Source organism: Pholcus phalangioides, unplaced genomic scaffold, assembly GCF_987345545.1.
Source record: "Pholcus phalangioides strain wild (caught in Gottingen) unplaced genomic scaffold, Ppha-v1.0 ptg000015l_1, whole genome shotgun sequence".
NCBI lineage: Eukaryota > Metazoa > Arthropoda > Arachnida > Araneae > Pholcidae > Pholcus > Pholcus phalangioides.
This window is the reverse complement of record NW_028301608.1, coordinates 11,870,375-11,992,270: the sequence shown is the minus strand read 5'-3', so window position 1 is coordinate 11,992,270 and position 121,896 is coordinate 11,870,375. Positions and strand designations below refer to the sequence as shown.

The following is a 121,896-nucleotide window of genomic DNA, read 5'->3' as shown; positions in this document are numbered from 1 at the left end:
CATTAAATGTATTCCATAGACACTAGAATTAAATTTTTTTGATAAAAACAAATTATCGGAGAAGATATACGTTTTTTGCCTCTCCTGAAAACTTGAGAAAATGAGAAATGACCCCTTTTACATTTAGCGATTAAGTTATATTAATGAGTGAATAATTTAATTACTAGATTCATGAGGAAATTTAAATCCAATCGAAGTGAAACTTTTTAGGTTCTGTCGAATCCAGTAAAACATGCTTAACTTTCAGAAAGCAGTGTACTTCAAGAATATGATTATGGCCGTCTTAATGAATTGTATCTACTGAAGGGCCCCAAGTACAAAGAGGGCTTGGAAATAATAGAATTCGATGTAATGATTTTCAAGAGAAGTGTGTGGAATGCAAACAATTTTTGTTTGGTGCCCCCTCCCCCAAGAAAAACACTTTTCTCAGGGCCCTTAGTGTTCTTAAGATAGTCCTGTGTGTGTGGGATTATATACGACAAATGATGAGACAATTTTGTTTCCAAGAAGCCCTGCTTTTGTATTTATTAGAAATTATCCTTCTAACGTTACATTAGAAAAGAAAAACGCAATATGGCATGTCTCACATATTTGTACTATGACTGTCCGAACAAAAAAAAAAGATTCATACACAAACTGTAAATATGTACACACACACTTGTAGCCTGGCAAGCATGTAGAATGTTCTCAAAACTCTTAGTCTCTTCTGATCAGTAAATCTCATTTTTTAAGGTCGACGCTGTTGCTCAGAATATTTTTTAGGATGTCCAGCGGAATGTAGACTACTTTGTAAGTCGCGTCTTCGTCGTCATCTTCGTGTCCATCTTGGTTGTCGTCGTTCTGAGTGTTTTCGTCGTCTTGCTGGTTCTTTTGCGAAGACGTCAGTGTTTGCGATTGTGGAGACTGGTGTTTGCTGTTCGAGCTGCTCGGGTTTTGATAGTTTGTTTGCGTCGACAAAGAATACGTCGAACCCGGAGTGATAACTGTCGAAGACGACGATCCGTAGCTGTTGCTGCCTGCAGCGCTGCTACTACTAATGCTACTATGTCCAGCATGGTTGCTCAAATCTGATGACGACTGGGCTTTCGAAGACGTCGGTGAAGATACCGTGTAGTACTTCGAGGGCGAGGCTTCTTGGGACGAACTGGATGGATACGAGTACGTTTTCTGCTGGTGTGGTACAGACGAAGAATACGTCAGCACTTCCCCTTGAGGAGATGATACTTTCTGCTTGGTGTAGTAGTAGCTCGTGGTTTGAGCTGTGGGTGACGAGGACTTGGACGCTTCGGCAGCCTTTGTCGATTCGTAGTACTTGTTCAGCTGTTCGGAAGTCACAGGAGTTCTGCCTGAAGTGAAATAGGAGTATGATGACTCCTTCTGAGCGGATGGATAGGTCTGTGAAGCTTGGGGGCTCGGCACGTAGGTCCCTTGTCCTCCAGCATTAGCGTAGTTCGTCTCGGAAGTTTGTTGTTCGCGGATATAAACTTGCTGGTGGTTGTTCGGCTGGCTCTCGGAGGAGTAACTTGGCTGATTCTGTTGAACCGATTGTGTTGTTTGTGGTGCGTTATGCGACTGCGTGGAAGCCCCGGTTTGTTTGGACTCCGTCGAAATGACGTAAGCTGGACCGGGTTGCACCGTTTCGTATCCGGAATGGGCCGCCTGGAATTGAGGCGGGTATGACTGCACAGTGTTTTGCAACGCTGGTGCGTAAGTGTCGCTGACAGTTTGGGGAGTGTATGTGTTCTTTCCGGTTACCGGTGCGTATTCACTTTGCTGCTGAGGAGCTGTGACGTATGTACCATCAGCTTGCTGGACTATTGAAACGTACGATTGATGACCTACTTGGGGTTCAGAAGTTCCCGCGGACTGAGCACTTACGTAAGTGACCTGTCCGTCTTGTTGAGCTGGTATGGATTGAGGGACTACGACGTGTCCACTTGGTTGTTGCCTATATTGGGTTGAAGAGGGAAAAGTCACGTGCCCCTCAGAGAAAGTTGTTTTCTCTTGTCCTTGTGTATTGAGCTTATGGAATAAGATGTTTGGATTCTGAAGATTTTGAACACTGAAGTGTCCGGCAGAGTCTGTGTTGTCGCTGGTTGCTGTGGGTGCGTTTGTATGTTGAGCACTAGAAATCTGTTGTTCTTGATGGCTATTGCTCTGTACGTTACTAGGATAAGATACGGCTAATTGACCAGCTGAAACAAGTGTAGAAGGTATGACGAAAGATTGTGGATTATTGGCATGGACGGAGGAGTGCTGATGACGTGGTGAGTTTCTGACCCGCTGTTGGGGTGATTTTTGTTGCTGATGTTGTTGTTGTGACTGGCTCCTGGTGACTAAAGTTGCTTGTTGGCCTGTGCGAAAGCGTTGATTATTTTGCCCGTGACTAGCAGAACCCTGTGTTGAATCGCGCACAACGTGGCGAAGAGTTTGGTGATTTTGTCTCTGAGCCTGTTGAGCTTGTTTGTGCACTTGCACGTTGTCTCTGGTTCCAACACTTTCTCCAACCTGTCCTAATGCGATGTATGCGATGGGTTGCTGTTGCTCATTCCGGATTTCTTGTGGAGAAGAGACTACGCTTATAGTGACGGCGGGTTTACCAACTTCGTCAGAATGCGGTGCAGAATAAGGGGCTGGAGCCGGTTGCGACTGCACTCGTCGTTCCTTTTGTTGTTGTTGTTGTTGTTGTTGTTGTTGTTGTTGCTGCTGCTGAAGCTTCGGCTGCCTGGCGGAAATATGTTTTGCTCCGATTTGCTTCCTGAATTCGTTGAGGAACTCTGTCTGGTGGTTATCTGGTATTATTACAGTCGCTATATCATCGTTACTCTGCTGCTGCTGTTGCTGCCGAAAAGGTGCCGGGTTCCTAGAGCCTACTGCTTTGACCGGAGGAATGTGAGAAGACATCGGTGGGGGTGCCACGAATGTCTCGTGATTGAACGAGGTCTTTCCGAGGATATTTGAATTCTGTTGGTTGACTTTTTGAGGTAGCGGTAGCACGCGGTTCCTTTGGATGTTGTGTTGTTGAAGTGGCCTGTTGTTCCTCTCCAGTTGTTGGCCGAGGCCGTTCAAAAACAGGACTATGGAGTCGTGCTTTGCATCGGATCCCATCAGAGGAACCTCAATATTCGTGAAACCTCTATTGAACAACTGCCCTTGGGCTGTCGCCAACGACATAAAACAGAGTGGAATGATGTATAGCTGCAGAATGAGAATAAAATTGAGAAAGGTTTATAAGCGATACAGGTGTATGACATAAATAAGATAAAATTATACAACTAATCAATTTTGTCTCAACTCACACAATTCTTAAAAAATGAGATGATGGAATGGCATAATATGTAGAAGAAACTGCGAAAAAGTTCAAAAATATTGAGACAACTAAAAAACAGTTAATTTTTTGATAAAATAGGTGTGATTACCACATATTTTATGCTATTTGATTCGTAATTTCCATTTTCCATTTGTGTATATATGTCTGCGCTACATTACATTAATTTATATTTTTTGCCGTTCTCCTTTATTTTCTGAATGCCTCATGGTGTAATCAGGGAAAGAGTGAATTTGCGAGACAATGGTTCTCAAACTGGGACATGCTCCCGCCCCCGCGTGGCTCTTGTATCTTCTAACGGAGCCATGGATGAAAAAATAAAGCAAAAAGGAAGCCATAACAGGTTCTTATAGAGAGGGTAATGGAGAGATGATTCAATTCTGCATTTCTTTAACATCTCTGTTAAAGAAATGCAGAATTGAAGAAAGAAAAAAAATACAGATGTGAAAGAAAAAATACGGATATATATGAAGGAAAACTATTACAGATATGAAGAAAAAATAAATATGTGGAGAAATAATACAGATGTGAAAGAAAAACAAAATGCAGATGTCCAAGGAAAAAAGGCCTTCCGATTTTTCAACTTTTAACTTTTCTTATTAACACTAGAACTGGAAGGGCCGGACTATACGTTATACCTAAAAGGGCCGATGGCAGTAATTTTGTGACTGCTGCTTCTTTTTATTGCAATATATTTAATCCCTCTAATGTTTTACGATAAAGAACAACAAGCATTATCCCATATGGCTAATTTGTTAATTTTGAAGAAATTTGCGTTTTCTTAAGCATACAGGGTGTCCATAAAATTACTTTCCAACTGTAAATATCAAAATTTAGAGGGCAACTGTGGACAAGATTTACCATGAAAAAAAGATAGATAAGCATCGCGTTAACATCACATCGTACATTGCTCCATTTTGATGATGTACACATTTTTGTATGTGCATCACGGTCTTTTTTATTCACTTTATTTAGTTGTTCGCGCACGCTATGGATAACATATACAATTATGCACTGTAAATTTGCACCATTAAGGAAAAACTAGGGCTTTATCAAAATTTCATACTACAAATCAACTTAACAAGAATATAAAAATTAAAGAAAAAATTCATTTTTGTGTGTGTCTTTCTTTTTCTTCAGTATTATATGATTCAGGCCAGTGACTTCCGGAATCACTATATTTTCTCTTTTGGGTAAATACAACAGAAAATCATAATTTTCGGTGTCAGAGTTTAAGTCGTAAGTCTCCTCAGCCTCAGATTTATTGTCCGAAATATCATTCACCACTGATTAAATTAGACTTTTGTTCTAATACATAATTTTTCTACGAGTAATTTCTACACACTGTGAATGAACTTATGTTTCTTAGGAAGCTTTCAAAGCGGATGGTGGCATGAAGAGTTATGAAATGCCAAACTAAAACAAAAACTGAGCTTGCCAGGTGGACGATCAGAAAAAAAAAATTCCTCAACTTATACCAGAGGCTATAGCTAAATAATATACAAGGTGTTCTGTTAATGGACCGACAAATTCAGAGGGTATAGGCATAGTAGGCATCATAGTAGGAACATGGTGGCGCAAACCACGTTGAGTGGGTGAAAATCGTGAAAAACGCATGCAGGCTCTGAGTCCAGAGACGAAAGGTGGATGTCAGTTGATCGCTGAATGCGTTCGTGGGTTCGCTCACCATATCTGACGTAAGTAACGTCGCGAAACGATGCGCTGGGGGAAGGATCACGCGTTGTGGATGACGTAAATTATGCGGGTGACATCAACAGCATACCTGGTATCTTCGAGGAATCCATTAATCTTTTTACGTCGTTGTAGACTTCGCAATGACGTCAGCAGCTGCCACTTCCAACAACTCTTGTAATAATTAATCAAATTTTTTTGTAGTTATTGTTCAGTAACACGATGCAAAACAAGTAGCATTACTTCATTTATTTTTTCTTATTGATATGTTACTCCTGAATATATGTAGTGTTGTGTGTGCCATCAAGGAATGATAGGGAATAAACCTAAAAGCAAAAATTTACAATAACGCCCACCATAAGGAGAAAACATGCAATTTACAAGAGCAATCATTTGGATCGTACCATCCCGGCCTTTCTAGGTATATAAACGTCGATATCTCCTTCAATGTTTTAAAATTTTTGTACACAGAGACAAGTACAGAAGTGATAAAAAGTCACTAAAAATGGAGTGTGTACGTTAAATACTGTTGAAATTATAACGTTTTTAAAATCAAAAACCGTCGAAATGACTGCTCCGGCCGTTCTAGTGTTAAAATCTTCCGGTCGGAAATCAGATTTTTACGATTTATCGAATTTTTATGGAAAAATTCCTAAAAATCTTTAAATTGTACTTCGTTTGAATGAAAAATTCGTAAAGAAAATATTCATTCTGTGTCCAGACTAAGGAAGAGCATAAGGCGAAAATCTGGCTCAAAGGGGGCCACGGGTGTGAAAAGGTAAACGTAAGCTGACATAGACCGAACCGAGAGTCTATAACAAAGAGTACAGTCAACGTTTAAATTGGCACGGACTTCTCATTGTAGAAGTTTAAATGTGACAGATTCGTCATTCTGGTTTTAATTTCTGATAACGTCACCCATGGTGAGTCGAAACGCGTAAGGAATTGATGGTTTCTCCTTTTCATTTGTTTTTTTCTTTGGTTCCTTCTGTGATTACACAGGAAATTATTATTACTTCTCCATATTTGTCTTTAAACGCTTTTTTTCTCATCATTTTATTGAATTTTTTTATGTCTCTGATTTCCACAGGCAGACCTTCAACACGATACTTACATAAAACACGGAAGATTCATCCACCTAACACTTTCACTTCAGATATGGCAGACAGATGGCAGCACTTCACGAGCAAGAAACACGTGGTATATTTCTGTACTTGATAGTGACGTCACAAAAAAGATCAAAGAGTAATTTGCATACAACTTCATGGAAAGAAGCATGAAAAATTACGATGATCTTATAATTTTTTTTAGCAGGTGCATTTTCCACTTTTCATTGCGATTCTGTCACAAATTAATGTCGCATATCTTTTAATTCAAGTTTTGTAATCAAGATTTTGTAATGTTCATCGTTTTTTTAATGCAATTCAGCTGATATTAAAATTAAAATATATATGTAAATTAAAAATATTTATGTAATTTTTGTATTTGCATATAACATTTATGGGGAATATAACTGCTTATTTCACAAAAATGCATTAAAGTATTGCGCAAAACACCTAAAATATTCTGTGAAAGTTACAAGCTTTTTATGATGAAGGATTGATCAAAATCATTTTTTCCTTTCTTAATTTTTTGTCGGTCTCCTAAAAACATTCGTGACCGAATCTGCACAGTAAGGGTGTGTGTATCAGTGTATTTCATTCGGAGAAAATCGGCAGATGTTTTATAATTGTGGCTTGCACAGAATGATATGTTTGTTGGAGAGATACCATACGCATACATTTTTTGTGCCGAGAACAAATAAACGAAATAAGAGAAACCAACCGCTACGCTGAGTGGTGATTATGACCACCTGAGAGTTTTAAGCAAATGAGCATGGCGTCACACTGCTCTGAAATTTCTGGCATGTAAACATTATACTTGAACTCACACTTTCCAGTGCATATTCAGCCACGAATGCTTTTGGGGGGAACGAAAAACAAAAAAAAGTTTCTGACAACCCTGTGTGTATCATAAAAAGCTGCAAATGATTTGCAGCTTTGAATATTTTAACTTTTAATATTTCAACTTTTTTGAATATTTTAAGTTTTACGCAATGTACTTCTATGTGTTTTCGTGAGAATAGCAAGCATATTCACGAAGATATAAATGTTTCTTGTATAAATTTCAATTTTCATCTCGTTTTTTTTGCCTATTACATACAGAGTTCAACCATACTTTAAAATTTAGAGAACGGAATATAGTATTCGATTAGCATTCTAATTAAACGATTTTTAATCTTGCATGTGCAAGAAATATTAATTTAATTTTTTTCATAATTTGGTTGCCAGATTTATTGTGCGACTTGTATTAAAAATCCAGTTGAACGTCACGGAAATTCAGAAAGATGTTGGTGATACACTTGCTGAAAGTAGCTGGATGATGAGGGATTTTCCACAAATTTGTATTTCGATTATTTTCTGCAATTTAATTATTCTGAGAATAAGCCCACTGCATTATTCGAATTTGCGAAGACGTATATCTGATGCTATGTAAGAAAAATGCTTGAGCATAACGAACGTGTATGATTTCAAAGTTAAAAAAAAACTGAAGGAAATAATCAAACGACAAAAAATGATAGAAATAACGATTTGTAGAAAATCTCGTATCATCCAGCTGCTTTCAGCAAGTGACTGAAATTAATGCTCATTGAATCGCCGACACCTTTCTGAATTTCCGTGACATTCAACTGGGATTTTTATGTAAGTTGCGCTGTAAATCTGGCAACCAAATTAGGAAAAAATAAAACTGATATTTCCTGCACATGCGTAATTAAAAATAATTTGTTTAAGATGCATGTCTCATAGTATAACATTTATACCTTCGGGAATATAACTGCTTATTTCACAAAAATGCATTAAAGTATTGCGCAAAACACCTAAAATATTCTGCGAGCGTTACAAGCTTTTTATGATGAAGGATTGATCAAAATAATTTTTTCCTTTTTTAATTTTTTGTCGGTCTCCTAAAAACATTGGTGACCGAATCTGCACAGTAAGGGTGTGTTTGTGTAATATGTTTACATGCTCGGAAATCACAGAACAGTGCGAAATAGCTCATTTTGTTTATAAATAGCTCACAGTTTTACTGTGAGGTGATAATACAATGGCCACTTCATGTGCCATTCTGTGAGAATGAATCGCAAATTTTTAGTAGTTTGTTGATTACAATTTGTGTGACTATAAACAAATAGTGAAATCTATCACACACATACATCTTTTACTTTTTACCACGTCGTTTTTTTCTTCCTTCTCTGTTCTAAGATGAATCATATTATCTTGATAATGGTCATTATTAGTGACCGGCCCAATTATGTTTAATCCAAAGGAGAGATCATTCCACATTATTATTATTGTTATTATTTATGTTACCTATTTCCCTCTTCACTTATTTCTCCTACGCGGCAATTCATAGGCCAGTGTTCCAATTTACAGACATTAGCGAAGTTGCAATTAGAATACGTATCACCTCTTCACCATCGTCTATTGTATGTCTGTAGTAAAAATCGGCGTCTATGTTTCATTACGTACAACGTCTCCGATAGTTACGTCGATTTGTTTTAATACGGTGCTAATGTATGACCATCTGTTCAGGGGATTTTAAATACTCGAATGATACCGTATTCTTTAATGGATTATACGGCTCACCTCAGGCGTATTTTGACCTTAAGGAAAAAATCTCCTATATCATTATAATAATATTTCTTTGACCAATTTCGAAAGAAAAAAAAAGTATTCTGTCCTAATTTTTTTTCAAGATGGAAAATTTGCAAATGCTCATAATTCAGCAATAATCTCGCCAATCTCAGCACTAAATTGCTATAAAGCTTTTGAGAGAGCATTAGAAATATTCTGTCTGGAACAAAACTCAATTACGGGTTTTTTTTCTTTTGTGAATTTATTAAAGACAGACATATTTATGGATAAATCATTGAGAAAAATAGATGAAGCTTGATACATGTATTTTACTATTATTATTAATTATTATTGATCAAAATACTATATTAATACAGTCGAATCCCGTTATAACGAACTCCAAGAGACCCAGAGAAATGACTTCGTTATTACGAAATTTCGTTATAAAGGAATTCCAGCTGGTTTTTGCACATAAGTAAACTTGTCCGGGGAATAGAAAAGTTTTCGTTAAAACGGGATTCGACTGTATATAATTATGACTAAATAACTCCAAAAACAAAATCTACGTAAAAAATATAATTTCTATATGCCACATAGATTCTTTTTCGGATATAAATATTATCAAGCATTTCTGGATAGCATAAACCAACGGTTCGCAACCTTTTTTGATTCATAGATCCCTTTTTAGTCTATAATTGCTATGTGGCGGAGCCCCGTAGACAGTTTTTTTTACTTCACAAATACAAACATGTAATACACAAATTTAGACGTGGGTTACACTAACACAAACATATAATACACGAAAAATACATGCGCACATATTGCAAACAAAAACTTTGTAGCCTCAAGGGACTGAAAAGTCCTTCCGGCAGGCCTAAAGGAATAAGCTATAGAATATTATTATTTTTCTCTTGCAACAGCATTATTATATTTATTAGATGTGTGAGTTTTTATTTACCGAATTCACTTATTTGTTTTATTTTCTTGAAGCGGTCGTGGAGCTCCTAGGAATGAACAAGGAGCCCTAAGGGCTCCACTTAAGGCACACAGGTCGAGAACCCTTGCAATAAACTGTAACTATCAATTCCATCTATTATTTCTTTTCACGGGAGGAATACGATGCACGTAGACGTAGATACAGTTTGATTATTAATTAATTCTATCAGGCTAGAAATGTACGGAAATATCTGAGTTTGATGATATAATGCTCCATGTTAGGACTCTCAACCGGTTGTACGCGTACCCCTCGGGGTACTTGAGGGTGGTTCAGAGGAACAGGGACTGTATTAAAATCAACAGTGTAAGAAGAGACAAGTGCAAAAAAATCATAAAATCATTAATTGATAATTAACACAATATACGACAGAGTACGCAAGCCTCGTATGTTTGAGTAAAGGTAGGGTCATTGGAACCTCCTCTTCGAGCGATAGTGTGACGTCAGCATTATCGCTATAGCCCAATTGTTGTTCCCTATCCTACTTCTTTTTAACGAGTAGACTTAGAGGGGAAAAACCAGTTTAATATTTTAAGAAGGACGACGTAATAAAGTCCGTCAACGGTTTTATGCTCCTTAACTAATGATAAACCGGTCTACACACCTACAGATTTACATGGGTAAGCATAACGCCTACGCATTTCTTGGGATGCACGAGCTTCCCCATCATTTCAAGTGGTATGCACGTCCCGCGTGTACTCGTATAAAAACATGTATTTGCTGCCAGTGACAGCCGGCGAGGTAATTTTAATATTCAATCAATCTCCGGAGGCGCCTGAGTTCCCATACAACGTGCTAAAATCATTTTGTGTGGTAGAGCCTGGACAGCCTGGGCGTCTCTCTCGGTCCATTGCTCCGGCGCATTTAACAAGGGGTTATACACACCTTCAACACATTTCTGGGGAAAGCAGACAAGTGAGCGTTTTCCTCAAATCCATGGGTAAGGGGCCATTCAAGTATTACGTCAGCATCAATGGAGGGAAGGGGTATCCGATTTGCTGACTTTTGATGACAAGGGCGGGGGGTTTGGATAATGCTTACGTCATCAACCACCCTTTATGAAAATATGAAATATTTTTAATGGCATCTTACTCGCTGCGCTGCGCTAAGAACGAGAAAAAGCTTTCGATAGTTTAAGGGCACTTGAAGTAACATTCCCCCCCCCCATTGATAAGTGCCCTACAGAACCACTTTAGTGGTCTTTTATTTCTATTTTTCCACTTTTAATCTCTTAATGTTTCGCGGATCCAAGTGATCTGGAAATGTGTCCGTGCCGCTAAAGTGCTCTGTGCTCTGGAACTGTGCCACGCATCATTCAAGTGATCCGTAATTATATGCCGCGGATCACATCCAAGTAATCTGGGAATGTTCCGCGGGTAACTTGAGTGATGTAGAACCCCACTGGGGGCCACTTAAGTGCTCTAAAACTACGTCACATGTCACTCAAGGGATTTCTAAATGTGTCACGTATTGCTTAAGTGTTCTGGAACTGTGTCCCAGGTCATTTAAGTGATCTGAAAATGCGCCACGGGCCGTTTAAATGCTCTGAAAATGTGCCATGGGCCGTTTAAATGCTCTGGAACTGTACCACGGGACACTTCAGCGATCTGTAAATGCTTAGTTCATTTTTACAAAATTAGGTTTGAGGAAGGCAGGCCGCATCAGATAACCCTCAGGGCCTGCTTTGGTTCGCGGGCCAAGGGCCTTTATGTGATTTATCATTATATGAGTGTTATCAGAGTTTTGCTGACATTGAGACTTTAATAAATTCATTGAGACTCGCACTGTAAGTCTCAATGTCAGCAAAACTCTGATAACATTCATATAATGGTAAATCGCATGAAGGCCCTTGGCCCGCGGACCAAATATGGCCTTGGGGGTTACCTGATGCGGCCTGCCCTCCTCAAACCTAATTTTGTAAAAATGAACTAAGCGGCACATTTACAGATCTCTTAAGTGTCCCGTGGTACATTTCCAGAGCATTTAAACGGCCCGTGGCACATTTTCAGATCACTTAAATGACTTGGGACACAGTTCCAGAACACTTAAGGTAGAGATAAGTAATAAAGATAAATTTTGATATAATAAATTTTGAGATAATAAATGAAGATAAATTTTGAGTTCATAGCCTTCAAATAGCATTGAAATTAACAGAAATTGATTATCTACTCTATAATATGAAATCACAAACTCGGAAAGGGCCTGTTTCTAAGCAACCGAAATTAGTGACGATTTTATGTTACGGAAATGGGTGACGTTTTTTGTGTTACGGAAGTCGGTTACGATTTTGGGTCAAGTATTCATTTAACTCTAGCATATATCAGGACCCATTTGACCCATCGGGACCATGTTATGTGCATGTACCGAGTGGCTCCCATATCCTACAGCAAGGCCCCTAGGATGGAATTTAGATGGCGAGCCCCCAAACAAGCTTTTCAGGGGCCCCTCTGTGGTTAATTTATACTGTAAAAAATCAAGAAGTGATAAGAATCGTTCCGGCCCCTGTCAGCCCTGCCCTTGTGGGGTGTCATGCCTAGAGGTGTGTATATGTATAATATATATATAACACCAGTGCTCCAAAACTCCGGGGTACCCGGGGGGATTGCACGTATACCTTCATGGGAAAGTTAAAAGTTTTAATTTCCAGGGGCCCTTGATCGATCTCATTGTTTTCTTGTTGCTTTAACGTTGAAAAATTTGCTATAGCGGAAACCCAAGATATATCCAGTCTTGGGCCCCCATAAAATTTGCGTATTCGGGCACGGGTAGTTGCGTGGGTTGGCCTGGATTTTATTCGTTGGTAAAAAACGAATACAAATGAAATTTTTCATGGCACTCGCAGCGGCGGATGACCGACAAGCTTCCAAGTCGGGGGCTTCATGTTTACAGATTTTATTCTAGAGGCCCTGGATGAATCTCATCGTTTTCTGTTGTAGAATTTGCAACTGCGGAAGCCCGAGATAAAGCAAGTCTGGGGCCTCACTAAAAGTATGCGAATTTATTCTCGGGTAATTGGTTGGGGGCCATGAAAAATTCTCGTGGCCCCTCACAGGGGGGTGTTCAACAAGCTTCCAGGTCAGGGCCCCATGAAAATGTTACAGGTTCTAATTTGGGGCCCCTGGATGTATCTCATTGATTTTTGTTGTTTAACTTTGTAAAATTCGCAACACATCGGTAGCCCGAGATATATGCAGTCTGATGCCCCACTAATATTCAGCGAATTGGATCTGGAGACCCCCATGGGGAAGTTTTCTGGGGGTACTTGATGAATCTCATTTGTTTTTTGTTGCTTATTATTGTAAAATTCGCTTCTTCAGGACGCTGGTGCTTTCACACGTAACTTTCCGTAGCACGCTGATGAAGTGTGACGAAATAAACAAGATATGTTGTGAAGGGAAGTGGGGGGGGGGGGGTTGGCCGCCAAAGGAGGCAGGGGGGCAGAGCCCCCTAGTAATACATATAAAGGTATTTTCTTCCGAAATTTCCATTAAAAAAATATTTTTTTGCATTAAAAAATGAAGTTTTGAATCGGGGGGGGGGGGCACGAGCCCCCTATGCCCCTCTCACCTGTGTAAGTCTGTGATCCCACCAATATGCGTTAGGATTCAGAGGGGCAGAGCTGATGACGAAATTTTGCTGACGGGAGGGGGGGGGGAGTGGTCAAAAATGGCTAAAAATTTGCTTACATAATACTTGAACGGCCCCTCAGCAAGTCTCTTGCAAATTTCTTTGGATACGCAAGAGCCTCCTACACACTCACTCCCTTTTCACATTTTCAAGTGTAAGACCTCCTACATACTACTACGTTCAAAAAGTCCCGAGACTTACTTTATTATGGAAGAATGAATAATGACAGAACCTGTTTATTTGATATGTTTCTTTCGAAGTAACTACCATGCATAATTATGCATTTTTTGTCATTTTTTATACAAAGATGTAAATACGGATTGCAATACTTTCTTGTCACACCCTCCAGTGCTTTCGTCACTGCTCGCTGCACTTCTTACGAACGTTAAAATCGTTGCCTCTTAAGCAAATTGTTTAACCGAGGAAAATGGAAAAACGTCACACACGACGAGAGATCAGCGGGAATGAGCTGGTTGAGTAAGCATTGGAATGTGATATTTTGACAATTAATCTGACCATGGCCATGACAAGGATGGAACTGACAGAGCTCCAGCCCTGTGCGCAGGATAATTATCATTTTTTTGTTTTTTCATGTTATAAATTCATTATAGAAGGACCCGTGGGACGCCTGGCATGCCCACCAGAAATACTAGCTTAGGGTCCTTCGCCAGGATGTGGGGCCATGAATCTGACACCAGGAGGGACTTCTAAGGCTGCGGTTATAGTCAAACGATGAGGTAAGCAGTACGAGAAAAAATATATGGGGGGGGGGGGGAGTAGAGGACGAGAGACCACTCATAGTAAAAGAGGAGAAGGAAGATAAAGAAAATAGCTGGAGAGGTTCTGAAATGGGGGTAAGGGAGTGATGATAATGATCCTTCCATAGAAGAGGGAAAAGAAAAAAAAGGAAAAACGGACCAATCAGCAGATAACGAAAATCAGTAGATCGAGATGAAAACAAATCGGATTGTTCAAATCGCGCACCTCGTTGAGTGGCCTCTTTCTCTTCTATGTCTCGCTATTTGAGTATGTGAGGTGTAGAACAAGACAATACAGTTGTTATCGTCGCTAGCCGCTATTCTGCAATCCTGTAATTCGTGCTCGTCTCACTATGTGTTCAGCCGTCATGGTGAAGCACCCACGACATGGCGTTCCAAAGATCTGGTCACTTGCGTCTCACCGAATCATGCAGACGTTTAAGTACTCACATGTCGCCTCCTGGTGTCCGATTACCTGTAAAAACATCACATTCCCATACTTTCTCTCAGAACCTTTTCTCCTGATCTTGCTCATGTGACTTTTTCCTTTTAACTCGGGTAAAGAATTTGCTTAAGGGGCAACGATTCTCAGGTTCCGAAGAAGTGCAGGAAGCAGCGACGAAGGCACGGGAGGGTCTGACAAAAAAAAAAAAAACTCTTACAATCCACATTTATTTATTTATTCAATATTGGTTGGCCGAGGCCTATACAAGAGAATGCGGTGATGAAGTTAGACCGAGATGATTGATGTCACAAAGAAAATCGGAAATTGTTTCACAATCAATAATGTTTCGGAAGAGGTCGTTCCATTCGGTTATTGTTCGAGGAAAGAAACTAAATTTACATCTTTGTATGAACAATGGCAAAAATGCATGATTGCTCAGGGTAGTTACTTCAAAGGAAACACCTAATAAACAGGTTCGATCTGTATTTATTCTTCCGTAATAAAATAAGTCTCGGAACTTTTTGAACGTGCATTTTCAGAGGAGTGAGGATGCCTTCTATGTATTCCTAGGGATATAGAAGCTTCTCGAGCATTTCAAGGGTCACGCGCGCCTTGAAATGCGTGTTTTGGCGTAGTTGTTTTGTGTTGAAATGCGTATTTCCAGAGAGTACTTTTGAAGCATTAAAGGTTGTGAATTACTGTTCTATGTGATATCTATAGACTGGAGCGCATAAATGTTATGATCAAGTAATGAATAAAGTGACTCTCAGTATGAAATATGAAAACTGTGAACAATATATATATTTTTGTTGTTGTTTTGAATCGCATTGAACTCTCCAGTCTTTAGAAGTCGTTTTTCTTAAAATGTTTTCGATAAGGTGCTTCACTTAATTTGAAATTGGAAGCAAAAAATTGCGTGTTAAATCCGCGAATTTTTTTTCTTTTAAAACTAGAAAAAACAAATGAATAACAGTGTAAAAATATCCAAGGAAAAAAAAAACTTTAAATGCATTTTTCTTCATTTCATGTACAGGGTGTTTCAAAAAAGAATCATCCGATTAAAAAAAAAATCATAACTATTAAGCTGGGGCAGCTTTTAATCCGTTTATCGAATAATGTATAGGTAGAAAGAGGGAAATTTCGAGTTTCACGCAGTTGCCGACAGGTAACGCTCTTCCTTCGGCCGTCACTTCAGAACTTTGTCAAGATTGGCTTTCCTCACAGTTAGAAACCGATTCGGATGACTTCATTTCCCAGCAGGACGGGGCACCACCACACTGGAGCTTGGACGTTCGTGAATTTTTGAGCAATCGCATTCCTAAACGATGGATCGGCCGTACGGGACCTGACGATTCCGTTGAACCATCACTCGTCTCCAAGATCACCGGACCTTACAGCGTGTGATTTCTTCTTGTGGAGGTTTATAAAGGACTACGATTATGTGCTTCCCCTTCCAGCTATCCACATTATCCGAACTGAAGATACGCATAACAGCAGCCGTGGATGCAAACATGCTAGCAGAAGTTTGGGACGAATTTGACTACCGTATAGACATATGCCGTGCATCCCAAGGTGGACATATTGAGTACCTTTAATTTGGTTTGTAAAAAAACTTTGATTAGCCATGTAATATAAAATTAAATTTCAAGTGACTATGTTCAATATTTTTCTTAATACAAGCATTTCAAATCGGGTGATTCTTTTTGAAACACCCCGTATTTAATGTTTTTAAATGTTTTTTTCATGAAATGTGTTAACAAAATGCACTACTCTCTCGCGCGATTTAGCAACTGGCCAATAAAAAGCATTTAAAAAATATTGAATTCAAATTTTAGCTTTTTTTTTAAATTTATAAACTTTTATAAGTAGTTAGACTCCCAATAACGATTTTTCAAAACATTTATACGAAATTTCAACAATTTCAGTGTTTTAAAATTGCTGAAATTTCGTATGAATGTTTGCAATTTTCAGCAATTTAAGTGAAACAAAAAAAAAAGTTGACATTACAATATCACTTGAATGCTTTTTAAAAAACAAATATCATTATTCCGGATAAAAATAAAAAATTATCGCTGTCTGAGATTCGGAAAATATTATCATTATTCGAGATTAATAAAAGTTATTATTCGAAATTATCGCGGTTATTCGGCACTCGACAATTTTATCAGTTATACACACATACAAAATTGGAAATGAATAATTGATTGCAGCATTTAAAAATCAAACTCAAAAATAATGATCTGAATACTAATCATTCATCCTCAAACCCAGGGCTGTGTGACATTTATTTTGAAACCTTGTCATCGGGGGGGGGGGGAAACAAATAATTGAGGAAACTCGATATAGGCATGCAATGTCACTAGATTAATAATCAAACGGCACGTAATAATCGTGAGACGTGAAAAACCTATTTTATCTATTTGTATTTGCTGACAGTTTTGATTCATCCGTCCAGTACACATAATATCATTTCGGATTCTAATAAGGTTACGCGAGAATATTTCATTACTCAAAACGTCTTAAGTTTTACAAGGGTTTGTATACAGAAGACAAAATTAACTTTTTATGAAGACTCTGCGTGTGCGAAACAGACCCACCCTTAGAGGTGTGTGACTGGTGCGGTCTCCCCGGGTTCCACGTTTTGCAACCCCCATCCATGCACTTACGGTAATAATATCTTTCATAAACCATAAATTTTCTGAATTTTCATCAATTCTGGATTTATTTCTTTCATAAATTCCGAATTTTCATCAATTCTGGATTTATTTCTTTCATAAATTCTGAATTTTCATCAATTCTGGATTTATTTATTTCATAAATTCTGAATTTTCATCAATTCTGGATTTATTTATTTCATAAATTCTGAATTTTCATCAATTCTGGATTTATTTATTTCATAAATTCTGAATTTTCATCAATTCTGGAATCATTTTTTTCATCAATTCTGGAATCATTTTTTTCATCAATTCTGGAATCATTTTTTTCATCAATTCTGGAATCATTTTTTTCATCAATTCTGGAATCATTTTTTTCATCAATTCTGGAATCATTTTTTTCATCAATTCTGAATTTTCATCAATTCCAGAAATCTGCAATTCATCTAAGAAAAAATAATTCTGCAATTCTGCATCTTCATGTAGAAAAAACAATTCTGGAATTATTTCCTTCATATATTCCATATATTCTGAAATTGTTTTTTTTAAATAAACTCTTTATTTTTTCAATTTTGAAATTATTTAATTCATTCTTAATTTTCACGGATGCTTCAATTATCACTGAAATTATTTTTCCTTATTTTCAAGTCATCGTTTCTGAATTTTCATTTGGTGGAGGAAAAAAAACCTTGATGGATGACTTATTTATCGTATCACCGTATACTTAAAACAATAATTGCCCATTTCAGTAAAGTTATGTGCTTCGTATTTAAACATCTTCGCATAATTCGTCGCGAGAAATTTCTCAATGAGTTTCAAATTTATATCTACTACATGGTCCCTAAAAGTGGTCATTTTCATATAATCGCTCATATCTCGCGAAATAGAAGTCAGATTGGAATGAAAATTAATTGTGTTGAGTTTTCGACTATGCCGATTCGAATGAAGTAAAAATTAATGTATGCTTCTATATTCACAAATTTTTAAAATATGTTTTAATAATTCATAACTCATATTTTAAAAAAAGCCAAATTGAAAATGAGTAACAAAATTATGTTTGGCCAGTTAGAATCTATCATGTAAAATAAAAATTAATGAGATACCTATATTATTTCAGCAATTATATGCTCAAAAACAAGACGTTTCTGTTTAACATTACGTCACTCGTTTTTCAATAATTTATATTTCGCTAACTGCTCGTTCGAAATTGATGACATAAAAAAAGCTATTCGTCAATAAATATGGACAATAGTGTCCGTTGCCCAATGAAAAAGTTGCTTGCGTGGGGCCCCCAGGCTTAAGATTTGAAGGCTGTGGAGGCTAGATTATCTATCCCGGACATCAATTGAATCGTCTTCCAGCCGGGTAAGCACGCAGCGTGGCTTCATGAAATTTTGAATAAGTGGTTAAAAAAGAATATAGCGCTTCCCTGGTCCAACGCCTGGGACACCAGATCCACTGGCACCACCCTTCTTGTATTGATGGGAATGGGGGTCTGTCAAAACCCTAGCCCAAATAGTTCAAAGTCTGAATGTTAGAGGTTCTTTATTTTATTCAGAATTTTAAGCTATTGCTTTGTTAAAAAGTGGAAGTCAAAATTGCGGCCCCAAAAAATTAGCGGCTTGGTGCGGCCGCATCCTTCGCACCTGCGTAAGTTTGGCCCTGATACTACGTTATAAAAAATTTATCATTATTCAAAAAGGATCGCTGTTATTCGATTCGACAATTTTATTGGTTACACCAAGGGGTCTTCAACCCATGGCCCGTGGGCTAAATGTGGCCCCATGAGCTTTTTCCTATGGCCCGCCGATCATTTTTAGAAAATAGCTAATTTATATAGAAAAACAATCGAGAGAGAGGGAATTCCAAAAATAAAATTCATTAAAGAGGTCTGTGGCCATTGGAATCTGTACTGATGTATTCAAGAACTGCCTGTGCATTTCATATATTAAAAGGGCCGTCATATCCCGGCTCAAGGGACCCGGAGCCAAAGCAGTTTCTGGGATGGGGGCTATGATTTCACATAGACTACATATGTCGAGAGACCAACGTCGGCATCCAAAAGGTATAGATTATTTCAGAATTTACAGATATGCTAAAAAAACACCTTAACGAAAGAAACGCTTTTACAATTATTGCAAAAAAAAAAATCATAATTGACGAAAATCTTTAATTAATGAAAAATATAATTACAGAATGACTGTAAGATATAACTGCAGAACTAGCGATAGAAATAATTTCTGAATTGTCAAGAGCAATTTTCAGAATATTGTTAAGAATAAATTCAGATAAGTTAAAAGTAACAATTTACGAAAAATATTAAGAATTTTTGAAAGAAATTTCATAATCAATGGAAATTTAAAATTGGTAAAACAATAATTTCAGAATTATCGGGCAAATTTCAGATTTAATAAACGAAATAATTAAAAAATTTAATTAATTAATGTAAGGAAGTTATTTGAAAAGGAATAAAAATCCTAATTTAATAAAATAAATAAATCCAGAGTAAATGAAAGTATCCGACAATTTGGACAGAAAGAGTCCTGTTCAATAACTGAGAATACCGCGGTATGACTTAGCGGCCCGCGGGCTTCTGGGAAAGTTTTATTTGTCCCGCAATGACTGAAAGGTTGAAGACCCCCTTCTTTTGTTACCCACATACAAAAACAGAAATGAGTAATCGATTGTAGCATTTAAAAGTCAAACTGAAAAAAATATGATCTGAATACTAATGTTCATCCTTAAACCCACGGCTGTGTGTGACATTTATTTTGATATCTTGTCATCGAGGGGAAAGAACACAAAAAAAAATGGAGGAAACTCGATACAAACATGCAAAGTCAGAGATTAATAATCAAAAGGCACATAATAATCGTGACGTCAGACCTATTTTATCGGTTTGCTGGCCGTTGATTCATTCTCTACATACCTATAATATAATTTCAGATTCTGATAAGGTTATATGCGAGGATATTTCATTTATTTAGGGAAGAGGGATGTAGTGTAAGGTGTGTATCAGTATTTATCAGGAATAATGATAATAATAATGTCAGTCGACGCGTTTGGTAGAATTTATTTTTCTCACAGTCAGGTAGGTCACAGAGGAGCCGTCACGACTACGATATTAGTATTGACTGACCCATGGGGGGGATGTCAGAGATTGCCCAGGGCCCTTCCTTCTCACCAAATATCGTATCATGCGGACCATCATCTCGTCGATATTCTGTTTTTGTTATGGAAGGAAGCCGGTATCGCCATTGGCTATGTTATGATCTCGTACGAGAATTTTTTTGTTTTTATATTTTTCCTGATCTTGATTATAAGCAATGATTCAGCTTTTCCCCTATAGTTGTCGCTGAATATTAATTATATATATATATATATCCTGTTGGTCATAAATATTCATAGCTGATCAGATCGTATGGTCATTGGGAATTTGAAATCGAATCTCGTATTCGAATCTGTGTTTTCCTACTTCTCTGAGACAGGTCGGGAAATAAATATAATCAAAAAATGGCGATGAATTTTTGATTATTTTTAATGCGTGTGTGTGTATTTCCTTCAATTGGTCATACGGGACATGCATCATTGTAAATGTCCCATAAACGATATTTAAGAAGTCATAATTATTCTCATTTAAATATTAGAATTCAAATGAATGTTCTATTAGAATATTCATTATTTCCTCGGGCTGAAGAAATGTCATTTAGTAATAGATACAGATAATGGATGACATATTTTAATTATTGAGATATTATTCGTGGCTCTCGTTGGGTTCTATTTGAAAATCAAAAATAATAATACTTTTTTTTACAGTGGATAATAATTGCCTAAAGTTAAACTTCAATAGGAAAACATATACACAGTATTAATTCAGAATCAGAAATAAATAGTTTCAGAATTATTGAAAGAACTAATTTCGGAATTAGAAAAAACGCAGAATTTAAGAAAGAAATATTTCAGACATATTGAATGCAATTATTTTCGAAATAATGAAAATTTAGTGTGATTAAAAATTTTAAATTATCGAAAAAAAACATTTTTAGAACGGAATGATTATCTGAAAGAAATAATTTCAAAATAAATAAATATTCTTAATTTATGAAAGTAATAATTTCAGCTCTATTGAAAGTAGGTCATTTTCAGCTAGAAAGAAGTAGTTTGAGAATTATTGATAAACATAATTTCAGAATTGCTGAGAAAAATAATTTTAGAACTGATGAGAAAATCCAGAATTATCGAAAGAAATAATTTCAGAATTAATAAAAATTCAGATTTTATGAAAGAAATAATTTCAGAATTAATAAAAATTCAGATTTTATGAAAGAAATAATTTCAGAATTAATAAAAATTCAGATTTTATGAAAGAAATAATTTCAGAATTAATAAAAATTCAGATTTTATGAAAGAAATAATTTCAGAATTAATAAAAATTCAGATTTTATGAAAGAAATAATTTCAGAATTAATAAAAATTCAGATTTTATGAAAGAAATAATTTCAGAATTAATAAAAATTCAGATTTTATGAAAGAAATAATTTCAGAATTAATAAAAATTCAGATTTTATGAAAGAAATATTTCCAAAATTGGTGAAAGAAAGATTTTCAGAATTAATAAAAATTCAGAATTTATGCAAAAAAAACTATTTCAGATATATTGAAAGAAATTATTTCAGATATATTGAAAGAAATTATTTCAGAATTACTAAATATTTAGCATTGCTAAAAGAAATGTTTTCAATATTAATGAACACAGAATTATTGAAATAATAAATTTTGAAAGAAATATTTTCAAAAGTATTGGAAGAAATAATTTCAGAAGAAAATAAATTCTTTCAGAACAATAAGAAATAAATTCAGAATAGAAAAATAAATTATTTTAGAAATCAGGAGTGTTCAGAAACGATTGGATAAAAATTCAGAAATAATTTGATTTAAAAAAATGTAAAATTTATTAATCAAATAATCTCAGTGAAATTCAGAATTATTTAACAACCAGAGTTGGTGAAAGTTCAGAATTTATGAAATTCTTCAATAACTGCAGGGCAACGGTTCAAGTTGTAGGGCCTATCAGCCTACCCGTTGATACGCCAACGACAGACTGCACCATCGCGACTCGAAAAAGGTTGAAGACCCCTAACACTGCCAGGTTTCTTAATTTCAATGTGGGTGTAGGCCTTCGTTGGTGCACCCAAGTTGAATATGCTCGTTCCTTTTCACCATTTCCCTTGTGGCTGTAAGGACTTCTAGTGCTAACAGCTTTGAATAAAATAAACAAACACAGGGGTATGGGTAATTGCTGGTACTACATGGATTCAATTAATTCATAATCGTGTGCAGTAAATGAGATTTTATTGCTTTTTTTTCTCCCCTCACGAGGAAATCGACGATTACGTTGGTAGAAGGAAGTGAGGTTAGTGAACGATTTTTCGCGTTATGTTTTTTTGAAGGAATCGGAGATTTGGCAATGGTAAAATTATCGCTGTGAGGAGGTCATAATCACCTTGTTCTTGACCTTCGGGCCATAAAACAAAGAAAGGGGAGGCAAAATGAAACATTTATCGGGAGTATTTCGGTCGTTGGCTCGATTTCGACCGTTCATTATGGTCCTTTGTAGGTCGCATCAACAAACAGCACTTTTCTTTTCTTTAGAATACTTATCGTACGCTATACTCATATGGAAATTGCATATTGATATAAGATTATTTCAAAGTTGCTATGAAAAAATTCTCGCAATGATTTATACCAGAATATTTAATGGGCATTTTGCGATTAAGAACCGAATGCCTTGCGTGTTTCGGTTACGGTTCAGTTTTATGAGAGAATATAAATACAAATATAAATTAGAAACCTCAACAGGCAAATTGGCCAACAAGATGGCTGGAAAAAGGAGAAAAAAATAAAAATACATAAAAATGAATAGTATTAGAAAAAGGCTCATATAATCATGGTTGTCGTAGTCTAAATACAGTTATCCAAAAAATAATATGCCAGAAAAAGTAACTAAACAAATGAAATATTTGCCCATAGAAATATGGTTGTCATTTATTTAAATTAGCTTCTCGATTACTCCCTGCCACACACACACACATATCCATCTTATCGCTTATCCTAATTTCTTTTAAAGGTGTCTATCGTGGGGAAATTCACGACATCCGAAGGTAAGCTCCTCAATACATTTACAACCCTTTTGGAGAAAAACTCCCTGCTGCAGAATGACATAGAATCATCTCTAACTAATCGAAACTGGTGTCCCCGAGTCAGAGCATTTGAAAGACAGCGTAACAATATTTCATGATCTATCATATCACAACCTCCTTGAAAACCTTAACTACTTCAATCATATGTCTACGACACCTACGTTGTTCCAAAGGAAACATCATTAACGACTCAAGTCTCTCTTCATACCTCATGCCTTGCATACCCACCAGTGCTCTAGTGGCTCATCTTTGTAGCCCTCCAACTAAGTCTATAGTCCTTGTGAAGATAGATTCTCAAAACCCGTATAGCGTACTCTACGCCAGGACGAACTAAGCCTCGGAAAAGCAAAAGGATGACTATAGGAGGAAGCGAAGAAGAAAGAAGAACTTTTTAAGAATCAAACCGAGCTCTATTTGCTCTTTTGACCACCGCAGGACAATGTTCAAAAAATCTAAGCCTCTCGTCAATGAGAATTCCCAAATCGATGAGCCTAGTTGCATCCGGAATAGTTTTCCCATTTAGAACGTAAGTGAATCGGGGTTGTTCGAACGAAAATGAGTGACTATGTACTTGTCAACGCTGAAGGCATGCTCCATTCACTTGCCCATGCTGCAATCCTGTAATTGTACCCAATAATTGGGTGTCGTTTAATGTTGCTGTTTAATTTTAATATTGTTCGTGAATTATTCAAGACCACTATTAAGTATTTAAGTTCCTCCTATTTTTTTTAGGGGGTGCACTGCAAAAATTCGTTAGATTGCTTTTTCAGGTTGAATTTGAATTACGCATCTTCTAATATGTTTTAAAAAAGGAAGTATACGCGCCTGCTTTCGAATGGTGCAAGGATCCTAGAGCTCTTTGAGATCGTTGGATCCTAGAAACACTTGCATTGTTTTGCTCGTTTGGCTCAAGAGGTAAGCAGATTCGAATGTGCTTTTTTCTATGACACTCACACTTACCACTAAATCCTGTAAAATATGGTGTGATGTAACTTTCCCGAAACTATGTCTGATAGAATAGAATATGGTCTCAAAAAAAAAAAATAATAATAATAATAACAATAAAAATAAAATAAATAATAATAATAATAACAATAAAAATAAAATAAATAATAATAATAATAACAATAAAAATAAAATAAATAATAATAATAATAACAATAAAATTAAAATAAATAATAATAATAATAATAAATAAGCAAATAAAATGATGTTCATACACAAAAGGAAATCGCCAAGGATAAATTCGGCCGTGATTCAAAAACAGTGATTTTGCCAATTTGAGGTTTAGCAATTTTAGTGTAGGAGGTATTTTACCTTCTCGTAGACTCAGTTTTTTAATTCTTGTTTGATTTTTGGATTGTACAAGTCCTGATTTTATGACCCGGGGTGACGTTCGAAACAGATTTTCGATTATCTCCGTGGAATTTCTCTAGCAAAAACTGGCACTAGCCTTAGTACGCTCACGCGCGTCTCTGTTCTACAGTCAAGCCAATCCCCTATTTGAAGAGTCTCTCCGCAGAGAGCAGGCAGACCCTCAACACGATACTTACATAACGTCCAATTAAAGAGGCAGATGGCAGCACCAGCATAATTGAAGCAAGCACAACTCTGACAATAAGAATACGTTAGAGCCACACATACACTAAGAGCATACATTCCGGTACGTGTCAATTCGTTATAAATTCCTGTGAGGAATGTTTACGAGTTGCATGCACGGTTAAGTAAGAGTAGACAGAAGACGTGGCATTTAACGACTTATAGGTTTCTTTAGTCTGATGTAAAACGGCTTCCATTGCTGATGATTAACCTAGAGTCAGATGAATCACCTGGCAGGAAAAACTTTGATTTCGACTGATAAATATTGCTACAGCTCTCTCTTTCTCTCTTTATCTCCTCTCTCTTAACGGGTTTTCTTCCGTACATAAGGATAAAGACAACCATCATTACCCCGAGCTCGACATATTCCAAGTAATAAGCTGGTTCTTATGCAAGCATACTTGTACCGTGTGGTAGCGAAAGCGACGTCGTACATACAAAGAACGATAGACATTGTGCATGCTTGCACAAAAAGATTGAACATGAATGCTTGTCAAACTTGCAGTTTCCTGCGGCTATAGTGTAATTGAAACCGAACTGAAACTGTAACTCCCTTCTTAAGCTCGCACAAGCTATTGGCGCGGATCCAGGGCGATGTAACGGGAGAGGGGCGAATTGTACAAGTTCGTTTTATCGTCCCGTATTTTACGGGACAGACAAATTTTTCTATATATCGTTCGGTTCTTAGAGGGGGGGATCGCCCCACCGCCTTCCTCTGGATCCGCAAGTGTTACAACCTACCTGCATGGTACACACCTTCAGTTTCTCTTGCACATGCACGGCTTCTGCAAACATGTATAATCAGAATTCAATCTTCAAGCCGCTTGTACAATCAACATGCTTGCGTACAATTCTCTTCGCTCGAGCATTCTCGTACAAAAAAGATTATCGAGCTTGCAATTACGTGTGTAGCCGCTTTCCATACAAAATTTCCCAGATCTTCGCAAAATATGTCTGTGCGTGTGGATAATGAAGTCAATTTTTTATTTTTTGCTGACATCTAGTGGAGGGCTGCTAAAAACTCCCAAAGTAGCCATCATTAGTTGATGCTGAGGCGATAGAGGATCAACAACTTCTAAATCCATTTGGAAAAGTCATCAATCCTCGAATGAACTAATTAAACTAGAAATCACCACGTTGTCTCTCTTACAGCTGCGAGAAGTAAGAAAGGGGGCGATAACACCGAGCTGTGATCTTGAAACGTAACACGAATCAATCAGTCATCGATGATATGCCAAGAAATATGGGAAGAGAAGCGCGTATTATATTCTCAGACGACCCGTATCTATGGGTCGAAGCTCCAGAGCACGAACTAACCATTAATCCGCAGATTATGCAGAATCGCGTGATCGTAGCCGAGGGCTTATCGCCCGAAGATGTAATTCCAGACGCCTAATATGCCCGGATGAGTTTTCCCAACGCGAGTAACTATTATAATATGCACTAAAAAAGATTTTTTTTTTTTTTTGTTCTTATCTGTCTCAGAACAAATAACGATTAGTGAGGAATTGACTATCTCAAAGAAACGGGTCGTACATTATTCTCATACCCACCTGGCAACCTAAATAGTATTTATCTGATCTGCTAATTAAAAGCGATATTAATGAATTTTATTACGTGAAGTTAATCGATGTTTTTATTGAATTCATTGAATGTAAGGAATTAATTATTATTTTTTGTATGTATTTCACAACTGAATGATTGGACATCATTATCTACAAATACAGTTGGCTACGCTTAATCGGATAACGGATAAACTTCTGTGACACCAAAATTTCTCCCATACAGACAATGTTAAAGTTCCACGCTTAATACGATAATTTCAACGATTTTTCTCCGCTTAAAAATTCGAATTTTACGCTTCACACATCAACTGTTAATACCCATCAACCACTACACACATAAACTTTTATTGAATAAAACATATAGAATTAATGTAAAATATGTTATAATTAGGTTGAAATAAATACATTTGAGAGTGGTTACTGGCCTTCAAGTATTAAAGTTGTCTTCAATACGTACATTTAATTATTTTGTTTTTGTTCTCTGTTGAGCCAATAGAGGGCGCTAACTTCCCTAATGGAAAGTAAAAAAATCTTAGGTATTGTAATCATTGTAATTAAATATAATTTTCATTTCATTTTTGATGTCTGATTTATTCGAGAAACTTTATTAATATTCATCCTTTATCATTTTCCAATACGCAAACTATACAAACGTTGTAAAATGGCAATTGAACTGTTCCACGCATAATCGGATAACCCGCTTAATTGGATATCGTGTGCTGGAATCGTTGGTATCCGGTTAAGGGGTTCCGACTGTATATATATGACTGATATTTTACAAATTTTTCATGTATGGTATAGTTATATATTGGAAATGTATTGCACTGGGTTAATCGAAATTCAACTAGCCCACCTTAGAGGGTTGTGGAGGGCGTTCTTATGCACCAAATTCACAAAACAGACCCATTATATGATAAGCTCACCTTTCGTCGAATAGAAAAATTAGAATGAAAATTCGTCTATAGATTGCGGCCCGCACGACGAGTCGGATGTTGAATATGCCCCTCCTATATTCAATATTTAAGATATTGACGCTAAATCTGATAATGCCGGTTATTATACTAGTAACCGGTTATCATATATAGTCACCGAGCATTTTGTTAAATTTGATGAATTTCCCTAAACTAACCACGTTTACCCCGGCGATTTACGCTTAGTATAAAAGCTTCGCGTAGTTGGTCAACATGATAAATCGTCCTATATGATATACTATACATGGTAATTCATACATGCATCATAAAATCGGGGTACGATAGTAAAATTTGTTATCATTATATCGGGATCCGAGTGCACATTCATCAAACCTGCTAGACTTAAATGAAAGTGCTTTAGAGTTCCGTAAATAATGGAAAGCACGAACTCTTAAAAGTGTTGAGCATTTTGCTAAGTGCATGAATGTCGTCGACAAAAAAAAAACCGTAAAAAATAATAGTTTTTGAATAAATTTTATTTTAATCGCTTCAAGCATAAAAATGTTACTTAAATGTTACTTAATGTTATGGTATAGGGAAAACTGTATAGGGAAAAGTAAGCACGAAATTATTTTGCTGTTGTCTGCAGAGCCCTGCTAGACAGGAATTTTTTTTTTTCATATTTATCAAATTCACTAATTACACAAGAGTAGTGCTGGACGGATCTGCAAACATTTACATGCCCGGTCGGTCTTGTAACCTGAAATAATAGATATCCGAATCAATACTTTATATGCCAAAAAGAATATTTTGAAAGAAATACGAAAATGCAAATGGAGAAGGCTGTCATCAATTAAATGTCTAAAATTAGTCAAACGGCTAATTACAATATTCCGCGCTGTTGGCGTCTGAACAGAAGTCACCAAAGTCAGTTCACCCCGCTTATAGAATCATAGATGATTCAAGGTACGGAACCGAACTTGGGCAGGCACGCGCCTAAGATAGAATGGCTATATCACGCGGCTGAGAAACCGAGACATAACACAAATTCACTGATAAAAACCGGGACATCTTCAAAAAATAAAATTCAGAAGGCATTATAGTATCGAAGTGCAAGACAATGGATAAAACTTTTCATTGGCACTACTAAACCATACATGCACCTCGTCCACATTCCTTTGCGGAATTTCTAACGAATTGGTACAGGTTGGAATGTGTCTGCAAGTGTTGTGAACCCAACGTGAAGCTTGTTAATGTGTAAAGCTTGTTATGTGCAGTGTGCTGCCATCTGCCATGAATTTTTCTAACTATGAGTGAAATGATTGAATGATTGTATCGTTGTAGGCCTGTTGGCGAGACATTTCAACTGGGAGATCGGCTCGCATTCGCGCCTTGAAGTTGGGAACTCATTGGCACTAAGAGTCTGAGCCTTGTAGGATCAATTTTATGTTCTTCAACCTTTTCTGATTGCAGACCGTTAAAATTAGGTGAAAATTTACGCTAACCGGCATAAATTGTCAGAAATAGTTTGCGAACGGGTGCAAAAAAATTTTGAGGAAAATTTCCTACCCTTCGGAACCCTTCTGATTTATTATATTTCATATTTTCATACTTTTTTTACATACATTTTCATGCTTATATATACAGTTGAACCCCGTTTTAACGAATAACATTATAGCGAAAAAATCTCGTTTTAACGAACACTTTTCTAATCCCCCAGATAATTTTTTTCATAGGAAGACTGCAAAAACCTGGAATTCTTTTATAACGAAATTTTATTACAACGAAGCGATTTCCCCGGTCTGTTGGAGTTCGATATAACGGGATTCGACTGTATTCCGAGAAACAGCTTTAAGCTAGGATCCCTGCTGTCACCTACTGAATGAAATTAAAATTATATCTGCTACAATTCTCAGTATAAAATCTTCGTAGGTTTGAAACTGATGTGCGAAATGAAAATAAAAGCAACGTGTGTGGTGGGAAACTGCATACTGATGTAAATTTTATGCGCCCAAATACCTGTTACTCAGTTTTGAAGTGTTTGCACAAAAAGTAATCTATATACTAACCAGTCTTCTCTTTCGCAAGACTTCGTTGCAACTATAAGATCATTCCTTGTATATCATGAGCGGAGATACGGATGGGGGGGGGGGGGGAGAGGGGCGTGGGGAGCATTGTCGTCCCCCCCCCCCCCCCCCCCAGCGTCAATAGTGGAGTTGACTCATGTTGTCAGCAAAGCAAGTAAAAGCGACTATGGCCAAGTTGACACATCTGTTTTGAAAAGTTTCTCGAAAAATCCCTATTATTTAAAACAGTGTTTCTTTCCCAAAGTGGGCAATATCAGCCCCTGGGAGGGTGATGGAAAGGTCCAGGGGCGACGGCGGCAAAAGATATGGTTTAGTATCGGATCCTATGAGTTGTCTCGCGTTAGGGGGCTATGAGAACAAAAAAATTCTGAAGAAGGGGGCGATTGAACAGAAAGATTGGGAAACTATGATTAACCTTTTTTCGTCCATGCCCTTCTTTGGACCACATTTTCTTCTTTTTGCCCCCGCCGTCTTATTTGCCACCTTCCCCCCCCCCCCCATCCGGGAGAGAGATAATTTCTTCTTATTGAATAAACCGTAGTGAACATTTTTGTAAAAAATATAAATATGGTCAATCTCCGGGCTAGAGTTTTTTTGTAGGTGCTCTATGTGCTGGGCTGCTTCAACATCATAGGCCTCGAGTAAAATGATATTCTGGGATATATATATTCTGACAAATTTTTTCTAAGATCCTTCTGTTGGAAGTAACATCTAACATACTGTTGCATAAGTACATACTTGAGCTCGAAAATCATAGCACCAGATCTCATTATGTAGCTCTTCTATGGACAAGAGGCCACCAGCAGAGCCAAGTGTATCAGAGGCACCTGATATTTCTGGATGCCTATTAGCTGGAAGCTTCCTGGCTTTTGTATGGGAAATTCCAGTCTACTAATTTACATACTTTAAAATATCGTAGCATCACATTTCATTATCATGGCGGACAACTATCATCATCTCTCGGGACGTGTCATTTTCGGAAGGGCACGACCCGGACAATAAGAAAAGGTAGCCTGCGTACGCACATCGTTCTATGAGTGATTCTGTTAGATTCCGAAAGCAGTCACACCGTCCCTAATCAATATTTCCCGTCTTCATTTCAGATCATTCAGGTGTCGGAAGTGCTTCAAACCTGTAGGTGCTTGTCTTGACCTTTATATAGGGGAAAGTGACGTATAATGAGATACTTGCGTAATATGACATACCCCTTTATCTCTTTTGTATGGTGATGATGTCTGTTGTTAGTGGCATGCACGATTAGATCGACAGTAGATAGAGCTGCCAATAACATATCCTTACTCATTTGCATGCAGCTCCAACTTCAGGAGCCTGTTTAACGGTGCAGCCTGCACAAAAGTTTTAGAAGTTATTTTTCGACGGGTTTTACAACGTACAATGTAAATCATTTTTAAACATTTCGTTTTTAGTACATACTCACAATTACATGTAGTTTCATATTCATGTATGATTTCTCAATTCTTTTGCTTATTTCTTGATTTATTCGGTGATATTTCTTAAACACTGGTTGTGCCCAATATGAGATACAATGAAGTTCCTAATATGGGATATCTCATATTGAGACGTCATTTTGTAGACAACGCCTGAAAGTACCACTTCTTCTCATTTATTGCCAGTGATCTTACAGCAAATTAAATTTTTATGATGGCTCCTGTAAAGCGAAAGAAATGGTCCCGAGAAGCGATGGTGGAAGCAATTAATGCTGTTAAGGAGAACAGAGGAGAGGTTACCTCAAGGCTGCAAAAGAATTTGGTGTGCCAAAAGGCATAATTAAAAGGTATGTCCAAGATGCAAGAGTCAGCTTGGGGAGAAAGACGGCAGAGTTGGAGGAACAATTATAGCAATATTGCGTTATTATGTCTGAATGCTTTTTTGGTTTACGTTGTGCAGACATCAAACATATGGCCTTCCAACTAGCTGTGAGGAACGAAATTAGTCACCCATTTAACGTAGCGAAAAAAATAACTGGGCAAAAATGGCTTCGCGGCTTTTTAAAACCGCATCCCAATTTGTCACTGAGAAAACCAGAAGGGTTGTCACATGCTAGGGCGAAGGGGTTTAATACGGAGAGTATTAACGCCTTCTTCGACATACTTGAACCAGAAATGGAGAACATAAGCCACTGCAGGAGCAGATTCTCTCTCTACAACTTCTAATTTGGCAGCCCTCCCTGGAACTTCTGGTGTGGCGGTGAAGCCGTCAGACATTAGCCCTGTCCCTCAAAGCCTAGTACATCGTCTTCTTTACGGTCGGGTTCAGCAATATTGCTGACCAACTCACCATACAAGAAACAGCTTGAAGAAAAATTGCGAGTCAAGCAACAAAAGGAACAAAAATGGTACAAAGAAAACTGGGGCTGACAAGAGGAAAAAAGCAAAAGAAAGCCAAGAAAGAGTTGGCTAAAACTAAGAAGAAAAGACAAGATTCGAGTGAAGACAAAACGTGCGATGACGAAGAACCACCTCTAAAGGACCAGATGATTCAGATTTTAATTACGATGAGTCGGATCCAGAATGCATGTTCTGTTCAACCCGATTTTCAGAGGACACCCATGGAGAGAAGTGGACAAGATTGATGCTATGCTCTCGATGGTCTCCGAGGATTGTGGAGAAATTAAGGAGACTGTATTTTTGTTCAATGTTTGTTATTCGTAAAAAAAAATTTAATTTGTTTATACTACCTTTTCAATTTTGGCGATTAGTTAAATTCAATAAATAACTTTTTTCATGCAAATGTTTCTTTCTAGGTGTGACTACACAATATGAGATAGTGTCTCGTATTAGGAACCCTTGGTGTCTCATATTGGGCAACCTGTTCCAAAGAAACACCTGATTCGAACATTTTAATAAAATCATTTTTTGAGTATTTGTATTTGTGTGTGCTTGCAATATTTTTTTCTGAAAATTCAATCAATATTTTGAATCAGATATATTTATAGTGTACAAAATCAATTTTAGGATTACTAAATTGTTCATCAGGGAATCAGAAAAGCTATTTTAGAAAAAGTATCTCATTATAGGTCACTTTCCCCCTATACAGGTAATTTTGTGTTTTTCTTTCTGTATGTAGTCTGGGTGTGCTGAGATCCGTGTCAAAAGTAAATTCCCGAAGATGTTCGAGCACACACAGCACTCCTATCTTTGACGCCACCGCCAAATTTAATAAACCATGTTTTGTGAATTTTTTGAGCATCTCTTCAAGTTTCTTCAAAATCCACTAGGTGCATAATCTTTTGCCCACCTTTTCCTTACATGAACATAAACACTAAAAATATAGTCTCAAGAATTCTCTAGAGACATATAGCGCAGACGAAACGTTTAGAACGATTTTTTTCTCTTCTGGACTACATTTTAGACAGAACTTCTAGACAGAGACAAGGATTCTACTGATATGGCCGACCATGAAAAAAATTTAAGTCCATGAAGTCCGTGACGATCTTTAGCCCCTTGACAGTGACACTCATCCCTTCACAGTGACGCTAACAGTCCAGTTCGGGGCAACAGAAGGGGTTTTTGATGGGCTGGTTGATGCGAAGATATATTTTGGAAAGAGAGAAAATTCAACTGCCCCTGCGGGGAATCGAACCCACGTCCTTTCACTTTCCAGGTGAATGCCCTAGACTACAGAGGCAACGAATATCTCAATCTTTCCTTGGAGCTCGTGTGCACTAAATGGGACCGTACATGGACGGACCTAACTCAGGCCAAAGCTCAGAAGTATTTTAAAGGGTGTCATGACTCCTGAAGTCGAATTTTCAAAAAAATGACTACAAAAAATATTTCATTCAGTTGCAAATAAAATGCTAAAAATTTCGCATCAATCGGTTGATTGTTCTTTCATAATAAAAGAAAGAAATAATGAATTATCTTGCAAACGTATACAAGAAAAAATACTTTGAACGCAATTTTCTCAGTTTGCAGTTGTTCAGCTCATCCGTAAGATTAAAAAAAAAAAAACGAATGCCCCAAAACTTCTGAAATTTTTAATAAGTATGTATTCGATATGTGTGAGTAAAATGGTCCTCGAACTTGGATATCTGATCATTTGTTAGAATTTTATGATTTTTTAAAGTTTGAAAAAAATATATAAATTTCAAAAATTTACAAATTCAACATTTTTTAAAAAATACTTCCCATCAGTGAATTGCTAAATCCGAGGTTCCATTTCTTAACGCATGTCGAGTAAACATTTCTGCAAAATTTAAGAATTTTTGGGGCAGTAGTTTTCTTTAAATCTTACGGATGAGCTCAAAAACTGCTATCTGAGAAAATCGCGTTCAGTGTTTTTTCTTGTATACGTTTTCACTATAATTCATTTTCTTTCTTTTATTATGAAAAAACAAATCAACCGATTGATGCGAAATTTTTAGTATTTTATTTATATAAATACAAATACAAATACAACGCCACAACAAGCAAAATGCCCAACGAGGTGGCTGAGAAAAAGATGCCCATAAAAAAAATATGTATGTCATATATTTCAAAAATATAGCAACCCAATTAAAAATGCAATTAACAACTTGCAATAACAATGCTTGACAAAATTGCAACTTAAACTAAACAATTTAAACTTGCTTAACAATTGCAACTGAATGAAATATTTTTTGAACTCATGTTTGAAAATTCGACTTCAAGGGTCGTGATACCTCTTAAACACTCTTTTACAAAAAAAAGATAGTGTTTTCTGTTCCATGAAGCCCGAATTGAGTTCATTTATTTCCTTTATTGATAAAATACACAGCAGAGAAAAAATATTTCTATTCTTGTTGCCTTTTTTTTCTGAAATAAATTGCAGTGTCAATGGGTTAAGACTCACCGATGCAGTCAATACTTTATTCCCCTCGGTACGGTTAACTTCAACCAATATAGCAAAAAATCAGTAAACTATCTGGTAAAGAGGCTTTTCACATCGACGCCATAATCATCATCAGCATCACTGACAGACAAGCACAGGATGATAACTAGCCTTATAGAAATCAGTGTAAAATATTGTAGGTTTCAATGTAGAAATGCGGAAATTTAGTGGGATTTTCGGCCACGTCAATAATGTTGAAAACTAAATTGAATTCTTGATTTTTGAAACATTGAGTTAGTTTGAAGATACGAAGACCAGAAAATTAAATATAAAATAATTAGAGGGACCTAAAAAAACTTTTTAGTTTGATATCTATGCAATAACATTGGTTTCAACTGTTTATTTATATCTTATCTAGTATGAAAATAACGTATTTTCAACTAGATCAATTCATGTAGTAATATTTTAAAAATTAATAATGGCCCATAGATTTACATTAAAGAAATTCCGCAGCTTCAGCTGGACAGTTCTTTTGAACAAACACCAAAGCATCGATAGCTTAAACTTAAAAAAAAATATTTAGCGTCCATCACAAACAAAAAAAAAAGATTAATTTCTACATTTCTTTTCTCAATCTATATTTGCTTCTTTCACGAGTCACCGTGGAAGTCGCCATGTTGGTTACCTTGGAAACGGTTAGTATGCCCCTTAAAATCTTCACTGAAAGAGGGAATATATACACGTGATCCAAAAAAGCTTCATGGGTGAATGGGAAGGTCATCATGACATGTCATTAAGAAATGACAAAAATCAGTCATGTTTTATGAATTCTTTTGATTTGAAAGATCTATATCAGTGTTTACAAAAATGGGCAATATTGCCCCCCTTGGGAGTGTCCAGGGGGCTGTAGAATTTTTGGATATAGTATAGGATCCTATGGGTAGGCTTGAGTTGGGGGCGATGAGAAGGAAAATTTTTTGAAGACGGGGGCGATGGAACAAAAAAGTTCAAGAAACCATGATCTATAATTCTATACACTTTCGAAATTCATCTCTAGTCTGCTGACAACCGAACCAATTCATACAAAGATGAATATCGTATAAACATTTATTACAATAAAACAGAACGAATAAATCCGTCATATGTGGTAATCAGTATTAAATATCGAAAGAGTTGAGAGAAATGTCGATTGAGGACTCACTTTCATTTTCCAAGAAGAAATCCTTGGCATTAGACAGACAAGGCGAGTGTTGAGGAGAAACTTTCTATTTCGCCGCCGCTTCAGAAAGAATCACAACCAGAACTGGACAGCGGGTGATGCTAGTATCGATGGATATATCCTTACCTACGAAGTCCCTGACCTTCAAATCACTGTTGTCGGTCAAGGACTTTTGCCTTAAATAAGTCGGCCATCTTGAAGGGGAGGGCAATAAGCCTACCGTTGTTGTCGATATCCAAACCAATGGGAAACCCATTTGTTTCCTTCTGACCTGCATTTATCTCTACTAGTTTCCGTGGTCAATTTTCTTCCAGTTTTAGTCTCTCTCTCTCCTACATTTCTTCCCTGTTCTTCTTTGTTACGATCACCATCATCATGTATATAATATTATGAGAAAGAAAAGGGTAAATGGTGACCAATGATACATGAACCCTTCTCTATGAATATTAAAATAATAGAGAGTGATTTCTCTCATGGACAATTTTCGATGAGATATTCGTGACTTTAACAAAAATATATATTTAAAGACTTTTTTTTGTATTTATATTCTTTGATAGAGAAAACGGCATAATTTTTAAGAAATTTTCTCAAAGTGAATTGTAATAAATGTAAATGGATTATATACAGTGGCGGATTAAAGTCGACTGAGACCCCGGGAGCAAAAGAAAATATTGGTCCCCTGAATTTGAAAAAAGTGTAACGTTTGGGTTTTTCGGGGCCCTTTAGAAGTCAGAGCTCCAGGAACGAGCCCGGTGCACCCGCCGTTAAATCCCCGCCTTTGATTATATATATGTATTTCATAAAGAGATTGCGCAAAGGAAATGTAAACTTGGGGCATTAATAGCTTAAATAAATGAGCGAAAATGATCAGAAATATTTCTGTGGGAAAATCATCCCAATTTAAAATCTAAACTTATTATATTAAAAACACACTAGAAAATATATTAGTAGACAATTTCGGCAGCTCTCAAATTTTCCAAGATTTGGATTTTACAGACAAATGGACAACTGCTCATGGCCAAACCCACTGGTGTTTGTGTTCTTGTTCTCCGTAAAAAACAAAATTTATCATTTCCGATGTAGCTGTTGCGTGAGCTATGAATAAAAGCTGCATTTAGCATGTATTTGAGGATAATGCTTAATACTTTCGTGGTCCTAATCAAAATCCATATGCCTGCACCAGAGGCCTACGCAGGGAGGGGCACGGGGCCCATGCCTCCCCCCCCCATTTGAAGGTGATTTTTGAAATTAAAATATCGAAATAAAATACTTTTATATGATATCTTATTAAATTTCATTAATTAAAAATGCTTTCTGAGGTTTAGTAACTCAAGAGAGCCCTCACTCATCGGAGAGTATTGGGGGGGGGGGGGGAGTATGCATAAACTTCAACCTATGATAATGAATTCGATCGGTATTGATAAATGTGAAGGAAAGCTAACATTAAAAGCTATAAAAAGTTTTATGTTCTTATATCTTCCTCCCATATATTTTAATTTTACTCAATTTTTATGGTGAAATACGTCTGGTGCACGTATCATGTACCGACGAACTTAATAAGTTGAAGTGGATTAAAGTGATAGTTTTCCACGTATTTCTCCAATATTTATCAAATTTACCAACTTTATTTGGCAATTATGAATAATTGCCATAGAAGTGATGAATCTAATGAAATTCATCAAACTTACCGAGATGAGCGGTGATTACGCATAATTATCGATTTATCACATTTACCGTAGCATGCACATGAGAAAGGTTTTGTTTCGTAATTTATTTTTAGTTTCAGTTTCGATTAATGAGCGTGCCAAAAAAAAATGTTGTATTAGTGTCATCTGTTGTTGACTTACAACACTAAATTCTGAATTGATGCATACTTCTAAGCCCACTTACAAAAAAAAAAAAGGAATAAAAATAATATCTTTTTATATATATACAGGGCGTTTTATAATCAAAAACCCCTATTTCAAAGTAGCCTACAGGTGAAACCAGTCATCAGAAAATTGTGAAATTTTGTGGAGAACTTCTTGAAGTGATGGGAATTTATTTCGGGGGGGGGGGGGGATTAGTTGCACATGTCGCCACCAGAGAGCGTTTTATTAAGAAATGACACATTTAGGCAAACGTTTACAATTTAACCAATTGTACACTTTTACAATTGTTACTGCAACAAAACATGTTCCACATGATGGCCATCATTTTCATATACCATGTGAAATCGCAAGGTGCATATTCCACAATTGACTGGAGTGTGTGTCTGCAAGGCAGTGACGTGCTTGCAGAGCCGGAGCAGTTCCGTTCTGTAACAGCAATGCATATCGCTTCCCCGTGATCGAACATGTCACTGGATCTGTAGAACTCGTAGAAGTAGGGACCGAGAATAAATGATGCAGTAAATCCACATCATACCGTCACATTTGGTGAATGCAAGGGAACCTCTAAGATAGTGTGCGGATTTTTCTGGTTCCCAAAGTCAGCAGTTGTGAGTATTGACTGCAACATCCAAGTGAAAATGCGCTTCGTCTGTCCAGAGGACATTCCAAAGCCATTCTGAATCGACCTCAACGCGAGCTTGAAACTGCAGTGAGAATCGGAGTCGAGCGTCATAATCATGTGGAAGAAACCACTGCTCAAGTGAAAGTCTGTACCATTTTTAGTTTCACGAAGACTCGAAAAAGTTTCTGTACAATTCGGGGAAAATAATGATTAATATAATTAATTTTATATTAATAATTCTTATTAAGTTGTAAATAAAAATTAGTAATAAAACTTAATTTGTTCTTAATTAATTATTTTTGAAACAATGTATGTACCCGGATCGACGACATCGCGTGCTTGATCTAGAGTTTTACGACGTTATACAAAGTCAGATATAATTTGCATGTGTTTGTGTTTCACATCTATGTAGAACAAGGGATGCGTCTGTTGTTTTGATGCCTCTGGCGCAAACAAATTATGCGGCATCTTCGTTGTTGTTTCTTATCCATTGTTTTCGTGAAACAGCAATCAACAGATGGAGCTTGTTATCATCTTGACATGAGGAGGAAAGATGATGATCGAGTCACGAACACGCTTGTAATTTTTAAATATCGCATCCATTGCCACGGAAAGGAGATCGGTATTTAATGTAGGGAAAAGGGAGATATGAAGATTGTTTCCGTGACATTGGTTTCGATAAGTTCTCTTTGTTCTGATTGTAGATTTTACGCAGCTTTCAGTATAATAACCCCCCCTTTCTTTGAAACAAAAAATACATAAATCTATCCATACCCAAATTTGTATCTGATGATAGATTTAGGAAAACGACCCCATTCTGAAATAATTTGTATTCATCTAAATTTAGATTTTTAATCAAGCTATGCTATCTGTCAACGTTTCGTAGGTTTTTCCATGAGTGTCATTTTATTTTGTTTTAGTCAGTTTATCTTTGAGTGTCATTCTGTTTTTCAATGACCACGTCCCAGTGTTATGTTGAGGGTACTTCTTAACCACGGTTTTTCAGTCCTCTGATAGTATGTTTACCTTTCCCTGAAAGCTTCTCCGACCACCGTCCTTCTGTTTCAACCTCTGACTTTTGGGGCAGGGTTAAAATCAGAGTGGGGCGTGGTAGCTGGAGAAACTGCTAGACACCCAGGCTCTGTCGCAAGAAGCAACGTAAGCTCCTCTCCCTAGAATGGTTTCTAGGGAAGGGGAGCTTCACACCGGCTCAGATACTGCTACTTTAAACAAGGCAAAAACTCAACGTTACCATGACAAAAACTCAACACTACCGAAATCCCAAAAAGTGAAAATACTGACAATATCAACATTCCGAGAGGCAAATATTCCAACAACTATCATAATCAAAAGAAGTGAAAATCTCGTCAATAGGCAAAATCTCGAAAATATTGTACCTACGCGTCCCGATATTCAAAAATAAAGTTCATCATAATTCTCTTACTTTCTCCACAATTTAAGCGTACATCAAAATAAAAATGTTCATTTTCGTTCTTTTAAAAAAATTGTATTTATTTTGATAAATACACCAGGAAAATTACTATAATAATAATAATAACAACAACAATAGATGATTTTTTGGAATAATTAGGCATAAGATATCCTATAAAAACAAATGAATTTAGAGTTCATAAACCTTTGAAAAGAAAAATAAGATCACAATTATAATATTAAACACAATCTCGCAAAATCTCGAGGGAAATGTAAAACAAAAAACGTGATTATCCGAAGAAGTAGAACCTGTAATTCCCGCATGTTAATGTCGATCATTTGCAAACATCATTTTAGATAAAGACGGTTAAAGTATTCTGAAAAAACGAATACAAATATTAACATTTATACTATATAGTAGTAGTAGTATAGTTTTTTTTAGGCTAATGATATCGAGCTCCTTTAACTAAAATGTAAGAAAACATTTTTTTTTGAACTTTTGAGAGCTTCATTAACCTTAACACAGTGATATTGTAAAAGAAAAGCCCAGTTTTCTAAAAGCATTTCCTTCAAGTTGATCTCTAGGGTCATCTCTTTTTAAGAGAAACGTTCTCTTTTAAGGTCTTCCTAACCTTACAGCTAAAAGGGTTTTAACATGTCATTAGCGGAGGTCAATTTCCGAATTCAAACGGCGAATTATTTGACTTTTATTTCATTTTTCTTTTTCAGTTGGTGATAGGATTTACCTCCAATTGATGATTTTCGTTGATTTGTGGTTTTCGTTATTGCTTTATTATCTGGTGATAAAAGATGGTTTGGGTCCAGTTTATGAGAATATCTCTCGTCGTTACGTAATAGGAAACAGGTGGCTGATGATTTGTATTTTTTTTACTGTTTTTATTGCTATGGATATGCATGGTTTGTATTTATCTTTTCGGTAGAAAGGAACACTTGGGTTTCATTTTTATAGCGCAAGTTAATTTTCAGGTTAGAGGTCATACAACTTCTATATACCGGTAATGAGGAGGCATTCGGAGAATTTCAAATATGATGCGTCCAAAGTATGTGTCGTAAAAAGTGATGCTTGTTCTAAAGACGTACTTCGTGGTTTTTGAGTTTTGTGTGTATTTTTATTTGCGTATCTCTGTTAGTCTGGAGAGCGAGAATTTGCTTTACAGACAATACTGGAGAAAACATTTTTCCTTCAGTTAGGTCTGATACTTATTTTTTACCAACTTTTGGGTTATGAATCAAAAAATATGTCGTACTTTTTTTCTAGCACACCAGCTTTTTACGATATGAAGATACCCTCAATATTCCTCGAAAATCATACAAATTTTATACATAGAGTGGGAAATAAAGAAAAAAAACCTTTGCCTGTGTGAATGTACGTTATTTATAGCTATGTTGTTCATATAAAGAATATATTGCTATTTTCCGTCAATTTGTGTGTAAGTCGTAGCAGTTACGGTAAAAATATTTCTGTATTTGTGCTTATACAGGGTGATCCAAAAGTCAAAAGACTTTTGAAAACTTAATAACTTTTCAACTATGTACAATAAGATGCGGTTTTCACAGATATGCTTAGAAACATGTAAGACTTTGTTGCAGATGGCACTGCAATTTAACTAATAAGGCTTTTCTAGCAAAGATAACATGCCTACAGATGAAGATGTATCAAATTGTTGAACAGAAGCGTTTCTCACAGCATGAATAAAAAAAAAAAAAAAAAAATCTGAGCAACATCTTTATGCGGATGTTAAGCACTGAACTCATCTTAGGAAATGCACGTTAAATACTTTTTGATATTATGCAGTAGCGCCATCTGTTGAAAAAAACGTAACTATTCCGATTTTTTTCATTATGAAAAATAAAATCCTAGGTGTTTTCTAATCATATCTGTGAAAACAGTATAAAAAAGATACGGTTTTCTACGGATACGTTTCATACGGATACGGATTTCTAAAGATAAGGATTCTACATATTTAAAAAGTTATTGAGTTTTCAAAAGTCTTACGACCTTTGGATCACCCTGTACTTCTCCTGGAGTGTTCAATCGGTGGAAAATCTCGCTGAATGCTCCAGAAATAGTCTGCGAGCATAAGTTCATCTCATCTAGTCTGATATCGTCCTTCCATGACCTTCAAATGTTGGTAGCACCCTTAGCAATGGTTCCAACGCCACTGTACTTCTTCGCAAACTTCTTCAAACAGAACATTGGTGATGCGGTTTGAAAAATTACCAGACTGATGCAACGAGGTGTCGAAATTTAGAGATGAATGTTTTTCAGAAATAATCATGTTCCTGTGTTCTTTGGTCAATGGCGCAATGTCAACGCATTATCATATATGACATATATTTTTGTCCTAAATATGCGTAGCTTAGTCGGTTAAGTTTCGAGGTGCGAGTTGACATCCAGTCCGAAAAAGTTTGGTTCCTGTAAAGCAGAACTTCAAATATGCATTCAGATACAACAGGCACTTGCTCAACGAGAGAGAAAGAAAAATGATAAAATGCCTGAAAAACCTTCCTGAGCTATTTGTGTTTAAGGCAGTATGGTGTGAGGAACATAGAAAATTATTTTTGTCAGAAATAATGAACGTTTGTTTATCAAGTTTTAAATAATGATCACAAAAATTTAATTTCATACACAATATTATTTCGTTGTCGGGGGGGGGGGGTCATAACGCAAGGTTAGCCCTGGTTTACAGGTTGATTCAGAAAAGACGGGAAAAAACTTCAAGAGGTGATAGTACACACCAATACAAATAATTGTCATCAAAGAATGAATGGTCTAATATGAAACGCAAACACGCTAGAGCGTTTCGAAACGGCCGCTCCGCAAACGTTAAAACGGCATTCCTGTTGAAATTTATCGGGAGAAAAAGAACACCGTGCATGCAAATGCAACCTGGATAAGAGGACGAAACCGTATGCAAATCTGCGTCACAGTGAATAAAAGGCGTGGACGCCAGCCCTGTGAAGTTCTAACAGTTGTAACGTACCGGATAATGGCGCACTTTAGTAATTCTGAAAAAGCAGACTCATTTACGGAGCTGCAAACGGAAGTACCACAGAAGCAGCACGAACGCATGGTGAGCGTTTTCCCCACAGGCCTGTTGCCCAATCCGTATTATTAAAGTACGCCATTATCTCTTACGTTACAACTGTTAGAACGGTTGCACGCTGGAATAAATTCACAGGGCTGGCAACAACGCCTTTTATTCATTGAGATGCAGATTTGAATACGGTTTCTTCTTCTTCCCTAGGTTACATTTTCATGCATGTGTGGTGTTCTTTTTTTTCCCGATAAATTTCAACCGGAATGCCGTTTGAACGTTTGCGGAGCGGCCGTTTCGAAACACGTTGGCGCGTTTGCGTTTCATTTTAGACTATGCATTCTCTGATGATAATTGTTTGTATTGGTGTGTACTATTACCTCTTGAAGTTTTCCCCCCATCTTTTCTGAATCACCCTGTATTTACAAGAGTCAAAAATGCAATCTTCATATTCTGCCAAAAATCAGCCAAGGTGGGCCCATAGAGGACAGGAGGCACATTATCTCTCTAGACCAGGGGTTCTAAAACTTTTCCGAGCTGCGTCGCCCTTTTTCCCTATTTAATACTTATCCGTTAGCTCCGCCGGCTCCCCTAAAACGATTTAACAAAGGATATTTTCAGAAAACCTTTGTCATTACGTATCACCGCTCCTGGCAAACGTTGGAGGCGCACCAAGGCGTCACGTTGCACAGTTTGATTGCAGTTGCACCCCTGCTCTAGACCTTTCTTCTATATTACTAAATTTTCGATCTTGAAAAGATATTCTAGCTCAATTCACGTGAAAATAATAATATTCCCAGGGCCGTCTTAAAAGTGACATGGGCCCCCCTCCCCGGGAGTGTGGCCCTTCCTGGTAAATTCTAGAAAATTTTAACAAGATCTCATTTTTGTTCCGCCCCCTCTTCTCTCAAGGCTCCCAGGCCATGACCGGTGAGCCCATGAGTTAAGACGGCATTGAGTATTCCATATTACCCGACACACCATTCTGTGAAAAAATAGCGTTCCTATCTAACCGGAGAAAATCGTAGCTAAAAATGAACAGATCAAAACAAAATACAACACTTGTAATGTACATGTGATTAGTTTCGAATTATTGGACACATTTCAATAATTGAAAATAATTTTGAAAACCTTCCTAGGTAAATTCCTTCCACTGTAAATTCATGGAAGTGGGAAAATAAATATTCCTCTATAGAGAGCAGCCGTGATGATGGTGACTACTGAGCGACGCTGACTCTATAGCAGTGATTCTCAACGTGGGCGTCAACGCCCCCTTGGGGGCGATGGAAAGTTCCAGAGGGCGGTAGAAACTACAGTATAAAATTGGATTCTATGGATTAGATTGCGTTGGGGGGGGGGGCGATGGGAGAAAAAATTTCTGAAGAAGGGGGCGATGAAACAAGAAACGTTGGGAAACTATGCTCTATATAGCATCACGGGACTATTTTGAAGTTGTTTATCAATGTTATCTGAACGAAGAGAAAACCTGGTAATCCATATTACTATTCCACAATATCCGCACTTCCTACACACACACACACATGTATATACATGCTTAAACAGATACATATATATTACAGTAAAAATATTTGATTCTTTTTTGTTTATTTTAAATTAAATTAAATTTTCCTGATAATATTTCCATAATTCATTTGTTTCCACTAAATGTCCCTGGACATTTCGTACAGGTCTGTACGAACCTGTCGAAGATGGACACTGTATGAGTCGGAAACCTGTCTTAAACGGAATCAAAATATAGTCCGCTCAATGATTAGTGCTTTGATTTGCACCTTTATAAAACGGAATATTATTTCAGTCCATTGACGTTCCGTCTCGTACAGGATTTCACTGTATAATAATTTTTTTCTATATGAAGATGCATAATTATTTTTTTCTAAACAATTGATAATTATTTTTCACTGATGCCATTATGTATAATACATTTTATAAAATTTGTCTCTTAAAATATATTTTCATAATTTTTAATGCTTTTTGCGTAAATGAAATCATCCTATTTGTTGCTACTATTAATCGATGTCGACTGAAATTGATCCATTATTTTTGGAAAAGTAAACAAGAAAATTTTGTGGAAAAGGTGTTTATTTGTTTTTGGGACTTGATGTTTGATTCTTGCTGAAGTTCTATTTGCATTCCTTTGTAACCAATAATTGTTCGCAGGATATCGTTATCATAGACTTGCGTCGTAGATGGAGTGACGAAGCGTTTCAATATCCGTGACGAAGCGGGATTTTCCATGGGACAGATTCCCTTTACCGTGGCTAAAGATGTTTCCCCTTCTACTTCTTCATGTTGCCACAAATTTTAACATGATGGATTCATGATGGATCATTCTAGCTTTCACTTATTGTTTTTTCGCCTGCTCCTTATATCTATCTCGTATATTCGTTTTAGAACCGAACAAAGGTGGATGGAATAAATACTAAAGGTGTTGGGCTCAGTAAATGTGATAAATTCGATTATCATGCATAATCACGGAGCATTTTTGTGAGTTTGATAAATTTCTCCAAATTTATCAATTTAACCGGCGATTATATATAGTACCCAAGCGTTGTTGGTAAATTTTATAAATTTCCCCTAAATTTACCTTTTTACCAGTGACTGTGGATAGAACAAAAGCGTCGTTGGTTAATTTGATAAATTTCCCTGAATTTATCAGTTTTACCACCGAGTATGCATAATAACCAATTGATAAATAGTTGAAATTTATCACTTTTATCTGTAATTATGCATAATACCCTAGCAAGATTAGGGAATTCGATAAAAATGGGAAAAAAATTTCCAAATGAGTCTAGCATGTGTGATAAATATACTCTGACCCCGATATAATGATAACAAATTTTACTATCGTACCCAGATATAATGATGCAATGTATGTATGAATTATCATGTATTGTATATCATATAGGAAATAAATTCCCATAGGATTATGGGAATTTATTTTTGCCTCAGCTGTTGATTGCCCGTGAGGAATAATTAAGACGAAATGGTATCGGCCATATAATCGTAATAATATAGCTTTCTCGGATCAGTAAATTTTGAATGATTTATCATGTTTTCATTAACCAATGACGCGACCGTTAGGTATTATGCATAATCACCAGTAAAAGTGACAATTGTTTTTAGTACTTATTAAATTTACTAACGACGCTTGGATACTACACATAATCACCGGTAAAAGTGATTAATTTAGGGAAGCTTATAAAATTTACCAAAATGCTTGGTGTTTATGCATAATAACCGGATTTATCACATTCACTGCGCGTAACACCCGAAATACGTATTCCGTTCACCTTTGTTCGGTTCTAAAACGAATATACAAAATAGATATACCAAGCAGGCGAAGAAAACAACAACAAAAAGTGAAAGCTATAACGAGATCATTCAAAGTTTACTGATCCGCGATATTATTATTACCGATATTATTACGATTATACGGCCGATACGATTTCGTCTTAATTATTCCTCACGGGCAATCAACAGCTGAGGCGAAAATAAATTCCCATAATCTTCCTCCCCTAATAGCTCGTGTAACTCGAGTCAAAACATCTGGGGCTGTGGCTTTTTCTTTCTGAGGCCCTTTTTGTTTTTTTTTCCCCTTCGTATAACAAAACTTTCGCCTTCAGAAAATAAAATTAATCGAATTTTTATGCAATTAGTTTATCTTCTGGAGAGAGGAGTGCATTTACACCCGTCAGAGATGGATCGAATCTTATAAAAATGCTTATGGATCAATGTCCTGTCCGTTTCCTCCTAAATACAACAAAACTAGCCGCGGGTCACTATTTTTTTTCCGTTCGCATGTAATCGAAGCCGCACATGATTAGTATTCACGTCAAGGTCAAACGGCCTTTAATTGATCTGGTTGGAACGGTCTACATTTTCCTAGACTTATATTATCTTAGGCATCCTTTTTTATTATTATTATTAATGGCAGCGCTCCATTGGAATACAACGTGAAACCCCGATGATGTTAATATTGAACTTGACTATAGTATATTCATATATTCTATCCGCCTATCCAGCCCCATAAGGCATTATTTCTCCTTTTGTTAGGCGTCACGTAGGCCCATGTTTTTTGCCTGTTTGCATTTCTGTATTCGGCTGATTTGTTTGACAGGTTTTTCTGTTAATTGGGGCTAGATAGATTGAAATATGTTCATTATTTATAAGTATTATTATTATCAATAATACTGGTATTTATTTATTCGTGGTAGTATTATTATTTACGGATTGGTCCGTGTTCCATAAGTTTTTGTTTTTCCACGTGGGTATATTATTATGGGTGCTTAGAGATTGTTCATTAGGGATACATTCAGCGGTTATTAGCATTTGTCTTCTTGTTGATTATTGTAATTATATTATTTTTTCGTTTAATAGAATGTTTTAAGGTATGGGAATGTGTATGTCTCATGTCTGTCAATGCGTGTAATTGAAATGTTCTGTCACCTACTTTTGGGTGCGTCGTGTTAGGGTGTGGGTTAGGGTGTGGGAATCTAATTCTGTGATTATATATATTTTTTCCCGCGGTACACTTGAGCTTCCACGGCACACTTATAAACTGAGATTTTTTTCTGAAAAATCTTTAATGATTTATTATTAGCTAGCTATTAGCGTTGATTATTATCATTAATTAGGGGAATAATTATTATAAAAATAATTAAAATTACTGAAACATAACTTGATATCTGAGCTTGAGAAAATAGTCCTAAAGACTTCTAACTATGGTCAGTTTTTATTTTTAATGTTGTTCATCAGAGAAAAATGTTGTTCGTATTAGAAAAAGTGGTTTCACACACAAATTATCTTTTTATCTCTCTCTTCAAAGCTCTCTGTGCCTCCCCCCCTCCTTTACACTTGTTGTGGCCCCTTAGAATATCCCAGGACCTCAAGGGGGCCATATGGTTCCACTGCACTGTTCCATGGAAAAAAGTTTAAAACATTACGAGGAAAACTTTCTCTATCGTGCTTCACGCACGCGCGCGCGCAAATTTCTGTACAATTATTTTAGAATCTACGGCGAGCCGGATAGAGCCTTTTCTGAGCGGGCTACATCTAACTCGCGGGCCATAATTTGCCTATCACCAGACTCGTAAATGGTATATATAAACTGTTATCGTTATCATAGGACGAATTTGAGCATTGATTTGATATCTCGATACGTATTCTTGTTCTGGTTCTTTGATTCTAAATGATTATTTTTGATGAATTTTGCATTGTTTCCCCTGCATGAAAACTTTGTGATTTTCCATTACTCCACATACACCGCTCCATAAATTGGTATATTCATCATTACTCGATAGAGTCGATACGAACGTATAAAAACGAGTTAAACCTTTTACGAGCTTCACATTATAATACCCATTGTGAGTTTTATTTTGCGATTAGAACCTTTTGATACAGCTGTGTACCTTTTTTAAAATTCCATTAACAAAAAAGCCATTAAAAATGGAGGCATATTTCATTTCTAAGTGGCAAATGTTGCCATTTATAGTCTTAGCAGATAATCTCTCTTATATGTGAAGTAATTTTTTCCTTCTTCGGGGTATATACGGTGGCGATTCGATAATTTGTTGCTTCAAGGAAGCTCTACTTTCGTCGTCTACTTAAGACCATTTTTTTCATATCAGGTTTCTCTTATGGGTGTGGCAGAAAGGAGGGGGGGGGGGTTAACGAAGAATTATTTGATACCAATTATATACCTACACGTTAATGAAAAAAATAGAGAAGGTTGTGAACGCTATTGTTCACACAAAAAGGAAGGCCAGTGCCTGTTTTTCCTTAATCGGCTGGCCCATCATCCCAAGTACATCAATAGGTCTTTGACCATGGAACATTACCTACCCGTAGGTGCTTGCTTTACTTGCTTCAATTTATTTTTAGTTCCCCCATCCATGTGTCCATTTATTACGAAACGATTTCTTTCTTGCTTTATTAACGATTAGTATAAGCTTTACATATTATTATGAACGGGTATTTCTTCTTTTAAAGGGATCCGAAATCACTTACCAATTACAATCGGTGTTGTGTAAGCAGACGTTTAGTACGTGGATAAAGCTGATTAGCCCCGAGACTGATTTATTTGCCTTTGTGTCTTTAACATTCGTGAGATCTAGAGCTTTTTTTTCAAATTAAGTTTTGCATTGATGATCTGTGAATGTATAAAAGTTTTACGAGTGTGTACTATATTTCGGCATCTGTTTAAGGGATTTAAATGCAATGAATTTTACTACTATAGTTTTTATTCTTTATTTTTGTCATTAGAATTATATTTTTGCAGTTACGTACATCTATTATTGCATATAAGATACAATGACCTGTTAAAAAGTTGTTCACTCATCATTTAAAAATACCCAGATTATATATAAATTTCAAATTTCACATTAAAAATATTAATCTACTATATTGTCTCCGTGAAAAAAATAAACGCACCAAGAGGAAAAAGTTGAATCACTACGAAAATTGATCGGCAGTTATTCAAATGATTAGTGTTGCGAAAGAAATATGTGAATATTCGGGCTACCAGAGGGCGTGAGCTGGCTATAAGGAGGATACAAGAAAAGCTAATGTCTGGTATTGATGCATATAGGTATTTTATATTGGTCTGAGGCAGATTTATCTCCATTTTTTTTGCAACTTGGCCTCTAGTTCCTGCGAGCTCGCTGGTTGGTAAAGACACTGTTTCAGCTGTTCCCATAAGTGCTACAATGGCGATGAGTCATGTGGGTAAGCCAGTCAAAGTAAGGTTTCAACTTGACGCATGAATGAATGAATGAACGCCAGAACTTTGCCACTGGACTTATCCCGTTGCCGAGATCTCTTCCAGCCCAGCTTCGTGGCAGAGTCTAGAACACTTTATTTTGTGTCAAAAAAAAAACAAGCAAAAAAACATACAAACTTTCACAACACATTTTCCCCAGACAATTGGGTAGTGTCGCGATTAACAAATTTTGTGGTGATTACAGACGAGATGAGATTAGGAGTTGGAGAAGTTTCGGGGTTTAGTTAAGACGAATGTACACATATTAGGATAGAGGTATGTTTTAAAAGCGCCCCCCCCCCCCAGCCATCTCATCTGTTATCTTACACTTGCCATATTATATACACAAGATACAAAAAGAAAAAGAAATGAGAATCTCTACAAACGCCAAGTCAAATCCGAAGTTTTCTTCCAGCATCAAAGTTGGAGTCGACGACGACTGATCTAATGCATATATGAACTGGCATCATCATCATCGTGCCCCCCCCCCTCCCCCAGACTTCCAAGTCTATCTCTACTTATGACCCAAAGCACTTCTTTTCCCCTACAAATACGGCCCAAAACAGTTTTTCTGCTTCCAAGAAAGGCAAAGAAAAATATCTCGAAACGTAAAGGCCGCTCCACACCACTCTGACGTGACGTGATACACGTCACGTCAGAATGGTGTGACTATTCAATGACATGGTGATTTCTGATTCGTGAAAATTCTGTGACGTGGGACTTATGCCACAGAATTGCCTGACATGAATGCTACGCACGTCACAGAATTCGCCATGCGTCCACCCGTCAAAGTAGTGTGTAGCGGTCTTTAGAAAGCTGATTGATGAATGATATTTTTATTTCAAGTCATTCTTCCATAGACTTAGAAATTCATTGATAATGATGATAATTAGAATATCTTTATACAAATGCCACCTCATGCAAAATCCTTTCATCCTCCCAATCAGAAACTTTCGGCATTTTCTTCTTTTGTTCATCGAGCACTAAAACTTTGCAGTGATTCAGCCTCCCTCCAGAATGAACTCAATATCCTTCGTGACATCGCTTCTAATCGGGTTTTCCACCTTTTATCATCGACAAGATCCTCAGAAAAATGACCCAGACATGCACCACGAACCTGCTCCCAGCTGACTCAAAACAGTTTTCTAATACCGTTGTTCTTCCATTCGATTCTTCAAGTTTCATGATCTCTTCTATCTTCAAGAAATTTGACTTCCATACAATATTCCAGCCAACAAATATACTCACCTTTTCCCATCTGAAAGATCCTATCTCACCCTCCAAAGAATCTGGTATCTACTTCATCCCATGCAAGAATTGCGAAAATGGATATATTGGCCAAACTAGAAGAAATCTAAATATTCGAGTTCTCGAACACCGAAAGCATGTTGAGACGGGACGGACGGATAATTCGGCTATTGCCCAACACTGTTGGCAACATTCACATTATTTTGATTTTGATAAAGCGTTTGTTTTTAAAAAAGCAACACACAATTCTGAAATTCTGAATTGAATTTTCTCGAGGGATACTTCATCAGAACATGCCAAAATTTCCTCGTTAATGATGGAAGAAACACGCCACCCATTTCGTCAGCTTGGACAGGCTTTATTAACCTCAGCCGTGAAAACATTTTCAACACTTTGCAACAGATGGCTCCCCAATTCGCATCCAAAGACCACTCGGACGCAGCAAATACAAAGGCGAACTCTTCGGACGACCAGACGTAAACATCACCCCTCCACGACTCATTCGTGTGAATTCTGACCACGAGGTCCTGATGACGGCTCTCCATTGAAGAGCCGAAACGCGTCGACCATTCGACCAATTGAATTTATTTGTCTTGAAAACGTGGCAAATTTGTATAAATTAAAACCAGGCAAAGTTTCTCATTTTTGTGATAATTAGAATATCGATAAATGTTAATCACTAGATTGGACGCCTTCGAAATGAAATTTGGTGTGTGCCAATTGGATATGATTCTGATATTGAAATTATTCACAGCCCTTCTTACCATATACGTAACTTGAACATTCCAGTGATCAGTCGTACGTGTGTATCGTGGAAGCTATTATTACAGTCTCCAGAAAGTACGGAGGGGATGGCCCCCTATACTATTTCTGTCAATTTTTGTAGACGGGGGGAAGAAGCCAATAGCTAGGCCCACCTCGGAGAAGTAACCCGACTGACTAGCTCGAGTGTGACGAGATTGTGATAGAAGCTGTGGTGGGGTGGGGTTTTCCATTTTGGCCCTAAAATTGATTTTCCGAATCATTTGCTTTCGGAAAAATTTCGTCGCCATTGACATAATTTTGATAAGATGCTTAGAAATTTCATATCCATTGTTGTAAGAACTCAAAAGTTTGTCTCTGTTGTTTGAAACTGTTTGGAAAAAAATTTCCCCACCGCATTCTTTCCTTCGTTAACTGTTGTTGCAACAATGACAGATCAAATCTTTCCAACCCTATATAAAGAGCATCGATTGCTGTAATGTTAGCTGCTTGGATGATTCGATGTGACACATCCTCCGAAAGCAAAGGACTTTGCTTCATTGAAAGGTCCATCCGACCGAAAAGGTACGTGTAAGCATCAATCGATCAACGGTGATCACAGAAAGTCTGGATGTGGTCACCGACCTTTACGAAATTGCCCCCTCTCAACTTACTGGCGGTTTCGTAAAGGTAAGGTGCCTGCATGCATCGATCGATCAACGGTGATCACAGAAGGTCTGGATGTGGTCACCGTCCTTTACGAAATTGCCCCCTCTCAACTTACTGGCGGTTTCGTAAAGGTAAGGTGCCTGCATGCATCGATCGATCAACGGTGATCACAGAAGGTCTGGATGTGGTCACCGTCCTTTACGAAATTGCCCCCTCTCAACTTACTGGCGGTTTCGTAAAGGTAAGGGGCCTGCATGCATCGATCGATCAACGGTGATCACAGAAGGTCTGGATGTGGTCACCGTCCTTTACGAAATTGCCCCCTCTCAACTTACTGGCGGTTTCGTAAAGGTAAGGTGCCTGCATGCATCGATCGATCAACGGTGATCACAGAAGGTCTGGATGTGGTCACCGTCCTTTACGAAATTGCCAACTCCCAACTTACTGGCGATTTCGTAAAGGTAAGATGCCTGCCTGCATCGATCGATCAACGGTCACCGCAGACGGTCTGGATGTGGTCACCGTCCTTTACGAAATTGCCCCCTCTAAACTTACTGGCGGTTTCGCAAAGGTAAGGTGCCTGCATGCATCGATCGATCAACGGTCACCGCAGCAGGTCTGGATGTGGTCACCATCCTTTACGAAATTGCCAACTCTCAACTTACTGGCGGTTTCGTAAAGGTAAGGTGCCTGCATGCATCGATCGATCAAAGGTCACCGCAGAAGGTCTGGATGTGGTCACCGTCCTTTACGAAATTGCCCCCTCTAAACTTACTGGTGGTTTCGCAAAGTAAGATGCCTGCATGCATCGATCGATCAACGGTCACCGCAGAAGGTCTGGATGTGGTCACCGTCCTTTACGAAATTGCCAACTCCCAACTTACTGGCGATTTCGTAAAGGTAAGATGCCTGCCTGGATCGATCGATCAACGGTCACCGCAGAAGGTCTGGATGTGGTCACCGTCCTTTACGAAATTGCCAACTCTCAACTTACTGGCGGTTTCGTAAAGGTAAGATGCCTGCATGCATCGATCGATCAACGGTCACCGCAGAAGGTCTGGATGTGGTCACCGTCCTTTACGAAATTGCCCCATCTAAACTTACTGGCGGTTTCGTAAAGGTAAGGTGCCTGCATGCAACGATCGATCAACGGTGACTGCAGAAGGTCTGAATGTGGTCACCGTCCTTTACGAAATTGCCCCTTCCCAACTTACTGGCGATTTCGTAAAGGTAAGATGCCTGCATGCATCGACCGATCAACGGTCACCGCAGAAGGTCTGGATGTGGTCACCGTCCTTTACGAAATTGCCCCCTCTAAACTTACTGGCGGTTTCGTAAAGGTAAGGTGCCTGCATGCAACGATCGATCAACGGTGACTGCAGAAGGTCTGAATGTGGTCACCGTCCTTTACGAAATTGCCCCCTCCCAACTTACTGGCGATTTCGTAAAGGTAAGATGCCTGCATGCATCGATCGATAAACGGTCACCGCAGAATGTCTGGATGTGGTCACCGTACTTTACGAAATTGCCAACTCTCAACTTACTGGCGGTTTCGTAAAGGTAAGGTGCCTGCATGCATCGATCGATCAACGGTCACCGCAGAAGGTCTGGATGTGGTCACCGTCCTTTACGAAATTGCCCCCTCTAAACTTACTGGCGGTTTCGCAAAGGTAAGATGCCTGCATGCATCGATCGATCAACGGTCACCGCAGAAGATCTGGATGTGGTCACCGTCCTTTACGAAATTGCCAACTCTCAACTTACTGGCGGTTTCGTAAAGGTAAGGTGCCTGCATCCAACGATCGATCAACGGTGACTGCAGAAGGTCTGAATGTGGTCACCGTCCTTTACGAAATTGCCCCCTCCCAACTTACTGGCGATTTCATAAAGGTAAGATGCCTGCATGCATCGATCGATCAACGGTCACCGCAGAAGGTCTGGATGTGGTCACCGTCCTTTACGAAATTGCCCCCTCTAAACTTACTGGCGGTTTCGTAAAGGTAAGGTGCCTGCATGCAACGATCGATCAACGGTGACTGCAGAAGGTCTGAATGTGGTCACCGTCCTTTACGAAATTGCCCCCTCCCAACTTACTGGCGATTTCGTAAAGGTAAGATGCCTGCATGCATCGATCGATCAACGGTCACCGCAGAAGGTCTGGATGTGGTCACCGTACTTTACGAAATTGCCAACTCTCAACTTACTGGCGGTTTCGTAAAGGGTAAGGTGCCTGCATGCATCGATCGATCAACGGTGACCGCAAAAGGTCTGGATGTGGTCGCCGTCCTTTACGAAATTGCCAACTCTCAACTTACTGGCGGTTTCGTAAAGGTAAGGTGCCTGCATGCATCGATCGATCAACGGTGATCACAGAAGGTCTGAATGTGGTCACCGTCCTTTACGAAATTGCCCCCTCTCAACTTACTGGCGATTTCGTAAAGGTAAGATGCCTGCATGCATCGATCGATCAACGGTCACCGCAGAAGGTCTGGATGTGGTCACCGTCCTTTACGAAATTGCCAACTCCCAACTTACTGGCGATTTCGTAAAGGTAAGATGCCTGCCTGGATCGATCGATCAACGGTCACCGCAGAAGGTCTGGATGTGGCCACCGTCCTTTACGAAATTGCCAACTCTCAACTTACTGGCGGTTTCGTAAAGGTAAGGTGCCTGCATGCAACGATCGATCAACGGTGACTGCAGAAGGTCTGAATGTGGTCACCGTCCTTTACGAAATTGCCCCCTCCCAACTTACTGGCGATTTCGTAAAGGTAAGATGCCTGCATGCATCGATCGATCAACGGTCACCGCAGAAGGTCTGGATGTGGTCACCGTACTTTACGAAATTGCCCCCTCTAAACTTACTGGCGGTTTCGCAAAGGTAAGGTGCCTGCATGCATCGATCGATCAACGGTGACCGCAGAAGGTCTGGATGTGGTCACCGTCCTTTACGAAATTGCCCCCTCTAAACTTACTGGCGGTTTCGTAAAGGTAAGATGCCTGCATGCATCGATCGATCAACGGTCACCGCAGAAGGTCTGGATGTGGTCACCGTCCTTTACGAAATTGCCCCCTCTAAACTTACTGGCGGTTTCGTAAAGGTAAGGTGCCTGCATGCAACGATCGATCAACGGTGACTGCAGAAGGTCTGAATGTGGTCACCGTCCTTTACGAAATTGCCCCCTCCCAACTTACTGGCGATTTCGTAAAGGTAAGATGCCTGCATGCATCGATCGATCAACGGTCACCGCAGAAGGTCTGGATGTGGTCACCGTACTTTACGAAATTGCCCCCTCTAAACTTACTGGCGGTTTCGCAAAGGTAAGGTGCCTGCATGCATCGATCGATCAACGGTGACCGCAGAAGGTCTGGATGTGGTCACCATCCTTTACGAAATTGCCCCCTCTCAACTTACTGGCAGTTTCGTAAAGGTAAGATGCCTGCATGCATCGATCGATCAACGGTGATCACAGAAGGTCTGAATGTGGTCACCGTCCTTTACGAAATTGCCCCCTCTCAACTTACTGGCGATTTCGTAAAGGTAAGATGCCTGCATGCATCGATCGATCAACGGTCACCGCAGAAGGTCTGGATGTGGTCACCGTCCTTCACGAAATTGCCCCCTCTCAACTTACTGGCGGTTTCGTAAATGTAAGATGCCTGCATGCATCGATCGATCAACGGTGATCACAGAAGGTCTGAATGTGGTCACCGTCCTTTACGAAATTGTCCCCTCTCAACTTACGGGCGGTTTCGCAAAGGTAAGGTGCCTGCATGCATCGATCGATAAACGGTGATCGTTATTTCGTGACGAAGAATTAGTAACAAAGTGATTCAGAGAGCAGTGGCTCCCAAATTTTTTGAAGCGTGAGTTCCTTTTGACAAGAATTTCAATCGGTGACCTCCCTACTGAAAGTGACCATATGTCCTGTTTTCCCAGACATTCTTGATTAATGAATGTGATTTTATTTCCGTAATGAATGAAATGAAATTATTTTTCGATAGTTGGTTGGCAGAACTGTTTTATTATGAGCTTCCAAACCACTTACATGCTTTTTAAGTTTTGAATCCTGCTGACTTGGTCATCAATAGAGCCGCAAGTTAGGACGGTATGCGTACCTTTTACATCGTAAAGGAGCAGAATGGATACTTGGCTATCAAATTCAAAGGCTCCATACCAAACGCAGGGTTCAAATGTTTTTGGCTGCTTTTTTTTGTAGGAAGAATAATATTAGTCGATTCGTTATGTTATCTTGAATATTCATGACATTTTCATTGTTGTGGCACAGCCCCAACATTGCTTTACTATACGCTGTTATTTTTTCAACTACAGAAGTATTTTCTATTCTACCCATCCCCACCCTATATTTTTAGCCCTCGCTTTTCTTCTTCCGTAAGCCCTTATAATACGTTAAATGACTTCACTCCCTTCATCAAAAGACTTTCATAAACGACACACTAGCGTTAAAACAACAGATACGGAAAACTAGATGAATGAAGAGATACCGATGTTTCAGGGAAGGAAAATACGTCCTCACGGGGACTTGAACCCTGGTCTCTCGGTTGCCAGAGGGGGAATTTCTATCTGTCTTCATAGCTTAGTTACTAGAGCACTCGTCCGGCAAGCGAGAGACCGGGATTCAAGTTTCCGTGAGAATCAGAGATGAATTTTCCTTCCCTGAAACATCGATATCTCCTCATTCATCCAGTTTTTCGTATCTGTTGCATTAACAAGGGAGAGTGACGTAGAATGACTACATACACATACAAAAGCGTTATTAATTGTTCATAATCTAAATGATATTCACATTTTCCCTTATTTTCACATACGCAGTTTTACAGTTGCATTGTTCTGTTCTAATTGATGATAGAGTGGAACCCCTCTCTCGTAGAAGTTTTCAAAATATATAAGAACGGGGCGTTGGAAGTGTTTCGAACCTGTCGTTGCGCCCGTTTTGAGTATTAGGTAGGAAATTTTGATTTCTGAATCAATTCTGTGGGTGCTCAGACCCTTGTCAAAAATTACTGTGGCTCCCACAGGACCTCCGACCCGCAGTGTAAAAATATTTAAAGATTGGTTGATTATTTTTCTGAATGTTTTTCAAGTATTTTTTTTTAACTTGTGTGTGATGTAATGGTTATTCTACATGTAGAATTTGATAAAATTACATTATATGGCACATGTATGGTAGCTGTTCAGCTGAGTCGAGGCATTGTTTAATTTTAACATATTTTTATTTACGTTGCGAAAATAAAAAAAAATTTCTTATTTGGACGTTCTCATGTTAAAGAATCTCTCTAGGTGTGCCCACAATTTTGAAACCACTGATCTAGAGGTTGCATTAACAGCTAGATGCACTGAAAACGAAGTCCCGAAACACATTTTTACACATTTTGCATTCTAAAAGTCTATATTTTGCATTCTAAGTGAGTCACGTGAATGTTTCTTTCGCACTTCACTCGTTTTTCTGGCATTGGTGATAGTTTTTCACGTACTCCTGGATTTATCGTACGAACCTCCTTTGTCCCTGGGGATGCACCACGCACCACAAGTTTGAAATAAAATTTTACTTAATTCCGGAACTTTCATTTGTATTCCCCCTCCCGATTTCCTTAAACCACTCCACTCAAGACTGATACTACCTCATGTATCAATCTTGAGTCGATTGTACTACCTCAGAACATTGAACGGGAAACTTTCCAGAATTATGCAGAAAGGCATCACGCGCGGACTCTTACATGTCTTTGAACCATAGCTTAAAAAACCTCTGAATTAGAAAAATATTTGGAATGAGAATGCCTCTCTCTTGCTGTGATCCATTTTTCAAAAAAAAACAACAAAAAACCCCACCTGTATACAGTCGGCAGCTCTTAATCGGATATCAACGATTCTAGCGCACAATATCTGATTAAGAGGAGTATCAAATTATGCGGAGGAGCAACTGCAATTGCCATCTTACAACGTCAGTATAGTTTGTACATTGAAAACTAATGAAGGATCACTATCAATAGAGCTTCTCGAATAAATCAGACGTAGAAATGAAAATTATATTAAATTACAATGGCCACAATACCGAAGATTTTTTTACTTTTCATTTGGATAGCTAGCGCCCTTTATTAGCTCAACAGAGAACGAAAATAAAATTATTAAGCATACGTATTGAATACTTGGAGGCTAGTACCTACTCTGAAATGCATTTATCTTAACCTAGTAACATATATTTCCATAAATTCCAAACATTTTATTCATTAAAAGCATTATGTGTTTAGTGATTGATGTGTATTAACAGCTGACGTGTAAAGCGTCTAATATTCGATTAAACAGGGAAAAGTCGTTGGAGTGGGAAACATTGTAGGACTTTATCCGTTTAACCAAGGGGGTATCAGTTATTCACTTAAGCGGGGGCCGAATGTACATTGCTCACGTAAGAATTCTCTCTCTCTCTCATTCAAGTATTTTCTCAAAACTGAAACTTCTCGATGCTCTCAATTTTCAAGAGATTGAAAACTTTCCATAAAACGTCAATATTTTTCCTTAAAAGATGGGCGGCACTGGAGGAAGAGTAATCTTGATTTATTCCCGTGGTGACTCGTTTTCTTTTGAGTATAATGTAATGGTATGTACGCAAGGTGAAGGTCATCCGGAATGCGAAATAGATGGAGCTGTTTATCAGCGAGTTATGGGCTGGAAGGAGAAGGGTGATTTTAAGCCGTCCTAGATACCACATGGGCTTCCGTGTCACTTGGACGTTGGTAAGGCTTGTGTATAAAAGAATCTGGAGGCGGTATTAAACAAGAAAAAGTGGGATGATATGGTTCCAGTCACCTTCGACCTCGAGGTATCTTTTTCTCTTAAAAAGCTCATTGCTCTAAATCTTCTTTAGGTTTATTTTCTTGAGCTTAATGTCACGAATTACTTCATTATCCGTTTCGAGGAAGTTCATAATAATAATAGTGAAAAAAAAAGAAATAGGTATCCAATTACTTTCACGAAAGAATTTTGAACTCACTTTACAGGAAAAAATGGTTGCGGAGAAAAATATATAAATAATTCATCATATATATATCTCTCTCTGTACCGTATTATACTACTGCTATTTCCTATGAAGTTTTTCTAATGATTTTTTTTACTCACATACCATATTCAGAAATCGCGTATAGCCATGAATATTAATTTTTTTCCCTTTTATCCAACAGAAGTCATTGCTTTCGTTCATTTTATTTCAAATTGATTTGCCGGAAAAATTTAAGGCAAAATATGCCGCAGATATGTAAAAGTCGAAAACAATGTTACCTGTTCGACGTGGTAATGTCCCTTTTTACGACGTTTTATAAAATATATATCTGTTATCGGATTGTAACATGTGTTTTCTGGTTAGAAGATAGGCAATCTTTTCCTCACGTCATAAAATGTTCAAAAGGTACCATCAAATCAGACTCCATCCGGTATGCTCGACGAACTTCAATGGAGATTGGAACATCGTGTGCACGTCAAGCTCTGATCAAACTACGTTACGCTACAATTTCATCACCAGTAGTGATTCGCAATTTTGGTTCCCCGCAAATGTAAGAATCAGGGTACGCCGATTTAAATAACTTGATTTTTAAAAAAAATCACGGATTTGAATCACGAAATTCAAATTCTATTTTTGCCCTCTTTAATTTCAATTATATTCAAGTAAATATAACCTAGTATGCTACGTAGGTTATATAATGCATGTAATGTGGTAAAGTCATAAATTTTTTGACCAAAAGAAATAATGCAAAATCTGGTAAATATAGATTTTAACCTTATCGGCTAGATACAGAGCAGAAGACTATCTGTTATTTCACTAGATGTTTCTAGATTCACTCATGTATGAAAAAAAAGCAGAAAAACAAAGGAAGCCAAACTTAATTGTAACTGCACTAAGCAGTTTAAATGAATGACGCATAATACGATGAGGAACTAAATTTCCCCTGATAAAAATGACAGGGGAAATTAGTTTTTGTGTAAAGCCTTGAATTCTATGTCCTAATTGTTGATTAAAAATAATAATAGAGATGTTGTACCAACATAAATGCAGTTTGACTCTGTGAATATGACAAGTGAAAAGAGGTCTGGAGTTCACTTGTTTTTCACCAAAACTCATTAAATCTGGAAAAACATAAAAATGGGCAAATTATTCAAGTCGGAAACAATGCAGCCCTTTGATTGTACATCGAGTGAATCGAGAAACAGTATATATATATAATGTCATACTGAGTCATATCACCAGGCACTGAATTTACAGAAGAGGGTAGCCCACGTGTATATCGGCATTGTAAAAGTAAATGGCAAAAAACACGTTAACGTAGTCACGTAATCCCCCTGTGATGTCGAGTGTATAAAATTGATTTCATTCTTTTTGAACCATCCTGTATACGTTAAGAATTATCATAGATAAATGAGGCATTAAAAAATGAAAATAGACATTGTGAAAAACAAATTGAAATGCTCAATAAAGTTTATGGAAAAAACATTTTTATGTGTACTTCGTAAACATAATCAAAAATGATTTATATATTATGTGAATAAACATTATCTTACAAAATTTGCATAAATACTTTTATGAATAATAAATACGGTAAGATCATCATCACAAAAATCCTTTTTCCCCTCTCAACGAATATCCTTTAAGTTTCAACTATAAGTGAGAATGGATTTTATAATTATTATTCTTTTCATAAACACTAAAACTCGCATAATTATAAGAAAATAACAGTAAAATAAGTGTAAAGCATTAATTAAGAAAAACCCCCAGATAATAAACTAAATGAAAATGAAATGGAAAAAGGGTCAAAACACTGATTAATGGTCCGATTCTACAAATGAGTTACGTCTAAAATTGAGAAATTATCCATTATCTTTTGGAAATTCATCTCTCCAAACTTCCTCGACATGTTATCAACATGGGAAAAGAAACAACATGTACTTTTTAATTTTTTTCAATAGAGTAAACATGTTGAAGAGATATAAAAGTCATTGGCTTCACATCCAACGCTCATCGCCTGTATGTATGATATGCAAATGTACCAGATGGGATGAAATTTGCAAATGAAGGAAACAAATCTAATATTTTTCCTCATGTTAAAAATAGCGTAACATGATCTTCAGTCTGGATATATAGTACCGTTTTATTTTTTTACCCCGAGATATTGTTTTTCCTCGCTTTAATAAATCTACGCAGATGTTGAACATTCCTCCCATGATCGATCTTATTACCAATGTATGATTTTTCTTGTATTGATTGTGGTATCGGCAGAAAGAAAAGAAGGTTAATGGAGCTAAATAGATAATGACCATCTCGATTCCAATTTCGTACTCGTATATTATTAATAGAAATCAGAGCAAAGCATTCACTTCACGTGTTTACGCTTTCACGGACTTTTACATGGTTTTTCCTCCCGAGAGAGTGAGGTGATTACCACGACGGTCGAGTGTGATGACATATGCAATTGGCAATCTTACTTTCTACTGCCACAGAGAAAGAGAGAATTATCGTTTATATTCTAATATATCATCATATATTCTGGGTGTATAATACGCCATTTATATTCCATTCGTGTGCCATCAATCGAATGTCGCACTCTAATATAATTAATTAGTGAAGCTTTGTGAGACAGGGTATTTTTATTTTCAAATATTGTAATTGATTAAATAAGTACGTGATGGGACACCGAAAGGAAGGAAATGCTATTTCGATTCTCTAGTCCAAACCAGCGTTTCTCAACCAGACACTGTATTGCTTACCTGTAGCTTTGGGATATTTTAAGAAGGATGGGTATGGATGCAGATTAAGTGAAAGGGGATCCGTGCAAGTAGTTACGGAGGCTGAATGAACGCCAGGGTCTCTGCCACCGGACTTATCCCGTTGCCGAGATCTCTTTCAGCCCAGCTTCGTGGCAGAGTCAGTTACGGAGGCTGCAGAGAGAGCTATGAACAAAACATTTAAGGCATCCAACTACCTTTTTAGTCACTTTTGCATGAAATGGTACTGAATTGAAATTTAAAAACATTTTTGATAGAAAGCGTCTCGAAATGGTGAAAACGACAAAAAAATTTATACTACATATGTTATTTTGTTTGAAAAGAAGTAATTTTTATGTCAATTTTAACAAAAACGCGTGTAATATTCGAGTCACGATTGCAAAAAATTCTATGAATGAAATGTTTTGTTATTTTCACAGTAACATTCAGTTGGTGGTGATGCAGGTTACGAACCAAAATTTAAAAGATTGCAAGGTATGCAAGAAAAAGTTACACTGAAATCTGTTTATGACGTGTGAATTTTTTGAAATTTAATTCTATATAACATGAATAAAATGACTACGTAATAAGACAAACATATGTGATAGACCCCTTAGATTTTGTTTTCAAGACTTTAGAATGTAATGATACATTTGCAATGATACATTTGCAATGATACATTTGCAATGATACATTTGCAATGATACATTTGCAATGATACATTTGCAATGATACATTTGCAATGATACAATATATAGATTTTAAAAATCATGTTTCAAACACAAGTGAAATGTCAAACATAACATGTAAACATGCTTAGTAAAACATGCTTTAAGTTTATATTCATAGATTACTCGATGTAAAGACGCAACACTAAAGTTGACGTAACTTCGGCTCTAAGCACGATATAAACACAACAAGGTCGGTTTTTGAAATCACAAGGAACATAGTGCGTTCATTTAAAAAAAACAAAAAAATAAACACAATATTTTCTTCCAAAATGACGTTTACAATGTAGTCGGATACCTTAAGTGAAATATTTTGAGAAAAATATGGCAATTTACTACCCATAGATCCTCCGCCCTCCCCCACGAACCATCATAAGTGGGAAGCTGATGTGCATCTAGTCCAGAACAAGAGAGCAATTTTATCAATAAAATTTTTGGACGCAATAACCACAAATCCATTCAAAAATTAGAAACGATGAAGCTTATGATTTTAGGCGGGGACAGGGAGCCCCCAAGGATAAGGCCCATACGGGCAGTAGGGATGTGGGTCATGGGCCAATAAAGGTTAAAAAAGACCGGTCTAGATCATGTCTCCAGCTGGTGGTCCGTAGAACGCTCGTTGTAATTTTTATAATGGGGGAAATCCTTAATGCTTAGGTCCTGTAGAACACAGTCCCGTTATCATTAAGGGTTCAGCACAAACGAAACTGTGGTAATCTCTGGTCCAGACAACATGATTTTCGAATCACTGAAAACTGATAATTATACAATAATAATAATTAGTATTACGTGGCACCCTTACGGATCACTCAAGCGGACAGTGACACATTTACAGATCAAATAAGTAACATGCAGTGCTGTTCCAGATCACTTAATTAAGTGGCTCGTAATTTTCTAAAGGTTGAGCACCTTTCCTAAATTCAGGCGGTGCTTTTATAATTACTGATACGCTTATATTCTCATAATCCATTGATGCATTTCTTGAAAAGAAACATTTCATACGCATGTAATACTCAAGATAAAGGAATAACAAGACGTGAGAAAAATTATAAATTTGAAAATAATTCTCTCTTTGAAAAGCGCGAAAATAACTCGTTAACGAGTGCTTCACTTGAAAGCCGTTTTTAATTTCAAACAAAAAAAAAATTATACGTAATGTATAATAACTCCCTCTTTTTGCTATTTTATTGCGTATAAAAGGCTAATTCCGATGGCAGAGCTGATCTTGCTTTGTTAGGGCATCTTCAAATCATCCAAAGACGAATTACATAGAGCCTTAAAAGGGATGGTGCAGGTTGCGTATCCCATATGATAACAAAAAAAAGGGCAATGCAAAATGACCACATCCTTGAGGTTGGTACGAATAAGAGCTCGAGAAGAGATAACTAATTACTCATCACCCTCACATATTTTTTTCCATCTATTTATTCGCGACGACGTGCTGATGCGTTGGACAAGCTAATTAAATAAGAATAATAGTTCTCCGCGCGATCAATGGTCGATGACAATGCGGGTACAGACGGAATCCAAATAGACGGACGGTCCCATCAGCCACTGATCATCGAATACGAATTAATTCCGGAGTCGTGTTTGCGCTTCTTTTTTTTCCATTCCGCTGACAGCAGCGAACGAAATTTTAGTTGAAATTTAAAAAAATATATATATACAGAGCCATGTTTACCGAAAAATTAGCTGTTATGTGCCTGGTCTACGTTCTAGTGAAAGGTGAGCAACGCTTTTTTTTTTGTTTTATTTGTAGACTAAACAAATCGACGCAGCAGTTTGATCATAATGTTATCGTTGGATATACGTAGCTTGAACTTTGGTTTCTTCTCGAAGTATAAGCGAGAAGTAGTTGTGTGTGTGTATGTGTGTGTTCGATGGATGATGGTGTGCTATAATCGGTGATAGCTAACAGCACGCACCACAAATCACTGGTGATCCTAGACGCATAATTCCCATTAGAAAAAGTATCCAAATAACGTGTTTACCAATCACAGATGCGTCATTCATATTAAAATATGAAAATTGACATTTTATGTGGACACCATGAGCTCAAAAACCAAATCAGAAAATTCTTTCCCTGTTTTTCCTCCGAGGTCAATAAAAAAAAAAATTTCACGTTTCCAAGTACAATATTTGCTGAGATATTTCAATTGGGAGATTGGAGAAAAATTTTAGGAAGAGAACGGCATAAATGAGGGAAAGAAGCATTGTCCGTTACTTATGACGTATCTGAATGTTCTATCCGTTATTTGGATAATGAAAAATAAACTCTCACTTCCAGCAGCGAAATAAATATTTTTTAATGAATTAATCAAACTTACATGAATAAATATCGTTAATTTAGGCCATATATGATGGAATTTAATTAATGCTCTTCACTTTTGCCTTTATTGAATTTATTATAGTGAGTGGATGTTGTTTGTTCCCTGAAAAGTCTGTTTTGATGGGCTAATAACATTTTTCAAATGAAAACAGTCACGATCAGCTGGCAAGCAGCATATTCTCACCCAAATAGACGTATATAAAAGTGTTTCTTGTTTAAAATCTTACCTGGATTTGTATAAAATACTAGTTGTTACAAGCGGCTTCGCTGTCACGGATTTGGTAATCTGAAAATTATTCGGCGATGATTACCCTACATGACATTTGAAACTCCTCGTGATCACCTTGGAGATTGAATTTTCAGAAATCCCATCTTAGAGTAGGTAAAGTTGGCATTAGCCGACGAAATTTCATACTTATAGCATGAACTGGAACTACTGACAAAACTTCATATTTGTAGCTTCAGTGTTTCCGACTTTGCATGATTTTCTGTATAACCTATAGACCCCACCTTATGACCCTCTTGAAGGGTAGTTTTTCAAAAAAACACTTTTAATGAGTCTGCATCATAAAACAATACTACTGACCAAATTTCATCTATAGCTAAGTACAGCGGTTTCAGCTCCGCGATGATGAACCAGTGAATCAGTCAGAGGTTTCGGCAAGCGAATTTTTGGGGCGTCGAGTGGTGTGGTGGTAAGATGCTCGTTTACCGCCGTGAAGGTTGCCGTCATGGTCTGAGGTTCAAACCCACAGAAGAATATTGATAAGATATTTTCCTGACGAGCTTGAGGTGACCACCGGTGGATGGTTCCTTCATTTCCAACTCATTCATGGCAGTAAATTGTAATATAGCGATATGGCCGTGTTTGGTGAATCAGGCAGGACGTCATTTTATATGCAGGGTGCATAGATAACAGGCCGCATGGCATTGTACTGGTGAGCCGTTCATCCTATATAGGCATACCTCCAATTAGAAAAAATATCCAAATAACGTGTAGTACTCAGTATGCCATTCATGTTGCAAAAGGATGTATAGTTATTAAAATAAAAAAAGGTTTACTTTTTATACTGTCCCCGTGCGCCGGAAAACCCAATTAGAATGTAGTTGCCCTGATCTCTCCTGATGCCAAAAAAAGTCCCCGTTTTTAAGTACAATATTCCTTGGTATATTCGAATTCAAATATTGCTCTTGGAAACGTGGAGTTATTTTAGTTGGCATCAGGAGGGACAGGGCAACTACATTCTAATTGGATTTTAGGGCACATGAGGACGGTATAAAAAGTAAACTTTTTATTTTATTTTAATAATTATACATCCCTTCGCAACATGAATGACATATCTGAGTACTACACGTTATTTGAAAACCTTTTTCCAATTGGAAGTATACCTCTAAGATCAACGATTCGCCAGTAAAATGCCGTACGCCCTGTTACCTATGCACCCTGTATACAGATTACAAATTTCCAAAGGCTTGTCGACTACTTTTGAATAGAAATGAATTACCTTTTCTGTGAGACAATATACTAGGGGAAAAACAACGTGTGTAGATCCAAAGTTTGAAAAAGGAACCACTGCTAGACGCGTTTCGGAACTGTATGAAGCTCCTTCATCAGTAGCAAAGAAAAGAATTGGAAGATACTCCTTATATCGGGAGTTACTCGTTCCAGACAGAGTCGAAATAGAAAATTTCGGTTTTTTAATTTCGAGTCTTTGTCTGGAATGAGTAACTCCCGTTTTAAGGAGTATCTTCCAATTCTTTTCTTTGCTACTGATGAGGGAACTTCATACAGTTCCGAAACGCGTCTAGCATTGGTTTCTTTTTTCAAACTTCGGATCTACACACGTTGTTTTTCCCCTAGTATATTACTTTTGAATATTTATGACTTACCTCAATAGAAGTAAGATATATTTTCTTTTTCTAAACTTCTTGAATAGGTCAAATAGGCAACGAATACTATGGTATACGTCCCAGCGAAGACGTCGAATTCCAGTACAATCGGGACGCAGATATGCCTCCAGTGGCTGGTGGCTACCCGCAATACGGTGATCCAAAATTACAGAGATTCATGAACGAGCTGATCAAAGAAGCCGGCTTGCATTTCCTCTATCCACCGAAAGACGTGCAGGGTATCAGGCTGACGGATGACGAACCGGAAAATGTACCAGAATACCCGATGTACGATAGGTCTAAAGGTCAACCAGAGTACATCGATCTAATCAGGAAAAGAGAAGTCGAGCAGGATGTCGATTGCCCGACGCAGTGTTTCAACTTCTCTCCAGTATGTGGCAACGATGGCAAAGTTTATGACAGCGTGTGCCATTTGCTGAAAGCAAACTGTGGGTAAGTGTGCCTGTTACGGTAAATGTGACAAATCCAGTTATTATGTTCGGTTATTATGCATAATCGAATATATATACTATAGTACGCACTATATGATATACTATAGATGATAATTCATACTTTTATTGCATCATTATATTGGGGTACGATCGTAAAATTTGTTATTATATCGGGGTTCGAGTATATTCATCACACATACTACACTGATTCTAATTTTTTTGAAATTCACAAATTACACTATTACCTTATTGTGCATAATCGCACAAAAAGGTGATAAATTCAATTATTCATCAAATTGATCTACGGCACTTGATTATTGAGCATAATCGCCGGTAAAAGTGATGTTTTCAGTGTTCATAAAATTTACCAACGACGCGTGGCTATTGTGCATGATCTCCGGTAAAAGTAATAAATTTATCCAATTTACTAAGACGATTGTTAAGTATGCATAATTACCGCTTCACATCACATTTACCGTAACATATCAAGTCTGTTAATCAAGTTTTGTTTAATTTAGTTATAAATTCTGGATTGGTTACATGAGCATATTTCAACCGTTCTGAACCCAAAAACCAGTAAAATGTCTCAAATAATCTAACGAGCCAACTTACAGCATGAGTGTTGCGACCACACGCGCCGTATTTTACGGGGTGATTGTACTTTTTGGCTGTTGTGACCATTTCATACAATTGTTCCGTTTTTTTAAAAGGGATTCAAATTTGTAATTTAATTTAATTAAACGTTATTCAAATTTTTAATTTTTACTAATATCATGAATGAAAATATTTTTCATAAATATTATGATAATTATGACTGCAAATATTAATTTCACATTCATGTTGTTGAAGTTAAAATTCAAGGAAAAATAACAAAAATTAAATTAAATTCTGTGAATGCTCTTGTTCAATTATATAAAAATATCCGTGGTATTTGAGAAAAAAAAATTGAGTGCCTATAGAGTGAATAGGAAATTTTTAAATGTTCCTTAAAGGAAGGTATTTTTCCCCCATAGGAAAGCATGAGAAGCCAAGATCAAGCATCAACCCTCTTAATAATTTTTCATTCAATTAGAATCGAATTATCAACTCTGCTTTAGGCCCGACAATAAAGTCGAAAACGCGGACCATAGGTTGAGATGCTCAGGCTTGGATCAATATTCTTTATACAAATGCAAATACAAGGCCACAACAGGCAAAATGCCCAACGAGGTGGCTGAGAAAAAAACACCCGTATTGATGCCATGTATTTCTAAAATACAGCAACCCAATTATAAATGTATATACACATATATATATATAAACTAAAAGCTATATATACATGATAAAATATTATACAATGCCCACAAAAAATATTTATGGCTGTCTTTTTGTCTGGTTTGTACAATATTCTTTGATAACACTCATCTTTCCCTTCTCATTTTGTCGTTTACGAAGGTTACAAAACGTTACTGTAGTTGACTGGGAATCATGCCGAGGTCGACACTTTTTGTGCCCAGTGACTTGTCTTGATATTAATGATCCGGTATGTGGAGAAGACCGAAGGATTTACCACAACATATGCGTATTGAGGAAACGGAACTGTGGGTGAGTAAATGGTGTCTGCAGTCACTCTATGATTCAGAACTTGGAGACTCGACCGCATTCTGATATTAATGTTTATTGTCAATACACCCCTAGTCAGATGACTACCTAACTGAATTTTCTGTGATGACTTTTTCTCAAAAATTTGAACATGAGCTTGGATGCCAAACATCGCGCTCAATATTGAATTTTCGTGCTCAAGCCGCTGAATATGCGGCTTGAGCACGATTGTATTACGCAGTTTATATTATATTATATTTAATATAATATAAACTATATATAGAATATATATAGAATAGAACTATATATAGAATTATATTATATTTAATAAAGGGGGAAATCATTGGTGGAATATGTTCATAAGCAAATGCAGTTACCGTCAACCAGAACAACTTCGTCATATTTTTTTTTTCCTTTCCACTGCTTTCTCAACTAATGATATACGAAAATGCTTCAAAACTATCATAAACCCATTAGTTTTAATCTCTAGTTTCACAATCTGGGGGAAACGTGACAAATTGAGCAAACATTTATACGTTAAAAAAAATAAAAAACAGCGTTGGGGCAAAGTCACCCTGGAAACGGGGCAACTTTGCCATCTGTGTTAAAACCAGTGGAAATCGCCAAAAAATACCAGAATTTTTTTTTAAACTATGAAAACACCTCACATACATTAGTATCAAATTTTTCTTCTAAAGAAAGGTACAAAATTTTAAAAATTAAGAATGTTCCAAATTCACAAACTTCAAAAGTTCAAAGGAAATTTTTAAATTTTCGTCAGGAATGGTAAATTTGCCACCGTTTTCATAGTAAGGAAGGTCAAATATATATATTAAATTATATGCACACTATGTCTTGTAACACAAGAGTAGCATCATCAGGAACGTTTGGGGGAGTAAACATTTCCATATACCAGTCGTACAAAAATATAACAACTCGAACTCCCCGTCTCCACAGAATTGAGTGGGCTTACTAACAAAATGCTTCACACAATTTTTTGCCAAAAACAACAAACATTCTACGCTATAGCTTGTTTGGTAAATTTTCACAGGTTCTATTGCATATAAGGCATGTAAAATTGCCTCAAAAAATGTCTTATATTATTTGTAGTTATGTTAAAGATATGTGTGTATATATATATATATATATTTATTTATTTATTTTGGTTCTAGAAAACCTTTGGTGACAAAACCGATAAGATTCTGTTATTCTAGGGGAAGAGGTAAGTCTGTACATATAAAAATTTATGTTTGCATTTTTTTTTTGTCTGAAATGACTATATTTCATTGAGAAAAATACAGGATTTTGGGATAATGATGCCATACCCTTTGTTCGTAAAAAGTGAGTTCGTCCATCGCACGGATAACGTGCGTAATCTTTATTTGGAAAAAGTAGGGCATCCTGAGAATACAAAAGTGGAAGAAGTAACCTGTAATAATTTACTGAAAAAAAAAGAGCGTTAAAGAAAGCGATAAAAGGGATAGTTGAATCTAGATCACCAGATAACACTGGTATCAATCAAAATAATTTTTCATGTAAATGTATGTAAGCGGACAACTGGCCCCTTACATGCGTTGTCCTTCGAGAGGTAAAGGGTGAGAGCAATGTAAGCATGTGTTGTGTGCTTTGAATGACTTTTTCACTTCAGTCTTTAGTAGTGAATGATATTCAAAGTACGGGTGTGCACGGGATGACAAAAAAGTTGTGTCCAGTGGAAGGAAATCCTAAAATGTCTAAAAAAATGTCGACTGGTTCGACAAAGGAACGCCGGTATCGATTGGTAAGGGGGACAACTCCAGGTTGTGGTGTCGCAGGGAATTTTTTCTAATAGGATTGTCAATAAATGGAATAGCTTACCTCTGGGGATCGTCCAATAAAATAGATGAAAAAGATCTCGCGCACCCACCGGGGTCCGTTGAAAAACACTGTTGCACGGTGCACAGGATTTTATGCTTCCTGCAATTAAGTTAGACATTACAAAATTTATCTTGAAATGTGTGCAATATTTTTATTCTTAGACTTTCTGTTTCTGTAATAAGTTTTTTAAACAGAACAGTTCTGAAGTACATAGAAAACAATCATTAAGTACTTGCCTGTACTTGGATGTCAGAAAATATGAATAAGAACCGGTTTTTTGGCATAAAAAGGACTTTTTGGTGTTAGGGGTGGAGGTAGGTAGTAAGTATTTCTAGAATTTCGGCCTATCCGGCCTGCCTTTCCGCCATATTAGGCCGGATAACTGACTGAGGTAGATTCATTTTCTCAGGGCGTACGGAGTCTATAGACTCCCATAACTTTTATAACACACATTAGGCCGGAATGTCCAGAGTCTACTGTATTTGTAGTTATACAGTTATATAAATTACTCCTGGTTACAGTTAAGATGATTAGCTTAAGTTAACTTCGGCCAAAATACTGTAAAAAACGGAACAACATCAAGTTGGGACGGATAAACAATGCGAGAACATGGTACAGTCCAGGCCCGTCATTTGGGGGGGGGGGCATAGGGGGAGATAGACTTGGAAGTCTGAGGGCCACGATGATGATGATGTCAATTCATATACACACATATACTGCCCACTCCACTTTTGATGCTGGGGGGAGACAACTCCAGGTTGTGGTGTCGCAGGGAATTTTTTCTAATTTGATTGTCAATAAATGGAATAGCTTACCTCTGGGGACCCATCTCGGGGGGGGGGGGGGTCAGAGGGGCCGTTGCCACCCCCCCCCCCTTGGCTTTTCAAAATACACTAAAAATGGTATTTATGTACAAATATATATATATATATATATATAAAATTATAAATACATTGAGTACATGTTCTTTGCCCTCCCCCCACCTGGAAAAAGTTGAAATGACGGCCCCGAGGTGCAGTCCCGTAAAAAATACTGGTCATTATATTGATTAAAATTTTATGAAACTCCCGTCGAGAGATTATTTCAGTGCTGCCATCTAATGAGGGGAAACCAAACAATGTTCTTTATTCGATATATATTTTTCATTAGTGATAGAATCATGGACGGAGATACGGGGGGCGTCAAAGGTGGAGTCGACTGATCTAATGTATATATGTATATATGAGCTGACATCATCATCATCATCGTGCCCCCCCAGCAATAATGACCTTGCCCCCCCCCCAGACTTCCAAGTTAATCTCCGCCTATGGATAGAATGATATTTTATGTCATTCTTTCACTTACTGAATAAATTTAATGCAATTGAGAACAACGGACATTTTTTTTTTTTGGTTTCTTACAGAGGCAAAAATGTTTGATTCTTGTCCTGAGGATTGTCAAGAAGTGTATAGCCCGGTTTGTGGCTCGGATGGAGTTGTGTATTACAATGCTTGCTTCATGAAAATGAGGACTTGCGGGTAAGTTTTCTCACACACACACACACGTGAAATACTCATGTACATAATCTTATCGGTGCAGCTCAGAGCTGCCCTTAAGGGTACGCGACAGGTATGGCTGCACCGGGTCCCGCACTCGCAGCAATAGAAACTTAAAAAACGAAACTAATCTGGAATAAGCATTCCAGAAAATCAGTGAAAGAAAACATTTCAGAACCAATGAAAATTCAACATTTATGAAAGAAATAATTTTAAAATTAATGTACATTTTAGAAAAGAGTCATCATCATCATCATCATTCATTTTCAATCCACTGCTGGATGAAGGTCTCCTCTAAATTTTTCCATTCTGCTGTGTCTGATGCTTTAGCAATCCAGTTGACTCCAGCCACTTTCCTGATCTCATCGATCCATCTTGCTTGGGGACGCGTAACACCACGGGTGTACCAATCTAGAATACTTGTGGTCCATCTGTTGTCCTGTCTTCTTGCAATATGTCCAGTCCATTTCCATTTCATGGGATGAAAAGAGTAATTCAATATTAATGAGTAAAATATATCCAAAATTACTGAAAATTTGAAAGATATATATATAGGTCAAAGAAAGCATTCCAGAACCATTGAAAGAAAGCATTAAAGAATTAATGAAATAAAGAATTAAAGAATTAATGAAATAAAGAATTAATGAAATAAAGAATTAATGAAATAAAGAATTAATGAAATAAAGAATTAATGAAATAAAGAATTAATGAAATAAAGAATTAAAGAATTAATGAAATAAAGAATTAAGGAATTAATGAAATAAAGAATTAAAGAAAGAACGCATTCCAGAATTAATGAAAGAAATCATTAAAAATTAATGAAAGAAATCATTAAAAATTAATTAAAAAAGCATTTCAGAATTTATAAAAGAAAGCATTAAAGAATTCAGAGCTGCCCTTAAGGGTGGGGGAAAAATGAAGGAAAGCATTAAAGAATTAATGAAAGAAAGCGTTCCAGAATCAACGAAATTTCAAAATTCCAGAATCAATGAAAATTTAGAGTTTATGAAAGAAATAATTCCAGAAAATATGCAATTTTAAAGAAAGCCTTCAATAATTCCAAGGGACCCCTGTTCAGTTCAGGACTCAGCAACCGGGCCCCATTGACTCACCGTTAACACTGCTTATGAAGGCACCAGGTCCCCGCGTCTAATATGGATGACCCCGATGCAGCTGAACATATTTATTTTTCGAATCGTAATCAGTAATCTCATATATAATTATAAGATCTCTCTTTGAGTATACAGTGTAAAATAATACACAAGTCCGTAAAATTACTTATATTTCGGGCCATGCTCGCTTGAAAATATTGTGACGTGGTCTGATGAATTGATATTTTTTACTGTGAGTAAAATGTTACTGTATATGATTTTTCTTGCAGTCAAAACATCGATATCGAAGATCTAAGTAAATGCACGCATAAGCGATCGTGCCCAGAAAGGTGTATCCCGATATACGATCCCGTGTGTGGGTCCGATGGAAAAATCTATCCGAATACGTGCAAAATGCTGTTAGAAAACTGCGGGTAATTATTCAGATCCACAGTATCTTAATTAATTCATTAATTACAGTAATATTCTTGCTTACGCTACCCCGAGTTGTTCGATTTCGGAGTTACACGATTTTCTGTATGAAAATGTACATTCAATCACAATCACGCGATTATTTATGAAATAGATAATTCAAAATGCCATTGCTGGATAGTAGGCATGTGACAGGTGTGGCTGCATCGGGCCCTGCATCGCAGCAATAGAAACAAATAAAACTACTTGGATAAAGCATTCCAGAATCAATGAAAATTTAGAATTTATGAAATAAGTACACAGAGTTGTTATTTCAAAATTTATGAAAATTCAAAATTAGTGTTAATTAAGTAAAGGATTGTTTCATTTGATCAGAACGTGGTGTGTGATGAAACTACACTGATGTAGGAGAGGCTACAGTATATAAAGATGAAAAGGATTTAGAAAATTCGGCTCTGTATGTGCCGGATTTTAGGAATGGAATCCTTAGGCCGGTATCCAAATAACGTGTGGACCTCAGATTCGTCATTCATATTGCAAGGGGTTGTATAGTTATTAGAATAAAATTAAAAAAAAAAAAAACTTTTTATACGGAGACACCCTGCTCCAAAACCCAGTTGAAAAGTTGTTCTCCCATCTCTGCCGAGGCCAACGAAAGGAATTCTGGGTTCCTAAGTGCATTATTCGCTGAGATATTTGAATTGAAAAAGAGAAAAATTGTGAAAAAACAGCATAAACTAACAGAAAATGCTTTCCCCTTTCATTTATGTTGCGCCCCCCCCCCTCAATTTTTCTCAATTTTTTGAATTCAATTCTCTCAGCCAATATTGCATTTAGAAACCTGGAATTTCTTTCGTTGTCCTCAGGGCAACAACTTTCCAACTGGTTTTTGAGCACAATGTTAATTATAAAAAGTCAATGTTTTTATTTTAATAACTGTACAACCCCTTGCAATTTGAATGGCGTATCTGAGGTCTACGCGTTATGTGGATACTATTTCTAATTGGAAGTATGCTTCTAGGATCAACGGCTCACCAGTGCATCATGATACCAGCTGTTAACTACTCACCCTGTATGTAGATAAGATGAGTACCATAGCATTGTATTCATTGTGAGAAATAAAAACGGTGCCTTCCAAAAAAATTTGCCGATATTAACTAATATTTATATGCAATTCTATAGGGAAACTGTACCCCGACTAATGCGGTTGCCGTCAGTCCAACCTATCGCGTAAATTAGGAGTTGTTATACTGTATAACTTATAATTCTACTCATTTAGCTATAAATTCAGGCTGGAGGAACGAACTGAAATTTTTATTTTGATGTACGTAGGTCGGACGTGAAGCGAATGCCGGAAAGTTTCTGTGGAGGCATAAAAAGAGGATGAAATGCGATGTTATCGACGGGCATTATTTGAAAAGGCAGACCTTATAATGTAGGATTAGAACTTTTGAGATTAAAAGGAGAGTTTACTAAGTCAAAATTTCGATAACTTTATTGTCCTTGTACGTATTTGAGTGTATTTTGTATGTATGTCTGGCATATTGAACTTATATTCTGCATTCGTTCCGTCTTTATGTAGTTTGTTTCTTTTAGTATGTCGTTATATTAAAGTCATTTTTCTAAGAAAAATTCTATGAAAACTTATTTTAATTAGAAAAAGCTTTTCATTTATACACATTAAATAATTTTATACCACATTTGCTTTAAGAAAAATATCCGAGTGAAATACTTTTTCCACAAATTTGAATCCACTGTTCTAGAAGTTGAAGCACTTACGTCACTATTTCACCGTGATACATTAATAGACATACTTCTATTAGACCCTATGGCAGCCATGGTATGATTTTTTTTAGAAAAAAATCTAGAAAAACTAAACATTTCAGAGCCAGGGGCGTAGCCAGAAATTTCGTTCGGGACCACTTTCATTTCCGGGGGGGGGGGGGGAGGAGACCAAAGTGATAGAACAGTAGATTTGGCCATCTTTTTCCCTTTTTCGGTCATTTCCTCACATTTCGGGGGGACGGGGGACCAGACCCCAAGTCCCCCCCCCCCGCTACGCCCTTGATAAGAGCATCTCAAAGAGGGGAGGCAAAATTAGTAGTTACTATGACGTTGAGAGCCAGAAGTCAGTCTCTGCTGGGAGGGCCGTGGCAACCCCTCATAAATACACCCTTGAATGAAACCTCATTTGGAAAAATGACCAAGTTCTACTCAAAACATGTAGGCTGCAATGAATTTCAAAGTCTAAAGATAAGAATATATATAATATTTAATATTTCAGCGAGATAAAAATAAATTCCAGCAGCAAGGAAATGAAAAATCTTCATTGCAACGTGTAAAATTTGGTATGAAAATGTGACTGGAAGAATACTCCAGTGGTGGTCGGCTGAAGTTGGTTTTCTGTGGTTCCCAACTTCAAGGCGCAAATGCGAGCCGATCTCCCCATTAAAAAGGCTCGCCACAGAGAGCAACAGTCCTACAACGATAAATCATTCAATCATAACACTTCACTCATACTTAGAAAAACTGGTGGCAGATGGCAGCACTACACATAACAAGCATTACAGCGAAACAAAAAACTTCACGTCAGGTTTCACTACACGTACACGCACATTCCCGCATGTACCGATTCGTTGGGGGTTCCGCTGGGGGTGTGGGGGGGATGCATGTGTGGTGTAGCAGTAGTAGGTAGGACCTCCAAAAAATGGCTCGGGGATCCATGATGTTCTTAAGTCAGCCACCTCGTTGGGCAATTTGCCTGTTGTTGCGTTGTATTTGTATTTGTAAAAAATTACCATATTTTGGCAAAAAAAGTGTTGATTTTGGGAAAAAAATTTTCAAATAGATCACATTTGGCTAACACTTTAAAATTCTTGTGATAATTTTGATAATATTGCGGAAAATGGTAACACGTAATAACAAGGTTGTGTGATATCACTCTACACGAAGAGAAAGATCGCCAATCATAGAAGAAGACGATCGAACTTGGTTTCTAACGACATTGAATACTTCAGTCCTTTTCCCAAAAAGCTGCAACCCATTGTTGGCGGAGAAATTTACTTTCGTTGGGTGTTTGGGGCGTAACTGACTGTAATGAAAATCTGACATGCCACAAAAATTCAAAACATTATAACTCCCTAATTATTGGTCAAATCAAGAAACGGAAAACACTTTCCTGTATAAATTTTTCACTAGGGATCACGTGTGTAATTATCAGGCGGTAGGTGATATCCACCTTGTATACAGCGAAAGTAATCAAAATTTATACAAATACAAATGCCACAACATACCCAACGAGATGGATGAAAAAATATATGCCCATAAAAGAAATATGGATCCTGAAGATATACCGAGTCAAAAACAATAGTTATGAAAAATATAAATATATTTCTGTCCATAAAAAAATTATGGTTGTCTCACAAAAGATTTTTTTTATTTGAACAAAATGATTTGTTCACAACAAATACAAATACAACGCCACAACAGGCAAAATGCCCAACGAGGTGGCTGAGAATAAGATGCTCATAAAAATATGGATGCCATATATTTCAAAAATGTAGCAACCCAATTAAAAATGCAATTAACAAAAATGATAATCAATATATACACAATTTATACAAGATGTGCAAATCATTTTGCATGTGCTCTCGCATGCAAAATATATATGTTACAGTAAAAGCCTGAAGAGCGGTGAAACCTGCGTTCAAAACTCACAAGATCGAGAGAAGAACTAGAATTGGGAGGGAAAAAATTAAAGAAAACAAAACTAGATCCATCCCATGAGCCAACTGCTGCTCCACACGACTGAGAAATGTTAACAAACTTTCAGGCAGGTGAGAAAAGCATAATAATTAATAACAATAATAATAATAATTTTATTTACATGCATTCGTTACAAACCATTGGCAAAAAGCAAAATATGACAACACGGGAAAACTAAATAGATAGTAATTGATGAATTTGAAGATCCGAATACAGAATACAGCAGTTCAAAAAATTACATATTTATGAGAAAAAAGGTAAAGATTCAAAATAAAAGAAAAATGATGCGTAAATATGAGCGTGCACATATACATAAGTTTCACAATTTACTGATTTCAACAAACAACAATTAATTATGATAATCAAACAATATAAAACAACGATGAAACAAATAAAAAGACCTGAAAAAACAAGAAGGTGGGGAAAAAAACCATTCGATCGTGAATTGTCAGTTATTCAAAGAAATCTCTAAATTTTACAATATCATTCAAAAACCAATAGATTTTAGAAATGTTAGTTTTTCGTAATGCTTCAGAAATTCGGGAATTGATTGATGTGTCAAGTTTTTGTCTAGGTATTTCGACCGATAGTATGTGTAAGCAATACAGTGAAAAAGAACATGCCATGCGACCAGGTCTCCGGGAGAATTTTTATTACAAAATGTACAGTTTTTTTTCGACTGGGTTAATGAGAAGCACCTTTCTATTCACGTAAATACGTTCTTTTCCGAGTCGAATTTGGACAAAAACTCTCTTGTATTTTAAATCGTTGTTATTCAGAAGAAATTGTTCCATTCCAAAGTTAGATTTTACGAGCCTATACTGGGGAAATGATGTAGATTTATATGCATTTGATAAGTCGACCTGTAAACTTTGATCACATAGAATCTGAAGAATTTTCGGGATGTGTTTTTTTACTAAGTTTGGGCCCTTCAGAAAACTCAGCCACATTCGTCGAATATTCTCCACACGAAGAAAAGCCAGTTATGTCTGTCAGGGAGTTAGTGTTTTGCCCTTTCCAACAATTGGTCAAGACATAGTCTCGGAAGTCTGTAGTTTGGGATTTTTAGAATTCAAGTATTCCGATGGAGAACAATCGTTCCCTAATACCGACAAAGGCAGTGGAGTTACAAAATATGTGAAAAAATCGGGAACGCGCAATGCGTTCATTCTAAAAAAAAAAGCAATTCAGTTGAAAATGATTAACACCGCGAATAAAGTATAAGCGTACTTGAAGAAAGCAGGAAATGTGGCTAAAATTATTCAGAATATTAAGTTTCTTCAATAAAGCAATTTCCGTAATATTTAAAGTTAGGCTGCGGGAATTGTCGGAGAAACGATTCACTCACTGTGGCAGAATAAAGATTTTTTCCCCTTTTCTTCAGTTTTCTTTTGAGATAGATAAATGGTACTCAAATACACTTTGTAAATTGAATACAATAAAAAAAGTGTGGTAAAAACACAGAATCTGGGTCTGAACCCCCAATCACTGTTGAAATCGTGATTAGGAAGGCAAACACTCTACGGTTACTCAAAAATTTAAGAAATAAACACTTTTATGAAAAAAAAAGAGCAAAAAAAACTAGACTATATGCGTATACCTCTATCCGCCATTTAAATAATTTAATCTTCAGAAAACATTAAATCATCACAGCAGGCTACTACGCTCATCATCTGTAGATGATGGGAGCACTCTGACGGTTAAAGTACGAATCAAGTGATCGCACCAGCCCCCAACGTTCATGATCCAATAGTACCATTGAAAAGAAACTCTTAATGGCAGATTGGGTGACCTGTCAAGTCTAATTAACCAAGTTGATGGACTTTAGAAAACTAAACGACAGCGGAATTCCATCAAACTCCAGGTAAAGAAAGTGTGACCCAATAAATCTTGGTAAACCATAACATCTTTTTACAAAATAAAGCTGTAAGAAATCGAAGGCGTTAAGTGCCAGTAACCCAAATTTCTCTTCATAAAAGGATGACAGACAGATTCTATGCCTCACCGCTGTAGATTTCGGCACCGCTCGTTGGGCATTTTGCCTATTGTGGCGCTGCATTTGCAATTTATAAGGGTGTCAAAAAGTTTAATTTTATCCTTTAAATTTGTTCAGGTAGTGGATAATAGATGCAGAAAGCAATAGATTCGAAGTAAATAGATGTATTTTATTTTTCAATTGCTCAATATCAGTGTTATTTTAGGCTCTACTGGAAGGCAATAAATTTAGGATTTATCAACGCGCGCACCAACCAGTAGGCTTAAAGAGCTTATTGGCAATGAAATTACCGCCAATATGCCACTGACGTCATAAGCATTATTTTTCTGGGAAACACTTGCATCCACATCTGATCAAATAGAATATCGTATTCGTCACATAAAAGTTATATCATAATATCTCCCTAAACATGGAGCACCGTTTTTCGACTAGGAGGCATTTTTTACGAGTATTCATGCCTTAACATTTTTCCGAAGTCTACGAGAGCCAATGATGTTCGTTACTCGAGAAAATTCCTAGCGTCATTTTTTCTTCTTCTGCACAAAGTAAATTCACCTGTTCCTTGAATTCATTCGTCGTTGAATTTATATTTTCTTGCGGGAACGTGGCAACACTCGGTGTGACATATCATCCCAAATCTTTATTAAATAAATATTATAACGGTTGTGAGATAAAGCCGTTTCAGAGGTGACACTTTTCTGATAAAATCTATACATTTCTGAGTTAACATGAAGGTCTTCATTGTCTTAAGTCTGCTCTTAACTGCTTTTTTGCAGAGTAAGATGATAATTTCTTATTTATGTATTAATATTTTAATATTTTACACATTTTACTAAAACCTAAAAACTTCCAATTTAATTTAGTCAATAAATTTGATTTCATCTATAGCTATAACTGATTTTTCAATAATATATTCGCATGTATATCATGAAACTTCAGCCTAGTAATACATATTGGCCTAACGAAGTTTTTCACTTTTAGGTGCGAATGGTAAGTACCGATCATATCTCCCTACGTTTTTAAGTAGGACCCCGTAGACCAGTAGGTGTTTTTTCCCTAAAATAAGACAAGGTCTTATATATTAAGAAGTCACTAACGTATTAATCGGCAAATACACGAAAAATACAATATTTTCCTTATTCGTTGAGGACTTCTGAATATTCTTGGATAAAGTTTAACTACTCTCCTCCAAGGTCTTATATTAATTTTTACTCCAAAATGTATGGGTTAGGGCTTATTTCCAGGTGATGCGGATTATTTTATTGTTTTTTCACATAAAACTATATCCATTATTCTCAGCCACCTCGTTGGGCATTTTGCCTGTTGTGGCGTTGTATTCGTATTTGTATTTATTCAGGGGTTCATTCACACATTGCAGGGTAGGCTTGATTAATTTTCCATGCTTATTTTTCTGCATTCAATTGTCAATGCAGTAATTGATTTCCATACTCAAATGGGCTAAAAATCAGGGTCGCCTCTATAAAAACATTGACGGTTCTCACAGGAATAGTGATGTTCTATCGCCTTTACCTGGATAGTAGTTCTGACAGTTGCAGTCAATTTACATGCTTACAAGTCGAACAAAATCTAAAAAGTACCCGCCATGCACTTCAGGCCACAGGGCCGTGCCGGGGCAAGTCCCACACGTGAAGAGGGCCCTCCCTTTATTAGCTTGCTCATTAGACGTACAATATCAAGGTCTGGAGATAGGCAGCCATTTTGTCGATCTTATATCCCAAGATTATATCGACAATCATTCGACACACACTAATTGACAATTACTAGATTCTTATGGGATGGACGGCCATCACCTTATAATCATGTTTATAATTTTGATTGCCATTGGCGAGATTGTTTATATTTTTTATTTATCTGTTATATGATTTCATATTGATTGCCGAAGTTTCAAGATGATTATATCAATTTATTTTTTGTTGCCTTCGTCTGAGACGGCAATGTTTCCTTGCTTTTAATAAAACTTTCCGGATACACCCGTCCTTCAGGAACGTTTCGATATCACTCTGAGATGGGAAGCGGGATGTGTCCTGTCTTCAGAGGTGAAACTTATATCGTCGGGAATCCTTACGCTTTAGGCGTTTACTTTTCATCTTAAAGGCACCCATTTGGGTATTAACAAATGCACTTAATAAAAAATTATTGCCATTTATTTTTAATATAAATGCTATTATGTTATTGACATATGTGCCTGCCCTCGATAAGACAAAAGACAGGTAATGAGAAAGGAAAGTAATCAGATAGTACCAAATAGTAAAATCCTTACATTAATCAATATAACTTTATAATTCAATGCACTAGTCGTGTGTAGCAATAAACGTAGAAAATGTGTCCGTCTGGCTGACGATTTTAACTCGGGCTTATTTTCGGGGTAGGGCATTTATTACAAGCGTCATGAACAACAAAACTAGGGCTTATTTTTGGTTAGGTCTTATTTTTTTGGGTGAAACACGGTAGAATTGAATTTCCAGTAAATTTATATTGTCAGAAATAAAAATCGCGCCATTTCGATCCCCTGGCCCACAGGATAGAACACTATCACCCTTTCTATTGTGGTGACGATAACTAATGAACGCGCGCGCGTATTGCATTCATACTCTGTAATGAATATTCGTAAAAGTTTAAACCAATGTGAAATTTAAGAAAAATCACATTATAGTATGTATTAGGTGAATAATGGAGACATATTTTTCATAAATACATTTCCCCACAGCTTTGGTGAGTAAAATTGACTCTATAAAACTGATTTTCAACCACTGATCCGCGTACCGTTGCCAGTACGCAAAAAAGTTTCACCCAATCTATGTAGCCACTACGTAATTCCAGTTTTTTTTTTCATATTGTCTTTAAAATTGTTATAATTTCTTTCTTTCTTTTTAATTGAGCACAACTCAGGTCTATCGCCATGGGGATTTGTGCCGGAAGTGTGAGTGTGTATACCTAACAGTCTGAGTGCGTATATGGTGCTGTGCATGAATTAGTGCTGCATCAATATTTAAATTGTGAGGAAATAGTAATGATTAAACATTTGTAGCGTTGTGTGGTGCTGTTGCTCTCGGTTGCGAGACTTTTTAACGGGAAGATCGGCTCGCATTCGGGCCTTTAAGTTGGGAACCTCTAAAATTGTTACTACATGTATTTCTGTTTTTTTCCCACGTATCCAGTCTACAAATAATTCCTTCCATTTATTTATTTTTTGCTTGTGTTCGCAAATTATTCTTCATGTTTGATTTTTGCCGCTCTAAGAATTATTCCTCGATTTCATTTTTTGCTTGCCGAATTTGAAGAATTTTTTAAACACTTTTGTGCGCGATTCTCAAATTACTCCTAATGAGAGATAGATTTTTTTTCTCAGCCCAAGATTTCTGGATATTATGCTGAGGTAAACTCAGAAAGAAAAGTCACGAGTCCCGACGGAGACAAGATGACTTTTCTTTCCGAGTTCACTTCAGCATAATATCCAGAAAATATCAGTTTCCTTTATTACTCCTAATTATTTATTTTTTTGCTGATCCGGAAAACTTTTCTTCTACTTACTTATTTTTAGCCGATTAAATAACATTGTTCTAAAATATATCACGCGTGAAATAATGCATTGAGTGTGTAAATGTAGAGCAGAAATGTAAAATAACTGAGTGTGTAAAATAATGTGTATATGAAGATACGATTATAAATGATTGGGGAATTTGTATGTTTGTTCAATCAGTATTTAATAGTGAGTATTAAACGTTTTATTAGTCATTCATGGTTCAAATTATACCTATTTTGCATGATTCAGATCAACATTACGCGTGTATATGTATCGTAATTATATGTTATAAAAAATATATTTGCTACAACTTTCGCAAAAAGTTAAGTGTTAATGAAATATTGATTTGATTGCATCTCCGGAATTTATGCAATCAATAATTGTAATTTTCATCATTATACAGCATTATAATGTGAGTATGATTCATTTTCTTCATAAGATTAGAACTTTGTGAAGGATGCGATCATTTTATTTTCGAAATCAGTATGCATGGCATGTAAACGGGTGGGCCAACAGGGTCCTAACTAAAACAGGGGCCCAAAATTATTTAAGGCGTTCATAAATTCCGTGAATTTTGAAACCATGACCAGAATTACAATATAAAAAATTTCATACAAGTTATTTTATAAAATTTGAACAACGCAACCGATAAGCGTATGAATTACATTTGCTCGAATGTAACCAGTAGGTTTACTGGTTGTTTTTTTAAGTATTATAATAGAGTTTTTATAAAACTTTTATAGTGTTATCCCGGCCTAACTCTAAATTTTTATTTTTTCTGAAATACAAATACAAATACAACGCCACAACAGGCAAAATGCCTAACGAGGTGGCTGATAAAAAGATGCCCATAAAAATATGGTTGTCATATATTTCAAAAATACAGCAACCCAATTAAATAAAAATGCTATCAACACAAATTATAAACAATATATACATATGATAAAATATTATACAACGCCCGTAAAGAATACTTATGGTTGTCTTATTCTAAGAATGGATAGCTTCTCGATTAACCCCAACATGTTTATCGTATTTCTTTTTAAACGTGTCAATTGTGTTACAATTTACTACCTCCGGGGGTAAGCTATTCCATTTATTAACAACCCTATTAGAGAAAAATTCCCTACGACACCATAACCTTGCATTGTCCCTCACCAATCGATACTGGTGTCCCCTTGTAAAAGCAGTCGATTGGCGGTGTACTAAAAGTTCATGGTCCATCCTATCCATCCCATTGAAAATTTTGAACACTTCGATCATATCTCCTCGACACCTGCGTTCATCCAATGTAAACATATTCAATAAATGAAGTCTCTCTTCATAACTCAAGCCCTGTGTGACAATATGGACACGCGTAGCTCTTCTCTGCACCCCTTCAACCGAGTCTATGTCCCTCTGTAGGTATGGTCTCCAAAACCTTACGGCATACTCCAGTCCAGGACGAACTAAGCCTCGAAAAAGCGGAAGAATGACTTTAGGAGAACAAGAAGAGACTTTTTTGAAAATGAGACCAAGCATTCTATTCGATTTTTTGACTACTACCGAACAATGTTCAGAAAACCTAAGTCGCTCGTCAATGAGAATTCCCAAATTGGAGACCCTAGTTGCATCCGGGATAGTGAAGTAATTACTTGTTTCATTACAAATACGAATACCAGGTCACAACATGCAAAATGTTCAATGGTGGCTCAATGGTAACCAGTGGTTGACTGAGAAAAAGATGCCCACAGAAATACGAATGTCATATGTTTCTAAAATACAGCAACCCAATTAAAAAAATTAGTTATAAAATTATTGCTTTCATTAACTCCTGAATTATTTTTTCTCATTAAATCCTAAATTATTTTTTCTCATTAAATCCTAAATTATTTTTTCTCATTAAATCCTAAATTATTTTTTCTCATTAAATCCTAAATTATTTTTTCTCATTAAATCCTAAATTATTTTTTCTCATTAAATCCTAAATTATTTTTTCTCATTAAATCCTAAATTATTTTTTCTCATTAATTCCACAATTATTGCTTTCGTTAATTCCTCCTCTCTTTATTTCCATTGCTGTGATGATTACAGTAGACGAATAATCTTAAAAATTTATTTTATCGAAGCTGTAACTAGACGGTTTGATTATTTTATTAGTAGAAAATATTTTTGGACATAAATATATTTATTACTGGAAACATTTTTCCTTGATGTGACAGGACTACGTAAGTGCGTTTTAATTTACACTAAATCGAAAGCAATAATTTTAATTGATTTCATGAAGGAATATTCACTAACTGGTTTGAATGAAATAAATTAAAGCAATAGAGTTATAATCTGTGAAATTTCTAGTTTGAAATTTTCTCATTCTTACACATGAAAAAATATGAACATGTCAGTCCATAGCCTGTTTAAAAGGCGATTAATTTATCTAAAGCACGACATGCGAATATTATAAAATTATGACACTTTGATCAAGGCTACGAAAAAGATGTCAGTTTATCAGCTATTTCTACAATTTTAAAAGTACTCCACTGTACAATCATTCGTCGCTTTCGCTTCTATGATTTACGCAATTTCGGAGTTAGCCGATGTATGTGTGTATCGTTCTTCGATTCACCCCCACATTTCGTAATCATTATGATATTATAGTTCAGAAATAATATTTTGGTTATGATGTTATAATCAAATAAAAAGGCATTGCCCATTTAAAAAGAACACCACATGTAGCCGAGCTGAGATGCTTTCTAACCCCCTTGACAGTAAAGTTTATTTCAGAAAAAATGCACCCCAAGAATGGAAAGCTTTTTCCTTTGTTGTTATGTATTTATATCAATAAAGAAGATAAACGAACTTGATTCGGGCTAGGGAGGGGGGGGGGAGGCGTTTGCTTGATGCTATTGAGACGGAAATGTCTTGATGCACTTGAAGGTGAACAAATTTGAACATTAAAATAGGTAGGTTGTTTGTCAGTGTCAAGTTTTTCGAGACAAAAGGAGCTTCTCTGCCGGCAAACAATGAGTTTATTTGCTTGAAGTCTTCACTTTCCATATTGAGTAACGTGCATTTCGTAGACGTTTGACGTACAAGTTATTGCCCGTACAGAGGTGTCAGTATTTTCATGTTTGTTGGGTTTTTTTTTCTTTTCCTTTTCTATGATCTTCCAGAATCACCATGCTTCCATATAGGTGTGGCTCTTTAAGAAAAACTTTTTGATCAATTCGTTGAACCCATGTTGGTGGGTTTTCTAAATTCCCAAACAAAAAAAAAAACACGTAACAAGAGACTTATTCTTATTTAGACCATAACAAAATTATCTGTCCATATGATAATTTCTAGAAGTCAGTGTGATACTAGTATATATAATCAAGTATCACACTATTTGACGATTTCAACAGACACGAAGCCATTTCTTTTCCGCCACCACTTTACTTTCAGCCCACATCAAGCAATGTGCTGATGAGTTGAGGGGATCATAAATAGTAAAGTTTTCGCATGGAAAAGTGAGGCGTTCGACCAGCCCCCCGATTATGGGAGCCGCACCAATTAAATAACATATTCACTGACTAACTAAATGTTTTTGATCGGATTCCCCCCTCTCTAATGTCTAATAACTCGGACCCTACATATACGTAGTTGCACAAACTTTCCGGATCGTACGGGCCATATGACAATGAAAACAGGAATATAAAATTTATTTGAAAAATGTTCAATTGATGCTGGAATAATTTCTGCATAGTTACTGGACCACAATCAATAGTGCATAATTATATCTAGAAACCATGTAAGGCAGTCTGTCCACATGGTACTTTGCACTTCGCAAGTATACATAGAAGTATACGGCTTCAAGTCTACTTGGTGCACCGTGTCTCTAAATAAAATGTGACATGATGCCTTTCACGAAGTAAATATCTCTAGAATTCGTTGGAATAGAACTTAGTGTCCTATACCTATGTGTAGCGTATTAAAAGTACAGAAAATAAATAGCGTTACCCCTAAATTTTGAAAAAGAAATATATATATGATGCCCTTTATACCTCCGGCATACAGATGTATAATAAGCTAAATTATATTTCATTTTTAGTTGTTTGAAAAAACTTTGACCTATCGATATTCAGGGAGTAAGTGAAATTCATAAAGAGTATTGAGATACGAGAGGAAATATAATGCATTTAGTATGTACAAGACACATGCGTATAAACTGTTCATTATGAAAAATATGTATACCACATACTGGTATACCCGTATACAGGATGTCCCATCAAGACCGCCCAAACTCTCCACAGCCAAATTTCTCGCTTGGAACACATAAACATAAACAATGCCCACAGAACTGTACCTGTTTGGGACGCTGACTGATTGTTTTGATCGATAACGCATATTTTTCTTGAAAACTATGGGTCGTACAGGTACAGTTCTTTGAACATTTTTTATGTGTTCCAAGCGAGGAGTCTGGTTGTGCAGAGTTTGGGCGGTGTTGATGGGACACTCTGTATAGGCCCGGCAATACTTTTGAAAAATTCGATTTGATATTGGTAGGGGATGGGGTCGGCTTACACACGAGTCTAAAATACTTCGGCGAAAAATACGTTTATGTTAAAAAACGAAAATTATTCGAACACTACGGATATTGCCCGAAATCGATCTTATCCGTAAGTCGGGGAGTGGCTGTATTTCCAGGCAGTCTTTCAATATGCTTAAATTCGGGGTGAAAATATGTTTCAATTTTCTTCTGGATTCATTAAAGCGTCCCGTAAGTATTTAATATTTTAACCTTATATGTGTGTGTGTGTGTGCGTGAAAATAAATATAGTACATTTTATTTTAGGGTAATATGGAATACCCAGGTTTTATTTTCCTTCAAGTGTGATTTTCAAGTGGAACAATGATAAATAGAACCCGGACGTTTAGGCACTAAAAATGACTAAAATAGGCATCAAGAACAGCATGTATTTTTCATCGAAAATAACGAAAAGTAATTCAAAGCTGCGATATCAAGGGTCCAAAAACTGGTAAATTGACCGCACTTACTGAATCTCTACTGTTTCAATAATAAATTCTAATAATTGGCGTAGAGATACACAGAAAAGCATAGAAAATACATAGAAAATAATATCGAAAAATAGTACACATAGAAAGTCCACGCCGATGAAAATGGTACAGGAAATTAATAATTCGGAATTAGTTCATAATGACGAGCCGGGAGATAATCTGGAGACAAACATAATACAGTCGATCAGTCTCTCAACGGTTTTTTTTAAAACTTTCTTAGCAGAGAAAACGTTTTAAACGTGGAATTTCGATGAACATTAGTGAAAGTTGGGACCACGAAAATAATTCGTACTAAACGGTAAGCGGGAGGAAATTGCACGTTGTAAGCGGGATCTACTGTATAAATATGACGCCAAAAGAAAAGTGGTGAGAAGCCTATTCGGAAAATCATCCAAGTAGAAATCAGTGCTTCTCGCCATTCCGGAATCGGCAATAAATTGTAGGTCTAATTAGCCCTCGTGTACAGAAAATGAATGTGGTGCGACAATAATGATCAAACAAATAAACATAACACAATATCGAAATAGAAATCATTAGTTTTTTTGAGATCATCATAAAGATATCTTTAGAGAAACATCTCTAAGAGCGCTTTAGAAGTGAAATTATAAAAACCCCATTCTGTTAATTTTTTATACCCTGCTTATTAATTGGTCACCCTGCTTTCTGCACAAACATTATTTCATTAAAATTTTCAAGCCAACATATGTTTCAAAAGAGTCTCATCGAACACTTTTTTCCCTGTCGTTGTCAGTTCATAAATTAATTCTCAAGGTAAATGGAATAAATTTCTGATGTTTTTTCATTTATTCCCTCTCCGTATTTAGAATGATTGATATTGCCAAAAATTATCATTTGGAGCAAAAAGTATCAACTATATCTGCCAATTATTATACGATGAACAATGATTTATTAACCTGCGATACCAAAAATTGTGTTCTGTGTATTGCATAATATTCGTGTTTAATATTTTTGTGATGCAGATCAGAGATGTAAGTACAGAATGGTTAGGAATTTTTTTTTTCCCTGAACATCTATGCAATAAAATGCAATGAAATAGATCGGAATATGTATAATCTAACAGGAAAAAATTTTAAATTTTCACCAAAACACCCCATCAGTGATTATAGCTGGTTACAGTTGAGGAATATTTTTTTTCTGAGGAATAGGAATTCATAAACAAAATTATTTTATAACCTAATGCGACGTCATTGTGGGAAATCTCAAGGAAATTATATTGACTATTTAAAATAGATTTTTATACTGCCCCCTTAAATCTTGGCTGGAATGATGCTGTCACAGATGAGGAATATGCTTAAAATTAATGAAATGCAATGCTTCATAACACAGCCAGTTTCGGTCGGAGAAGAAGGATTCCCTTTGTTTCATATGTCAGTGCGAGAAGCTTTGTTTACTGAATATAACACACAGGGTGTCCCATAAATTTTTAGATAGCTTAAAATTTTATAAAGATTTAAGAAATTGGAAAATTTGAATGCGGTTTGCGAAAAAGTTGCTCTCACATACACCGAGGACGCTGCATGAAAGCAAATTTCTGGAAAAATGAAATCAGGGTGTACGATTAACAGCTTATCTCCAAATTTTCCCGTTAATGGTAAGGTTTTGATTGTGATGTTGACAGTGGTGAATAAAGCACTATTGGTGTTGTTTTACCTCAATTATGAATTGCCGGCAGAAGTTTTACGAATGTTTCGGATACAGAAGAGAGTCAAGAAAGGTTCATGTCCAGTAGTCTGTGATTTGCCTTTGTGAAGCATCCTTTATCGGTAAACTTTGCACTTTTTTTTGTAAACCAAAAAAAAAAAAATTCACATTTGACTTTTATAATTTTTTAAACTATTTACGGGACACCCTGTACATGACATGAAAAGAGCGTATGAAAATTTAAATTCCATAACTTTTTCAAGAATAAGTTTTTCTTCGACTTAAATGACTCCCAAAGATTGAAAGTATTTTGTGATTGGAAGTTACCTCTGAAACTAATGGTTTAGAAATTAGCTAATTGAGTAAGGATAGGAGAGAGAGAGAGAGAGAGAAATAGATAGAAGGAGATATAGATAGATAGATAGAGAGAGAGAGTGCCCATTCTCTGTCTATATATGTATATATATTTCATTTTTCTCATGAATACAAATTAAAATTTCTCATAGAGAGCCAAAGTATCCGGAATTCACAGATCTTCAAGTCATTAATAATACTAACAATTGGTTATTATATTCAATTAAAGCTTCTTATATATAGCCTACAATTTTGTAAAAAAATATAATTAAATAATTGAAAAATTTTATAAGGATTTTTCGGACTTGGGTATTTGATATTCACTCAAAATATATAATAATTAACCTCAATACAGATAGGAGTGAGTATATGCCAAGCATTTATTTGACATGATTTCCTCCCCCCCCCCCCCTCCCCCGATAATTGTATAACTGCATTCCGCTCCAAAAAAAATCTGAATAAAAATATGTCACAAGAAAATATTTATTATTTTTATTGGGATGCTGTTTGCCATTATGATTAACATTGTAACAAATAAATTTTACTTTTCTAACATTGAATTAAAATTATAACGGAAGTAGACTCAGGGCTGCCTTTACGAGACGCGAGACCCAGAGCGAAAGTAATAGTGGGACACACAGGCTTAACAACAAACCACCAAATCATAACCGCGGTGTTTTTGGTAAATAAACAGGTTTCCACAAGATATTGAGCACCTTTTTTTTACTCTGAATTTAATAAATTCCTTTAATTAATTAATTAATTAATTAATTCTTCTTTAATCAATTATTAAATCTTATCTTTTATTAAATCTGAAATTGTTTTTTAATTAATTACTATTAAATTTTCATTAACAATGAAATTATTTCTTTCGTAAATTCGTAATTTCTTCATGAATACTTTTAACAGTTCTGAAATTATTTCTTTCAGTAATTCTGTAGCAATTTTTTATTAATCATAAATTTTAATAAGTTATGAATTGTCAATAATTCTAAAAATATTGAAATTCTCTTTCATTAAAGTGTTTTTTTAGCATTTCTGTAAATTCCGTAATTATGGATGCCGAATTAGGCTTCTCAAAGTATGCAGCCTATATGAAATCATAGGCCTCAAAAACTGTTTTGGGTCAGTCCCCGACAGCCCTTTAAATGTATCAAACGCATAGCATTACTGTTAAATCTGGAAAGTATCTCACAGTTTTAAACACAGCAGTACAGATACCAGTTTCCGGAGCTTTTCAAAGAATTTTTTTTTTTGGAATTTAATAATTTTCTGTGAAAAAAGTATTTTCTGAAAATTGGTGAGCGGGCCACAGCAAAAAGCTCGGAAGGCCACAATTGACCCGCGGACCATGGGTTAAAGGCACTTGCATTAGGCCATATCTCTTAGGCGGTATTACACTGTAAAAGTTTGATAAAATCCCTTTTATTAAACTTGAAAAATCTAACCAATAAGGTTATTGATTACATTCTAGAAAATGCAATAGGTTACTTTATTGGCTGCATTTTTCAAGTTTTATAAAAGGACTTTTACCAAACTTTTATAGTGTAAAACCGGCCTTAGTGCAGCTTATGTATCGGACATTACGGTACATACCAACTTATTGAAAATATCTATCACATTGAAAATAAATTTATATTCATCTAATCAAGTTATGAGTAATTTCAGAAATTTGAAACATTAACTGGGAAGCCCGAATTGTCCTTTTAGTAAGCAAATTTAAATTATATATTATTTAAAAAAAATTCATGTTAGCAACAATTAAATATGAATAAAATCTGTGTATAAACTGATAAACTCAACCTTATTTTCAAACATTATAATACAAATTTTATTTCAAAAAGGCAATTGTGAGTATTTTCTTATTTATCGCATATTTAAAATTTTTTTTATTTTCATCGAAACGTAAAGTTATCGCAAAATTTAAACTCTTCCGATGAGAAAACTGGTACGGAACCATCTTCAAAATATTCACGGCCAAAAAAAAGGTAACCGATACTGTAAACATGGGTTTTTACTTTTGGCAAACTTTTAAAAAAAATCTTTGTTTTATCTTATGTTGGAAAATAATAAATATTAAATACTGAGATTTAAAGTAAATTTTAGATAGCTCTAACCTTTCTCTAAAAGGCTGTAATATACCAAATCCACTTTCTATAATATTGTTACGAATTATGAAAGATAGATGGCGCAAGTCTTTATCACAATCTTCTGATGGCTCTCAAAATGTCGAAATCAGTTGATACCGGTTTCGGTCTAGCGCAGAGACATGTGATTGGTGGAGAACTAGCAGGGCGTGTAGAGAAAAATCTAGAAAGTCCCGCCCCTTCAGACATTGGTTCAACCCCTCCGTACGGTGGCGCTGCCGACTAGGAAACTGTAAAATAGAATCTTGTGGAATGTTCTTTTTCTCGAAGTTTCTCCGGGGTTATAAATACCGTGGCGCTCACAAGATGGCAGGTTCAAGGAGATTCAGTCAGTTGTGTTTAAACTTTGCGAGAAAGTTGTTAGCTCTCTGATTAGCCTGTAAATACGTGTAAATTACTGTTCTGTAAATAAATCTGTGTTTGTCCGTCGAACCGCTTCTTGTTTTGCAATCTCGAAGTCTTGTGGAAAATTATCCGGAACAATATTTTTTATTTTGGGTCAAACTAGCCCATAAATTGGAAAACTTTGTCCCACATCAGATATTCCCATTTTAAAACACTAAGGACGAGATTACACGATAAACGTTTTATAAAACATGAAAAATTCAACCAATAAGCTTATTGGTTGCATTTGCTTGAACGTATGAGCTTTATTGGTTGGATTTTTAAAGTTTTATAAGAATTTTATCAAACTTTTATAGTGTAATACCACCCTTAAACATGCTTAGGGTAATGCAATACAATGCATTGGTTTTGAAGAAACATAACTCTCACATATAACCAATACAAGAGTACATTTTATTTATTCTTAGTTTACACTGGTACTTCCTCAGAAAAAAAGAAATGTTTACAAATCAATAAAGAAAAAGAGAGACTAAACAACATCAGTCTTATTAGAAGTCTTACATGGGTACGGTATCTAAGTATAATCTTTGTGTCAGTCTTTATAAGTTCAAAAACAATTTCCAACTCTCTTGGCTATACAATATTCACAGACAAAAGTCCCCTCTTAATAATTTTGAAGGCTCGATCACTTGTGTGATAATTGTATGAAAAGGTATTTTTTCTCTTCTGTTTTTGGCCCATTCCCAAGCTATTTTTGCTGGCTCCATGCAATTCACTATATAGCGCCTGTTCCTGCTACACTCATTACATAAAAACATGCAGCTTGATTCCAGTAGCTCATTTTTGTCAACAGATTTGTTAGTTTCACCACTACCAGTTCCCGGGGTTGGCTCAATCACTTTCGCTACTTTGTCCCACCTTTTTCTAGGACGAAGTCATCCGTATTTTGGAATTATCAGTATCATTTCTGATCCATGCATTTTACCGAAATCCTTAATAGTTCAACAAAAGTATTTTATTTAAATATTCTTAATCAGGATGATGTTGGCTTTGAAATTTGGTACTTACTTAAACGAGAACATGTGAACAACCGAAAGTTTGACAGCAACAAAACTTGCGTATTTAACAGGGTTATGAAAACAACCCTGTGCTACGAAACCGAACATGCACCTTGTATACATTCCTCTGCGGAATTGCTAACGAATCGGTACATGTCGGAACGTGTTATGTGAGTGCATGTATATAGCTCTCTAATGTTTTTATGTTTTGGAGTTGTGCTTGTTTTGTGTTCTTGCTAATGCTGCCATCTATCTGTGTTCCATATTTTGTAGTAAAGATGGTAAATGCATAAATTTCCATGTTATAAAAGCATGCCATGTTGAAAGTCTGCCTGCTTTCTGCGGAGATACTTTGTTAAACGGGAGACCGGCTGGCATTAACGCATTGAAGTTGGAAAACCACACTTCTGCCAACCACCACTGTGCCCTCAACTGGGTTCGAACAATGGATCCTCACGATGACAGTCCAGCACGATGCCCACATGACGGAAAAATAGCGGCTGCATTTAGATGTATTAAAGCTAGTACCTTTTCTGATTCCGCCAGTAAGTTAAGAGGTAGCAATTTTTTGCAAACGACGATGACCACATCCAGACCTTCTGTGGTTTCAGTTGATAGGTCGATATCGGTGGCTACCTTACGTTTTTCGAAATCGCCAGTAAGTTGAGAGTTGGCAATTTCGTAAAGGACGGCAACCACATCCAGACCTTCTGCGGTCACCGTTGATCGATAGATGCATGCAGGCACCTTACCCTTTACGAAACCGCCAGTAAGTTGAGAGTTGGCAATTTCGTAAAGGACGGCGACCACATCCAGACCTTTTGCGGTCACCGTTGATCGATCGATGCGATGCATGCAGGCACCTTACCCTTTACGAAACCGCCAGTAAGTTGAGAGTTGGCAATTTCGTAAAGGACGGCGACCACATCCAGACCTTTTGCGGTCACCGTTGATCGATCGATGCGATGCATGCAGGCACCTTACCCTTTACGAAACCGCCAGTAAGTTGAGAGTTGACAATTTCGTAAAGGACGGCGACCACATCCAGACCTTTTGCGGTCACCGTTGATCGATCGATGCATGCAGGCACCTTACCCTTTACGAAACCTCCAGTAAGTTGAGAGTTGGCAATTTCATAAAGGACGGCGACCACATCCAGACCTTCTGCGGTCACCGTTGATCGATCAATGCATGCAGGCAACTTACCCTTTACGAAACCGCCAGTAAGTTGAGAGTTGGCAATTTCGTAAAGGACGGCGACCACATCCAGACCTTCTGCGGTCACCGTTGATCGATAGATGCAAGCAGGCACCTTACCTTTACGAAACCACCAGTAAGTTGAGAGTTGGCAATTTCATAAAGGACGGCGACCACATCCAGACCTTCTGCGGTCACCGTTGATCGATCAATGCATGCAGGCACCTTACCCTTTACGAAACCGCCAGTAAGTTGAGAATTGGCAATTTCATAAAGGACGGCGACCACATCCAGACCTTCTGCGGTCACCGTTGATCGATCGATCGATCGATGCATGCAGGCATCGTTTCAGTCTAATGGACCTCTCGATAAACAAAATAATATGCTTCTGGAGGATGATTGTGAAATCAAATCATCCAAATAGCGAACTTTATCAAAATTGATGGTCTTTATAAAGGGTTGTAAATATTTGATCTGTCATTGTTACAACCACAACAATTAATGACGGCAAGAATACGATGGGGGGGGGGCGGAATTGTTTCAAACAAGGATACGGAATCTTTAATTCTTCCAACAATGAATATGAAACCCTTTATCATCATCGAAGTTCCACCATCCTTCAACGAACTTTCTTCCAACCTTCTCAGAGGAAATCACGAGACATCTCGCCTGGTTTAATGCTGCGTATTTCGGCAGTCCCGATATATCTTGTTTTCTGAAAACCCTCTTTCTTCGGCAATGACGAACCCAGATAGGTGGTCCTAACACCCAGGGGCGCAGAGGTAAGATGCTCGTCTTCCACTATGAAGGTTACCGTCAAGGTCCACGGGTTTAAAGCCGGGCGTAGAACATCCGAAACGAGTTCTTTACGTACCGATCCTATTGCGACCACCGATAGGTGGTTTCTTCATTTCCCACCCAACCCACTGACTGGAAATTGCCGCATGGCGATATGTGATCGGAATTAGTGTGCGCTAAGGTTTTTTTTTTTCACACTCGAACAAGTTTTCTTTTACCTTCCAACCTGTCGATCAATTGACAGTAGGCCGAACCAGCTTTCATTAACATTTTAATAAGAGGATACAGATGTTGTTGAAAAAAAAATCTTTTCATTTCCTATTTCTTTGGGGGAGTATAGGAATATGCATACAGTATAAATTTCGAGAAAAAATTGGATGTACCTCTTCTTGGATTGTTTTCATTATTCTCGGAGTTGGAGGCCGGAAAGCACACTATCAATTTTTATTGATCTCCACTGCATAACGTGGAGAAGTGAAATTTATAAAACCGCGGAAAGAGTTTCATTAAAACAGTGTCTCTCTCACTTACGAACTCTTCACATTCTAGTTACCGAGGTCCACCACAGAAAAGTAACCCGACTGACTTGCGATAAGTCACCCCCCCCCCCCCCACTTCCTACAGAAAAATTCGCAAAAATAGTATAGTAATCTTTGTACTATTCCGGATTCTGTAATAATAGCTTTCTTGGCACATGTACGACTGACCACTGGAACTGGTTATGAGTACATGGCAACAAGTCTGTGTATAATTTTGAATATCTGAATCGTGCTCATTTGGCACATACAAAACATTAATTCGTAGGCGTCATATCTTGTGATTGCATTTATCGATGTCATAACACATTCAAATTATTATGATTATTAATTAATTTTTAATTCAGTGAAGAATGTATTCATCGTAGCTAAAATAGAAATGAACTACACAAAAACAGCAAATACTTTGCCACAAGATAAATAAAAACCGTTTGTATGAAAGTTTTTTTTGAAAAATTAAAATCCAATTCATAACACAAAACATGATCCTTATGATCGTTTCCCATGGGCTCCATTCTCAGAGGATAAAAAATTGGTCTCGGATAGAAAGTAACAAAAATCCGGCTTTCGCGTAGACGACACCTAAAGTTTTAAGAAACACAACGGGCACTTAGTTGATGTGATGGTGGATCTTTCATCTGTGTGAATTCTCCGTTTGGTTTATGAATTGGTGATGACGTATTGTAATATAATTCGGTACACAAGAAGAAGCTAGGCTCATTCAGAATTTTCTCTGAAGCTACGAATTAATTATAATTTTCACTTTATCTCAAAAACTAGAGCCAATCTGACAAAAGCAATGCAGATTCGAAATCAGCCCCCTCAAAATCATCCTAAAATCATTGAAATACTTTTGAGAACAAAATTAGTGTTGAGCAGTGTAATAAATGCGTTAGCATCATTTCCACGTTTCATTTTGCACATACGTCTCGCATAACATTGCAAATTTAACAGTGATCCAAACGCGTGGTACTTTTTCAATCTTCTCTAGAAAATTGTGACAGAGAGAAAGGCCTTCTGGATGGTTGCTTAAGAAAACTTTTTGTAATTGAATATTTCTGAAGTTAACGGTTGCAAGAATATCCGCTGTACAAACAATTTGGGCCAGCGTGTATATAAAATTGATTTTTCGCATGTTGTGTGTGTGTGTTCTCAAAACAAATCTACAATTTTAGACCAATCTTCGCAAAATTTTGCATAACTAAAAGCAGGGCCCGACTTGAACGATAGGCTAGTTTAAGAATTCGTCAGGGTCTTGAACCTCGATTCTTATATCGGGTGACACAGATGAGACTGTAACAGCTCATAATCGTCAGGAAAAATGCCCGAAATGGTCGAAAAACTGTCGGTCGTTCATGGGCCTCAGCAATGACTTTTGGAATGCTTACTTTAGTTATCGTGGTTCCCAAACACTACGTTTCAGACATGGTTATCCTCTTACAATGGTTTGTCACTTTTTTATGCTCCCGGTAAATGAAGAGTGACCAGAGTAACACCGGATATTTTTGTTGGTAATCACTTTTAAGGTTATTTGCTTTAAATGCAGAAAGTTCAACAACTATTGTCACGTTTGAAATAATTTCATTCAATTTTCAAACAGGAATGGGTAAGTTCAAAAAGCACTGTTATATACTACATTATGATCAGAATAAGCGCTATATTCTTTTCATACCCTGGTGCAACAAATGCGTTGTTTGCTTTCTCTCATTATAGAATTTTTTCTTTTGACCTCAGGGAGTTAAGCCCTGACTTAGAGGAATGTGTAAGTTTTGATGTAGAAATATGGTGAATATGAACTCTGGGGAAATTTCATCCGAGGGCAGCACTTAAAGTTGAACTTTTATTGGAGTTTTTAAGGTGGCACCCACAAACACAGGGGGAAAGTGCCCTCGAATAAAGTGCGATTTATTACATAAAACTTAGCAATAAAATTCTGGAAAAAATTGTATGGGAAGATGAATATAACCTGCAGCATCTTTGGTGAAAAAATTTGAACGAAGTGAATAATTTTTTTACGAAAAAAAAATTCAAAATTTGAAGAAAAAATAATAATTTTCTGACATTTATGTTCTTAAACCATTTTTTTGAGTATCAAAAATGTAAAAACATCTTGAAAATTCCAAAAAAACGAATGCTTGGGTCTGAAAGGGTTAGAACGGAGATGAAAAATGTAAATGGTAAAATTAAATTAATTGGCATTAAGAAAAAAATTTATGGTTCTTATTTGAAAAAAAATTCTATGATTTCTACTCATACTGGCTCATAAAAAATGAATTTATATGCTCTTTTAAACCATGGAAAAAAATTATCATTGGTATACCACGCTGTTTGTGTGCATAAACGTACGTATACAATTAAAAATTAAATTTATCTTAATTTCACAATGTTCATAACTTTCAGGGTGCAGTAAGTGCATTTCAAATTCATAGTCTACTTATTGCAGATTATTACACGTTATATTTATGAATAACTTATCGATTTTAATGATCAAAATTGTGTAAATAATTTTAGTTCCGAAATTCAAAGAAGAAAAATCAACCGCAAACTATACTATATGATACTGCAGTAGCTCCCAAAGTGACCCCTTGGGGGGGGGGGGGGCACATCAATAAACTAGGGGAGTTGCGTGAGATTCTTAAAAATAAAAACGTCCGAATAAGACAGTCATTTTTATTTTAAAAATATGTCAAAACTTCTTAAAAACTCCTTCACTCAGTTGAGCTAATTACCATGCATGATATAACGCAATTTTATCAAATTCTAGCTGTGCAATAATCAATATATCACGTTAACACTTATACAGCGTGAGCATACTATTTACCTGACCTGCCCCTGAGGGCGTACAACCTATACAGGGTGACTCATAGAGAATCACCAGATTTCAGAATTGTATATTTTTCAAAAAATTAAAAACGCAGAATGATGAGTAATGTATGTGAATATAAGGGGGAAATGTGTCTACCTTTTATGAACAATGTTTTTATAATGTACGGTACGTTCTATATTTCTCGTGGCCCACCAACAATTTTCAGAAAATGTTTGAAACCATTGAAAAATGATTAATTCGGGAATTAATGAAAGAAATAATTCTAGAGTAAATGAAAGAAATAATTAAAGAACAAATTGATAAAAGAACTCAGAATTTATGAAAGAAAAATTCTAGAAGAAATGGAACAATGAAAGAAGTAATTCTAAAATAAATGAAAGAAATTATTCTAAAAAAAGTGAAAGAAATAATTCCAGAACAAATTGATAAAAATTCAGAATTATTGAAGGAAATAATTTTAGAATTTTTGAAACCAATAACTTCAGAATTAGTGTAAAAAATAACTTATAAATCAATGAGAGATAATTTCGTAATTTTCATAGTAATATCAGAAATCACAACAAATAAAATAATAATTGTATAATTATTGAACTATATTGAACTATATACTCAAGATATATTGAAAAGAAAATTATTTCATAATCACCGTAATAAATAACTCAAAGTTCAGATTAAAATTATTCTCAGAACTGATTAATTTAATCGGTAATTAATCAAAAAACTTTCAGAATTGTTCAAAAAAATTTCAGAGCTAATTAATTAAAACGGGTAATTAATGAAAGAAATAATTTCAGAATAAATGAAAGTCTTCAATTGTTTTTATCCCTGTTTAGCTCGGGAACCTATTGCCCACCTCTTTTGTTAAGATGTCACAAAATTACATGAGTTGGAGGCCCCACGGGCTCCGTAGGAAGTTTCGACTCGACCCGCCGTGTCTATAAGGTTGAAGATCCTTTACCTACATAGTCTTGCAGATTGATAACAACAACTTACAGAAAAAATGTCTGGATATACCTTAGCTTCTAAATACTGTACATACACAAAAAAGGAAAAACTTTCGATGAAAAAAATTGATAAAAACTCAAGTCCTGATAACTGTGAACGAATTTTTTTCCCCATGTTATGATGTTGGTCTGTTCCGTACTTATCGGTGGTAAAAATACCCGAATGATAACATTATCCATGATCCTAACAAGCGGCGTCTTCTGCACTTGTAACGGGTTTCTATGCATCCAAATATCATTGAATAAATTTGGTACCATCATTTTTTGATTATATTTGTAAGGTAACATCAGTACCATCTTAAGAGTCTCAAGTTCATAAGACCTCATGATTGTGTGTGTGTGTGTATGAGAGAGAGAGAGAGAGAGAAATTACATAGCTATACTAACTTTCATATAAAATTATTTGAATCATTCTACAACAGCCTTCTTGGGTAAGTTCAATCGATTGATGTTGACATTTTTAAAATGTGATTTTTATTTCACATGATCGTCTTTCAAAGCAATATTACCATTTCTGAAGTCGAAATGAAAAATATATTGCACGAGTGCATATGTCCGTATAGGCTGTACATCAATTCTGTTGAACTGAAAGTATTTATCGAAATAAATGATCAATTTGGATATATGCGTGCTTCTTAAAATTACATTTATATTATAAACGCGTGCGTGATCCGCAGGGAGTAGTAAGTGCGATCCATCTACAGTATCTGTATGTTAATACGAATAATAGTACCGTGATACAGGGTGATTCTAAATTAATGGGACAAACTTTAGTAGATGATATATAAGATGCTTAAACAAAAATTTTTGATCATAAAGTGTGTGTGGTCGAATCGCAATTGCAAAGAAGTTGGAGGTGCATTTGGATTGTGCACAATAGCACTTCACCAGTAGCAAGCACCATATTTTTACGAAGGATTCACTGAAATATGTACTGCCAAAACTATCCGAAGATGCATTAGGTAAAGAAGTTTTTACACTTTTGCGGAGAAAAATCAAAATTTCCTACATTCAAAACTGCATTTCTGCTCCAACGGCACATCTATTACTCTCTCACGAACTCTCTTCTCTCTCAATTTCTTTTTGTGGGCCCATCTTTGAGCGGTCCCTCATCTCCGCCACTGTGGCGTTCGAGTGGTCATAGTGACGGATTCGCATTCGGATGATCCTGGTTCGAACCCCACCGTCGCCGCAGTGGTGGTCGGCTGAAGGTGGTTTCCTGTGGTTCCCAACTTCGAGGCTCAAGTACGAGCCGATCTCCCCATTGAAGTCTCGCCACAGAGAGCAACAGGCCTACAACGACACAATTATTCAATCATTACACTTCACTCGTAGTTAGAAAAAGCTGGTGGCATATGGCAGCACTACACATAACAAGCATTACACAGAAACAAACTTCACGTCAAGTTTCATTACACGTACACGCACATTCCAACATGTGAAAATTCGTTAGAGGTTCTGCAGAGAAATATTTACATGTATGGTTTAGTAGTAGCAGTGGTCCCTCATCTCCAAAATTAGGGTCATCACTGTGTCATTAATGTGTTTTATTACAGAGTTTGCACTTCAACCTTTCATATTCGACCACATATTCCATGACGAAAAATGTTTGTTTAAGTGTGTTCTATCACCCCCTTGAAGTTTGTCCCATGAATTTAGAATCACCCTGTATACGTTCATAGCAAAATATATACGAACATATTAACAGTATATTTATTCTCTTCTAATTTTTTATTTGCTTATATAAATTTTAGGGAAAGCATTAACATTAAATTCACATTTCAGAATTCATGTTATTCAAGAATCGTATAATTTAAATTTCTCGTTTTTAATTACTAGATACAGTCGAATCCCGTTATTACGAACTGCAAGAGACCGGAAAAATCACTTCTTTATAACGAAGTTTCATTATAAAGGAATTCCAAGCGTTTACATTGTTTCTATGTAAACTGATCTAGGGGATTAGGAAATGTTCGTTGAAACGAGATTTTCGCTATAACGGTATTCGTTAAAACGGGATTCGGCTGTTCTAAAAAGTTTTTCTGAAATATAACATGTATAAGCTATATGTATAATACATTACACGTCCAAGTGACTTTGTCACCAGACGATTGAGTGTAAATTGCAGCTTGCATACACTATATATATTACCATAATTATTTGTCCTAATCTGTATCATGCTTTTTAATCGCAGTATCCAGCTGTGGTAAGTCGAATCTTCATTTAAATGTGTTTAATTCACGGTTGACAAATGGCACTGAAAGCCAAATTTAGCCTATTCGTAAAAAACGGATGCTCATACCATAACTTAAATCTGAGGCTGGCATTCGGACCTTAGCTTGTCGTATTGGCATTTCAAGTGGTTGGTAGGCTAACCAATATAAGCTGAGTATATTTCGATTTGAAAATGAAATTAGGCAAAAATTTTCCAAATTGATTAATTGATTAATTAAAAAATAAGATATCATCAGAGCTTCACCGTTAATACATTTCTTCATATTATGGAAAAACATTTTTGAGGATTACTGCACTTCAAAAATTAGTCATTCAAGGCCACTAAAAGATATTTTTCTCACGTAAATACGGAAGTTAAATTGATTTTGATGCACCTGATTGTGAGTAAAAAAAAATGTTAATTTCATTCTTCTGTAAGCATCTTTCAAAACAAAGCTTTTAATAAACAGTAAAAGTATCATTCGAAAAAATTTTATCTAAAAATTTTGCAAACCTAAAAGCTTTTTCTAGGTTTAAAAAAAAATTCAAATGCAAAATTGATCTAAGAACTCCCTCTACTGGTGATCGAAATAATTTCATTTCATCGAAACAATATAATAGCTTTTTGGTCTTTTTATCAATTTTCAAAGGCTTTAGGCACTTAAGACGCATGCGTGTACCCGGGTTTTCACAATGAAGTTTATTGTTGACTCTGAAATCGCAATAAAATATGAAAAATGATAAAAAAAAGACATCAAATTACTATTCGCAGAGATAATAGATGAGTGAAATTCCAACTTTTTGCTTTTTTTTTTTTACTTGCTAAAATTGTCTGAGAAAATGTTTATGAGCTCAAAAAAGACGTGAAAAATGGCAAGATTTTCAATCACCCATGTCTCAGAAAAAAAAATCTCAAAATATTATAAGATTTCCACTAACTCATATTTGATTGTGGGCCGTATAAAAAAAAATTATAGTTTAAATTTTAATTTTTATATTGCTTCCAATCCTTATTTTACGGCGGTGGCACTTATCGCAGCAGAATCTTTACTTTTTTGCTGATCATATTTTTTTTCGTTTTACTTCAATCTTATAATCACAAACAACCGCTTCAAATTAATTGTTTAATCAACTTTTTCATTCTTTCGGATACTCTTCGTGAAACACCCTGTATGCAAATAAATGGAATTTAATATCATTGAACATACGCCTAAATGATTAATTTTATGCATACACGTGAGGCTTCTTATCGTTTTTATATCATCTAATGCTGTTATCCTATCCTTTCTGTTCACTAAATATTATAGATTATAAAAAACATACGTTGTTTATTTTATTTTAGAGCAGTGTATTTTATTTTTCTAATATTTTTCTGTTTTTTCATGAAAATTGCTTTTATTTTGGGTCGATGAGTTTTCAATCAAATATATATTATATATATTTGAAATTCTTTGACACACATCTATATTTTTATGGACATTTCTTTTTTATGCCACTTAGTTGGCCAGTTTGCCTGTTGTGGCCATTGTATTTGTATTTATATACTTGATGTAAATGTTTTTATTTTTCAACAGGCTGATTTTCAGGTAAATACTTTTTGAGTTTGTACTGTGTGTGTGTGTCGTACAACTCAACTAATACCCACCGATTTTTCTTTGACTTTTACAGAAGGCAAAAATGCTCAAAGGTACAACATGGTCCTTGCACCTTGAAACATAAAGTATAATGTTGTACATTGAACCAGAGTTAAATTACAAAAAAAAAGAGGCAGATATTACTAGAAAAAAAAGAGTATTTTTAATACATTAATTTATATCATATATTTAAATGAAAAATACTTTTAATGACACAAATATTATTAATAATATACATACACAAATTTAACAATAATGAAGGTAAGAACGTATTTTTATGTTGATGAAGTGCATAAATGTTTTGCATTATACTTGTAGAAACGAGAACTAAATGTTTTCAAATCTTCAGTTCAGTCGGTTCCTTTGATGCTAGGCGATTTCATTAGAGATTCAACATTCGCATCTATGATGCTAATATTTGGTATATCTGGTGCTGATGGGTAATAAAATATTTTATCACCTCTCCTATGGAAATTCACTTGGTAAATGTTTTTGTTAGACCTACAATGTAAAATCCGTATTTTTTCCAAAAACTCTGACCAAATATGGATAAAAGAAAAGAAATGGGAGGGGGGGGGGGTAGCTGAAATTTGTGTAGGCAAGAAAAAGGTATAGAACTTGAATTTAAAATATATATAGTAAATAAAAAGCAAAAGAAGTGTTAAAAATTAGTGTTTGTTTTCCAAGGCAAACAGGAAAATGGAAAATTTCAAGTTTTATACTGTTCCAAGGTATACTATCTTCCACTATTTGTGAAAAACAGTAACAACTTTATTCACAGTATTTGGTACGATTGAGCACTTAGTACGGTTCAACAGGAGACTGTATAGATTATAATTACTAAATATAGCTTACTAAGCTTGCAAGGTTAAGAAAACATATAGCAAAAACAAGAGTACAAGTATGTGTCTACTTGCAAAACCTCTGTCAAAGTCACAGACAAAGAGCTAAAACAACATGAAAGGTTACATATTTCTACTCTCCTGCAACTCTGTGAAACTCATCTTGTCACCAGGCAATAGAGTGTTTATTGCAGCATGCATAATACTGTATATTAACATAGTAATTTCTTTCTGAAATATATCATTTTTTGTTTTTATCGCAGTATCCAGTCGTGGTAAGTCGAATCTTTCCCTAAACGTGTTTGATCGTAAAAGAAATTACTTACAAAGTTTTTTCATTGACAAAACATTTCTCTTTTGAAAAGTCAAATTCAGCCAATTTCTAATAGATACTTATGTTACATCCGGGACTGGTATTCTAACCTCGGCTTGTCGTATTGACATTTCAAGTAGTTGGTAGGCTAACCAATATACGCTGGGTGTATTCGAAATGAAAATTTGAAATTATGAATCTAAAAAATTGAAATCAAAAGTAGGAAAAAAAGTTTCAAAATCCATTTTGATGGAGGAAAAAAATTAGATATCAGCAGTATTTCACCGTTAATACATGTTTTCAAATATGGAAAAACATTCTTGAGGATCATTGTACTTCAAAAATTGGTCGTTTGAGGGCGCTGAAAGATATATTTTTTACGTAACTACACAAATGAAATTCATATTGATATACCTGAATGCTAGTGTCTTATTTAATTCTTTTGAGGACATATTTTATAGACAAACTTTTAAAGAATAAAAGCAACATTCGAAAAACGTTTTATCTAATAAATTTGATAAAATTGTAGACATTTGCGAACCTAAAAGATGGGGTTTTTTTTCAAAGATTTAAAAAATCCCTCTGCTGGTGATTATTGAAACAATTTTATTTTATTGTAGTAGTATCGCAACATTTTTTAATTTTGACCTTCATATTAATCTTTAAAGTTTTAGGGACTTGTTACTCATGCGGTATACCGGTTTTTCCACGTCAGAATGACTTGAAATGTCTATTATTGAGTCTGAAATTGAAGATGTGAAAAATGATACAAAAAAAAATGAGAAAAATTTATCTGTGACAGCTCCCTCGTAAAATAATTTTCGGAAACATAAAAATTAAACTTTTCTGTACTCTCTCGATTAAATGCAGATCAATTAGTAAAATCAGCTCGGCACCTCTCTATGTTGCTGGGAAAAAGTTATGCATGTCGTTTGCATAAAAATTCTCTGAGATGTAGATGTTTAAATTCTTGATTTTTGATGATAATTACTTTTTTTACTTAGTATAGTAAAAAGTCTGGGAGAATTATTACGGCTTAAAAAAAACACAAAAGTGTCAAAAATCGACATTTTCTCAACCCCCCCCCCCTCTCCCATATAAAAAAAAAATTGAAATAATAAGGAATTTTATTAATTTTCATATTTGATTGCAGGCTGTATGAAATTAGAATATTTGTGTTTCTCGAATAAATTATTTTACGGAGGTGGTGCCATCACAGCAGAATTTTAATTTTTTTGCTGATCACATTTTATTTCGATTTCAGAACTTACCGTATAATTTCCATTTTTTCCAGACACTGTTCTGAAACACATATAAAGAACACCTGACATACATACAGGGTGTCTTGTAAGTGTTGATGTGACCTTTATTTCATCAACCGTCCGTCGTAGAGGTATGATTCCACACGTTCAAAAATTACCCTGTACCAGATTTGAAAGTGAAAGTACAGTATGTCGCAAAATAAAAAAAATTCCAAATTTTTATATAATCCCCTTGTTCTCTAACTTCTAATTAGAAAGTTGTTGTTGTCCTATATCTGAGGTCAACAGAAAAAAATTCCATGTTTCCAAGTGCAATATTCGATGAGATATTTTTGAATTTAAGAAAAAGTTATCAAAAACGTTTTTTTTTTGAAGAAAAATTTATGAAAGAACAGCAAAAAACTAACGGACAGCACTCCTTTCCCTCATTTATGCTATCCTTTCGCAACTTTTCTCCGATTTTGGAATTTGAATTTCTCATTTAGAAACTTGGAATTTTTTTGCTGGCCGCAGGAGAGACAGGGCAACAACTTTCTAATTGTAAGTTAGAGACGGGGGACCGTTTAAAAATTAAGATATTTTGAACATTTTTTAAATTGAAACTATAAGTCTACGACGGACGATTGATGAGATAAAGGCAGCATTAGGACTTACAGGACAACCTGCATAATATACAACGCTCATAAGGAATTATGGTTATATTTTCATCTTCACGCAATATAGTTATCATAATTCTTTTTTAAAAATTAAAAATTATTATATAGTATTCAGTAAGTTGACAATTTTGCTACTTCACTTTTTTTCAGTAGATATCTATTTTTATATTTGAAAAAGTTGGTTTTAGAATTTTTTCTCACTAAACAACACTCACAAAGGTGAGGAAAAATTTCTCAATTAATTTAAAATTTAATATCGAAATCAACCATTTGGTGTATGAGGGTGGACTCTGCAATAAAATGCTTGTCATGATCGAGAATTTTATTTAATAAATGCAAAAAAAATAGTTTGAAATTTTGTGCATAGACGGTGATATACCGGTTTTTTTGGCTAATGCGGTCTATGTCACTTAATATGACCACATTGGGACTCGCGGTTTCTGATAACAATAACCGAATGGTAACTATATCCGAAAAAAATCCCGTTTGCAAGTTTAGTGACACACCCAGTTTGGTCAAATGGGACGCATGGTAAACGGACATTAGTAAAACGTGACAATTCTGTTTTATGCAAAATATTCTATCGTTTCGTTTGTCTTTATTCAAAAACAGGACTCTTATTTCTTCCGTTAAAGCCAGGGTTTCTCACCTATGGTCCGCAGGCAGACTTGATAAAATTATTCCCCATTTGTAACTGATATTCGTAATGTACACTGGGCTCAAATAAAATTATACCTTCGTACTTATTTCATACTTCATTCATCATCGAGGAAAATGCAGGAAATTGCTATTATAAATATGGGATATCACTAAATTTTGTCAAAAGATGCAATTTATTTCTTTCAATTCAATTTGCCAATTAATGCTAAAATTGTTGAAGAGTGTGGAAGCAAAGGGGTGCTTTAAATCGCAATTTTGAAATATATACAGTATTTCACGAAAAAAATATTCAAATGATCTTATGTGTGATGACACATTATCACATCATTTGATCACACATTATCTGTGTGTGATCAAATGATCTAATGATCTAATCAACCGTGTTTCGTTGCGAAAAATAAGGTAAAATGGGATCTTTCGAATAATATTCCGTAAAATACGGGATATCTTCAATTAACATTAAAAAAAACACACGTACATGAATCACAGCGAATATACTACGCACTGATTACGATATTAAGTATGGAAACGTTTTTCAGCGGAGGGGGGAGGGGGACCAGAGAATACCCTTTATAGCCTCCTACACAGTCTTGAAACCTGAAAACAACAACTTACGGGGAGGGGGGTTATGTTAAATCTTAAGCTTTAGAATGCGCAAAAAAAAAGAAAATTCAAAATTAAAGGGAAAAAATAACATTATTCGAAGTCCCGATAACTATACGCGAATTTTTCCCCATTTTATGATATTGGTCTGTTACGTTCTTAGCAAAAGTGAGGAAAATACCCGAATGCTTAATATTATGCGAATGATAATATTATCCATGATTTTAATAAGCGGCTTCGTCAGTTATTGAACACTTGAAGATGTGAACAATAATACATGAATTGAAACACGAATTAAAAAATTAAGAGGCGTTTAAACGTTTCTAAAGCTACAAAAGATGCGCACATTAGAATAAAGTAGTGATAGGTGAAAATATAAGTTGCAAACTTATATTCGTGCTATACGTCAATTTTTTTTGTTATTATTGTTTTCATGCTTTTGGCACACTGCCATCTTATACGTGAAATTTCGAAATTTTTCTGCAAAAAAAAAAAAAGGCCATGACAAGTCTTTTACTGCAAATTATTCTCTCACATACTGTTTGCTTCATTTAATTTTAAATTTTGAAATATGTCATGTGTGGACTTTTCAAATTTTTATACTAAATCTTGTATAATCACTCTACTGCAACATTCGTACAACTTCAGTAGAGCTCTCCCTTTGGCGGACACACACCGGCCACGAAAATTCGTCCGTTATAGACGGCTGAACGATAAAACGGGGTTCTTATTGCTTTTAAAGTAAAACTTAATTGTTTTAGGTAAAAGAGGGGTGACTTCATCTACGGTGTGACCGCTAAGAGGGGTTTCACTATATTAAGATATCCACGTATGTGTTATATTAACGAAGAATAGTCGTATAACTTTTTAAAATTCCGAAACATGCATGCAGAAATAGATTTTACGATTATTTTAGATTTTGATTGAATAAATAAAAAGTCAAATTCAATTGAAAAACATTTTTGAAACATTGAAATCCCGAAATACAGTATTTTTAAATAGTATATTTAACATTTGAATTTTGAAAATCTGTATGAGCACGATCATCCAATTGAAAGTTCCATTAAAATATAAATAAATTCGTATAATAACATCTCATGAAATCTAATCTCCTGAATTTTAACATTCCATATGGGTATTATAATTTTTATCAGCCATACGTAAGTTAGCAATGAAAAGAAAAACACGAATGTTTTTTCATCTATGAATTTCCATCCTGAACCTAACTTAACGTACTTCAATGTTACAACATTTATATTCAATTGATAATTTTATAATGCATGAAAGTTCGAGGTGTGTGCTATCAATGATTTTCTAATTACAGGTAGATGTAAGTAATAATTTTATCTTTTTAAAATTTTGATGTATTTTTTCTATTCTGAAAAAATAAAGAAAAAATCTTCGAAATTTTGTGATATTGAAACAGAAGCTAGACATGGCCAAGAGGAATTTTGGCGAAACGAAATTCTTCCCTTAATTAACTTTCTTATCTTGATAGTAGCAGCGGAAGCCCATACCAGGAGTGTAGAACCATTTCGGTCCAGTTATGCGATATTGTCCGTATTTTCAATGAAGCTTACTTTTAATTCTTTACTGATATCAAGGATAAATATTATTCTTGTAACTAGTAAATTATACTATTTCAATTGTGACTATAATTATCAAATCAACCCTATATGCGGCACAACAGAAATCCCGAACCCCCTTCAAAATGGCATGTCTTTTTTTAAGGCCGTCTTCCACTTTTTAGCAGGTGCAAACTAAGAGGTATAAGGAAGAGTGTTTTCTGTTCAGAAATCAACTTTATGAAATATCCAGGTCAATAAGAGTGGCGAGATATCTCGTCAATGTCGCTTACAATCATACATATAGAAACGTCCTCTCCACTTGTCAATACAAGATTCAACGAAAGACTGGTTATTTGTGGAGATGAAGATTATAAGGAAGAAAATTCATCAATGACCCCACGGGGACTCGAACCCCGGTCTCTCGCTTGCCGGACGAGTGCTCTACCATCTAAGCTATGGAAGCAGATAGAATATTACACCTTGGAGCGTATATATATGTTGAAAGGCACCGTACATTGCGTCAACAATCAACTAATAGCTCGTGAATGACAAGCACTGGAAGCATATAGAATGGTTGAAATATTCTATCTGCTTCCATAGCTTAGATGGTAGAGCACTCGTCCGGCAAGCGAGAGACCGGGGTTCGAGTCCCCGTGGGGGCAGTGATGAATTTTCTTCCTTGTAATCTTCATCTCCACAAATAACCAGTCTTTCGATGAATCTTGTAGGGTTAAACATAGTCATAAATATTCATCTCACATATTTCTAAAATTAACCGTTTTTGCTTTTCATTCCTTCGTTAATTACATTTATATCCACTGCGATGTGCAAGTAGTGATTAATTTCCAGCCATTGACGATTTTGCAGTGGCGGTGAATGGCAGCTTTGGCCACTTTTTTTTTTGTCGATAATTAGTGACGTCCTGTATTTTTCACGTTGAAATTCCCAAGGAATGCGTCAATTATGAAAATGCATATGGTGTTGTGTTTGTATATATTGATACATTTCCACTGGAAAACCTTTCGCTGCCGTATGGAACTCCTTAGCGGGCCGGAGGTTGTGCATCCTTTTGGTTTATACAGTTTCTTCCCCCCCCCCCCTCCCCCATTAAAGACGACTTTTATTTTTTGAAATTAAAAAAAAACATTGAGTGGAACCACTCCCTTCCCCCCCCCCCCATTTATTGGCAAAGAACAACATCAAAATTTTGGATGGCAAATGTTCTTACCAACCGGCGTCAATGGGTTAACACATCTCAAAACGACAATTCTTATAAAGTGATAATTATCCTACTTATATTTATTGAGAAATAGCAATAAATGTTTATTTGACAGTACCCAGGAGTGAGTATTGTATTCGCAAATAATATTATAAATTAGATTCCTTAAACACAATATAGTATTAATTCAATTTCTCATTAAACTTCATAGACAAAAAATGGAAATAGACGGCTTTAAATTATTATAATACATTTTTTAATATGAAAACTAATATTCTAAATTTAATTTTATTGATAATATAGATAAAAAGTTCCAAAAATATTTTAAAAATTAATAAAAAATTAACTGTCATAAAGAAATGTGTGATTTGTACTGAAATACTTGCTATATATAGTCTAATTTTGTTTTTGATGAATTTAAAAAAAAGATTAAAAGTTTATTCACAGATGGCGCTGCAAAACAAAAACTCGATACATCTACAGTATATACTGCATAGGTAACAGGAGGTATGACGATTCACTGGTGAACTGTTGGTCCTAGAGGGACATTTCCAGTTAGAAAAATGATCCAAATAAGGGGCCGTTCAAGTATTACGTAAGCAAATTTTTAGCCATTTTTGACCCTCCTCCCTATTGTCAGCAAAAGTTAACAAAACGCTGACCCCCCCACTTGTCAGCAAAATTTCGTCATCAGTACTACCCCTCTGAATCCTGACGCATATTGGTGGGATCAGAGACGTACACGGAGGGCGGGCATAGGAGGGCTCGTGCCTCCCTCGTGGGAGCAAAAATTTATTTTTTTAACGCAAAAAAAAATAATTTGTTTTAAATTGAAATTTCGGAAGAAAATACCTTTATATGTTATTATAACCAATTTCTGTTAATTTCAATGTTATTTGAAGTCTAGGAACCCAAAATTTATCTGTAATAAATTCATTGCGACCCACCCTGAGCCATATAATGATAAATCACATAAAGATCTTTGGCCCGCGGATCAAATATGGCGCTGGGAGTTATCTGATGCGGCCTGCCCTCTTCAAACCTAATTTTGTAAAAATGAACTAAGCGGCACATTTACAGATCGTTTAAGTGTCCCGTGGTACAAATCCGGAACATTTAAGCGGCCCGTGGCACATTTTCAGATCACTTAAATGACCCGAGACACAGTTCCAGAACACTTAAGCGATCCGTGACACATTTAGAGATCCCTTGAGTGACATGTGACGTAGTTTTAGAGCACTTAAGTGCCCTCCCCCCCCCCCAGTGCGGTTCTACATCACTCAAATTACCCGCGGCACATTCTCAGATTATTTAAGTGATGCGTGGCACAGTTCCAGATCACTTAAGCGGCCCGGACACATTTACAGATCACTTGGGATCCGCGAAACATTTAGAGATCACTAAAGTGGCTCTGTAGGGCACTTATCAATGAGGGGGGAATGCTACTTTAAGTGCCCGCAGACTATCGAAAGGTTTTTCTCGTTTTTGGCACGCCGAGTAAGATGCCATTAAGAATATTTCATATTTTCATAAAGGGTGGTTGACGTAAGCATTATCCAAACCCCCCTCCCCCTTGTCATCAAAAGTCAGCAAATCAGGAAACCCCTCCCCTCCCATCGATGATGTCGTAATACTTGAACGGCCCTTAACGTTTAGTACTCAGGTATGTCATTCATATTGCAAGGGATTGTATAGTTATCAAAATAGAAAAATTAACTTTATATACCGTCCCCGTGTGCCCAAAAACCCAATCAGAAAATTGTTGCCCTTTCTTTTGTGATGCCAACTAAAAATTTCACATTTCTAAGTGCAATATTGGTGAGATATTGGAATTCGAAAAATGGAATGAAGGTGTAAAAAAACAGCATTAAATGCGGGTAAAAACGGTTTTTCCGCATTTAATGCTGTTTTTTTACATCTTCATTCCATTTTTCGAATATCACCAGAATTGTGCTTAGATACGTGGAATTTTTTTAGTTGGCATCACGAGAGATAGGACAAGAACTTTCTAATTGGGTTCAGGGGCACATGGAGACTGTAAATAAAAAGTGACTTTTTTTATTTTAATAACCATTCAACCCCTTGGTGCAACATGAATGACATATCTGAGTAACAAACGTTATTTGAATACTTTCTGTAATTGGAAGTTTGCCTCCACGACCAACGGTTCGTCAGTAAATGCCTTGTTACCTATGCACCCTGTATATAAAATTGATTTTCTGCATATGTGTGTATAGCCGCTATGGTGGTCGAGTGGTCATAGAGAATGGATCGAGAGGATCTTGGTGAAAACCCCCTCCCCGGCGCCACAGTGGTGGTTGGTTGAAGTTCGTTTTCTGTGGTTCCCAACTTCGAGGAGCGAATGCGAGCCAATCTCTCAAGAGAACAAAAGGCCTATATATATATAAAAACGGTACAATTATTCAATCATCACACTTCACTCACTTCACTTCTGAAATATAGATGGCTGCACTAATTCATGCACAGCACCATATACGCACTCAGACAATTAGGCACACACACTTACAATTCCGGCACAACCCTCTACGTAGTAAATTGCGTAGTAAATAGACCTGAGTTGTGCTCTACAGACAAATATAGTAAATCATTGCCAAATATATTTCATTTATTTTAGTGCTTATCATTATAATGTCAGAGCTAGGAAATTAATGTAAGTATGTATATTTGAGGTGATGAAACAAAATAAGAATTCTACAATATTTGAATTTGAATTATTTCCCCCAAAACATGAAATCGTTTCCTGAAAAAAAACCTTATGTGATAGAAAAAAAAATTGCATTTCTGCAATCACAGCACTGAAAATAATATAAAAATCAGTGATATCAAAACTAAAAAAGCCTCCAATTTTTTTTTTCGTATAGACCTGTGATTAGTCACTATTTTAGCAGAATTTGAGATACAGTATTATCCTGTAAGATCGATTTACTTATCACGACGTTTTTGTCTTTAAAAAATTGTTTTGACCCTTGAACTGCAATACTCTTTAAAGTCGGTGTCAAATTTTCTTTTACCAATTTTTTTCATTTATGTTCCGATATAACATGTACAATTGTACAAGTAATAACTTGTATGTACACATGAAATTTTCTTTATACATCCGTTATCGAATTTCATTATCATTGAATTTAAATATTCATTTTTGCAGTTGGATCAATATGAACACGATGCTGAGATATTATATATTACATTTATATAGGGACCTGTAAGTACGAAATCTCCGTTGCATATTACGCCACGCCAACTTACCGTTATTTCTTGCCTAATAGAGTCTGCGGCGGCGTATAATCTACGCTAGGGGTTTCCAACGTTAAAGCTCTCGCGGAACCTTTAATGTCTATGAGGCTGTTGCACGGAACCCCTGATGATTATGAAATTGTTCCACGAAACCTTGATGATTATAATACCCTTGATGCCTGTCCAACAGAACTCAAACTAATTTTGAATATTTCTCTAGTTGAAGTGGTATCCCCTAAACCCCCCCCCCCCAAGCCCGTTCCGACATCATAATGGGATCTCGGGTAAAATGATATGCTGGGGCTCCACCTCCTGATTTGCATATTTATTCTCAGAATTTCCAATAAAGAACAGCTCTTTACGCGTATCAAAAACTGGAAAAAAAATTTTCTGGGAAAGCTCTCCAGGTTCTGGGATTTTTGAAGTTTCGTAAAAAATCAGAACGTAAATCAAACGTCACGGACTGATCCCGCAGAATAAATCCGTGACATTTGATTCGTGAAACCTCAAAAAGAAACTCTCACGGAACCCTAGGGTTCCGCGGAGCACCAGTTGGAAGTCTATGATCTACGCTCACAAGTTTCTGGTTGGCATCTTATCGCCAATAATGGAAGGGATTGTTTTACAGAAAAGATATATTGATATTTCTACAAGATGTAAATTCTACAAGCTACCTGTTAACTGTTTAAAAAAATTAACATTTGAAAAAATGTTTTTTAGTCCAACTTCTGAGAAATAAAGCTGAAAATAAAAAGTTTATAACCTACACGACAGTTCTTCAACCTGCCATAAATTGGGAGCCAAATAAAAAATTTGGTGACGACCAACGAGTTATGGTGTGATTCACACATGATGCCTTAACAGGTGAACTCAACAGGGCGCTATATTAATAGAGAATTTTATTTATTCTCTGATTATTTCTTCACTTAATATGAGAGAATTTTATTCATTCTAAAAATATTTTTTTCATCGAAAATGAATTTTCATAATTTTGAATTTTGGTTTCCATTGAGTATTAAATTTCATTAATTCCAAAAAAATAGTTTTGTCCATTCAATACGAATTCTCAATAATTCTAAAAATTTTTTTTTTCTATCAAATATAAATTTTCATTGATTCTAGAAAATTATTTTTTCCATTGGATATGAATTTTCATTCATTTTGAAAATATCTCTTTCGACAATTCTGCAATATTTTTTTTCATCAATTATAAACATTCACGATTGTGCATACTTCTTGCTTCAATTCTGAAATTATTCCTTTCAATAATTATGAATTTCTTTTGGTAATTATAAAAATTATTTCCTTCAATTATTCTAAAACCATTTCAATTATCTTATAACCATTTCAATTATCCTAATTGAAATTATTCTGAAATTATTCTTCATTAATTCTGAAATTATTCTTCATTAATTCTGAAATTATTCTTCATTAATTCTGAAATTATTCTTCATTAATTCTGAAATTATTCTTCATTAATTCTGAAATTATTCTTCATTAATTCTGAAATTATTCTTCATTAATTCTGAAATTATTCTTCATTAATTCTGAAATTATTCTTCATTAATTCTGAAATTATTCTTCATTAATTTTGAAATTGTTGTTCATGAATTCTGAAATTATTTCTCTCATTAGTTCTGAAGTATTTTCTAAAAGTAATTTTAAAATTACTTCTTTCATCAATTCTGGAATTCATTTTTTCACTCAGCTTTTCTTACAGCATTTCTATAAATTCTGTTACTGTGTACGCATTTTCGTCGACGGGTCACTTCAAAAGCTTCTAGGGCCTCGTATGGTCCACGTACGATGAGTTGAAGATCCCTGGTCTACACAAGAAAAAATTCCGGTGTTTTTAAACGAAAATCCGAAGATAATAAGCAGGAAATCACGAAGATTTCCGTCAATCGCTGAACTTTCGGCTAAATAACTTGCTGATTATTAGTTTGAATTTTGTAGAATTTTTTTCATGTGACATTTACAAGAAGAGGCAGAGATGAAAATGTTTGAATGATTATTGATTGTTATTATTATTATTTATATTTTGGATTCCAAATATTATTCACAATTTTGAAATTGTGATTCCCAAATTTAAAATGATGAAATGGCCTATTGATGGCTATATAAAATGATTATATTGTATAAAACCAAGTTATTTTTTCTTTCATGAGAATATAAAAATCGGCTCACACTATTGTTATTATCGAATTATTTCCCAATGAACGTGAAAAAATATATTTTTGTCATTAGTTGTATGTAAGTATGAGATCTAATTCCATTTGGTAATTCATTATCTTGATGTAATGATTTTAGAAACAAGATAAAGCCATTTAATAAACAAAATTAGTCTTATATTTATGTAACAGAATTCACTATAAAAACGTTTAATAACTTTACGTTAAGTATGCACTTTGCTTTAAGTATATTTACTAAACAGTACATGCTTCACATTTACATCCTAACTCGACTCGGTCATTATAATGATAGGCTTTAAAATCACTACTTTACCGCGCACAAACCCCGGTCATATCGCCATCCGGTAATTTCCAACCAGTGGAGTTGGGTGAGAAATTAAGGAGCCATCTATCGGTGATAGCCCCAGGTTCGATAGATAAAGAACGTATTTTCTCGATATTCTTTCCGGATTCGAACCGTGAACCCCCCCCCCCCCCTCCCACGTAAAATCACTGGAAAACCTTTGAGAATAGTTTATTATATTTATTTATAGCGCAAAATTTTAATGTGATGTGTATGCTACTTAGAGGTCATTCAAGTATTACGTCAGCATCGATGGGGGTTTCCGATTTGCTGACTTTTGATTACAAGGGAGGAGGGGGGTTTGCATGATGCTTTCGTCATCAACCACCCTCCATGAAGATATGAAATATTCTTAATGGCATCTTATTCGGTGCGCCAAAAACGGGAAAAAAAACTTTCGATAGTTATTGGGCACCTGAACTAACATTCTTCCTATTGATAAGTCCCCTACAGAGCCACTTTAGTGATCTCTAAATGCTTCACGGATCCTTCAAGTCCCGTCTGGAAATGTGACCGGGCTGCTTAAGTGCTCTGGAACTGCACCGCGAATCACTAAAGTGATCCGTAATTATACTGCGACTGAAGGGATTTCTATATGTGTCACGGATCACTTAAGTATTCTGGAACTGTGTCGCAGGTCACTTAAGTGATCTAAAAATGTGACACTGGCCGCTTAAATATTCTGGAATTGTACCACAGATCAATTAAGCGATCTGTAAATGTACCGCTTTGTTCATTTTTACAAAATTAGGTTTGAGGGGGCAGGCCGCATCAGATAACCCCCAGGGCCGAATTATGTTCGCAAGCCAAGGGTTTACCATATATAGCTTAGAGAGTGGGTCGCAATGAATTTCTTAAAGATAAATTTTGAGTTCATAGCCTTCAAATAGCATTGAAATTAACTGAAATTGATTATTATAGCACATAGAGGTATTTTCTTCCGAAATTTCAATTAAAAAAAAAATATTTTCTGCATTATAAAATAAATTTTTCATCATCGGGGGAGGGGAGCACGACCCCCTATGCCCCCCCCCCCGTGTACGTCTCTGATCCACCAATATGCGTTAGGATTCAGAGGGGCAGAGCTGATGACGAAATTTTGCTAACAAGGGAGGGGGTCACAGTTTTGCTGACTTTTGCTGACAAGGGGGAGCGGGTCAAAAACAGCTAAAAATTTGTTGACGTAATACTTGAACGGCCCCTTACCTCAAAAACTAGAGCCAACCTGACAAAATCAATGCCAGATTCGGAGTCAGCGTTACAGAATCACTTTAAAATCAATGGAATTCCTTCGGCAATAAAATCAATGTTGAGCAATTAAGATTTTCCTCAGCTCTCTTAAAAATGAACTGAATGCCTAACCGATACTAAAGCGTGCTCATTTTCATTACGTAATAGTACTGCTTTTAGGCATCTTTTGACGAATCAACAATAAATAATAATTATTAATTTAATAAGACAAATATTTAATAGTTATTATTATTATTTAAAATCCATAAATATGGTTAATACGTTCATGCAAATAATATTACGTTGCTCTTGTACACATTAGACCTGTGATTTGTGATAAAACTGTACATGATGGAATTGTTTAAGTATTTTTCCAGTAATTAGCATACAAACAATATTAAAAAGAACACTAATTATTTTAAGACAGTTTTTCAATCGCAGACCTGTGTGTAATGACTGTCTGATAATTTTCATTTCATTAACTATAGAGGGTGAACGTGACATGTTCCGCCAACCCGAGAGAGGATAACAGAGCCCAAGTGGAACATGAAACACTCTACGAACCCTGTCTTATCTCGAACCATTTTCGAGTTATGGTGGGTAATCGATAATGGAAGAAAATGCGTCAAGTCTGAAAAAACCAGAATTTATGAAGTTTCTTCGGAATCTATACGCAAACCAAGCTCATGTGTGGAAAGAACAGAAGGAATCCTATTAGATGATACCATTTTCATCGAAATCTCTAGATTTAATGGCGAGCCACAAGCGCTAAAAATTGGCAAAGTTCAAAATCAAATTGTCAAAATAAATTTTAATCGCCAATTCCCAAACACCCTTGTAGCTTACAAATTGGTCAAATTTACCAAAAACTTGCCCATTGTACCAGCTTCCGAAAGAACCTACAATAACCATTTCGATGATCTGGTTCGGGAGAAATTTAGCCTTTTGTTTTCGGCGAACGCAGATTTCAGTAACGCATTGCAAAAAAAATACTAAATTTCTCCTGAACTAGGTCGCCGTTATGGTTTATTACAGGATCTTTCGATAGCTGGTGCAATGGACAAGTCTTTGGTAAATTTGACCGATTTTAGCTGTGTTGGGAATAGTACGAGCTTACGTTTGTAATCCCTCTGGTCACCTCCAGATGGCGAAACTGATACGTTACGTGACTTTTCGCTTGTCTTCTTTTCCCTTGTATCTTTTTTCCCTAGTATGATATGTTCGTTCGACGCCTACGTGTACGCGTGTCTCGTCTTGTATTACGTACAATAAAATCGTTTCTTCTACGCATTTTGCTCTCCCAATGTAAGCTATTTCGGCCCCGACATATTTTGGTGCACGAAACCCGCCGGAACGAATATTTTGGTGAACGAAACCCGTCGGATGAACATTTTGACCAACGAAACTCGTCTTAATATGGATCAGGAGAAAATAACGACGCTCCATCGGAAACGGACAACGGTGCGCGCCAAGGTGACTAGATTCGTTTCAACGTTGGACAGTGCCGGGAAGGAAACCGACTCGGAAATCGACTTCATGGTTTCTCGTTTGACGGAGGAATTGGACGAATTACTTCGCCTTGACGACGGTATTCACGCTCTACTATCGGACGAGGACTACGCTATCGATATCGAAAAATGCGAGGAATACACTGAAAAAGCGAAACGTGCCTTGTTCGATGCTTCTCTCGTGCTACGAAAACGCAACAAGTCTCCAACTGACGGTGCCTCCTCTGGTTGCTACTTCGATTCCCGCTTCAACTCAGCCTACAATACGCCTAGAGCCCTTCCGCGGTTGTGTTGAAGACTGGCCGACATTCTGGCAACAATTCACCTCTTCGATCGACGAGAATCCTCAACTGTCAACCATCGACAAACACGTTTTTCTACGGGGGTATCTCCAAAACGAACCCAAGAAGCTCGTCGAGGGAATCGGCGTCACATCGGAAGCCTACGAGACGGTGAAGAAGATGCTGATCGACAGGTACGGCAACAAGGATACCATCATACAGACCCACATCGATTTCTTCGACAGCCTGCGCCCAGCGACAACTTCATCGCCCGAGTTTCTCAACGACACCTACTTGGAAATTAACGCCCATATTCAAGCTCTTCGATCACTCGGCGAAGATGTCGATAACTACAGTCGGATTTTGACACCGAAGATCCTTCGCACATTTCCTACGGACATTCGTCAACGGTGGATTATCCACTCTAAACGGCAAGATATCTCGGACATATCAAAGCTGATGCAGTTCCTCGGTGAAGAAATCGACGGATTTCGATTTTCAAGCAAAGTGCAAGGTGAGTTTCCTTTGCCACCTTCGAATTTCCGCCCGACTACGGAAGCATTTCATGTTCGCACTCGACGTAACGAGAAAAATCCGTCACCCTTTTGCCCATTTTGTGAATCGTATGATCATTGGCCTCAAAATTGCTCGGTGATGTTCAATTACGAGTGCAGAAGCTAAAAGAAACTCATCGTTGTTTTTTGTGTACTAACCGTTCGCATAACGCTAAAACTTGTCCACACCGTGTTAGAGCTTTCTGTTCTAACTGTAAAAGGAAACATCACGTATCCATTTGTCCTTCACTTCATGCCTCTACTGCTGTTGGTAAAATTGATGTATCGCCCCGTTTTACGTATTTGCAAACAGCACGTATTTTGGTGTTCGGTCCCAACGGAAATTGCAAATTGTCTCGATGTGTGTTAGACGCCGGAAGTCAAACCTCCTTCATTCACAGCAGTTTAGTGAATGAACTGCAATTGTATGTGCTGCAATCGGTCAACTTGTCTATTAGTGCATTCGAAGCTGTGCCAAAACAATTGATGTATCGACGTCAAGTGCAATTTTTCTTATCTAGCATTTGGGATAACAGATCGATTCCGATAGTTGCTTTCGAAAGCAATAATTCCTACGCCTCACATCCCACGGCTCCGGTAGACATTGGTGCATTTGCTACTTCACGCGGAATTCAGCTTGCGGACCCTCACTCTTCTGACGACATCCCGATTCAAATTCTCATCGGTAGCGATTATTACTGGAAAATAGTGAAAACTGATTCGCCGGTCAAATTGTCAGACACTTTCGTTCTTGTTCCATCTCATCTCGGATATATCTTGAGCGGTACCCGTTCCAACGTTCTTGTCCAACACACTCCTGCTTCGAACAACACTACTGTTCATTGCATGGCTACTACTCGTGCTGAAGAAATAAATGACTCGTTCAAACGCTTCTGGGAACTCGAAGCCATGGGAATCACCGATGTAAACGAAAAATCACTCTCGACTGGTGAAGTAAAAATATTGCAAGATTTCCACGAATCTTACAGCCTGGAAAACCATCGTCGTGTCGTTTCACTACCGTGGAAAGAAAACGTATGCCTCACGTCGGACAATCGACCTATTACCTCACGCCGCCTTGACATTCTTCGTAGACGTCTGGATAAGGATCGCCCTTTTCGGGAAATGTACATTCAGCAAATGGAACGTTACATCCAGAACGGCCACGTCGAAATCGCGCCAGAATCGTCAAGTCCTAGAATTTATTATCTCCCTCACCAAGCAGTGAAGAAGACCACTCTTGAGTCGGAAAATTGTCGTATCGTATTTGATGCATCGTCACATGTCAACGGACACCCATCTCTGAATGATGCTCTTGAGACTGGTCCAAATCTACTACCTGAGACATTGTCGACTTTACTACGTTTTCGAATGTTCCGAATAGCTCTCACCACTGATGGATGTCAAGCTTTCTTGCAGCTTAGCCTGCACGAGAAAGACAGAGATGTAACCAGATTTCTTTGGTTTCGCACAGTGACTGATCATGATAATAACTTGTTGACTTTAACAAATGATGTGCTGACCTATCGTTTCACGAGATTACCATTTGGTCTAGCATGCAGCCCTTTTCTACTGTCAGCTACGCTACGTGAACTGGCGAACAAATTCTCTGAACAACACCCGTACGCTTCTCAACACCTGGATCGC

General features: G+C 36.4%; 3 protein-coding genes and 1 non-coding gene across 4 annotated transcripts in view; 3 read left to right on the top strand and 1 right to left on the bottom strand.

Annotated features, from left to right (window-relative positions):
* Window positions 1-494: 494 nt before the first annotated feature.
* LOC149075452 (uncharacterized) lies at window positions 495-35,655 on the bottom strand. Its single transcript, XM_089242803.1, has 2 exons — window positions 35,548-35,655; window positions 495-3,198 (listed from the first exon to the last, which is right to left on the bottom strand). Exons 1-2 carry the CDS (start codon window positions 35,575-35,577, stop codon window positions 721-723), a joined length of 2,508 nt encoding a protein of 835 aa, XP_089098929.1. The 5' UTR covers window positions 35,578-35,655; the 3' UTR covers window positions 495-720.
* A 28,217-nt stretch (window positions 35,656-63,872) lies between these two features.
* Window positions 63,873-75,131, top strand: LOC149075451 (uncharacterized). Its single transcript, XM_089245403.1, has 7 exons — window positions 63,873-64,206; window positions 66,748-67,153; window positions 68,587-68,736; window positions 69,906-69,955; window positions 71,993-72,107; window positions 73,507-73,650; window positions 74,981-75,131. Exons 1-7 carry the CDS (start codon window positions 64,155-64,157, stop codon window positions 75,033-75,035), a joined length of 972 nt encoding a protein of 323 aa, XP_089101529.1. The 5' UTR covers window positions 63,873-64,154; the 3' UTR covers window positions 75,036-75,131.
* A 35,126-nt stretch (window positions 75,132-110,257) lies between these two features.
* On the top strand, window positions 110,258-110,329 carry TRNAA-GGC (transfer RNA alanine (anticodon GGC)). Its single transcript has one exon. It is a non-coding gene; the product is annotated as a tRNA-Ala (tRNA).
* Window positions 110,330-119,875: 9,546 nt separating this feature from the next.
* Window positions 119,876-121,896, top strand: part of LOC149075449 (uncharacterized) — a 4,592-nt gene continuing 2,571 nt past the window's right edge. Inside the window, exons 1-2 of the mRNA XM_089245416.1 lie at window positions 119,876-120,209; window positions 120,800-121,896. The exon at window positions 120,800-121,896 is cut by the window's right edge and continues 2,571 nt beyond it. Of these exons, the coding sequence (XP_089101542.1) occupies window positions 119,876-120,209; window positions 120,800-121,896 (1,431 nt within the window). The remainder of the gene's footprint in view (window positions 120,210-120,799) is intronic.

Excerpts from the sequence above, each read along its gene's own strand:
- LOC149075451 (XM_089245403.1), top strand. The coding sequence starts at position 64,155 with ATGTTTACCGAAAAATTAGCTGTTATGTGCCTGGTCTACGTTCTAGTG. Across the intron at positions 67,154-68,586 it reads TTGCTGAAAGCAAACTGTGG|GTTACAAAACGTTACTGTAG; the intron begins GTAAGTGTGCCT and ends TCGTTTACGAAG. Across the intron at positions 68,737-69,905 it reads TTGAGGAAACGGAACTGTGG|AAAACCTTTGGTGACAAAAC; the intron begins GTGAGTAAATGG and ends TTTTGGTTCTAG.
- LOC149075452 (XM_089242803.1), bottom strand. The coding sequence starts at position 35,577 with ATGCCAAGGATTTCTTCTTGGAAAATGAAA. Across the intron at positions 3,199-35,547 it reads TTTCTTCTTGGAAAATGAAA|CTATACATCATTCCACTCTG; the intron begins GTGAGTCCTCAA and ends CTCATTCTGCAG.